This window comes from Pongo pygmaeus, chromosome 20 (assembly GCF_028885625.2).
Source record: "Pongo pygmaeus isolate AG05252 chromosome 20, NHGRI_mPonPyg2-v2.0_pri, whole genome shotgun sequence".
In the NCBI taxonomy this organism is placed as follows: Eukaryota; Metazoa; Chordata; class Mammalia; order Primates; family Hominidae; genus Pongo; species Pongo pygmaeus.
In genome coordinates this window covers 11,989,230-12,133,408 of record NC_072393.2, presented here as the reverse complement: position 1 = coordinate 12,133,408, position 144,179 = coordinate 11,989,230, and the positions used below count along the sequence as shown (strand labels likewise).

At 42.6% G+C, this 144,179-nt stretch overlaps 4 protein-coding genes and 1 pseudogene across 8 annotated transcripts; all 5 read right to left on the bottom strand.

Moving 5' to 3' along the window:
* Positions 1-13,388: 13,388 nt before the first annotated feature.
* Positions 13,389-33,664, bottom strand: LOC129020130 (zinc finger protein 439-like). Its single transcript, XM_054464050.2, is given in 8 exon segments — positions 13,389-14,174; positions 14,176-14,224; positions 14,227-14,321; positions 14,323-15,412; positions 15,415-15,545; positions 16,243-16,303; positions 16,509-16,635; positions 33,474-33,664. Coding segments are annotated over 8 exon segments (1,923 nt in total). The 5' UTR covers positions 33,537-33,664; the 3' UTR covers positions 13,389-13,867.
* Positions 33,665-48,371: 14,707 nt separating this feature from the next.
* LOC134738825 (zinc finger protein 625-like) lies at positions 48,372-48,944 on the bottom strand (annotated as a pseudogene).
* Positions 48,372-68,048, bottom strand: ZNF440 (zinc finger protein 440). Of its 4 annotated transcripts, none has more exons than XM_054464048.2 (4): positions 67,840-68,048; positions 51,890-52,016; positions 51,622-51,682; positions 48,372-50,930 (listed from the first exon to the last, which is right to left on the bottom strand). In XM_054464048.2, the coding sequence occupies exons 1-4, from the start codon at positions 67,840-67,842 to the stop codon at positions 49,463-49,465; spliced, it is 1,659 nt and encodes a 552-aa protein (XP_054320023.1). In that variant the 5' UTR covers positions 67,843-68,048; the 3' UTR covers positions 48,372-49,462. The 4 variants fall into 4 exon arrangements, with proteins under 4 accessions (XP_054320023.1, XP_063513951.1, XP_063513952.1 ...); XM_063657881.1 differs by having other exon boundaries at positions 51,890-52,025; positions 67,840-68,027; XM_063657882.1 differs by having other exon boundaries at positions 51,890-51,974; positions 67,840-68,027.
* A 5,614-nt stretch (positions 68,049-73,662) lies between these two features.
* LOC129020128 (zinc finger protein 491-like) lies at positions 73,663-84,478 on the bottom strand. Of its 2 annotated transcripts, XM_063657887.1 has the most exons (4): positions 83,900-84,478; positions 77,927-78,053; positions 77,660-77,720; positions 73,663-76,207 (listed from the first exon to the last, which is right to left on the bottom strand). In XM_063657887.1, exons 1-4 carry the CDS (start codon positions 83,900-83,902, stop codon positions 75,145-75,147), a joined length of 1,254 nt encoding a protein of 417 aa, XP_063513957.1. In that variant the 5' UTR covers positions 83,903-84,478; the 3' UTR covers positions 73,663-75,144. The 2 variants fall into 2 exon arrangements, with proteins under 2 accessions (XP_063513957.1, XP_054320020.2); XM_054464045.2 differs by lacking the exon at positions 83,900-84,478 and having other exon boundaries at positions 77,927-79,317.
* Positions 84,479-104,178: 19,700 nt separating this feature from the next.
* On the bottom strand, positions 104,179-120,227 carry ZNF441 (zinc finger protein 441). Its single transcript, XM_054464043.2, has 4 exons — positions 120,025-120,227; positions 110,513-110,639; positions 109,853-109,916; positions 104,179-108,233 (listed from the first exon to the last, which is right to left on the bottom strand). The coding sequence occupies exons 1-4, from the start codon at positions 120,025-120,027 to the stop codon at positions 106,346-106,348; spliced, it is 2,082 nt and encodes a 693-aa protein (XP_054320018.2). The 5' UTR covers positions 120,028-120,227; the 3' UTR covers positions 104,179-106,345.
* Positions 120,228-144,179: the final 23,952 nt, after the last annotated feature.

The window sequence follows — 144,179 nt, the reverse complement described above, 5'->3', positions numbered from 1 at the left end:
TCCCAAGTAGCTGGGACTAACAGGCGCCCGCCACCGCGCCCGGCTAATTTTTTGTATTTTTAGTAGAGATGGGATTTCACCGTGTTAGCCAGGATGGTCTCGATCTCCTGACCTCGTGATCCATCCGCCTTAGCCTCCCAAAGTGCTGGGATTACAGGCGTGAGCCACCGCGCCCGGCCTAAACTATCATTTTTAACAGAATAGCCTCATATTTATATACATGTAATTCTTTTTTGGTGGCACATTTTAATATAGGTGACTTTAAAGAATCAGAGTTCTTTTCTGGTGGATATTTTCACTTTTAACACTGGCCTGACTATAATAAATGCTAATGGATATATCCGCTGAAAGATTATCTACTTCTTGCTCAGAAAACTTAGCTGCGGGGATGCCAGGCTGCTTGGAGCCATCGCTGAAGCCCCGTATTACTTGGCCTCGGCAAAGTAAGGCAGATATCCTATAATGTAGTTTGCACGGGGCATAGGCTGGGGCCTGGCTTGCATGTCATGCAGAGCCGCCGTCAATACAGTGCCGGGACCTTGGACCAGCCAGTGGGCAGGAGCATGGGCTTTGCCTGCTGCGGGGGTGCACTATGGGCCAGACAACGCTGACAACATGTTGCGGTGGATCCTTCATGTTGCTAGCCTGGCAAAAGCCATCTGGTGAATTAGGAGCTTGAAGTTCTTTAGGGGAGGGGGACTTAGGCTGGGGAAGAACAGACTTACTGAGCGATGCCTGAGGGGAAGGGTTGGGTATATTAGGTGGGGAATGGTCTAGGGGATCTTGCATGCTGTTCTTTTTGCTAGGATCCCCCGAGCCCCTTCCTTCACTGTCTTTTTCATTCAAGATGGTTCTATCTTAATAAGGCACGTGTGCAACTCATTTTCCTCCAAAGATTAGTTTTTGACTTGCTCCTTTCAATCCTTGGAGGAGGGGAAAGGACAACTCCTTGCCACTAACATAGAGCATAAGTTATTTCTTCTTGGGAGGCAGATCTTCTACTAGCAACATTTTCTATTAGAAGTTCACAAATCCGTCCCTCATTCGACTTAAATTCTGGCCAGAAAACTAAGGGTTCAAGGATTGGTCCTTGAGTCTAAATGGAGCAGCAATATTTTATCACTAATTGCTTTTTCTTATGTTTAGTCTTTTCATTATCTTTCTAATGTTTTCACATGAGACCTAGGGGACTATTAGGGGGGATATCTTTGTTGCTAACTTTGTCTTTTTTGCTTGTAATATTTCCTATTCTGGGTCCTGGCTAGGCTCAATCCCTCGTAATAGGAATTTCTTGCCTAGGGGGGCTTGCTGTGGCTCAACCCCTCATATTAAGGATCTCTTGCCTATTTGGGGGGTTCCTTGTGGCTCAACCCCTCATATTAAGGATCTCTTGCCTATTTGGGGGGTTCCTTATGGCTCAACCCCTCATATTACGGGGTCTTTTGCCTATCCCTCACTGAAAGCGTTGCTAAGGTTCCATTCGACTATCCTTTAGCTCCACCTGCTGGAGGTTCCTTGAACCCTTCTTTCGCTTCATCCACTCTGGCCGCTTCCCTCGCAGGTTTGTTTCAGGTTCCTCTTAGCATTTATGGCAGGTCAGTATAAACCTGTGACAGGACCCCCGAAGGGCTGCCCTAAGCCGTGTGAGGTGACCACAGAACCGCAGATTGGACTCACTCGCTCCGCACAGCAGTAGTGCTTGTTACCATTCATGAGCTTTCAACCCCCAGAATGCCCTGACACACCCCTCCGACTACCAAAGAATTACTTAGTTGCCCCTGCGACGTTTCCCACCTTGGTCTGTGTACAGAGTTTACCTGTTGGCCACGGTATTGCAAGCCTGTCTTCCCCGCGTTGCTGAGAGTCCGAGTTTATTCGTCAAAATGGGTGGGTCTCGATATCCTGTCCCTGAGGCCACAGCAATGGGGCAGTGGGACGCATCTCCCCAGGGTAGGGTGACTGAAGAACCCTTCCAAAAGGAGCATGGGGATCTCGGACGATCCCCCAGAATTATTGGATATAAAATGCTCCCGGAATAAAAGCTCGGTGCCGTGAAGTAAAACCAGCACTCAGGCAAAAGTTTAATCCTCTCAGCAAGGCAATTTACTACTGCAGAAGGGTGCCACTTGGCGTCAATCAAGATCACAAGAGCACAGAGAACAAAGGAGACCAGGAGGTTTTTATCCTTAACGCAGTCCCTATCTCTGTGTCACTCCTTCATGGGCTGGGGTCGGACCACACAATCTGAGCTGACCCGATTGGCTGCTTGTACATATTTTTCTAAATATCTGAAGTACAGAGGTGGAGCGTGAGACGCGCAGTTTCAGGGGAACAATGGGTACAGGTAACCAAGGGAACAGATGTGAGTTATTGATTAGAGCTGACGGGAAGGGGGTAGGCTGTTTTACAGTAACTAGGGGCAAGGAGGAACAGGAAAGTTGAGTTTGAGAACAAAAGACAAGGAAGTTAGCAGGCTAAATCTTTAAAGAAAAACTGAAAGAAATTCACTGTATCTTACAAATCTGATCCCAGTGGCCCCATGCATGTCAAACTCCAAACCCTGCCCAGAAGACAGCCCCAGGCTCCAGGGGTACAACACTAGAAAGGACAGAACCCCCACACGTACGTGTGCATGTGGGTCTTCTGCTTTCCAGGGCTCTTCAGCTTCTCGGAATCCACACTCCTTCTGGAGCTGCTCTGAGCAGCTGGAGGCCACCTGTAGGGGAGGGCGGGCTGCCAGGAAGCCCCCAGGAAAGGTTCCCTTTCCCTTCCTTTGCAGGCTCCAGACTGGCCTCCCCGTGGAGTCACTGGCCTCGGGCTCTGCTGCCCCCTGCAGGTTATTCAGCTACTTCTCACCCATTGATCAGTTACACAAACACCCTCAATCCCACTGTGTGAATAAGACACCAGTAGCGTCCCTGCTGTCCTCCTATGTTTACGTATAAAGTGGGGAAGGAAAATTCTAAGATAACTTAAGTGCATTCAAAAGATTTCCAGATCGTGGTGGAGGTGGCAGCTGAGGGACCCACGTTCAGTGACACTGCAGCATCTCCAGGCCTGGCTGGTGGGAGAGAGGGTGGAGAGCTGGAGACGGATGTGGATACGTGGAGGAGCAGCCCTGGGAACCGGGCTCTGCAGCAGCGTGGCTCTAGGGCCTGGAACCTGGGGGAGCAGAGATGATGGGGACTCCCGGGACAGGACACTTGGGGAGGAGAGAGTCGGGTGGCTTCCATGGGACGGGGGTGCTGTGGAAACTGGTGTGGGCCAGTAGCTATCATAACTAAGCCCGATTGGGACATGAAAACTTGGATTTCATGGGAATTTATGAAGAGGAAGGCTCTGATGACGTAGTCATCAATGAAGGGGGGATGAGGGTCACTGGCAAGCTCACCCCCTTATGGAAAGAAAAGTGAACACTCAACTACTGCTGCAAAATGGGATCAAAGGATGAGACTCTCAATGTCACGGAATAAACTGCTGCAGAACTCTTAGAGATTGCAAAGACCTTCAAACAACAGCCGGGGAGGCCGGGTGCCATGACTCATGCCTGTAATCCCAACATTTTGGGAGGCCAAAGTGGGAGGATCACTTGAAGCCCAAGGTTGGAGACCACCCTGAGCCATGAAGTGAGACCCTCCCATCTCCATAAAAAAATTTTAATTACCAAGGAGAAGTGTGTGTACCTCCAGTCTCAGCTACTCAGGAGGCTGAGACAGGAGAGTCACTTGAACCTCAAAGTTTGAGGCTGCTGTGAGCTATAATTGGGTACTGCGCTTCAGCAAGACACTGTCTCAAAACAAACAAAAAAAATTAAAATCCCACCAAACTCCCTGGGGAAACCCTGTACCCCTTTAATGGTCAAAGTGTAAAATACACCAGGTGGTGACATTTCCTTATGGACCGGATCATTCTAGCCACGTAAAAGGCTTGGACTACTGAGGATTTACCAGGAGGGATGACCTCCTTGCCGTCAATGGAAAAGGCCCCTGGTGAAACCATCCCTTTAAACTTTATCAAATTCATCAGGGAGGAAGGGAGGAGGAAAACTTAAACCAAGCTGGCAGCACCTTCAGCATTAATCATCAAGTCAGCTTGTTCTCTGAACTTCCTCATATTTGTTTCATACCTAATGACCTAGAATCCCATAGACCCTATATGATATTTCCCGTTAACTGCTCTATACACAACAATTTGAACATTAGATGTTTTCCCTTAGAAATATTCCTTTTTGAGGTCTGGGTGCATTGGTTCATAACTGTAATCTCAGCAGTTTGGGAGGCTGAGGTGGGAGGATCACTTGAGCCTTGGAGTTCAAGAACAGCCTGGGCAATAGAGTGAGACTCCATCTGCAAAAAAATTTAAAAACAGCCGCGCATGGTGGCATGTGCCTTTATTCCACGCTACTTGTGAGGCTGAGGCAGGAGGATCCCTTGAGCCCAGGAGTTTCTACAGTGAGCTATGATCCCACCACTGCACTCCAGCCTGGGAAACAGAGCCATACTATTTCCCTTAAGAAAAAAAAAAAAGAAATTCAGACATTTGTTGGTCTTTGGATTATTGGACAGTATTTATCTGACACTTAGCCCAATGTTTTAGAAAGGGGCACTTTGGGACTGGGACACAGCTCTGAAGGAAGCTTTGGACAGGTTAATGTGTTAGTATGGCAGGCACAGGCCTCAGGCACACCTTTAGAGGGTAGAGCTGTGACTTGGGATGATACAGTTGCTGCTGAGGGCACAATTTGGGCCTTATGGCAACCACAGTGTGGTAAATCAGTCCCTTTAGGATTGTGGTTGTAATTATGACATGGACATGAAACCAGACACTCTTGAATCAGTGCAGGCAGTATATAATGCTTTCTAGCAGGTGGAATCCTTAAGAAAGAGCTTTTGCATGACTGTGAGAATGGGAGTACCATGCCCAGCTAATTTTTTTGTGTTTTTAGTAGAGATGTGGTTTCACCATGTTGTCCAGGCTGGTCTTGAACTCCTGAGCTGAGGTGATCCACCCGCCTCAGCCCCACAAAGTGCTAGGATTACAGGTGTGAGCCACCATGCCTGGCCTCCCACTAAGTTTCTTTCATTTGCCCTGGCACAGTTTCTCATGCCTTAATCCCAGCATTTTGGGTGGCTGAGGCGAGTAAATTACTTGAGCCCAAAAGTTTGGGCTATGACCACACGGGGCAACATAGACCTAGTCTCTATTTTTTTAAAAAACAGAAAATATATATATATATCTATATGAATGAGAGGCCAAGTGTGGTTGTTTACGCATGTAATCCTAGTGCTTTGGGAGGCCAAGGCAGGTGGATCACCTGAGATTAAGAGTTCGAGAGCCACCTGGCCAACGTGTTGAAACCCCATCTCTAACTAACAGTTCAAAAATTATCCGGATGTGGTGGCACGCACCTGTAAACCCAGCTACTTGGGAGGCTGAGGCAGGAGAATCATTTGAACCTGGGAGTCAGAACTGGCAGTGAGCCGAGATTGCATCATTGCACTCCAGCCTGGGTAACAGAGCAAAAACTCCATCTCAAAAAAAAAAGCAAGAAAAAAAAAAAAAGAAAAACTTTCTTTTTAGTCCCTAGTTGGTAGGCTATCACTAATATCACCAGCAGTTGTCTATGAGGCAAACCTATTCTCACAATGGGTCCAAGAGGAAAAGTAGATCTGGAGACATTCCAGGTAGATCCAAATGCAGCACTTGTACGACAGTATATGGTTAATGTGAGGACTCGGGGTGACTTAGCTCAGGCTGATATAACGAAATACCGTGGACTCAGTTTCTTAAACAGCAGAAATTTGTTTCTCACAGTTCTGAAGCTTGGGAAGTCCGAAATCTTGCTGCCAGCAATTTTGTTCCTAGTGAAGGCTATCTTCCTGGTTTGCAGCTAGATGCCTTCTTGCTTTGTCCTCACATGCTGGACAGACAGAGTTCTCTCTCTCTCTTACTAATCCCATTATGAGGGCCCTCCTTTATAAATGTATGTGATCTCCTAATGGGTTCGTGTCCAAATATGACCCTGTTGGGGTTTAGGACTTGTAAGTATAAATGTTTTTGAGACAGGGTCTCCCTATGTGACCCAGGACGGTTTTAAACTCTTGGGCTCAAGGATCCTCCTGCCTCGGCATCCAAAAGTACTGAGATTACAGGCGTGAGCCACCGCACCTGGCCTCTAAGTATATATTTTGAGGAGAGTAAATGCAGGGCACGCCAAGGGGTAAATAGAAGTCCATAAAAGAGGCTTTGGAGATGATGTAATCAGACAGGACTTTATCACAATAGCAGATGGGGAGCAAGAGTCACAAAGGAGTGAGGTCCAATTTCAGAATAGCAGAGAGAAGGGACATCGAGGTAGCTGTATAATTGCATGAAGGATGAAAATGCATGCCAGGGCCCCTACATGGAAAAGTATTGTAATTATCTAGGAAAAAATGAGAATAAAAAAGAAAAACAAGTAATCATAATGAAAATGTAAAACAGAAAATGAAAAACAGAACAGAATAACCTTTGTTAGTATGCAGTTCTTAAAGATTTTAATAAAATATTGGTCAGAAACGTAGTTTAAAAAAAAGAAAAAACCCTATTGCTGAGAATGGTGGCTCATGTCTGCAATCCCAGCACTTTGTGAGGCCAAGGCAGAGGGCTGATTGAGCCCAGGAGTTCAAGAGCAGCCTGGGCAAAACAGTGAGACCTCTGTCTCTAAAAAAAAAATTTTTAATTAGCTGGGCAGAAAGCTGAGGTGGGAGGATTGCTCAAGCCCAGGAGCTTGATGCTGCAGGGAGCAGTGAGTGACCACTGCACTCCAGCTGGGCTACAGAGCAAGGCTGTGTCAAATTAACAAAAAAGAAAGAAAGAAAGAAAAATAACTACCAATTAGTCAAATGTAAGAGGATGACCGGAAACAGCTACACAGGAGATGAAAGGTCATATAGGAAAAATGCTCAACCAATGGCAACCAGTAAAAAGCAATACATAATCACACAGAGATTGTGTTTCAGAGTAAATGGGCAACAAAAAGTACGTTAGATAATTCAAAGTGTTGGAAAATCACAAGAATAAAGACACATCCATGAAAGGTGAGATGGTTAATCCATAAGTTACATTCATACTCTGTCGACATTTCCTGGTAATTTTGAATTTACTCATAATCTACAACCCAGGAATTTTTTCCCAACGTGTAAGAATTTGTGTTGTATTTCCAATTTGGACCAAAAACAAGAAGAGCATTGTCAATAAGATCAAAGATAGACTTGAACCAACTCAAGTCCCATTAAGCAGGGAAATAGGCAAGTCAATTACATGACCCACAACTTCACAGAGCAGCATGTTTGCAACAGGCTCAGGGAAAAACCCAGAAATACACCCTCTCAGCATAATACTAATGGTGTACTAATGGTAATATTCTGTTACTAAAAATTCGAAAGTGGCAAAATTCTGCTTTGTGACACAGAGATGACAAAGTTACAAAAAATAACAAAAAGAATCAAAACTTTGATCACCTTTGTGTATCAAAAATAAGCGAGACCAAGGAGACACACCAGAACTGCCCAAGGCCTATCCATTTTGGGGTGATGTGTCTCTGAGTATTCATATTGTTAATATTTTGACTTGGCACAAAACGGCTTATTTCAAGAACTCGATTTCCTTCTTCAAAGATTATCAAACTATTCACTAAGTTTCCAACCAGCTAGTTAAAATTCTAGCACGCAAATCATAGAATAAAATTCTTAGATGTGGCCAGGTGCAGTGGCTCATGCCTTTATTCCCAGAACTTTGGAAGGTTGAGGTGGGTGGATAACTTGAGGTCAGTACTTTGAGACTAGCCTGGTCAACATGGTGAAAACTTGCTATAACTAAAAATACCAAAAAAAAAAAAAGAGCAGCGTGTGGTGGCATGTGCCTGTAGTCCAACTATTTGGGAAGCTGAGCCAGGAGAATTGCTTGAACCTGGAGGGCAAAGGTTGCAGTGAGCCGAGATTGCGCCACTGCACTCCAGCTTTAGCGACAGAGTGAGATTTTGTCTGAAAAATAAATAAATAAATAAAGTAAGTAAATAAGTAAATAAAATAAAATAAATTCTCAGATGCGTGGGGAAAGAGCAATTCCATGGCAGCAAGATTCTGTAAAAGAAACAAAAGGGAGGCAGCTCAGGTAGGCAGCCTGCCTCACCCACAGCTCACAAGGAAACCCACACCCCAATCGTTATACATTCCCAAGCTTAGGAACCACTGGGACTGTGCAGACACAGGCCAGGCTGGCCCACTCCTAGGTAGTGTGTGAGGGAAACGTGAGCAGCCAGAAAATTACTTCTGGGACTTCCACACACACCCTGCTGGCCCATCCCCACAGTGTGGACACAGTCCTTCCACCAGGGTCTCAATGCCCAGCAAAGACCACTCGCTCACTGTGAGTCAGTGGAAGGTTCTGACCTAGGCTGTCTTTTTTTCTGACATCAAATGTGTGGTGCTTGCTGAACACCAACCAATTCTCCAGCACTAAGCAATTATGCAGCCATTCAATTCAGAAGCCACCCAGAGTTAGCAGAGACTCCATGAGTTCCTGGCTCATCCAACACAGCCCCACTCGGCAGATGCCACTCAAAGCCCTAGGGGACACCTGTACTTCTCAGCAACTCCATCTAGACCTGGGTCCTGTACAACACCCTCCTCAAGTTCCATAATTTGATAGAACTACCCACAGTTCACTTACATTTACCGACTTATTATGAAGGATACAACTCAGGAGCAGCCAAATCAAAGACATGGATAAAGAGAGAGTAAGGGTGTGGAAAGGAGATGGGGGTGGGGGGGTGGGTCATCCTGAAAATAGCTGCGATTCAAGAAATCCCCCATCCTTTGTGTTGTGCAAGAGCACCTTACTACAACAAAACACCCTTCCCCTTATGACTTCGATGATGCCATGTTTGTTACCTATGACAAACCAGACACAGACTAGAAATTCCAATATTCACCTCACAAACCATTAGGTGAATAGCTTTGTCTTTAGTGATCAGTCAAAATGAAAGATCTATTAATCAAAGCATGCTTCAGTTTCTCTCCTTCCTCCAGGTCCCTGAACTTTTTAAAAATTTTTTTATTTTTTTATTTTTGAGACAGAGTCTTGTTCTGTAGCCCAGGCTGGAGTGCAGTAGCATGATCTTGGCTCACTGCAACCTCTGCCTCCCTGGTTCAAGTGATTCTCATGCCTCATTCTCTGGAGTAGCTGGGGTTACAGGTGTGTGCCATCACGCCCAGCTAATTTTTGTATTTTTTTTTATAGAGATGGTGTTTCACTATGCTGGGTGTTTCACCCATGTTTCAAGGGTGGTCTTGAACTCCTGACCTCAAGTGATCTGCCCAAAGTGCTGGAATTACAGGTATGAGCCACCACACCCAGCGGCCCCTGAATTTTTGACTGACTCCTTCTAAGCCTATATACAACCCCATTTTAGGTATTTAATCTTTTTATTTTTACTTACAAGTCCAGTACCTAGACTTTTTTTTTAATGACCTCTTTTAATGACAAGCTGACTTCAAGGTCTAGAATTGAAAGTTATTTCTTACCTAAACCCACATTTGTTTCACTAGAAGTGTCTAGAAAAAGCCCCATGACAAAAATTATCACTTGCAGACAGCATCACTGATTACTACATCTGCCTGTGGATCCCTAGCTTTCCAGGATTCTGAGATTCTTGTATTAAAAAGGGCTCCTCCCATGGTCAACGTGAGTAGCTGGTACACCTGCAGTGGGGGCACCATGGGAAGAACCAAGTGAGCTTTTTTTTTCTTCTTTTTTTTGGAGACAGAGTCTTGCTCTGTCACCCAGGCTGAAGTGCAATGGCGCGATCTCGGCGCACTGTAACCTCTGCCTCCTGAATGGCTGGGGACTGCAGGCATGAGCCACTACACCTGGCTAATTTTGGTGTTTTTAGTAGAGATGGGTTTTGCCGTGTTGGCCAGGTTGGTCTCGAACTCCCGACCTCAGATGATCTGCCTGTCTCAGCCTCCCAAAGTGCTGGGATTACAGGTGTGAGTCACTGCCTGACGTGAGCTTTCAATTACCTCTCTTTGTAGGCTTCTCATTGTCCTTAGCTTGCAGTCACTGGACTCTGGACTCTGTTTCAACGAGAAAATACCCAGCATTTGAAGAATCCAGCAAAATCTCTCAAACTCGGTTTATGTTTATAGGCTAGAAGGAAATTATAAGGTACTTACCTTTCATCCCTAATGAGGGAAAGTAGAAGTATCTAACCCTTTCAGCCAATAAACATATTGAGAACTGTTTACACTACCATGTAATTGCTCCTTTCCTGCGAATATCAAAAAGATTAATTCTTTTTGTTGTTCTTGGGCTGTAAATGATTAGAAAAGACTGAGAAGTGACAGAGGTAGGATCCTTTTGAGACCACTACCCCTCCTTACAAAAAGTTAAGGCAATCATCATTGAAATTTGGTAGCTTCAACCAACCAAATCACTGAAATGTGTGCACTGGCCTTGTATGGAAAATGTCACCCTGTTAAGCATCTTCATTTTGCCTTATAGAAGTGAAGACTCAACTTCCCTGTGTTAGAGCACTGACCCCCCTCTTCAGGATATCTGTTTCCCCAGTGGCTATCCTCAAACTTTGTGCTCAGATATACTCAATATTTAATCATCTTCTCTGAATCTTATCTTATTAAGGTGGACAATATTATTTCATTATGATTTCCATGATAACAAAGCACAAACTACACATTAATCATATGTGAACACAAACATATGACAACAGTTGCCAGCCAGGTCTTACCCCACAGATAAGAGGAAGAGAAGAGTTATCCACTGTTACAAGTTCTCCAACCTGCAAAGGAGGACTGATATTTTGCTAAATCTTTGTAATTTACCGATTCATCTACTATACTTTGTTGTGGAAGTTTATTCATTTTTCTCAAGCTGTAAGAAAAGATTTTCCCTATTTCTTCTCCCAAAGCTAAACCCACCAACATCACTGACTTCCAAAATTAGTGGCCTTCCTGGTATACGAAGATCCTTTGGGCCTGTGCTCCAGTGTCCTCTTTGGGGCGCTCCTTGGGCTCTTTGTGAGGGATCAAGACACCCCAGTATCTAGCCTGTCAGGCTCTCCAGTGTGTCCTGTTCATCACCCTCACCCTGCACTTTCATTGTCACTGTCATTGGCCATTCCAACACTGTGCTTGCATCCTGTGGAAAGTCCCATTTGGGGTCAAGTGGATGGTGTTATTTCAACTCTTTGGTGAAAAGTATCAGGGTGCATTTGGCCTTCAATTCAGAAGGATGAGGCAGGGGTTGGATTCAGGTGCACCCAACTTTTTTTTTTTTTTTTTTTTTTTTTTTGTGTGTGTGTTAGAGTCTCACTCTGTTGACTAGCCTGGAGAGTGCAATGGTGTGATCTCAGTTTACTGTAACCTCCACCTCCCAAGCTCAAGCGATTCTCCTGCCTCAGCCTCCTGAGTAGCTGGGATTACAGGCACACACCATGATGCCCAGCTATTTTTTGTATTTTTAGAAGAGACAGGGTTTCACCATGTTGGCCAGGCTGGTCTTGAACTGCTGACCTCAAGTGATCCACCTGCCTCAGCCTCCCAAAGTGCTGGGATTACAGGTGTGAGCCACCATGCCTGGCCAGGTTTCACTACCCTGTCTTCCCTGCTCTGAGTCACTTTGTGTGATCTGACAATCAATGACTCCACCCTTCACTGATGTGGATACATTATCTGGGACTGGGTATGTCATCTCCACACACAGACAGGGCTTGGTCAGTGATTGATTCTGCATCCTGTGGTGCCTGGATTTTGACTATAAGGATTTTAAATAACTTTCTGAAGAGCAGCTTCACTGGTACCTTACAGGAAGTGACTGAATTGTTCTAGCCATTGCATTACATATAAAAGTGACTTTTCCATGTTACCGTTAACTTTACACTGCTGAGATAAGCAGGCTGTTGACAAGTTAGCATCAACTTTACCAGCACATTACCAGAGAAAGAAAGGCTTTTATTTAGACAATTTACACAAATTTATTAGCCTCCTATGACTCAGTAAAGCAATTTGAAAAAAATATAGCTTTATAAAGCATACATGAATTTATATATTTTAACTAAGGTACCTTCTAGTAAACAGTGCCCATACATTTTAGAAAATATTTTAGCCTTTAGAGAATAAGTAAGGCAAAAACAGGTCCAAGAGTCTAGAGCTGACCTCCCCTCACCACCAGGCCAAGTTGTTTTTGTTTTTGCTTTTTTCAGAAAAAGTTTCGCTCTTGTTGACTAAGCTAGAGTGCAATGGTGGGATCTCAGCTCACTGCAACCTCTGCTTCCCAGATTCAAGTGATTCCCCTTTCTCAGCCTCCTGACTAGCTAGGATTACAGGAGCATGCCACCATGCCCGACTAAGTTTTGTATTTTTAGTTGAGACAGGGTTTCATCATATTGGTCAGGGTGTTCTTGAACTCCTGACCTCAGGTGATCTGCCTGCCTCAGCCTCCCAATGTGCTGGGATTACAGGCATGAGCCACTGCACCCAGCCAAGGCCAAGTCTTTTACTGTTGGAGAGACACATGTTACATACAAGCACATGAGATTGTGCTCCTCAGTGATCACAATGGACCAGGACAAAAACAAGGGCATTTTGTAACTGTACTTCTAAAACTGATAGAAGAAAATATATTTCAAATCATGAACATGACCAAAATTTTTATCTTCTTACCAATGTGACTTGTAATTCTCATACATCCCACAGTCATTTATGTCTTTGGGTCATATTTATCACTATGGTATATTACATCCTTGCTGACAGCAGGTATGGCACTGCTGGTTTTGGGGAAGAAGGTACTCAGAGGTACATGAGATAACTTTTGGTATTATGAGTGAAAGAAAAATTAGGGTTGCGGCTGGGCACAGTGGCTCATGTCTGTAAATCCAGCACTTTGAGAGGCCGAGGCAGGAGGATCACAAGGTCCAGAGTTCGAGACCAGCCTAGCCAATAGGGTGAAATCCTGTCTCTACTAAATAATACACAAAATTAGCCGGGTGAGGTGGTGCATGCCTGTAGTCCCAGCTACTCAAAAGGCTGAAGCAGGAGAATTGTTTGAACCTGGGAGGCAGAGGTTGCAGCAAGTCAAGATCGCACCACTGCACTCCAGCCTGGACAACAGAGTGAGCCTCTTTCTAAAAAAAAAAAAAAGAAAAAAGAAAAAGGAAAAAAAAAGAAAAATTAGGGTTGAAATAAAAATTTAAGTACTTAAGCATGAAAAGTAAAATTTACATAAGGAAAAATATGCCTGGCATTTTATCCACATGGTAATGCTGATTCACAATGTCCAAATAATAATCATGTAACATTATAAGCTTGATTTAATACATGACACCAATGGGATATTTTACTATAGCTTCTTAATTATTTAAAAAGAATAACATTTGTTAGTATACAGTTATTATAAACAGTTAATTGTTTACATTCATTATTTGTATTCAAAGAATCCTGGCCAATCTGAAGGCTTTCCCATACTGCTTACATTCATAGAGTTTCTGCCAAGTATGAGTGCTTCCATGCATTTGAAGTCATGAGGCTGATCTGAAGGCTTTCCCACATTGCTTACATCGATACGGTTTCTCCCCAGTGTGAGCCCTTTCATGATATTGAAAAGAACTGGAAGAAGTGAAAGGTTTTGCCACATTGCTTGCATTCATAGGGTTTCCTTCCAGTGTGTTTTTACATGTCTATGAAAGCAACTAAGCAAGCTGAATGCTTTCCCACAATCCTTACATTCATATGGATTCTCTCTCATATGAGTCCTTTCATGTATATGCAAGGAAGAAAAATAATTGAATGCTTGTCCACATTCCTTACATTCATAGGGTTTCTCTCCAGTGTGTGTTTTGCATGTATTCAAAGGATCTTGGCAGATATGAATGCTTTCCTACAATGCTTACATTCTTAGGGCATCTCTCCTCTGTGCACCTTTCATGTATTTGAAAAGAAGAGAAATTACAGAATGCTTTTCCACGTTTCTTACATTCATAGGGTTTCTCTCCAGTGTGTGTCCTTTCATGAATTGAAAGGTTCTTGACAGATCTGAAGGCTTTCCCACATTGCTTACACTCATAGAGTTTTTCTCCACTGTGAGTCCTTTTAGATATCGAAAGGAACTGGAACAATTAAGGCTTTACCACATTGCTTGCATTTATAGGGTTTCTCTCCAGTGTGAATTTTTCATGTGTTTGAAATAACTTGGCAGAATAAAAGTGTTTCCCATATATCTTGTATTTATAAGGTCTTTCTCCAGAGTGCATTCTTATGTGTTTGTGTCCTTTCATGAAATTGAAAGTTCTGGACATATCTGAAGGCTTTCCCACATTCCTTACATTCATACGGTTTCTCTCCAGTGTGAATTCTACAATGCATTCGAAGTTGTGAGGCAGATCTGAAGGCTTTCCCACATTCCTTACATTCATACGGTTTCTCTCCAGTGTGAGTCCTACCATGCAATTGAAGGTTTGGGGCAGATCTGAAGGCTTTCCCACATTGCTTACACTCATAGGGTTTCTCTCCAGTGTGAGTCCTTTCATGATATCGAAAGGAACTGGAACGAGTGAAAGCTTTACCACATTGCTTGCATTTATAGGGTTTCTCTCCACTGTGAGTTTTTTCATCTCTTTGAAATGACTTGGCAGAATAAAAGCCTTTCCCGCATGTCTTACATTCATAAAGTCTTTCTCCAGAGTGCATTCTTATGTGTGTTTGAAAACTTGTAAGAGAGGATAATGCTTTCCCACACTGCTTACATTCATAAAGTTTTTTCCTAGAGTGGGTCCTTTCATGTCTACGAACATAACGGGGACACATGGATGCTTTTCCACATTCCTTACATTGATAAGCCTTCTCTGTCGTGTGACTCCTTTCATGTCTGTGACAGGATCTGGGACTATGGAATGCTTTCCCACACTCCTGACATTCATAAGGCTTTTCTCCAATGTGAGTTCTTTCATGTATTCGATGGGTAGCAGAATAACTAAAAGATTTACCACATTGTTTACATTCATATGGTTTCTCTCCAGTGTGAGTTCTTTCATGGATAAGATATAAACTGAGACAATGGAACACTTTCCCACAAAACTTACATTTATAAGGTCCATCCCCACTGTGCATTACCATGTGTCTTTGAGTGCTTGAATGGTAAATAACGTTTTTTCCACATTCCTTACAAGCATAGGGTTTCTTTCCAGTGTGATCCCTTTCTTGTGTTCTCAAGGAGGGGTTATATCTGAAGGTTTTTTTAGGTTGTTGACTCTTACATGGCTTCAGTCCATATTCCTGATATTCATATGCCTTGTGTCCAGTGTCACCTCTGATGTTCATATTAAAAGATGAGTTACCTAGGCCAACTTCACACACAAGCTTTCACATTATTTTACTTCAGGAGAAGCTTTCTTCTCCTGGAAGTTCAGCCTGTCATCTGGAACCGCGGTAAAAGTTTCTCCACAATGACTGTCTTCTTTAATTTCATTGACTCTTTCTTCTATGACACTCCTGTCAAAAATGAGAAACAAATTATGAAGGGTTTGTTTATAAGTAATTTTATATTAATCAACAAGTATTGTACTTGCATTTTTAACACTGTCCATCAAAGTGTAGGTTTTCTGCCCTGTCTGAATTGTTTGAAGGTGACTGGACAACATATTCTACAAGGTGACCCAGCCATACCTATTATTTAAAAAAATGTTTATATGGGGCTTAATACTCTTCCCATGTAAACTATTTTACAAATACTAAATACTCTGTGTCATTTTTCTTTTCTTTCAGGGTCTTGTCCTGTTGCCCACGCTGGAGTGCAGTGATATCATCATAGCTTACTGCAGCCTTTAACTCCTGGGGGCTCAAGTGATCCTCGTGTCTCAGTCTCCTGAGTAGCTGGGACTACGGATGCATACCACAATGCCCAGCTAATTTTTTGCTGTTGTTGATGTGTGGTCTCGTTATGTTGCGCACGCTGTTGTTGAACTGCTGGCCTCAAGCTATCCTCCTATCTCCATGTCTCAAAGGACTGGGATTACAGGACTGAGCTCTCAGCCTTGATCACATTTAAATATATATTTTTTGATAAAATATTGTATGAATAAATGAATTTGGTCCTGGACTTAGTTCTTTGTTTTACTTATTTTTAACATAGTCTCATATTCTAAGATCATGTAGAGAGACACTGCTTTCTCTTATAAGTGCAAATTACCTGAAGTTTCTCCTGGGGTTTTGGTATTCATATTCAATGTTCTGGTCTTTCCACTTTTTTCCTAAAATACAAACACAGAAAAATAATCCTGAGGCAGTATAAAATTGTGAAAAAATTATTAGACCTATGCCCATGATTTACAGCAGCCATGCCTCATTTATTCATCAAAGTATTTCCTGTCTGTGTTCCAAATCACTCAACAGCATTGGTGAGCTAGAAACATTGGTAAACTAATGGACTGAGGGAAGGAATATTGTCATCCTTACCTGTAGAGGTCAGGTTCCTGAAAGTTTCCAGCATCACTTCCCTGTAGAGATTCTTCTGGGAAATATCCAGCAAAGCCCACTCCTCCTGGGTGAAGTTCACAGCTACATCCTTAAAGGCCACTGGGTCCTGAAACATCCCGCATGTGTAAAGAAGGATGGGTGAGAGTGACAGCACTGGGTGCCTAGACTCTATTCCCAAGATGTTCTCAGGATGCCGTGGACTCCAAACATTTATTCCCTGCTTTGGTCATCAGATCCCTTTCTCTCTGTCTATACTTACTTTCTTCCATAATGCATTTTTTTTTATTTTTTTGAGACAGAATTTCACTCTTGTTGCCCAGGCTGGAGTACAATGGTGCAATCTCGGCTCACCACCGGGGTTCAAGTGCTTCTTCTGCCTCAGCCTCCCAAGTAGCTGGGATTATAGGCATGCGCCAGCATACCCGGCTAATTTTGTATTTTTAGTAGAGACAGGGTTTCTCCATGTTGGTCAGGCTGGTCTCAAACTCCCAACCTCAGGTGATCCACCTGCCTCAGACTCCCAAAGTGCTGGGATTACAGGCATGAGCCACCATACCCAGATAGCAATTGTTTTGTTTTGTTTTGTTTTGTTTTTGAGATAGTGTATCGCTCTGTCAGCTGCCTGGGCTGTCCCTAATGTCTCTTTGGACTGTGGGTCTGTAGCACCTGTCATAATAGGATCCTATGAATTCATATGCAGAAAAAAGTTAACATTAGCAGTCCTGAGGCTGTGTATCCTTGAAAACGCCTGTTCCCAAAGTGTAATCTTTGATGACATTGTTAGAGAAGGCAGATAGCTAGCCAAGAGCAGGAAGGGGAGCCCCTGGGAAATCCCACACCCCCAGGGACCACCCAAAACAGGCATGCTAGATATAAGCAGAGAGGAGAGGAGACACCTAAGTAGAAAGAAACATCCATTATGATGCCCAGGAATCATTCAGTTTGCAGTTATCCTGTCAGAATGTAGCTAGATAGATGCTGACAAGAAGGGCAAACAGGACATTACTAAAAAAAAACGAGACCGTAATTACACAAGAGGGCAAACAAGAAACTACTAAGAGATACCCAGTGTAATGAGCACAGATTTAACCACTATACGACCTCCCTGGGGTGGCAGTAATGAGCAATGCAGCCACCCACTTATCCATTGATGGCTGAATGGATAAACAGAAAGTGGTAAGCATATACATACAATGGAATATTATTTAGTCTTAGAAAATAGCATCTTGGCCTGGCGCGGTGGCTCATGCCTGTAATCCCAACACTTTGGGAGGTGGAGGCAGGCAGATCACCTGAGGCTGGGAGTTCAAGACCAGTGTGATCAACATAGAGAAACCTCGTCTCTACTAAAAATACAAAATTAGCCGGGCGTGGTGGCTCATGCCTGTAATCCCAGCACTTTAGGAGGCCAAGGCAGGCGGTTCACTTGAGGTCAGCAGTGTGAGACCAGCCTAGCTAACATGGTGGAACTCCATCTCTACTAAAAACACAAAAACTAGCCAGGCATGCAGCGCGTGCCTGTATTCTCCGTTATTTGGAAGGCTGAGGTGGGAGAATCCTTTGAACCCAGGAGGCAGAGGTTGCAGTGAGCCAAAATCCCACCATTGCACTCCAGATTGGGTGACAGAGTGAGACTCTGTCTCAAATCAAACAAAAAATGAAAAGAATGTCCTAATAGAGGCAGAAAAGGCAAGTGACAAGCCTTAACCCATTTGAGCCCAGTGTTCCATTTCTGGAACGCTAAGCATGTGGGAGTTATTTGTATCCTACTGTTCAAGGTCATTACCAAAGTCTGATTTTTCACACGTCTGCAATTCAAAAAATTGCATCCTCCAGCATAAATGGGTTGATATCTCCTCATGATTAAAAACACTTAATAAACTAAATATACAAGAGAAGATTCCATATGATCACAAGAGAGGCACTAGGAACATAGAAAAATCTACTATAAAGACATGTATTAAACATGCAAAACCAGAGGCCAAGGTGGACAGATCATTTAGCCCAGCAGTTCGAGACCAGCCTGGGCAACATAGGGAGACCCCGTCTCCATAATAAAATAAATAATTAGACATGGTGGCACAAAACAAATGGTACTGAAACACCTGGATTAGCAAATGCAAAGAAATGAATTAGACACAGAACTTCACCTTTTACAAAACTACCTCCTGATGAATCATTTACTTAAATAGAAAATGTAAATCTCACAACTTCTAGAACTTAACACTTGTGAAAACCAAGACAACCTTGGATTTGGCGATAAGGTTTCACACACAACACAAAAAACATGATCTGTGAATGAGAAAATCGATAAATTGGATTTCATTCAAAATAAAACTCTGGGAAAAGAGTCTGTTAAGAGAATAAAAAGACAGGTGGCAGACAGGGACAAAATATTTGCAGGACACCTATCTGATCAAGGACTGGTACCCAAAAGGTATGAAGAACTCCTAGAATTCTATAAGAAAAAAACCAACTAATCAAAAAATAAAAAGGCTGGGCATGGTGGCTCACATTTGTAATCCCAGTACTTTGGGAGGCTGAGGAGGGTAGATCACTGGGGTCAGGAGGTCGAGACCAGCCTGGCTAACATGGTGAAACTCCACCTCTACTAAAAATACAAAAATTAGCTGGGCGTGGTGGCATGAGCCTGTAATCCCAGCTACTCGGGAGGCTGAGGCAGGAGAATCGCTTGATCCCGGGAGGCAGAGGTTGCAGTGAGCTGAGCCAAGACTGTGCCACGGCACTCCAGCCTGGGCCAGAGAGCCAGAGTACATCTCAAAAAAAAAAAAAAAAAAAAAAAAAGCAAAATCTTTCCAAGCATACCTCTCTCTAAAGAACATAATTATGGCAAACAAACATATGACAGAATGCTCTACATTACATGTTATTAAAGAGCAAATGAAAACAGGCCGGGCACAGTGGCTCATGCCTATAATCCAACACTTTGGGAGGCCGAGGCGGGTGGATCACCTGAGGTCAGGAGTTTGAGACTAGCATGACCAACAAGGTAAAACCTCGTCCCTACTAATAATACAAAAATTGGCTGGGCATGGCAGTACATGCCTGTAATCCCAGCTACTTAGGAGGCTGAGGCAGAAGAATCACTTGAACCGGGAGGCAGAGGCTGCAGTGAGCCGAGATCACGCCATTGCACTCCAGCCTGGGCAACAAGAGCGAAACTCCGTCTCCGAAAAAAGAAAAAAAAAAAAAAAAAAGAAAATAACAATGAGGCAATGTTGCAGTAGATGAAATCCAAAACACTAATACTTCCAAATGCTGGAGACAGTGAACTCTCATTCACTATGGATATGAATGGAAAATTCTACAGCCAATTTGAAAAACTGATGTCCACATAAAAATCCTCCCACAAACATTTTTAACGGCCTTACTCATAACTACCAAAATTAGAATCAAACAAGGTGAGTCTTAAAAAAAAAAAAATAGAGGAGTTCTCACACTGTATCTACCAGGCTGGTCTCTAACTGCTGGCCTCAAGCAATCTTCTCACCTCAGTCTCCCATGTAGCTGGGAATTCAGGGATGAGGCATCACACCAGGCTCAAGATGAGCCTTTCAATAGGTGAATAAAGAAACAAATTATGGTAACATCCGTACAATGGAATGTTACTCAGTGATGCAAAAAAATGAGTGGCCAGACATGGTGGCTCACAAGTGGAATCCAGGCACTTTGGGAAGCTGAGGCGGGAGGATCACCTGAGCTGGGGAGTTTGAGACCCTGTCTCTCACAAAACAAAATTTTTTTTTAGATAAATAAATAAAAATAAAAACTAAATAAGTTGTCAAGCAGCAAAGGTATCAAGAGACCTTCAATGCATATTTTTACATGAAAGAAGCAAGTCACCCCGATTCTGCGCACTAAAGACACAATACTCCTTTATGTTTCCAAAGGGGAGCCTCAACCAAAACACAATCTGATCTCTGTTTCCAGGATAGGTGAAAGGAGGAGCAGCACACATACTTTTACAGGAGAGTGTCTGGTGGTGATTCCCTGAACATTTCACATGAGAGGAAAGGAGAAGCACTCAATGACGATTTCCCACCAATACGGCATTGTGTCCCCTGTGTACCCCCATGTATATTTTGCTTTTGCAGGCTATTGCTCCACCCTGTTGAGGTGGCCTTTCCTTTTCTTTTGGGATATTTCTCTCTTCACAGTTGAGACAATCCAGAAGACAGGAATCATTTCTGTTTTCCCTCAATAGCAACATGGGATTGGCTGACCGGCCATGTGTCTCCAATTAATGGAAACTGGAGTTGGGAGGGAGAAGCTGAGCACTCCAAGAACTGGTTATCTAGATGAAGAGTATACCAGGCATCTCTGCCACCATAAGGCATTCAGCTGCTCCCTTGGGAGGCCCCACTCCCCTAAGGCACTGATACCCACTAGACCCTCCAGGAGACATGGCAGTTGTGGCGATCTTGCGTCAGCCCAAGGCAGTTCTAAAATCCAAAACCAGGAAAAGATAGGAGGGTGTAGGGCCGGGCACAGTGGCCAGATTACACCTGTAATCCCAGCACTTTGGGAGGCCGAGGCGGGCGGATCACGAGGTCAGGAGATCCTCCAGGAGACATGGCAGTTGTGGGGATCTTGAGTCAGTCCCAGGCAGTTCTAAAACCCAAAACCAGGAAAAGATAGGAGGGTGTACTGAAGACACATCACCCTGTGCAGTTTCCAGAAAGGAACCTCATCCCAAAGATATCCTGATAAGGCCTCTGTGTCTCGGAAAGATAAGCGGAGGAGAGGCAGAAAGTTTTTTTCAGGAAAATGTCTAGTGGTTATTCTCTGCTTTCCTGTCATGTGAAATGTTCAGAAACAGATTTTACTGCAAGCTCTTGAAGAGTTAGGCTGCGGTATGAGGTTGGAGGATTTGCGGCCCTGCATCTCATATATTTGGAGAATGCAGGGGCAAACTAGTCGCCCTGGAGAGTATGAAGAAATTTAAATAAGAAGCAAGGAGACCCAACTGTGTGTAGTGTTCTAAGGTCCTACCTAAGGGTTGGGAGCCGAAGGCCTGAGGGTCGTGACCAACTCAGCATTCCACTGGAGGTTATATGATCATACAGTAAACTGTTTATCATCAATGCAGAATGTGGGCAAACTCGCATCTGCACCTGCCGCCAGAAGGTACACTGAGGACAATCACTCCCTGGTGCCGTGCTGCTTGAGGTTATCTACTGGGACATCTGGAGCCTATTGTTCAAAGAATGCAGTCATGCAGGCCTGCTCTAAATCAAGCAGCTGACCTACAACTATCCCCTTCTAACTCCTTTAATCAGTAAATACGAAGGGCATTAGAAGCTCAGGGCCCTTGTTCACTAGAAGCAAGGTGCTCCTGACCCCTTGTTCCAAACATATTATTTTGTCTTTGTCTTTATTCCCGCATTCGTCCTCCTTTGTTCAGTACAGTAGGGTCCATGGCAAAGTGGTGCCCGTGAACAGGGACTTGAGGACGTGAACAAAGAAAGCCTGCTGGAGCAGAGGAAGTGAAATTCACCAGACGAATGGGGACCCTGGGATGAGTCTGCCGGCAGCCGATATAAGGTCTGTGCTCTAAAGAGATACTGATCAGTGCCCTAAAGAGGTACTGGGAGCAATTATAAGGTAGGTGTTCTAAAAAAGTACTGGGAACAGGAAGTTTCTGAATCAGGGTAACATGGGGCAGTATTTGTCTATTGAGGAGCAATAGACAATTTTTTTTGTTTTTTTTTATATTTTTAGTAAAGACGGGGTTTCACCATGTTAGGCAGGATAGTCTTGATCTCCTGACCTCATGATCCACCCGCCTTGGCCTCCCAAAGTGCTGGGATTGAGGAGCAACATTATGTGCAGTTGTTTAAAGTTTTACTTAAACAATCTGGTGCTCAGGTTAGTTCTCAGACACTAACTAAGATGCTGCAGGAGGTTATTATGCATAACCCATGGTTTCCACAGACAGGCACTTTTGATGTGGAAAACTGGGACACAGAAGGTGAAGGATTAAAATGGGCTCATCATTTTAATTTTAAAGTTGATCCTTCTGTTTTCTCCACTTGGAGTTTAGTCCATACTGTCCTTCTGCCATTATCTCCTTCTTATTCTGCTGGACAGCTGGAATCATGCTCTGAGTCTAAAAATCTGAAAGAATCTTTTGTCCCACCCATGGTACCAACTGAAAATAATAAACAGGAGAAGGCGGATAAAAATTGGCCTATACTGCCCCCTCCAATAGGAGAAAGATCTGTACCGCCTCCTTCGGTAGCAGAAATAGAGACCCCAAAACAAACAATTTTACACTCTGCTGCCATAGCTGGAGAGCCCTTAGGACCTTGCGTTTTTCCTATTTCCATAAGGCCTGATTCAAATAATCCACAACAGTTTATTCATGAACACACCCCCACTAGAGTTTAAGTTGTTGGAGGAATTAAAAGCTAGTGTAGTTAATAATGGAGTACAGAGCCCACTTACTTTAGGATTACCAGAATCTGTATTTGGTGCTATGTGCCTTATACCCTTTGATGTAAAGCATTTGGCTCGGACTTGTTTGTCTGCTAGTGCAAACCTAACATGGAATTTAAATTGGCAAGAAATGTGTGCAGACCAGGCTAGACAGAATCGTGCTACTTGACATGGAGACATTACAAAGGATATGCTGTTGGGTAATGGCCCTTATTCAGACCTGGAACATCAAATGGCACTCCCAGACGCTGCTTATAAGCAGTGTGCACTGGCCGCTAAACGCGCCTGGGCCACAATTCCAGAGAAGGGGTTCCAGTACAATCCTTTTTACATATCACGCAAGGGTTGCAGGAGTCCTGTGCACATTTTCTTGGAAGATTACAAGAGGCAGTGAAGCAACAGATTCCTCAAACCCTGGCTGCAGAGATGCAAACCTTAACTTTAGCTTTTGAGAATGCAAATGTGGATTGTAAATGTGCATTAGCATCTGTGAAGTACACAAAAGAGTTGGGAAATTTTCTCAGAGCTTCTCAGGATATAGGAACTGAGCTTTATCGTTCTACAATGTTAGGTCAAGCAATGGCTAATTTAGTAGTTGACAAATCTAAAAAGAGCCAAGGGTCAAACCCTAAAATGGGATATCAGAGCAGGAAAGGCTTAGGAATGTCCCTACAGGGAAACCCTGATCCTATATCAATAAGTGGGCAAACAGATAGAAAAGAGCTAGGAGTCAGGATTTCTGATGGGGGTCATTGATACTTCTCCTTCACCTATGGCCTTACCGTTAGAATGGCTCAGTGACAAACCTGTGTGGGTGGATCAATGGCCCCTATCACAGGAGAAACTAACTCAACTTCAGCACTAGAAAAAGAGCAATTGGATGCAGGACATAAAGAGGAGTCAGTGAGCTACCAGAATTCACCAGTGTTTGTAATTCCAAAGAAGTCAGGACGATGGCGACTGCTGCATGATTTGAGAGGTATTAATGCACAAATTAAACTGATGGGTGCATTACAACAAGGCTTGCCATCTGCAGCAGTCATTCCTAAGACTGGCCTCTTGTAGTAATAGACCTTTCTTTTTTTTTTTTTTTTTTTTCAAGACGGAGTCTCGCTCTGTCACCCAGGCTGGAGTGCAGTGGTGCGATCTCGGCTCACTGCAAGCTCCGCCTCCCGGGTTCATGCCATTCTCCTGCGTCAGCCTCCCAAGCAGCTGGGACTACAGGTGGCTGCCACCACGCCCGGCTAATTTTTTTTTTTTTTTTGGTATTTTAGGTAAAGACGGGGTTTCACCATGTTAGGCAGGATGGTCTTGATCTCCTGACCTCATGATCCGCCCGCCTCGGCCTCCCAAAGTGGTGGGATTACAGGCATGAGCCGTCATGCCCGGCATAGACCTTTCTTTACTATACCCTTACACGAGAAGGATAAGCCTGGATCTGCCTTCTCTGCGCCTTCTATTCATCCAAGAGAACCTGTTTCTCGTTATCAGTGGAAAGTTTTACCCCAAGACATGCTTAACAGTCCTACGCTATGTCAGCATTTTGTAGGACAAACATTGAAGGAGCCTCTGAATATGTTTCCTACGGCTCACATCATTCATTTCATGGATGACATTCTTTTGGCCACTCCTACAGATCAAATCTTACATCAGTTATTCAGAGAAAGAAAGCAGGCTTTGACTAAATGGAATCTCAAAATTGGTCCAGAGAAAGTACAAACAACTTCCCCATACCATTACTTAGGCACTATTGTTACTGAAAGAAGTGTACGGCCTCAGAAAGTAGTTCTCCCTAAAGACAGGTTACAGACTTTAAATGATTTTCAACAGTTGTTAGGGGATATTAATTGGCTGCACCCAATGCTAGGTATTGCAAATTATCGACTCAAACATCTTTATCAAACCCTGCAAGGAGATTCTTCATTAGATTTCCCCGCAGCAATTGACCAAAGAGGCAGAAGCTGAGTTGCAACTTGTAGAACAGATGCTTCAGCAGAGACACGCCTCGTGGCTGTAGCCGCAAAAGCCTTTGCTTATTCTTCGTATCCCTCATTCTCCAGCAGGACTCCTGGGCCAGTGCTTAGACACGTCTGTATCAGTAATAGAATGGCTCTTTCTACCTAATCAAACAGTAAAAACCTTGCAAGTCTATCTTCCTTTAATTACACAACTTGTGCCTATAGGTAGGCATAAATTAAAAGTGCTTATGGGATATGATCCAGACACAATTATTGTTCCCTTGGATTCCCAACAACAGGCCACAGCGTGGGAAATATCCACTGTGTGGCAAATTGCTCTTGCAGATATTGTGGAAATAATAGACAACTACTCTCCATCAGACAAAGTTTTACAATTTTATAATGTCCATTCTTTTGTCTTCCCTGTGATTACTCATCACGAGCCTATTCCAGGTGGTCAGACCTATTTTACCGATGGCTCTTCCAAAGGGCGTGCAGCTATGTTGGGACCTAAACATACTCAAACAATAAGGATCCCTGGACTTTCAGCTCAACGCTCAGAGTTAATTACAGTCATTCTAGTTTTAGAGCTCACAGCTTCAACTCCTATTAACATTGTCTGTGATTCAGCCTATGTTGTAAATGTAGCCAGTAGCATAGAAACTGCTACAATTAAAAGCACACTAGAGCCAGAACTGCTTACCTTATTCCTAAGATTTCAACAAGCTGTTCGCTCTCATGCTGCTCCTTTACATATTTCTCATATTCGCTCTCACACACAATTCCCTGGACCACTATCTCTAGGTAATGATAGAGCAGATAAACTGATTGGTTCTGTATTTCAACAAGCTCAAACTTCTCATGCAATACTGCATCAAAACACCTCGGCCCTTACTCGTATGTTTCACCTACCTCACAGCCAGGCTTGAACTATAGCGCAAGCCTGTCCCACTTGTCAGCAAGTCCCTGGTGTTATACCTGTGGAACGATGCAATCCACAAGGCTTGGCTCCAAATGAAATTTGGCAGATGGATGTTACACATATAGCAGCCTTTGGCAAGCTTAGCTATGTTCATGTAACTATAGATACTTAATCTCATACGCTGCATTCTACACACCAAACAGGTGAGACAGCTGGTCATGTGCGGTGACATTGTCTGTCGTCATTTGCTCATATGGGGATCCCTAAATAATTAAAAACTGACAATGGACCTGCTTATACTTAGTCATGTTTTTCAAAACTTTTTACAGTTATGGGCAATCACCCACAAAACAGGAATACCTTACAATCCCCGAGGACAAGGCATTATAGAGCGGGCACATTAAACATTACAATGCATGTTGAAAAAACAGAAAGGGGGTATAGGAGACCAGCTACCACCTCAAATAAAATTACATTTACCCTTATTTACTTTAAATTTTTTGACTCCTGGTCCAGATGGTAAGACTCCAGCAGAAAGACATTGGCAAGTGTTAGAGGAAAAGAGGAAAGTTTATCTGAAAGTGTTAAGGAAATCCCCAGAAGAAGGACAGTGGAAGGGTCCGGTGGATTCATTGACATGGGGATGAAGTTATGCTTGTGTTTCTACAGGAGATGGGCACACCATGTGGGTGCCCTCAAGGTGCGTATGACCATGGAATGGGAGACTGGAGGGACCCATGGTGGCCAACAATGGGCTTGGTCCCTCCGGTACAACCCATGAGCCAGCTGAGCCTGAGTGTGAGAGAAGGCTGACCAGAGTCACAACAACATCAACCCCCATAACCTGGGGACAACTCAAGAAAACCATGCAGGACGCTGAGAAACTACTGGAGCGTCAAGGACAGGCAAAAACCCCTGATTCCATGTTCTTGGCCTGTCAGCCATAATGTCCTGTGTGGTATGTTTTCCCTGTACAGAAGTAAAAACATATTGGGCATATGTTCCCAATCCCCCAGCAGCACAGCCTATACTTCAGAGTGATACTCTTTCTGAAATCTATCGTGATCAGGGAGCGTGGGCTCCAGGACCCCTAACTCCCCATGACATAGAACAGTTAGACTCTTAGAACAATGTCATCAGTTATACCACCCCACTAGAAGGACTCCCTTTGTGTACCACCACAGAGATGTCACTCAACAGTAGCTGTCTTATAATTCAAGCTCAAGCATGGTGGAATCACTATGGAAAAGTTATGTACTTATTATGTCTTGGTTCCATCGTGTAACTGGTGTGCTAACCAACCATTCCCGGCCCAATCGCCCCAACTGTGCTGACTATATGGAATGGATTCCCTTCCATAGTTCCTACCCACCTCCATGGACCCAGTGTCTTGGCCCATAGAAAACAATCTATGTTAACTGCAGACATTGTGGATTGAGGACCTAAAGGTCAACTAGATGGAAAAGATGAAAATCAGAAATCATGGCACAAACTTGGCTGGCATTGGTGGTAAGCTTTTAATGCTTCTTCTTTATACCACACCGGGATCCAATCCCAGTCTGCTGCCCAGATTGCTTGGCATGAAGCAGGCTTTAGCTCGCCTCTTCCTCAGTGGCATTATCTAGGGAGGCAAGGACCAATCCAAAAGACGTTATGGAAGGCAGCACCTTCATTTATGAATGGCAGCATCGGGGTTGGGATACTATCCAATAATAGCAATAGTAAGCAACACAGTTTTAATGCTACACTTGTAAAGAATATCACCACTCAATTTACGGTTTGTGTTTTTAATCCTTATGTCTTTTTGGCAGCTAAGAAGGACTAGCTCCTGGTAAACAATACCCAGTTGATCTGTAAATCTTGTCAGTTATATCACTACATTAATCATAGCACATTGCAGACACATAATATCTCTCTCTCTTTTTTTTTTTTTTTTTTTTTTTGAGACAGAGCCTTGCTCTGTTGCCAGGTTTGAGTTCAGTGGCGCAATCCCGGCTCACTGCAACCTCGCCTCCGGGTTCAAGCAATTCTCCTGCCTCAGCCTCCTGAGTAGCCGGAATTACAGGCGCCCGCCACCACGCCCAGCTAATTTTTGTATTCTTAGTAGAGACGGGGTTTCACCATGTTGGCCAGGCTGGTCTCAAACTCCTGACCTCATAATCCGCCCGCCTCGGCCTCCCAAAGTGCTGAGATTAGAGGTGTGAGCCACCGTGCCCGGCCACGAACACATAATATCTCTACTTTGATGATTTTGGGTTGCATCCCTGGGCTATGGATTCCCGTTAATCTGTCCGAGGCTTGGGCTGCCACCCCCGCTTTGCACTTAGTGAAACTTCTTCTAACTCAGCTTACTCATCGTGCCCGTACAGCCTTAGGCATGATAATTTTGGCTATTGTTTCCTTGGTCACACTAATAACTTCTGTTGTGATGTCCTCCCTCACTTTGCATAGTTCTATTCAAACAGCTCAGTACGTGCAGAACTGGATGCGTACAGCCAACCAAGTGTGGCTACTTCAGAATAGAATTAACACTGAGTTACAAACTGAAGTGGCAATGTTGAAATCCATAGTTCTATGGTCAGGGAACAAGTACAAAGCTTACAATCGCAACAGCAATTGTACTGTCATCTTAATCCCACTCATATTTGTGTAACCAACTTAGAATATAACCAAAGTGAGCATCCACAGGATCTTCGACATTGGTGAACTGCAAAACAAAATTCTTGACTTAAATAAGCAAACTCAAGAGTTTCAGCCTTCCTTAGAAGTCTGGACTGAATTCCTGCAAGGCCTAGAGAGCCTCAATAGTTGGACCTATCTAAAACACTACATTAACATCTCATATGTAGTTATTGGAATGATGTTTAGACTGTTTTTTGTTCATAGTCTGTAAAATCAGATGGACTGCCAATCAGAGAATGAGAGCCGCCCAACCTGGCTTTACGTTCATTCAATTAATGCATAAACAGAAAGGGAGAGATGTTGGGAGCCCAAGGCCTGAAGGTCGTGACCAACTCAGCATTCCACTGGAGGCTATATGATAAACAGTGAACTGTTTATCATGAATGCAGAATGTGGGCAAACTCACATCTGCGCCTGCCGCCAGAAGGTATACTGAGGACAATCACTCCCTGGTGCTGTGCTGCTTGAGGTTATCTACTGGGACATCTGGAGCCTATTGTTTGAAAAATGCAGTCATGCAGGCCTGCTCTAAATCAAGCAGCCGACCTACAACCACCTGCTTCTCTCTATCCCCTTTACTCAATAAATATGAAGGGCGCTAGAAGCTCGGGGCCCATGTTCACTACAAGCAAGGAGCCCCCTGACCCCTTGTTCCAAACATATTATTTTGTCTTTGTCTTTATTCCCGCATTCGTCCTCCTTTGTTCAGTCCAGTAGGGTCTGTGGTACCTAAAGACCATGAAATCAAATTGAAATACAACTCTTGAAAATTACTAATTTAGGCCGGGGGTGGCTCACACCTGTAATCCCAGCACTTTGAGAGGCCAAGGCGGGTGGATCACAAGGTCAAGAGTTCGAGACTAGCCTGGCCAACATGGTGAAACCAAGTCTCTACTAAAAATACAAAAATTAGCCAGGCGTGGTGGCAGGCACCTGCAATCCCAGCTTCTCAGGAGGCTGAGGCAGGAGAATCGCTTGAAACAAGAAAGCAGAGGTTGCAGTGAGCTGAGATTGCACCACTGCACACCAGCCTAGGCAACAAGAGTGAAACTTCACCTCAAAATAAATAAATAAATAAAATTACTAATTTATAGGAAAATGAAATTTATGCTTAATCAGGCACAACCCACCAATTAACCACTGATTACATAATTAGAAATTTTCTACCTATATAGGCTGTGGGAAGAAGTAAGTCAGGCCAGGCGTGGTGGCTCACACCTGTAATCCCACCACTTTGGGAGGCCAAGGTGGGTGGACCACTCGAGGACAGGAGTTCGAGACCAGCCTGGCCAACGTGGTAAAACCCCGTCTTTACTAAAAATACAAAAATTAGCCGAGTGTGGTGGCATGCACCTATAATCCCAGCTACTTGGGAGGCTGAGGCAGGAGAATTACTTGAACCCAGGAGGTGGAGGCTGCAGTGAGCTGAGATCATGCCGCTGCACTCCAGCCTGGGTGACAGAGTGAGACCCTGTCTCAAAACAAACAAAAACAACCAAGTAATTCAAATATTTAAGCTGGTAGATCTCTAAACTATCTTGAAGCAATGTGATCATGGGGTTGAGTCATCTGACACACAGCTTTCAAACAGCCAGCTGGAACACATCTTTCCCTGACTATAGATTCACCTTCTTTCTTACCTATAGTGTTTTTTTTGTTTTTTTTTTTTGTTTGTTTTTTTGTATTTTTAGTAGAGACAAAGTTTCACCGTGTTAGCCAGGATGGTCTTGATCTCCTGACCTTGTGATCTGCCCGCCTCGGCCTCCCAAAGTGCTGGGATTATAGGCGTGAGCCACCATGCCCAGCCACCTATAGTGTGTTGTAAAATGTTGTAAATGACTGAAGGAAAACAGGAAAGACCCTTTCCCTCTTCGCTATTTTTTATTTATTTAACATGATTTTTCACAATTGAGATGGGGTCTCACTATGTTGCCCAGGCTGGTCTTGAACTCCTGAGATCAAGCCATCCACCTGCCTCAGCCTCCCAAAGTGCTGGGGTTACAGGTGTGAGCCATCCCGTCAGGCCCCTCTTCACTACTGATCTCTGTAGTAGACTAACTTCCCTCTTAACTTTCTCACACAAAGACTTCATGGCTATCACGTTGTCTTCAGCTGGAATGTTAAATTCACTCTTTTACGTTGAAAAGGAAATAAAAACCAGCTAGAAAGAAAAGAAAACAAGCTCTGGGGGAAAAAAAAGCAAACCATAACGAATTGTTAGCCGGGTGCACTGGCTAACGCCTGTAATCCCAAGACTTGTGGAGGCCAAAGAAGGAGGACTGTTTGAGGCCAGGAGCTAGAGACAAGCCTGGGCAACATATCCAGACCCCACCTCCATAAAAAATAAAAAATTAGCCAGGTGTGGTAGTGGGCGACTATAGTCTCAGCTACTTGGGAGGCGGAGGTGCTCGAGACAGGGAAGTAAAGGCTGCAGTAAGACGTGATGGCACCACTGCTCCAGCCTGGGCCACAAAGCAAGACATTGTCTCAAAAAAAAAAAAAAAAAAAAAATTAAATTGTTGTGCTTCATACATCTGCCTTCTATGGAAAACGTAATCCTGTTACATTTATTTGCCTTTTGCCTATATAAGTGTTAGGGAAGCAGGTGCCTAGGGGAGCCAGAATAACACCAATTTCAGTTCAGCTCCATCTTGAGACTAACAAGAAACACTCCTTGCCAGTCACAACCCATGACCATAAAATGTTTCCCATGAAGAAAACAGCCTGAAGATGCCTGCAGGTATCCTTACACTCCCACAACAACAGAACATCCAGATTTCCCAGTACCCATGACAATATGTGCTTGTTTGTTTGATTTTTGGTTTTTGAGATGGGGTCTCACTCTGTTACCCAGGTTGGAGTGCAGTGGCGCATCCTCAGCTGGGCTGCAACCTCTGCCTCCCAGGTTCAGATGATTCTCCCATCTCAGCCTCCTGAGTAACTGAGACTATAGGCGCAGGCCACCACACCTGGCTAATTTTTGTTATTTTTGGAAGAGACGGGGTTTCGCTAAGTTGCCCAGGCTGGTCTCGAACTCCTGACCTCAAGTGATCCTTCCACCTGGGCCTTGCAAAGTGCTTGGATTACAGGCCTAAGCCATCATGCTGGCCCAGAGTAGCTTTCAATAAACTCTCTTCGCACTGTACTTTGTGACTCGTCTTGAATTCCTTCCTGTGTGAGATCCAAGAACTCTCTTGGGATCTAATCAGGACCTCTTTTTTCAGTAATATAAGCAAGAACATAACTTCCAATTTTGGAGTACTGAGTCCACTTTTCTGGAGTCTGTATTTTGGTCATTGCTATCTTTTTGCTTGAATAAACTCTTCCAACTGAAATCTAAAGATTTCGATTATTTCAGGTTGGCAAGTCCAAATAAGGCGACTGCATCTCTGCAACCAATCAAGCATTTATCTGGTTTCTCTCTCATGTGCCTTATAAAAGCCTAGCCTTAAACATGTAAACCAAAAATAAAAACATACCTTCTGGCATGGTGAGGTGGCTCACATCTGTAATCCCAGCACTTTGGGAGGCCAAGAGGGGTGGATCAATTGAGGTCAGGAGTTTGAGAACAGCCTGGCCAACTTGGTGAAACCCCATCTCTACTAAAATTACAAAAATTAGCTGGGGGTGGTGGTGTGTGCCTGTAATCTCAGCTACTCAGGAGGCTTAGGCAGGAGAATCGCTTGAACCCAGAAGGCGGAGGTTGCAGTGAGCGGAGATTGAGCCATTGCACTCCAGCCTGGGCAACATAAGGAGACTCCGTCTCAAACAAAAACAAAAACAAATAAAGTACCTTCCCAGTTAAGTGAAGTGACTGGCACTTGGCCAAGGGAACCCCCAAAAAACCCTGAAAATTGAGTGCCTCTGTATGACAGGATGGGAGGTGAGACAGGTCTCCTTATACCCTCTCCCTTTAGGAGTTTAGATGCAGCAACTGACGCACATTCATGTAAAAATAGATATCATCAGACTGGAAAAACAGACTCCTTGTGGCAAGAAGATACCAAATTACAAACAAGACCTAAGGCCACGCAAGGCAAGGGTAAGTCACGCCTTAGAATTCATAAAATCTAGAGAAACAGGACTGTTTTTTGGCTGGGATAGAATCAAGTGGCAGATAACAGACCCCCTTCCTTCAGCATTCCTTCCTACCTCCTCCAAACTTTAGACAAAGCTTCACACTCTCAACCAGCTGCCACCTACAGAATCCCTCAACCACCTGTGCCTTCTAACCCCCCTTCCACAGGTCCCGCCCTTTCTGCCAATGGAACTTACACCTTCCAGCCTTGATCTATCATTTTCCCTGCAATTCTTGTCTCTCTAAAATTAATAAAACCAAACTGTCTTGAGCCGCCTCGGGACCACTTACTCCAGGCAGCTTGGGGTTGTGTTTCCCTCGGCCAAGGTCTCTCCTACTCGGCTCTGAATACACTTCTGTATTTTACATAGTTTGGTTTTTTTCCGTTGACAAACCACAAGCCAGGACTGGGTGTTTCTCATTCGTGAATGGCTGTTTCCTCAAATGAACTCTTTGTACCTCAGTATAATTTTTAACAGGAGAAATTGGAGGCTGTGGGCCCCACAGACCGCTGTTCCTCCCACGGACGAAATCCACACCCGATTCGAAATCCGCCCATGACCCTCCCGTGGCCCCCGCACAATCTGGGGAGACGTTGGGCTGCGGGCGCGGAGCTGCACAAAAGGGCTTCGGGGCCAAGGCCGCAGTCGACGGGCAGGGACGGGACAGGACTCCCGGAGTCCCGGCTGCCGGCCCACCCACATCCAGCGGCCGCGGGGACCCAGGGCCGAGCAGCTCCAGGAGGAGTCGGTCCCAGACACCGGAGTCGCCCACAGGGAGGCCCGGGTCCCGCCAGTTCCAGGCAGCCCCTCCCCCATCTCACCACTCCCGGCCCGCACACGCACCATTTCCCGGCTTTCAGTTGTCCCGGGGTCCTCTCTACAGCTCCTGTGAGTACAGCAGGGCATAGCGCAGGTGACAGAGCGACAGAAACCTGGGTAGAGGCACTAGGTCCCTCTCGGGGCTGGAAAGGCCAGATCCCACTTGCCGCCCGCGCAGCGACAAAGGTGAGGGCGGGAATGCGACATCCTCTGTGCCTGGATGCACAGTGGGCAGGGCCCCGCCGCAGCGCCTCTGATTGGATGGAATGTTCGGCCCCCCCCCCCCCACGTCTGAGTGACCGCCGAAGCCCTGGGTATCAGGCCCTGCGGAGCCAGACTGACAGATTCTAGCAACAGCTTCTCTAAGCTTACACGAGCTGCTTCCTGCACTCGGGTTATTCGATAGTTGCATTTCAGCCAAACTTGCTATTGTTAGAAGAGAACACTAGGGTCTTCCTTACTCAAGGGACTGTCTCTGCTCCTTCGTTCTGCACGGGGTCACAGTAGTGTGCCGGGAATTTCAGACTCAGTGTCCACAGGAGCAATCTCCTGCCTCACAGCAGCAGGGGAACCGAGACCAGGCCGGGCACGACTGCACCAGGAGAGGCACATGTCCTTGAGCGGGCCGGAATTGGGGATGAGGCATGGCCAAGCCTTGCTCACACACCCCCATCCCCTCCTCACAGCGTGAAAATGCTCCGTCCTTCCAGATCTTCATTTTCACCAGCAGGAAACTCTCACCTGGGGTTAAGCTTCTGACCTAAATAAACTGTCAACTTCATAAACCCTTTATCCAAGTGACGCCACCAAACCATTGTATCTCTAGCCTGATTTTCACACATTTTCTTTATATATACAAATAACTCTGACCCCAGCGACCCCATGTATGTCAAACCCCAAACCCTGCCCAGAAGACAGCCCCAGGCTCCAGAGGTACAATACCAGAAAGGACAGAACCCCACAAATGCGTCTGCACGTAGGTCTTCTGCTTTCCAGGGCTCTACAGCTTCTTGGAATCCACACTCCTTCTAGAGCTGCTCTGAGCAGCTGGAGGCCACCTGTAGGGGAGGGCGGGCTGCCCAGGAAGCCCCCAGGAAAGGCTCCCTTTCCCTTCCTTTGCAGGCTCCAGACTGGCCTCAGCGTGGAGTCACTGGCCTCGGGTTCTGCTGCCCCTGCAGGTTATTTAGCTACTTCTCACCCCATCGATCAGTTCCATGACACAAACACCCTCAATCCCATTGTGTGAATAAGACACCAGCAGAGTCCCTGCTCTTCTCCTATGTTTATGTATAAAGTGGGGAAGGAAAAAGTAAGATAAGTACATTTAAAAGACTTCCAGATCGCGGTGGAGGTGGCAGCAGAGGTACCCACGGTCAATGACACTGCAGCACCTCCAGGCCTGGCTGGTCGGAGAGAGGGTGGAAAACTGGAGATGGATGTGGATACGTGGAGGGAGCAGCCCTGGGAACTGGGCTCTGCAGCAGCGCGGCTCTAGGGCCTGGAGCCCAGGAGAGCACAGATTGGGGCTCCTGGGACAGGACGCTCAAAGAAGAGTCAGGTGGCTTCCATGAAATGGGGTGCTATGGCAGCTGGTGAGGGCCTGTGGCTATCATAATTTGGGACGTGAAAACTTGGATTTCATGGGAATTTATGAAGAGGAAGGCTCTGATGACAAAGAAGTCATCGATGAGGAGGGGGATGAGGGTCACTGGCAAGCTCGCCCCCTTATGGAAAGAAAAGTGAACACTCAACTACTGCTGCAAAATGGGGTCAAAGGATGAGACTCTCGCTGTCAGGGAATAAACTGCTGCAGAACTCTTAGAGATTGCAAAAACCTTTCAACAACAGCCTGGGAAAGTGAGGCCATGCCTCACACCTCTAATCCCAACATTTTAGAAGGCCAAAGTGGCAGGATCACTTGAAGCCCGAAGTTGAAGACCACCCTGAGCAGTGAAGTGAGACACTCACATCGCCATAATTTTTTTTTCTTAGCCTGGAGATATGGTGTGTACCTATAGTCTCAGCTACTCAGGAGCCTGAGGCAGGAGGATTACTCAAGCCCCAAAGTTTGAGGCTGCTGTGAGCTTTGATCAGGCTACTGCGCTTCGGCAAGACACAGTCTCAAAAAAAATAAAATAAAAAAATCCCACCAAACTTCCTGGGGAAACCCTGACCCTCTTGGATGGTCTAATTGTAAAACACAGAGGGTGGTGACATTTCCTTATGGACTGGATCATTCTAGCCATGTAAGAGGCTTGGACTACTGAGGATTTACCAGGAGGGATGACCTCCTTGAAGTCAATGGAAAAGGCCCCTGGTGAAACCATCCCTTTAAACTTTATCAAATTCATCAGGGAGGAAGGGAGGAGGAAAACTTAAACCAAGCTGGCAGCACCTTCAGCATTAATCATTAAGTCAGCTTGTTCCCTGACCTTCCTCATATCTGCTTCATACCTAGTGTCCTAGAATCCCACAGACCCTAAATGATAGTTCCCGTTAACTGCTCTGTAGACATCAATTTGAACATTAGATGTTCTCCCTTTGAATTTCCATTTGAAATATTTCCTTTTCAGGGCTGGGTGCATTGGTTCATGACTGTAATCTCAGCACTTTGGGAGGCTGAGGTTGGGGGATCACTTGAGTCTGGGCATTCAAGAACAGCCTGGAAAATACAGTGAGACTCCATCTGTACAAAAAAATTTATAAACAATCGGGCATGGTGGCATGTGCCTTTATTCCCTGCTACTTGGGAGGCTGAGGCAGGAGGATCCCTTGAGCCCAGGAGTTTCTGCAGCCAGCTATGATCCCACCACTGTACTCCAGCCTAGGAAACAGAACCATACTATGTCTCTTAAAAAACAAAAAAGAAAAAAGAAATCCAGACATTTGTTGGTCTTTGGATTATTGGAGAGCATTTATCTGACACTTAGCCCAAAGTTTGACACCAGTATAAAGAATTATTAGAAAGGGGCACTTTGGGACTGGGACACAGCTCTGCAGGAAGCTTTCGACAGGTTAATGTGTTAGTATGCTGCCATACTAACTTCAGCAAGACCTGGTCTCAAAAAAAAAAAAATCCCACAAAACTCTCTGGGGAAACCCTGACACCCTTGGATGGTCCAATTATAAAACACAGCAGGTGGTGATATTTCCCTATGGACTCGATCACAAGCCTCAGGCACACCTTCAGAGTGTAGAGCTGTGACTTGGGATGGATGATACAGCTGCTGCTGCAGGTACAAATTGGGCCTTATGGCAAACACAGTGTGGTAAACCAGTTCCTTTAGGATTTTGGTTGTAATTATGACATGGAGATGAAACCAGACACTCTTGAATTGAACAAGTGCTGGCAGTATATAATGCTCTCAAGTAGGTAGAATCCTTAAAAAATAACCTTTCTATGACTGTGAGAATGGGACTACCATGCCCAGCTAATTTTTTGTATTTTTAGGAAAGACAGGGTTTCAACATGCTGTCCAGACTGGTCTTGAACTCCTGAGCTCAAGTGATCCACCCACCTCAGCCTCCCAAAGTGCTGGGATTACAGGTGTGAGCCACTGTGCCAGGCCTCCCACTAAGTTTCCTTCATTTGGCCTGGCACAGTTTCTCACGCCTTAATCCCAGCACTTTGGGTGAGCAAGGCGGGTAGATCGCTTGAGCCCAAAATCTTGGGCATGACCACCCTGGGCAACATAGTAAGACCTAGTTTCTATTTATTTTTATTATAAAGAAAAAATATATATACACACACATACAAAGAGGTCAAGCGCAGTGGTTCACACCTATAATCCTAGAGCTTTGGGAGGCCAAGGTAGGTGGATCACCTGAGGTCAAGAGTTTGAGACCAGGCTGGCCAACATGGGGAAACCTCGTCTGTAACTAACAAAATGAAAATTATCCAGGCGTGGTGGTGCGCACTTGTAATCCAAGCTACTCGGGAGGCTGACGCAGGAGAATCGCTTGAACCCAGGAGGCAGAAGTTGCAGTGACCCGATATCGCACCATTGCACTCCAGCCTGGGCCACAGAGCAAAAACTCCATTTCAAAAACAGAGACAGAGAGAGAGAAAGGAAGTTTCTTTAACTCCCTAGTTGTTATGGGCTGTCACTACTATCACCAGTAGTTTCCCATGAAGCAAAACCTATTCTCACAATGGGTCCAAGAGGAAAAGTAGAAGACTTGGAGACATTCCAGGTAGATCCAAACGCAGCACTTGTACAACAGTATATGGTTAATGTGAGGACTCTTGGGGTGACTTAGCTCAGGCTGGTATAACAAAATACCATGGACTCAGTTTCTTAAACGGCAAACATTTGTTTGTCACAGTTCTGGAGTGTGGGAATCCAAAATCTTGCTGCCAGCAATTTTGTTCCCAGTGAAGGCTATCTTCCTGGCTTGCAGCTAGATGCCTTCTTGCTTTGTCCTCACATGCTGGACAGACAGAGTTCTCTCTCTCTCTTACTAATCCCATTATGAGGGCCGTCCTTTATAAATGTATGTGATCTCCTAAAAGGTCCATGTCCAAATATGACCCTGTTGGGGTTTAGGGCTTGTAAGTACACATTTTATTTTAGAGACAGGGTCTCCCAATGTGGCCCAGGCTGGTTTTAAACTCCTAGGCTCAAGGGATCCTCCTGCCTTGGCCTCCCGAAGTACTGGGATTACAGGCATGAACCACCGCACCCAGCCTGTAAGTATACATTTTGAGGAGAATAAATGCAGGACACGCCAAGGGGTAAATAGAAGTCCATAAAAGAGGCTTTGGAATCAATGTAATCAGAGAGTGTTGGAGGCTGAAAGGATGGGGGTCCTGATCAACTCAGTGTACCACTGGAGGCTATATGAGCAAACAGCAAACTCTTCTCATGAATGCAGGTTGTTGGCAAACTGACAGACTACGTCTGCCACGCCCCAAGCGCAGTGTTTCTTGTGATTATCTACAGGCACATCTGAAGCCTGTTGTACAAAGAAAGTAATCATGTGAACCTGTGATAAATGAAGCAGCTGACCAACTGTTACCTCCTCCTCCCTGCTCTTTCTACCCAATAAAAACAAAGGGCTATAGAAGCTCAGGGCTCTTGCTCACTAGAAGCAAGGAGCCCCCTGATCCCTTCTTTAACATAGATCTTTTGTCTTTATTTCTGCATCTGTCCTTCTTCGTTCAGTCCCATAGTAACCATCACAAGACAGGACTTTATCAATAGCAGATGGGGAGCTAGAGTCAAAAAGGAGTGAGGTCCAATTTCAGAATGGCAGAGAGAACGGACATCGAGGTAGCTGTATGATTGCATGAAGGATCAAAATGCATGCCAGGGCCACTACATGGAAAATTATTGTAATGATCTAGGAAAAAAATGAGAATAAGAAGGAAAAACAAGTAGTCATAATGAAAATGGAAAACAGAAAATGAAGAACAGAATAACCTTTGTTAATATGCAGTTCTTAAAGATTTTAAATAAAATATTGGTCAGAAACATGTACAGATATCTCTTTTTAAAAAAAAAAAAAAAAAAAAAAAACCCTCATTGCTGAGTATGGTGGCTCCTGTTTGCAATCCCAGCACTTTGGGAGGCCGAGGCAGGAGAATTGATTGAGCCCAGGAGTTCAAGAGCAGCCTGGGCAAAACAGTGAGATCCCTGTCACCACAAAAAAATTTTTAAAAATTAGCTGGGCAGAAAGCTGAGGTGGGAGGATTGCTCAAGCTCACGAGCCTGATGCTGCAGTGAGCAGTGAGTGACCACTGCACTTCATCTGGGCTACAGAGCAAGACTGTCTCAAATTAAAAAAAAAAAAGAAAAAAGGAAAAAAAACCCTACAAATTAGTCAAATGTAAGAGGATGACTGGAATCTGCTACACAGAAGATGAAAGATCATATAAGAAAAATGCTCAACCAACAGCAACCAGTAAAAAGCAAAAAGAAACAGAGATTCTGTCTAAGAGTAGACAGGCAACAAAAAGTGAGTTAGATAATTCAAACTGTTGGCAAATCACAAGAATAAAGACACATGCATGAAAGGTGAGATGGTTAACTCATAAGTTACATTCATACTCTATCCACATTTCCTAGTAAATTTGAATTTATCCATAATCTACAACCCAGCAATTGTTTCCCAATGTGTAAAAATTTGTGTTGTATTTCCAATTAGGAATAAAAACAAGAAGAGCATTGTCAATAAGATCAAAAGATAAACTTGAACCAACTCAAGTCCCATTAAGCAGTGGAATGGGCAAGTCGCTTACGTGACCCACAGCTTCACAGAGCAGCATGTTTGCAACAGGCTCAGGCAAGAAAACCAGAAAGACACCCTCTCAGCATAATACTAATGGTGTATTCATGGTAATATTCTGTTACTAAAAATTCAAAAGTGGCAAAATTCTGCTTTGTGACAAAGAGATGACAAAGCTACAAAGAATAACAAAAAGAATCAAAACTTTGATCACCTTTGTGTATCAAAAATAAGTGAGACACACCAGAAATGCCCAAGGCCTATTTATTTTTTGGGGTGGTATGTGTCTGAGTATTCATATTTTTATTATTTTGACTTGGCATAAAACAGCTTATTTCAAGAACTCAATTTCCTTCTTCAAACATTATCAAACTATTCACTAAGGTTCCAACCAGCTAATTAAAATCCTAACACCCAAATCATAAAATAAAATTCTTAAATGTGGCCAGATGCAATGGCTAATGCCTGTAATCCCAGAACTTTGGGAGGCCGAGGCAGGTGGATCACTTGAGGTCAGGACTTTGAGACCAGCCTTATCAACACGGTGAAACTCCGTCACTACTAAAAACACACACAAAAATGAGCAGGGTGAGGTGGCATGTGCCTGTAGTCCCAGCTACTCAGGAGGCTGAGCAAGGAGAATCGCTTGAACCTGGGAGGCAGAGGTTGCAGTGAGCCGAGATTGTGCCACTCTACTCCACTCTGGGCAACAGAGCGAGACTCTGTCTCAAAAAAAAGAAAAAAGAAAAAAAAAAAAAGAAATCCCCCATCCTTTGTGTTGTGCAAGAGCACCTTACTGCAATGAAACACCCTTCGCATTATGACTTAGATGGTGCCACGTTTGTTACCTATGACAAACCAGATACAGACTAGACATTCCAGTATTTACCTCACAAACCATTAGGTGAATAGCTTTGTCTTTAGTGATCAGTCAAAATGAAATATCTATTAACCAAAGCATGCTTCAGTTTCTCTCCTTCGTCCAGGTCCCTGAACTTTTTTCTTTTTTTGAGACAGTCTGTTCTGTAGCCCAGGCTGGAGTGCAGTAGCATGATCTTGGCTCACTGCAACCTCCGCCTCCCTGGTTCAAGTGATTCTCATGCCTCAGTCGCCAGAGTAGCTGGGTTTACAGGTGTGTGCCATCATGCCCAGTTATTTTTTATATTTTTCATAGAGATGGGGTTTCATCATGCTGGCCACGCTTGTCTTCTGACCTCAAGTGATCTGCCCACCTCAGCCTCCCCAAGTGCTGAGATTAAGGGCATGAGCCACCACGACCAGTGGCCCCTGAATTTTTGACTGACCCATTCTAAGCCTATATACAATCCCATTTATTGATTGATTTTATTATTTTTTTTTTCGGGGGTACGAAGTCTAGCTCTTCTCCCCAGGCTGGATTACAATGGCGTGATCTTGGCTCATTGCAACCTCCACCTCTCGAGTTCAAGAGATTCTTCTGCCTCAGCCTTCCGAGTAGCTGGGACTACAGGTGCCCGCCACCACACCCAGCGAATTTTTGTATTTTTAGTAGAGACAGGGTTTCTCCATGTTGGCCAGGATGGTCTTGAACTCCTGACTTGGGGTGATCTGCCCGCCTCAGCCTCCTGAAGTGCTGGGATTACAGGTGTGAGCCACTGGGCCTGGCCTTATTTAATATTTTTATTTTTACTTACAAGTTCAGTACCCAGACTCCTTTTATGACCTCTCCTAATGGCAAGCTGACGTCTTTTTTTCTTTTCTTTGATACAGAGTCTCGCTCTGTCTCCAGGCTGAAGTGCAGTGGCATGATCTCGGCTGACTGCAACCTCTGCCTCCCATGGTCAAGCGATTCTCCTGCCTTAGCCTCCCGAGTAGCTGGGACTACATGCATGTGCCACTACACCCAGCTAAATTTTGTATTTTTAGTAGAGACAGGGTTTCACCATGTTGGCCGGGATGGTTTCAATCTCTTGACCTCGTCATCAACCTGCCTGGGCCTCCCAAAGTGCTGGGATTACAGGCATGAGCCACCGTGCTCAGCCCCCAGGACAAGCTGGCTTCAAGGTCTAGAATTAAAAGTTATTTCTTACCTAAACTCACATTTGTTTCACTACAAATGTCTAGGAAAAGCCCCATGACAAAAATTATCACTTGTGGAGGGCATCACTGACTACTGTATCTGCCTGTGGATCCCTAGCTTTCCAGGGATCTCAGATTCTCTCAGTATAAAGGGCTCCTCCCATGGTCAATGTGAGTAGCTGGGGCACCTACAGGGGAAGAACCATGGGAAGAATCAAGTGAGCTTTCTTTTTCTTTTTTTCCTTTGAGACTGAGTCTAGCTCTGTCGCCCAGGCTAGAATGCAAAGACGTGATCTCAGCTCACTGTAACCTCCGCCTCCCGAGTTCAAGCGATTCTCATGCCGCAGCCTCCTAAGGGATGGGATTACAGGCGTGAGCCAATACACCCGGCTAATTTTTGTATTTTTAGTAGAGATGGGGTTTCGTCATGTTGACCAGATTGGTCTCGAACTCCCGACCTCAGATGATTTGCCCACCTTGGCCTCCCAAAGTGCTGGGATTATAAGTGTGAGCCAATGCGCCTGGTGTGAGCGTTCAATGACCTCTCTTTGTAGGCTTGTCATTGGCCTTAGCTTGCAGTCCCTGGACTCAGGCCTCTGTTTCAATGAGAAAATACCCACTGTTTGAAGAATCCAGCAAAATCTCTCAAACTCAGTTTATGTTTACAGGCAGGCAGGAATTTATAAGGCACTTACCTTTCATCCTCATCAGGGAAAGTAAAAGTATCTAACCCTTCCAGTCAATAAACATATTGAGAAATGTATTTACACTACTATGTAATTGCTCCTTCCCTGTGCATGTCAAAAAGATTCTCTTCCTTGTTCTTAGGCTGTAAATGATTAGAAAAGACAGAGAAGTGCCAGAGGTAGGATCCTTTTGAGACCACTACCCCTCCTTACAAAAAGTTAAAGCAGGCCGGCTGCAGTGGCTCACGCCTGTAATCCCAGCACTTTGGGAGGCTGAGGCAGGCGGATCATGAGGTCAGGAGTTTGAGACCAGCCTGACCAACATGGTGAACTCCGTCTCTACTAAAAATACTAAAATTAGCCAGGTGTGGTGGCACGTGCCTATAATCCCAGCTACTCAGGAGTCTGAGGCAGGAGAATTGCTTGAACTCGGGAGGTGGAGGTTGCAGTGAGCTGAGATTGCGCCATTGCACTACAGCCTGGGTGGACCAAACAAGACTCCGTCCAAAAAAAAAGTTAAAGCAATCATCCTTGAAATTTGGTAGCTGCAACCTATCAAATCACTGAAATGTGTGCACTGGCCTTGTATGGAAAATGTCACCCTGTTAAGCTTCTTCATTTTGCCCTATAGAAGAGAAGACTCAAATTCCCCGTGTTGGAGCACTGACCCCACTCTTCAGGATATCTGTTTCCCCAGTGGCTATCCTCAAACTATGTGCTCAGATAAACTCAGCATTTCCTCATATTCTCTGAATCTTATTATCTTATTAAGGTGCACAATATTATTTCATTATTATTTCCATGATAACAAAGCACATACTACACATTAATCATATGTGAACACAAACAAAACAGTTGCCAACCAGGTCTTACCCCACAGGTAACAGGAAGAAGAAGAGTTATCCACCATTACAAGTTCTCCAGCCTGCAAAGGAGGACTGGTATTTTGCTGAATCTTTGTAATTCACCAATTTATCTACTATACTTTGTTGTGGAAGATTATTCATTTTCTCAAGCTGTAATAAAAGATTTTCCCTATTTCTTTTCCCAATCAGCATTCTCAACGCTATGCCCTGAAACTCTGTTACAAGTCATCCACAAATGGCCATGCACTGTGGCTCAAACTTGTAATACCAGCACTTTGGGTGTGGTGGCATGCGCCTGTGGTCTCAGCTACTACAGAGGCTGAGGTGGGAGGATGGCTTGTGCCTGGAAGATGGAGATTGCAGTGAGCTGAGATTGTGCTACTGCATCCCAGCCTGGGCAACAAAGCCAGACCCTATCTTAAAAAAAAAAAAAAAAAAGGAAAGAAAGAAAGAAAAAGAAATAATCGTCCACAAAAAAGGACAGACTTAAGAAATGTACTACACCACATCTGAAGAAGAAAATAATTAAGAATTTTGAGTGAGGTGCGGTGGCTCACACCTGTAATCCCAGCACTTTGGGAGGCCAAGGCTTGTGGATAACAAGGCCAGGAGTTCGAGACCAGCTTGGCCAATATCGTGAAACCCCGTCTCTACTAAAAATATAAAAATTAGCCAGGTGTGGTGGCACGTGCCTGTGATCCCAGCTACTCAGGAGGCTGAGGCAGGAGAATCACTTGAACCCAGGAGGCAGAGGTTGCAATGCCCCGAGATCACACCACTGCATTCCAGCCTGGGTGAGAGAGCAAGATTTTGTCTCAAAAAAAAAAAAAAAAATTTTTTTTTTTTTGAAACAAATGCTATATAAGACTAATGATTTATTTCTGACATCTATTTTTATCTTGGCTCTGTGCAAAATTTTCTTATTTTTCCAGCTGTAGTGAAAATGCAATTTACAATTAATTTTAAAAATCTGAAGCTGCAATAAGTGAACAAATATATATATATATATGTATATATTTTTTAGAAGGGCTCTCACTCTGTGACCCAGGCTGGAGTGCAGTGGTGCAATCACAGTTCACTGCAGCATCAATCTCCCAGGCTCAGGTTATCCTTCTGCCTCAGCCTCTCGGATAGCTGGGATTACAGGTACATGCCACCATATCCAGCTAATTTTTTGTATTTTTTGTAGAGAAGGGGTTTCGTCATGTTGCCATGGCAGGTCTTGAGCTCCTGGCCTCAAGTGGTCCTCCTTCCTTGGCCCCCCGAAGTGCTGGGATTATAGTCATGAGCCATTGTGTCCAGCAATGAATAATTCTTTACAAGGGAACAAACTCTGTCTGGGCATGGTGGCTCATGCTTGTAATCCTAGCACTTTTGGAGACTGAGCTGGGAGGATTGCTTGAGAAAAAGAATTAGAGAACAGCCTGGGCAACATAGCATAATCCTGTCCCTATTACTTAAAATTCTAAATAAAAGTCTGAAAAGCAGCATTTCCCACCTATTCTCTATGAGGGAGCCTTCATCCACATAACAAGGTCTCCTTAGCTACACAGGAGGCAAGCTTCTTCCTTTCCTCTTCCCTAAGCTGTCTTGCCATTAAACCTGACTTACCCACCAAACCTGGGATTTTTTGGCCAGCCAAGTCTGCATTCCTTCCTGGCCTCAGAATGGTATATAAGCTTTTTTGTCTTATTGTTGGGTGGGTCTTCATTCTGAAGGCTCCCATATATAAACGTTAGATAAATTTGTATGACTTTTCTCCTATTAATCCAAGTTCCATGATCTAAAAAAATTTTTCCTGTCTTTTCACCTTATTCCTTATTTTATTAAAAAAGTGCAAGACCCTGTATATCTAAAAATGAGCATTTTCATATCTCAGAAATCAAGATATTTTCCATCTGTAACCAGAAAATAGTATTCATATTTAAAAATGAGGGATATTAAAACATCATTAATAGTGTAAAGTGGAATTCTGGAAGCTTAGCTTTGAATACATTTAATTTTGTCTGTTAAACATTGAAGAGAATATGTGGTGTTAGGATATGTATTTGGTTTTCATCTAGGGTAATAATGTTGGGTACGTTAGGCCTCCGGGAAAGTCCTTGACCTTCTCCTGCCCTCCTTCCACTCTAATTTAGTTTCCCCACCTTTTGGATTGTGGGTCTTAAAACCCTCCCATGAGAGGGTCCCACTGACTTCATGAAGTTTTTTCCTACAGAGTGTAGCCTTGGAAATACTCATTATATTCCCTATCTGTAGCTGTGTGTCTGAAGGTAGTTCCAGAATAAACCATAAGTGTGAGGATTGCTTAAATAACTTATTTCTAAATGCTGTAACAAAAATTTCAGATTTCCTTGTCTAACCAGATGCAGAAAAGCATATGTTATAGATAAAGCATCAGAACTCAAACAGGCACCAGTGTCCCTGACTTCCAAAATTAGTGGCCTTCCTGGCATATGAACACCCTTTGGGCCTGTGCTCCAGTGTCCTCTTTGGGGTGCTCCTTGGGCTCTTTGTGAAGCATCAAGACACCCCCATAGTCTAGGCCGATGTCAGGCTCTCCAGTGTGTCCTGTTCATCACCCTCAGCCTGCACTTTCATTGTCACTGTCATTGGCCATTCCAACACTGTGCTTGCATCCTGTGGAAAGTCACATTTGGGGTCAAGTGGATGGTGTTGTTTCTACTCTTTGGTGAAAAGTATAAGGGTGTATTTGGCCTTCAAGGGAGAGGGATGAGGCAGGGGTTGGATTCAGGTGCACTCAACTCTTTTTTTTTTTTTTTCTTGAGACAGAGTCTCGCTGTGTCGACTAGGCTGGAGAGTACAATGATGTGATCTCAGTTCACTGTAACCTCTGTCTCCAGGCTCAAGCCATTCTCCTGCCTCAGCATCCTGATTAGCTGGGATTACAGGCACACACCACGATGCCCAGCTAATTTTTCTATTTTTAGTAGAGACAGGGTTTCACCATGTTGGCCAGGCTTGTCTTGAACTCCTGACCTCAAGTGATCCACCCACTTTGGACTAGCAAAGTGGTGGGATTACAGGTGTGAGCCACCATGCCTGGCCAGGTTTCACTGCCCTGTCTTCCCTGCTCTGAGTCACTTTGTGTGATCTGACAATCGATGACTCCACCCTTCACTGATGTGGATACATTATCTGGAACTGGGTATGTCACCTCCACACACAGACAAGGTTTGGTCAGTGGCTGATGCTGCATCTTGTGGTGCCTGGATTTTGACCTTAGGGAGTTTTAAATAAGCGTTTCTGAAGAGCAGCTTCATTGGTACCTTAAAGGAAATGACTGAATTGTTCTATGCCGTTGCATAATATGTAAAAGAAACTTTTCCATGTTGCTGTTAACTTTGCACTGCTGAGATAAGCAGGCTGTTGACAAGTTAGCATCAACAGCACGTTATCAGAGAAAGACAGGCTTGTATTTAGACAATTTACACAAATTTATTAGCCTCTTATGACTCAGTAAAGCAATTTGAAGAAATATAGCTTTATAAGGCATAAATGAATTTGTATGTTTTAACTAAGGTACTTTCTGGTAAACGGTGCCCATACATTTTAGGAAATATTTCAGTCTTTAGAGAATAAGTAAGGCAAAAACAGGTCCAGGAGTCTACAGATGACCTCCCCTCACCACAAGGCCAAGCCTTTTTTGTTTTTTTGAGATGGAGTTTCGCTCTTGTTGCCCAGGCTGGAGTGAATGGTGTGACCTCGGCTCACTGCAACCTCTGCCTCCCATATTCACGCGATTCTCCTGTGTTAGCCTCCTGAATAGCTACGATTACAGGAGCATGCCACCACACCCTGCTAATTTTTGTATTTTTAGTAGGGACGGGGTTTGATCATATTGCTCAGAATGGTCTCTAACTCCTGACCTTGGCCTCCCAAAGTGCGTGAGCCACCATGCCCAGCCAAGGCCAAGTCTTTTACTGCTGGAGAGACACGTGTCACATATCAGGCATATGAAACGCTCCTCAGTGACCATGATGAATCAGGACAAAACCAAGGGCATTTTGTAACTATATTTCTAAATGTGATAGAGGAAAACATATTTCAAATCATAAACATGGCCAAAATTTTTCTCTTCTTACTAATGTGACTTGTAATTCTCATACATCTCACAGTCATTTGTGGCTTTTGGTCATATTTATCACTATGGTATATTACACCCTTGCTGACAGCAGGTATGGCACTGCTGGTTTTGGGGAAGAAGGCACTCAGAGGTACATGAGATAACTATTGGTATTATAACTGAATGAAAAATTAGGGTTGCGGCTGGGCATGATGGCTCATGTCTGTAATCCCAGCATTTTGGGAGGCCAAGGCAGGCGAATCATGACGTCCGGAGTTCAAGACCAGCCTGGCCAATATGGTGAAACCCTGTCTCTACTAAAAAATACAAAAAATTAGCCTGGCATGGTGGTGCATGCCTGTAGTCCCAGCTACTCAGGAGGCTGAAGCAGGGGAATTGCTTGAACCCTGGAGGCTGAGGTTGCAGCGACCCGAGATCATGCCACTGCACTCCAGCCTGGGTGACAGAGTGAGATATTTTTCTGGAAAAAAAAAAAAAAAGATAAGAAAATTAGGGTTGAAATAAAATTTTAAGTACATAAGCATGAAAAGTAAAATTTCCAAAAAAAAAGATGCCTGGCATTTTATCCACATGGTTATACTGACTTACAATGTCCAAATAATAACAATTTAACAGTATAAGGTTGATCTAATACATGACACCAATGGGATATTTTATTATAGCTTTTTTTTTGAAATGGAGTCTCGCTCTGTCGCCTAGACTGGAGTGCAGTGGCACAATCTTGGCTCACTGCAAGCTCCACCTCCTGGGTTCACGCCATTCTCCTGCCTCAGCCTCCCGAGTAGCTGGGACTACAGGCGCCCACCACTATGCCTGGCTAATTTTTTGTATTTTTAGTGGAGACGGGGTTTCACCATGTTAGCCAGGATGGTCTCGATCTCCTGACCTCGTGATCTGCCCACCTTGGCCTCCCAAAGTGGTGGGATTACAAGCGTGAGCCACGGCACCCAGCCTTACTATTATAGCTTCTTCATTATTTAAAAATAAGATTTGTTAGTATACAGTTATTATAAACAGTTAATTGTTTACATTCATTATCTGTATTCAAAGAATCTTGTCAGGTCTGAATGCTTTCTCATACTGCTTACATTCATATGGTTTCTCTCCAGTGTGAGTCCTTCCATGCATTTGAAGGTGCGAGGCTGATCTGAAGGCTTTCCCACATTGCTTATACTCTTAGGGCTTCTCTCCAGTGTGAGTCCTTTCATGATATCGAAGGGAACTAGAAGAAATGAAGGTTTTCCCACATGGCATACACTCATAGGGTTTCTCTCCCATGTGAGTCCTTTCATGATATTGAAAAGAAGTGGAAGAAATAAAGGCTTTTGCACACTGCTTACATTGATAGGGTTTCTCCCTAGTGTGAGTTCTTTCATGATATTGAAAAGAACTGGAAGAAGTGAAAGCTTTGCTACATTGCTTGCATTCATAGTGTTTCCTTCCAGTGTGAGTCTTTTCATGTCTATGAAAGGAAGTAGGCAAGCTGAATGCTTTTCTGCATTCTTTACATTCATAGGGTTTCTCTCCATTGTGTGTTCTTGCATGTATTCAAAGGACCTTGGCAGATATGAATGCTTTCCCACAATGCTTACATTCACAGGGCTTCTCTCCTCTGTGCATCCTTTCACGTATTTGCAAAGAAAAATTATGGAACGCTTTTCCACATTTCTTACATTCATAGGGTTTCTCTCCAGTGTGTGTCCTTTTATGAATTCGAAGATTTTTGACAGATCTGAAGGCTTTCCCACATTGCTTACACTCATAGGGGTTCTCTCCAGTGTGAGTCCTTTCATGATATCGAAAGGAAGTGAAAGAAACAAATGCTTTACCACACTGCTTATACTCATAGGGTTTCTCTCCAGTGTAAGATTTTTCATGTATTTGAAATGACTTGGCAGAATAAAAGCCTCTCCCACATATCTTACATTTATAAGGTCTTTCTACAAAGTGCATTCTTATGTGTGTTTGTGTCCTTTCATGAATTCGAAGGTTCTGGGCAGATCCGAAGGGTTTCCCACATTCCTTACATTCATAGGGTTTCTCTCCACTGTGTGTCCTACCATGCATTCAAAGGTGTGGGGCAGATCTGTTTCCCACATTGCTTACACTCATAGGGTTTCTCTTCAGGGTGAGTCCTGCCATGCATTTGAAGTTTTGAGGCAGCTCTGAAGGCTTTCCCACATTGCTCGCATTTATACGGTTTCTCTCCAGTGTGAGTCCTTTCATGACATCAAAAGGAACTGGAACTACTGAATGTTGCTTGCATTCATAGGGTTTCTCTCCAGTGTGAGTTTTTTCATGTCTTTGAAATGATTTGGGACAATAAAAGCCTTTCCCACATATCTTACATTTATAACGTCTTTCTCCAGAGTGTATTCTTATGTGTGTTTGTGTCCTTTCATGACTTTGAAGGTTATTCACATATCTGAAGGCTTTCCCACATTCCTTACATTCATACGGTTTCTCTCCAGTGTGAGTCCTACCATGCACTCGAAGGTGTGAGGCAGATCTGAAGGCTTTCCCACATTGCTTACACTCATAGGGTTTCTCTCCAGTGTGAGTCCTTTCATGATACCGAAGGGAACTGGAATGAGGGAAAGCTTTACCACACTGCTTACATTTATAGGGTTTCTCTCCACTGTGAATTTTTTCATGTCTTTGAAATGAATTCATAGAACAAAAGTCTTTTCCACATATCTTACATTCATAAGGTCTTTCTCCAGAGTGCAATCTTATGTGTGTTTGAAAACTTGTAAGAGAGGATAATGCTTTCCCACACTGCTTACATTCATAAAGTTTTCTCCTAGAGTGGGTCCTTTCATGTATACGAACATAACGGGGACACGTGAATGCTTTTCCACATTCCTTACACTGATAAGCCTTCTCTCTCGTGTGACTCCTTTCATGTCTATGATAGGATCTGGGACTATGAAACGCTTTCTCACATTCCTGATGTTCATGAGGCTTTTCTCCAGTGTGAGTTCTTTTATGTATTCGAAGGGTAGCAGAATAACTAAAGGATTTACCACATTGTTTACATTCACATGGTTTCTCTCCAGTGTGAATTCTTTCATGGATAAGATATAAACTGAGACAATGGAAGGCTTTCCCACAAAATTTACATTTATAAGGTCCATCCCCACTGTGCATTACCATGTGTCTTCGAACGCTTGAATGGGAAATAAAGGTTTTTCCAAATTCTTTACAAGCATTGGGTTTCTCTCCAGTGTGATCCCTTTCTTGTGTTCTAAAGGAGGGGCGGTATCTGAAGGCTTTTTTAGGTTGTTGACACTTACATGGCTTCAGTCCATATTCCTGATACTCATATGCCTTGTGTCCAGTTTCACCTCTGATGTTCATATTAAAAGATGAGTTACCTAGGCCAACTTCTCCACACACAAAGCTTTCACATGATTTTACTTCAGGAGAAGCTTTCTTCTCCTGGAAGTTCAGCCTGTCATCTGGAACCAGGGTAAAAGTTTCTCCACAATGACTGTCTTCTTTAATTTCATTGACTTTTTCTTCTATGACACTCCTGTCAAAAATGAGAAGCACATTATGAAGGGTTTGTTTATAAGTAATTTTATATTCATCAACAAGTATTGCACTTGCATTTTTAACACTGTCCATCAAAGTGTAGGCTTTCTGCCCTGTCTGCATTGTTTGAAGGTAACTGGACAACATATTCTACAAGGTGACCCAGCCATAACTATTATTTAAAAAAATGTTTATATGGGGCTTCTTAATACTCTTCCCATGTAAACTATTTTACAAATACTAAATACTCTGTGTCATTTTTCTTCTATTTCAGGGTCTTGTCCTATTGCCCACACTGGAGTGCAGTGATATCATAATAGCTTACTGCAGCCTTTACTGGCTCAAGTGATCCTCCTGCCTCACTCAGCCTCCTGAGTAGCTGGGACTACAGACCACAATGCCCAGCTAATTTTTTGCTGTTGTTGATATGTGGTCTCGTTATGTTGCCTAGGCTGTTCTTGAACTGCTGGCCTCAAGCTATCCTCCTATCTCCACTTCTCAAAGGATTGGGATTACAGGAGTGAGCCCACAGCCTAGGTCACATTTACATATATGTTTTTTGATCAAATATTCTAAAAATAAATGAATTTGATCCTGGACTTAGTCCTTTGTTTTACTTATTTTTAATATATTGTCATATTCTAAGATTGTCTAGAGAGACACTGCTTTGTCTTGTAAGTACAAATTACCTGAAGTTTCTCCTGGGGTTTTGGTACTCATATTCAATGTTCTGGTCTTTCCACCTTTTTCCTAAAATATAGACACAGAAAAAATAGTCCTGAGGCAGTATAAAATTGTGAAAATACTATTAGATTCTATGCCCATGATTTACTGCAGCCATACCTCATTTATTCATCAAAATATTTCCTGTCTATGTTCTAAATCACTCAACAGCATTAATGAGCCAGAAACACTGGCTCACTAATGGACTGAGGGAAGGAATATTGTCATCCTTACCTATAGAGGTCAGGTTCCTGAAAGTTTCCAGCATCACTTCCCTGTAGAGCTTCCTCTGGGAAATATCCAGCAAAGCCCACTCCTCCTGGGTGAAGTTCACAGCAACATCATCAAAGGCCACTGGGTCCTGAAACATCTCACATGTGTAGAGGAGGATAGGTGAGAGTGACAGCACTGGGGGCCTAGACTCTATTCCCAAGAAGTTCTCAGGATGCCGTGGACTCCAAACATTTATTCCCTGCTTTGGTCATCAGATCCCTTTCTCCCTGTGTATACTTACTTTCTTCCATAAAGCAACCTTTTTTTTTTTCACTCTTGTTGCCCAGGCTGCAGTGCAATGGCGTGATCTCGCCTCACTGCCGGGGTTCTAGCACTTCTTCTTCCTCAGCCTCCTGAGTAGCTAAGATTACAGGCATGTGCCACCATACTTGGCTAATGTTGTATTTTTAGTAGAGACAGAGTTTCTCCATGTTGGTCAGGCTGCCAACCTCAGGTGATCCACCTGCCTCAGCCTCCCAAAGTTCTGGAATTACAGGCATGAGCCACCATGCCCGGCTAGCAGTTGTTTTTTTTTCAAGACAGCGTCTCCTTCTGTTACCCAGGCTGGAGTGTAGTGGCACCATCTTGGCTCACTACAACCTCTTACTCCTGGGTTCATGCAATTCTCATGCCTCAGCCTCCTGAGTAGTTGAGACCACAGGCATGTGCCACCACACCTGGCTAGTTCATAAAGCAATTGTGATGCTAGAACTGAACAAGGGGTAAAGCCACAGCAGGATAGGAAATGTATTTACTCATCCCAGGGAGAAAAGTGAGTTGCCTGGGCTGTCCCTAATGTCTCTTTGGACTGTGGGTCTGTAGCACCTGTCACGATAGAGTCCTATGAATTCATATGCAGAACAAAGTTAACATTAGCAGTCCTGAGGCTGTGTATCCTTGAAAATGCCTGTTCCCAAAGTGTAATCTTTGATGATATTGTCAGAGGAAGCACATAGGTAGCTAAGAGCAGGAGGGGGAGCACCTGGGAAATCCCACACCCCCAGGGACCACCCAAATAAGGCATGCTAGATATAAGCAGAGAGGAGGGGAATCACCTAGATAGAAAGAAACTTCCATTATGATGCCCAGGAATCATTCAGTTTGCAGTTATCCTGTCAGAATGTAGCTAGATAGATGCTGATAGGGCAAAGGGGACATTCCTAAGCAAAACCTGGCACCGTATGTACACAAGAGGGCAAACAAGAAACTCCTAAGAGATACCCAGGTGTCATAAGCACAGATTTAACCACTATACGAACTTCCTGAGGTGGCAGTAATGAGCAATGCAGCCACCCACATATCCATTGATGGCTGAATGGAAAAACAAAATGTGGTAAGTATATATATAAAATGGGATATTATTTACTCTTAGAAAATGACATCTTAGCCAGGCGTGGTGGCTCACGCCTGTAATCCCAGCACGTTGGAAGGCAGAGGTGGGCGGATCACCTCAGGGTTGGAGTTCAAGATCAGCCTGACCAGCATGGAGAAACCCCATTTCTACTAAAAATACAAAATTATCCGGGTGTAGTGGCGCTTTCCTGTAAACCCAGCTACTCAGGAGGCTGAGGCAGGAGAATTGCTTGAACCTGGGAGGTGGAGGTTGTGGTGAGTCAAGATTGCACTATTGCACTCCAGCCTGGGCAACAGGAGTGAAACTCCTATTCAAAAACAAAAAAAAAAAAAAAAAAGAAAAAGAAAAAGAAAAAATAACATCTTGGCCTAAACTACAACATGTATGAAACCTCAGGATAATTGAAAAAAGCAAAACACAATAGAATTCATCTTAGAGAACTTATGTAGATTTGTCAAACTATCTCAACTGTACCTGTAAAATTTTTCTTAAGCTGATAAGTTTTACATTTTGTTTTAAGATAAGTAATGATAATAAATCATGGTAGCAGCCAGGCATGGTGGCTCACGCCTGTAATCCCAGCACTTTGGGAGGTTGAGGCAGGCGGATCACTTGAGGTCAGCAGTTTGAGACCAGCCTGGCCAACGTGGTGGAACTCCATCTCTAAAAAATACAAAAATTAGCCAGGCGTGGTGGCATGTGTAGTCCCAGTTACTTGAGAGGCTGACGCGGGAGAATCATTTGAATCTGGGAGGCGGAGGTTACAGTGAACCGAGATTGCGCTACTGCACTCCAGCCGGGGCGACAGAGTGAGACTCTATCTTTAAACAAACAAACAAAACACCACAAGAATGTCCTTAATAGAGGCAGAAAAGGCATCTGACAAGCCTTAACCAATTTATGCCTAGTGTTCCATTTTTGGAACGCTAAGCATGTGTGAGTTATTTATATCCTACTGCTCAAGGTCATGGCCAAAGTCTGATTTTTCACACGTCGGCAATTCAAAAAAGTGCAACCTCCAGCATAAATAAGTTAATATCTCCTGATGATTAGAAACACTCAATAAACTAAATATACAAGAGAAGATTCCATAAGATGACAAGAGAGGCACTAGGAACATAGAAAAATCTACTATAAAGACATGTATTAAAAATGGAAGCCGGCGGCCAAGGCGGACAGATCATTTGAGCCCCGCAGTTCGAGACCAGCCTGGGCAACATAAGGAGACCCCGTCTCCATAATAAAATAAAAAATTAGGCATGGTAGCACAAAACAAATGGTATTGAAACACCTGAATTAGCAAATGCAAAGAAATGAATTAGACACAGAACTGCACCTTTTACAAAACTGCTTCCTAATGAATCATTTACTTAAATGGAAAATGCAAAACTCACAATTTCACACTTGTCAAAACCAAGACGACCTTGGATTTGGCAATAAGATTTCACACACAACACAAAAAGCATGATCTGTGAATGAGAAAATCGATAAATTGGACTTCATTCAAAACAAAAATGTTTTGGAAAAGACTGTTAACAGAATAAAAAGACAGGCGGCAGACTGGGACAAAATATTTGCAGAACACCTATCTGATCAAGAACTGGTATCCAAAAGGTATGAAGAACTCCTAAAATTCTATAAGAAAAAAACCACCAACCAATCAAAAAATAAGCAAAAGGCCGGGTGCGGTGGCTCATGCCTTAATCCCAGCACTTTGGGAGGCAGAGACGGGTGGATCACTGAGGTCAGGAGTTTAAGACCAGCCTGACTAACATGGTGAAACCCCGTCTCTAGTAAAAATACAAAAATTAGCTGGGCCTGGTGGCGTGAGCCTGTAATCCCAGTTACTCAGGAGGCTGAGGCAGGAGAATCGCTGGAACCCGGGAGACAGAGGTTGCAGTGAGCCAAGATCACGCCACTGCCCTCCAGCCTCAGTGACAGAGCCAGATTCAGTCTCAAAAAAAAAAAAGCCCAATCTTTCCAAGTATACCTCCCCCTAAAGAATGTAATTATGGCAAACAAACATATGACAGGATGCTCCACATTACATGTTATGAAAGACCAAATGAAAACAGCCTGGGCGCAGTGGCTCACGCCTGTAATCCAGCCCTTTGGGAAGCTGAGGCAGGTTGATCACCTGAGGTCAAAAGTTTGAGACCAGCCTGGCCAACATGGTGAAACTCTGTCTCTACTAATGATACAAACAGTGGCCATGTGTGGTAGCGTACACCTGTAATCCCAGCTACTCGGGAGTCTGAGTCAGGAGAATCGCTTAAACCCGGGAGGCAGAGGCTTCGGTGAGCTGAGATCGCGCCATTGTACTCCAGTCTGGGCAACAAGAATATGAAACTCTGTCTCCAAAAAAAAAAAAAAAAAAAAAGGAAAAAAAATTAAAAAAGGAAAACAACAATGAAGCACCAGCAAACACGTGGTGGAGTAGCTAAAATCCAAAACACTGACACTTCCAAATGCTGGAGACAGTGAACTCTCCTTCACTGGGGATGTGAATGGAAAATTCTACAGCCAATTTGGAAGACAGTCTGAGGAGCTCTGAAGAAAATAAGCATGGTCTTACTGATTCAGTAGTCTCATTCCTACATACTGCCTCAAATGAACCGAAAACTGATGTCCACAGAAAAGTCCTCCCACAAACGTTTTTAGCAGCCTTACTCATAACTGCCAAAAACTTGAATCAAACAAGGTGAGTCTTTAAAAAAAAAAAAAAATAGACAAGATCTCACACTGTATCTACCAGGCTGTTCTCTAACTTCTGGCCTTAAGCAATCTCATATCAGTCTCCCATGTGCTGGGAACTCAGGGATGAGGCGTGACACCAGGCTCAAGATGAAACTCTCAATAGGTGAATAAAGAAACAAACTATGGTAACATCCGTACAATAGAATGTTACTCAGTGATGAAAGAAAATGAGTGGCCCTGGCCGGGCGCGGTGGCTCACACCTGTAATCCCAGCACTTTGGGAGGCCGAGGCAGGTGGATCACCTGAGGTCAGGAGTTCGAGACCAGCCTCAACATGGAGAAACCCCGTCTCTACTAAAAATCCAAAATTAGCTGGGCGTGGTGGTGCATGCCTGTAATCCCAGCTACTCGGGAGGCTGAGGCAGGAGAACTGCTTGAACCTGGGAGGTGGAGGTTGCGGTGAGCCGAGATCGCACTAGTGAACTCCAGCCTGGGCAACAAGAGTGAAACTCCGTCTCAAAAAAAAAAAAAGAAAAGAAAAGAAAAAAAAAGAAAATGAATGAATGGCCGGACATGGTGGCTCACAAGTGGAATTCAGGCACTTTGGGAAGCTGAGGTGGGAGGATCACCTGAGCTGGGGAGTTTGAGACCCTGTCTCTCACAAAACAAAAATCTTTAGATAAAGAAAGAAAAATAAAAAATAAATGAGTTGTCAAGCAACAAAGGTATTTAGAGACCTTCAAAGCATATTTTTACATGAAAGAAGCAAGTCTGAAATGGCCACTTACAGTATCATTCCAAATATGTGATAGTCTGGAAAATGCAAAACTCTAGATAGAGGCAGGAACATCATCATTTGTTGCCAGGGATAAACAGGGGTGGCAAAAGAGGGAGGGGAGAGGTATGATGAGAAGGAGCACAGGGGATTTTGAGGGCAGTGAAACGCTTCTGTATAAGACTGTGATGGTGGACACATGACACATGTAGTTGTCTTAAACCACAGAACACAAAGAGTGAAGCCTAATGTAAAAGATGGACTTTAGGTAAACATTGGCTTCTTCAATTTCCATCATGTTCACATGTAATATATTCTTGCATCAGTTGCAGGATACACTACACAAAGTCAATATGGTTTCTTTGGTTTCAAACAGTTTTTATTTTTTATTATTTTTTATTTTTTTTATTTTTGGAAACAGGGTCTTGCTATGTTGCCTAGGCTGGCCTCCAACTCCCGAGTCCAAGCTAGCCTCCTGCTTTGGCCTACCTAAGTGGTAAGATTACAGGTATGAGGCTCAGCACCTGGCCAGTCAAGATGTTTAAAATAGGGGGAACTATGCTGGGTACAGTGGCTCATGCCTGTAATCCCAGCACTTTGGGAGGCTGAGGTGGGCGAATCACAAGGTCAGGAGTTCGAGACCAGCCTGGTCAATATGATGAAACCCTCTCTCTACTAAAAAATACAGAAATTAGTCGGGTGTGGTGGTGTGCGCCTATATTCCCAGCTACTCGGGAGGCTGAGGCAGAAGAATTGCTAGAACCTAGGAGGTGGAGGTTGCAGTGAGCCGAGATTGTGCCACTGCACTCCAGCCTGGGCAACAGAGCGAGAATCTGTCTCAAAAAAAAGAAAAAAAAAAAAAAGCTGGGGGGAACTATGAGCCTGGAAGAAAAACGCTGGAACTCTGTGGATTATCTGCTCAATGTTTTGGGGAAACAATCACTGTTCTAAATAATAAAATCCATTAAATAAGAAAGTGAATTAACTATCATTCCATATAAGGTTCATAACTGAGTTAAAATAAAATCCGATATAAAATATCACATATCGGTTATCGTTTGCATAAAAAACATGCAAAAATAAAACATATCGATGAGGATGCACACCCAGGTTGAGAAAGTATAAGGAAAAGTAAGGCAGTTATCTTATTCCCAATACTGGCTCCATCATTATTTGGATTAATTGTGCAATTCTTTTATGTATTTTGTGCATATGTAATATTTTTAGTAAGTTTCTAGAATGCACACTCTATACAGAAATAAATCTCAGCGAATTTTAATTATCAGCAACAATCTGCTGAATGTAATTTTTAAAAGACAGCATACCCTATTGAAACTAATTTTTTTCTTTTTTCTTTTCTTTCCTTTTTTTTTTTTTTTTTGAAACAGGGTCTCATTCTGTTGCCCAGGCTGGAGTGTAGTGGTGCAATCATAGCTCACTGCAGCCTCGAACTCTTAGGTTCAACAGATCCTTCTACCTCAGCCTCCTGAGTAGCTGGGACTACAGGCACACATCACAGTGACTAGGTAATTTTTTGTATAGGCAAAGTTTGCCATGTTGCCGATGCTGGAATAATCTCTTTATTTTTATTTTTATTTTTTTGAGATGGAGTTTCACTCTTGTTGCCCAGGCTGGAGTGCAATGGCGCGATCTTGGCTCACCGCAACCTTGGCCTCCCGGGTTCAAGTGATTCTCCTGCCTCAGCCTCCCAAATAGCTGGGATTACAGGCATGTGCCACCAGGCCTGGCTAATTTTGTATTTTTAGTAGAGACAGGGTTTCTCCATGTTCATCAGGCTGGTCTCGAACTCCTGACCTCAGGTGATCCACCCACCTTGGCCTCCCAAATATTGGGATTACAGGCATGAGCCACCATGCCCAGCCACTAATTTCTATTAAAACTAATTTTCTTGAAGTCCAAAAAAGTCTCAGGAAGGATATAAAATGATTATTATGCAAAAAGTCTACACTGAAAAATATCAATATAAAATGAAATAAATGGAAAAATGTCATGTGTCCCTAAAAGGAGATTAAATAGCACTATGATGTAACCTCTCTGAAATATGACTACAGTTATATTTTAGTCCGTGAAATTTACAAGGCAGTTTGTTTTTTTCACTAATATTAAGAAAAAACTACTTCTAAAAACTGAAATACAACACAATGACTAAGAATAGCCAAGATGCTCTATAGAATATGGTTGGGGGGTATTATGGTATGAATATTTGCATCACTCCAAAAAAATCACACATTAATAACCTACCCCCCAATATAGTATTAGAAGTTGACATCTCTGAAAAGTAACTAGGATTAGATGACAGCATAAGAGTCGATCCTTTCTGAATGAGATTGGTGCTCTTATAAGAAGACACAGGAGAGCCAGCTTCCTCTCTTCTGTCATGTGAAGAAACCACAAGAAGACGATCATCTGCAAACCAGGAAGTGGGCCCTTGCTGGACACTAGATCTGCCAGCTCCCTGAACATGGACTTCACAACCTCAAGAACTGCCAGAAAGAAATGTTTATTCTTTAAGTCATCCAGTCTATGGTAATTTGATATAGCAGCCCAAGATGACTAAGATAGACAGGCAATATACCCACTAAACACTGCAGCTTTGAACTCTATACTAATTAAGAGAAAATGGTATTATCAGAGAGATGGAAAGATAGACCAATGGAAAACGGCAAATTGTGAAACCAGGGCATCTTTTTTTTTTTTTTTTTTTTTTTTTTAACGGAGTTTCACTTGTTGCCCAGGCTGGAGAGCAATGGTGTGATCTTGGCTCACTGAACCTCCACCTCCCAGGTTCTCATGATTCTCCTGTTTCAGCCTCCCAAGTAGCTGGGATTACAGCCATGTACCACCATGCTTGGCTAATTTTGTACTTTCAGTAGAGACAGGGTTTCACCATATTGGTCAGGCTGATCTTGAACTCCTGACCTCGGGTGTTCCGCCCGCTTCTGCCTCCCAAAGCGCTGGGATTAAAGGCGTGAGCCACCGTGCCCAGTCTGGGCATCTGTTTAAGGTAATGTGAAACTATGACAAACCAGGTATTGCCAGCCAATGATACAAGTGGTGAACACTTAACAGAAAAAGCAGGGACAAATGGTTATCTACAGGAGAATAATCAATCTACTACCTATCATCTCCATATACAATAATTTAATTAATTCTGGAGTTGCCTGTTATACTGAGTTCTTATATGTTACCTTAGCATGCATTTTCTTTATGGATTTAACTTTCTCATAACGGAAGAAAACTTTATTCAAACTCAACAGAGTTTCTAGTTCTCCACTTTCTCCCAGTTCCTCCATGTAGTCAACTCACATATATTTCTTACATGACTGCATTCTGGTGACCACCTCCCTGTGGGACAGCTAGATATAACCAATTTGACTTGTCCCACTGACCCTTACACCCCACATGGATGGCACAGACCACCTCTTAATCACAGTGCGACTTCACAGAACTAGTGCCTGCTTGCTCTAAATCCACCAGAAACAACTCCCCAAGAGACACCTCCTTGTTCAATTCCCTGGACCCTCAGAAAAGCTTTGGCCCACAGGTCCCTGTCTGTCTTGCTCCCCACCTGCTGGTTGAATGTGCATCCTGGATGTTCCCCCCACTCTGTGTTGCTCTGCAGCTGTGCTGCCCTCATCTCCTGGGATTGTGAGCCATGCACTGTATGTCATGGGCTTTGTTGAGTTGCCTCTTCTGTGTCTCACTGACCTACCCAATCATTCTTGGATTTGGCTCTAGTGACAAATGCAATGTAAAGTTAATTTGAAACACTCAAGCTGCAATCTGTGAACAATTCTTTACAAGGGACAAGCCCACAGAGGGGCAGTGCTGGCTGGAACACAGTGATGTCTGACTTACATGTCAGCACAGTTCACCCTATCACATGATAGGTGACCACCCCCATCCTGCTCACCGAAGCGCTCAATGACTACTTTCCACCAACACCGCACTATACCCCCCTGTGTACCCCCTTTCATATTCTGATTTGCAGGCTACTGGTCCACCCTGCTGGGGCGGGCTTTGTTTTTTGGGGTTTTGTCTCCCTTCACAGTTGACACAATCCAGAGGACAGGAATCATTTCTCTTTTCTCTCAATAGCACCATCCAACTGGCTGACCAGCTATGTGTCTCCAAGTTCAGGAAACTGGGGTTTGGAAAAAGCTGAGCATCTCGAGGGGTTGGCTATCTAGATGCAGAGTATACTAGAGTCTTCTTCCATCATAAGGCATTCAGCTGCTCTCTTGGGGGTCCCCATTCTCCTACCTCAGTCTGTCCCCTGGGAGGAGTGACTCAGGGGCTAATACTCACTAGACCCTCCAAGAGACATGGCAGCTGTGGGCATATTAGGTCACCCCAATTCTGCCACCCAGGACCAAGAAAACATAGGAGAGTGTGCTGAAGACACAATACCCTTTGAAGTTTCCAAAGGGGAGCCTCAACCAAAAGACAATCTGATAAAATCTGTTTCCAGAACAGATGAAAGGAGGAGAAGCATGCATATTTTGACAGGAGAGTGTCTGGTGGTGATTCCCTGAACATTTCACATAAGAGGAAAGGAGAAGTGCTCAATGACTATTTCCCACCAACACTGCATTGTGTCCCCTGTGTACCCCCATGTATATTTTGCTTTGCAGGCTATTGCTCCACCCCATTGAAGTGGCCTTTCCTTATCTTTTGGGATAGTTCTCTCTTCACAGATGAGACAGTCCAGAAGATAGGAATCATTTCTCCTTTTCCTCAATAGCAACATCCAATTGGCTGACGGCCAAGTGTCTCCAATGAATGGAAACTGGAGTTGGGAGAAAGAAGCTGAGCACCCCAAGAATTGGTTATTTAGATGAAGAGTATACCAGGCATCTCCTCTACCATTAGTCATTCAGCTGCTCCCTCAGGAGGCCCCACTCCCCTAGGTGCTGATAGCCACTAGAACCTCCAGGACACAGGGCAGTCGTGGGTATTTTGAGTCATCCTCAGGCAGTTCTAAAACCCAAAACCTGGAAAAGACAGGAGGGTGTAGGGCCGGGCACGGTGGCTGGATTACGTCTGTAATCCCAGCACTTTGGGAGGCCGAGGTGGGTGGATCACAAGGTCATGAGATCGAGAACATCCTGGCTAACACAGTAAAACCCCGTCTCTACAAAAAATACAAAAAAAATTAGCCGGGCATGGTGGTGGGCACCTGTAGTCCCAGCTACTCGGGAGGCTGAGGCAGGAGAATGGCACGAACCCGGGAAGCGGAGTTTGCAGTGAGCTGAGATCATGCCACTGCACTCCAGCCTGGGTGACAGAGTGAGACTCCGTCTCAAAAACAAACAAACAAACAAACAAAAAGGATACTGTGTACTGAAGACACAACACCCTGTAAAGTTTCCACAAAGGAACCTCATCCCAAAGACATCCTGATAAGGTGTCTGTGTCTAGGAAAGATAAAAGGAGGAGAGGCAGAAAGGTTTTTTCGGGAAAATGTCTGGTGGTTATTCTCTGCTTTCCTCTCATGTGAAATGTTCAGACACAGATTTTACTACAAGCCCTTGAAGAGTTAGGCTGTGGTATGAGGGTGATGGATTTGAGGCCCTGCATCCCATATATTTGGAAATTGTAGTGGGAAACCACTCACCCTGGAAAGTGTGAAAAAATTTAAATAAGAAGCAATGAGATCAAACCGTGTGTAGTATCCTAAGGTCCTACCTAAGGATACTAAAAATCAAATTTAAATAAAACTCTTGAAAATTACTAATTTATAGGGAAATGAAATTTATGCTTAATTAGGCACAATGCACCAATTAACCTGTGATTACATGACTAGAAATCTTCTACCTATATAGGCTGTGTGAACAAGTAAGTCAGGCCAGGCGTGGTGGCTCACTCCCGTAATCCCAACACTTTGGAAGGCCAAGGCGGATGGATCACTTGAGGCCAGGAGTTTGAGGCCAGCCTGGCCAACATGGTGAAACCCCCACCTTTACTAATAATATAAAAATTAGCCAAGTGTGGTGGTACACACCTGTAATCCCAGATACTTGGGAGGCTGAGGCAGGAGAATTACTTTAACCCAGGAGGCGGAGGCTGCAGTGGGCCGAGATGGTGCCACCGCACTCCAGCCTGGGTGACAGAGTGAGATCCTGTCTCAAAAAAAATAAAAAAACAAACAAACAAAAAAAACACAAGTAATTAAAAAATTTAATCTGGTGGATCTCTAAATTATCTTCAAGCAATGTGATAATGGAGTTGAGTCACCTGACACACAGCTTTTACACAGCCAGCTGGAACCCTCCTTTCCCTGATTACAGACTCGCCTTCTTTCTTACCTATACTGTTTTGTAAAATGTTGTAAATGACTGAAGGAAAACAGGAAAGACCCTTTCCCTCGTCACTATGTTTTTAAAATTTAATATGATTTTTCATAATTGAGATGGGCGGGGGGGGCGCTCTCACTATGTTGCCCAGGCTGGTCTTGAACTCCTGAGATCAAGCCATCCACCTGCCTTGGCCTCCCAAAGTGCTGGGGTTACAGGTGTGAGCCATCCCACTGCGCCCCTCTTCACTACTGATCTCTGTAGTAGACTAACTTCCCTCTTAACCTTCTCACACAAAGACTTCACGGCTATCACACTGTCTTCAGCTGGAATGTTAAATTCACTCTTAAATTGAAAAGGAAATAAAAACCAGCTAGAAAGAAAACAACCTCTAGGGGAAAAAAAACCATAATGAATTAGGCTGTTAGCCAGGTGCAGTGGCTCACGCCTGTAATCCCAACTATTTTGGAAGCCAAAGAAGGAAGACTGTTTGAGGCCAGGAGCTAGAGACCAGCCTGAGCAACGTATTGGGACCCCACCTCTGTAAAAAATAAAAAATTAGCCAGGTGTGCTGGTGGGCGACTATAGTCTCAGCTACTTGGGAGGCGGAGGTGCTTGAGCCGGGGAGGTCAAGGCTGCAGTAAGCCATGATCGCACCACTGCTCCAGCCTGGGCCACAGAGCAAGACATTGTCTCAATAATAATAATAATAATAATAATAATAATAATAAAATTGTTGTACCTCATACATCAGCCTTCTATGGAAAATGTAATCCTGTTATATTTATTTGCCTTTTGCCTATATAAGTGTTAGGGAAGCAGGTGCCTAGGGGAACCAGAGTAACACCAATTTAATTTCAGCTCCATCTTGAGACTAACAAGAAACACTCCTTGCCAGTCACAACCCATGATCATAAAATGTTTCCCATGAAGGAGACAGCCTGAAGATGCCTGCAAGTATCCTTACACTCCCACAACGACAGAATGTCCCAATGTTCCAATACCCATAATAATATGCACTTTCGAGATAATTATAGTTTTTTGTTTGTTTCATTTTGTTCTTTTTTGGGACAGAGTTTCACTCTTGTTGCCCAGGCTGGAGTGCAATGGCGCAATCGTGGCTCACTGCAACCTCCGCCTCCCGAGTTCAAGCGATTCTCTTGTCTCAGCCTCCCAAGTAGCTGGGATTACAGGCACATGCCACCATGCCCAGTTAATTTTTTTTGTATTTTTAGTAGAGACAGGGTTTCATCAGGCTGGTATCGAACCCTTGACCTCAGGTGATCTGCCCACCTCGGTCTCCCAAAGTGCTGGGATTACAGGCGTGAGCCACCACACCTGGCCTGATAATTATAGTTATGTTTTAATGCACTTGGGTGCTAAAATGTAAAGGATTGTTTTCTTTAAATCAACAGAGTAATAAATTTTGTGACACTGTCAGCCCACATGCACGTAGGCACAGCTTAGTTTAGTCTTTACATAGACAAGATCCCTACATAAGAACAACTTAGACAGTACATTCCTCCACTTGCTTTATGAGGATGCCCTACTCTGTAACAGAGAGGCTTTCTTTCTTTCCTTTTTTTTTTTTTTTTTTTTTTTAAATAGAGACAGGGTCTGTCTGTGTTGGCCAGGTTGGTCTTGAACTCTTTCTTGTTTGTCTGTTTTGTTTTTGGTTTTTGAGATGGGGTCTCACTCTGTTACCCAGGCTGGAGTGCAGTGGCGTGTCCTCGGCTGGGCTGCAACCTCTGCCTCCCGGGTTCAAGTGATTCTCTCACCTCAGCCTCCTGAGTACCTGGGACTACAGGTGCAGGCCACCACACCCGGCTAATTTTTGTTATTTTTGGAAGAGATGGGGTTTTACTATATTGCCCAGGCTGGTCTCAAACTCCTGACCTCAAGTGATCCTCCCACCTCGGCCTCCCAAAGTGCTTGGATTACAGGCCTAAGCCATCATGCTGGCCCACAGTAGCTTTCAATAAACTCTCTTCGCACTGCACTTTGCGACTCATCTTGAATTCCTTCCTGTATGAGATCCAAGAACTCTCTTGGGATCTGATCAGGACCTCTTTTCCCGGTAATATAAGCAAGAACTTAACTTCCAATTTTGGAGTACTGAGTCCATTTCTCTGGAGTCTGTTATTCCCAAATGGGCCATTGCTATCTTTTTGCTTGAATAAACTCTTCCAGTTGAAATCTGAAACTTTTGATTATTTCGGGTTGACAAGTCCAAATAAAGTGACTGCATCTCTGCAACCAATCAAGCATTTATCTGGTTTGTCTCCTCATGTACCTTATAAAAGCCTAGGCTTCAACCTGTAAACTAAAAATAAAAACATACCTTCTGGCCTGGTGAGGTGGCTCACACATGTAATCCCAGCATTTTGGGAGGCCGAGGCCGGTGGATCACTTGAGGTCAGGAGTTCAATAACAGCCTGGCCAACATGGTGAAACCCCATCTCTACTAAAAATACAAAAATTAGGCGGGTGTGGTGGCACATGCCTGTAATGCCAGCTACTCGGGAAGTTGAGGCAGGAGAATCGCTTGAACCCGTAAAGTGGAGGTTGCAGTGAGCCAAGATAGAGCCACTGCACACCAGCCTGGGCGACAGAAGGAGACTCTGTCTCAAACAAAAACAAAAACAAAGTACCTTCCCAGCTAAGTGAAGTGACTGGCTCTTGGCCAAGGGGACCCCCAAAAAACACTGAAAATTGAGTGCCTCTCTATGACAGGATGGGAGGTGAGACAGGTCTCCTTATACCCTCTCCCACACATTCATGTAAAAATAGATATCATCAGAATGGAAAAACAGACTCCTTGTGGCGAGAAGATACTAACTTACAAACAAGACCTAAGGCCACGCAAAGCAAAGGTAAAGTTACGCCTTAGAATTCATAAAATCTCGAGAAACAGGTCTGTTTTTTGGCTGGGATGGAATCAAGTGGCAGATAACAGACCCCCTTCCTTCAGCATTCCTTCTTACCTCCTCCAAACTTTAGACAAAGATTCAACACTCTCAACCAACCGCCACCTACAGAATCCCTCAACCACCTGTGCCTTCTAACGCACCTTCCACAGGTCCCGCCCTTTCTGCCAATGGAACTTACACCTTTCAGGCACTGATTCATGATTTTCTCTGCAATTCCTGTCTCTCTGAGATGAATAAAACCAAACTGTCTGGAGCCGCCTCGGGACCACTTACTCCAGGCTGCTTGGGGTTGTGTTTCCCTCGGCCAACGGCTCTCCCATTCGGCTCCTAATAAACTTCTTTATTTTACATAGCTTGGCTTTTTCCGTTGACAAACCACACTGGGTGTTTCTCATTCGTGAATCGTTGTTGTTGTTGTTTTGAGAAGGAGTCTCGCTCTGTTGCCAGGCTGGAGTGACGCGGTCTTGGCTCACTGCAACCGCCGCCTCCTGGGTTCAAGCGATTCTCCTGCCTCAGCCTCCCAAGTAGCTGGGATTACAGGCACGTGTCACCATGCCCAGCTAATTTTTGTATTTTTAGTAGAGATGGGGTTTCACCATGTTGGCCAGGCTGCTCTTGAACTCCTGACTTCCTGATCCGCCCGCCTCGGCCTCCCAAAGTGCTGGGATTACAGGCGTGAGTCACCGCGCCCGGCCCTAAACTCTTTGTTAACGTACCTCAGTTTAATTTTTAACAGAAAAAAGTGGGCACTGGGGACCCCAAAGACCGCTGCTCCTCCCACACGAACCTGTCAGAGATGATAAATTCCTTCTCTAAAAGCTTTAGTTCGCTGTTCTTTGTTTCTTGAGACCGACTTCCTTGTCTCCTAGCTACCTGTTCTGTAACAACCTTCCCGTTTTTGCCGCGCCCAGACAAGTCCAGATACGCCTTCCCGGCTAGTAACGGACGGTCCCTGTTCCTTCCCGTCTCATAGACCCTATTTAATTTGTGTGTGTGTATGTGTGACGGAGTTGCCCAGTTGTCTCGCTGTGTCGCCCAGGCTGGAGTGCAGCGGCGCGATCTCGGCTCACTGCAAGCTCCGCCTCCAGGAGCCTCCGCCATTCTCCTGCCTCAGCCTCCCGAGTAGCTGGGACTACAGGCGCCCGCCACCACACCCAGCTAATTTTTTTGTATTTTTAGTAGAGACGGGGTTTCACCGTGTTAGCCAGGGATGGTCTCGATCTCCTGACCTCGTGATCCGCCTGCCTCGGCCTCCCAAAGTGCTGGGGTTACAGGCGTGACCCCCCGCACCGGCCAGACCCTATTTAATTTTAAACCTTAGCCAATCGAGTTAGCTTAGATTGTGAGGTCCAACCCTAGCCAATGAGGAGAGGACACAGAAGTGCTAGGAACTGCGTTAAGGAGAAAAACCCCTGCCCTACCCCGCTCGGTGTGCTCTTGTGACTGGCGCAAGCTGCACCCTTGTGTAGAAATAAATTTGCCTTGCTGAGGAATTTTCTGCCTAGATGCTGGTTTTCTTTGCGGCACCGGGCACTTGTTTCTAACAAACCCCACACCCAAGGCGGGATCCCCCCATATCCCTCCCGTGGCCCCCGCATAATGTGGGGAGACGCGGAGCTGCCCAGATTGGGCTCCGGGGCCGGGGCGGCTGTCGCCGTGAAGGGACGGGACAGGAGGCCCGGGGTCCCGGCTGCCGGCCCAGCCCCACCCTGCTACCGAGGGGACTCGCGTCCCAGACCTCGGAGTCGCCGCGTGGAGGCCCAGGTCCCGCCTCAGCCGGTTCCGGCCGATTCCAGCCCCTCTCCCAGTCGCCCGGACGCCAGCCCCCTCACACACACCATTTCTCCGCTTCCAGGGTGTTCCGGCGTCCTCTGCGTGGCTCCCGCGACTGGTGTAGGCCACAGTGCAGGTTACAGAGCGACAGAAGCTCTGGTGGAGGCACCTAGTCCCTCTCGGAGAAAGAAAGCCGAGACCCTGACCGCAGTCGGCGCAGCACTAAAGGAATGGACGGAGGGCGACTGTCCCTTCCCCCTTCCCCGGATGCAGTTGACAGGGCCCCGCCCCAGCACCCCTGATTGGATGGGGAGCCAGGCCCCGCCTCCTCCGTCCTGAGTGACCGCAGAAGCCCTAGGTAACCGGGTCCTGCAGATCATGTGTGACTCGTTCTGGCCACAGCCTCTCTAAGCGAGCAGCCTCTCTAAGCGAGCGCCTTCCTTGCGCCCTGGTCATCAGATATTTGCATTTCAAGGCGACTTGCTCCTTACTGTTAGAAGAGGCACTGTTAGCTTCCTCATTCAAGGGGCTGTCCCTGCTCCTTCCTTCTGCACGGGATCACAAGTGTGTGCAGGGCATTTCAGACTCAGTGTTCAATGGAGAGATACGCTTGCCTCAGAGCAGGAGAGAAGCCCAGACCAGGCAAGGCACGACTGCACCAGGACAGAGAGGCAGATGTCTTCCAGGGTGCGGGAAATTGGATGAGACATGGCCAAGGCTTCTTCACACTGCTATGGACTGCAGAAAGGTTTTCCTTGTAAGCGAGCTAACCAAGCCAGAACTTATTAAAGATTTAGAGGCTCTCACTACTATGTATATCTATCCCTGGTGCATTGACAGTGACTGAAGACCCATTTTTCAGGACATGCTGTGCAGGACTGAGTCAGGGAACACGATATATAGCATGGCACTTTTATCTCACATATAACCCCCAAGGAGCAGGGTTAACTGAAATGAAAGATGGTCTCAGGGGAAGCTGTAAATGAGAAATTCTGTCATAGAAATTATGACTTAGGCAGGCCGGGCGCGGTGGCTCATGCCTGTAATCCCAGCACTTTGAGAGGCTGAGGCAGGCAGATCACGAGATCAGGAGTTCAAGACCAGCCTGGCCAACATGGTGAAACGCTGTCTCTACTAAAAATACAAAAATTAGCCAGGAATGGTGGCGCATGCCTGTAATCCCAGCTACATGAAAGGCTGAGGTAAGAGAATTGCTTGAACTGGGAGGCAGAGGTTGCAGTAAGCCAAGATCGTGCCACTGCATTCCAGCCTGAGACAGAGTGAGACTCCGTCTCAAAAAAAAAAAAAAAAAAATGTTTTAGCCATCTTTTTTTGAGACGGGGTCTCACTCTGTCGCCCAAGCTGGAGTGCAGTGGTGCGATGACTGCTCACTGCAGCCTCAACCTCCCAGGCTCAAGCAATCCTCCCACCTCAGCCTCCTAAGTAGGTGGGACTGCAAGTGCATGCCACCATGCCTGGCTAGTTTTTTATTTTTGGTAGAGATGGGGTCTCATTCGGTTGTTCAGGTTGATCTCAAACTCCTGAGCTTAAGTGATCCTCCAGCTTCAGCCTCCAAAAGTGTTGGGATTACAGGTGTGAGCCTGGCCTCTTGGGCATCTTCATTGCTCCACACCTTACAATGATAAATTCAATATTCCGTGAACATTGCCTGGAGGAATTAGCACAGCCATAACTTGTGATAAGGCAAATCAGGTGTTGAAATTTGAACATTCCTGGAAACTTCATTTAATAAACTTAATTTTGCTTATGTGTGAAAGTACTCATACATATTCATTGTTCAGACACAGATAACCATGGCAAGAAGATGAGGGGCTATGAAAAACTATGTTGGGACAACAGGTACTATCAAGGATTATCGTTGGCAAACCAGGACACATGGTCAGATGATTTCTGAGGCAGTTTTGTACCTTATATAAAGGTAGAAAGTGTTGGAACTAGAAGACATCGAGCTGGAGTCAGTTGCAGAATTGATGCTTTGCTTGGTATGTGGGGGACACTTCTCAAATATTTGTATTTGGTCACAGAAGTATTCCATGTTGTGTGAGAGCAGAGGAAAAAGAGTAACTTTTTTTCCACTCTTAAGTCTCAGCACAACTCAGAAGAAATCCAGTGCCCCAGACAGGATGTGTGGATGTTAAAGTCACCCTCACCACAAGAGGGAGCTTCATTGACTTCCCCTATCTGGAAAATGGCTCAAAGCTGTTTTCTAAAGGACTTTTTAATATAAGGCATATCAGTTAGAAATAAAGGCAGGACAGGTGTGGTGGCTCACACCAGTAATCCCAGCACTTTGGAAGGCCAAGGTAGGAGGATCACTTGAGGCCAGGAATTTGAGACCAGCCTGGGCAACATAGTGTGACCCTGTCTCTACCAAAAAAAGAAAAAAGAAAAAAAGTTAAGGTAACATCACTGAATTTGGTTTCATTTACATGATTTTTCTTTTCTTTTTTCTTTTTTTTTTGACAAGGTCTCGCTCTGTCACCCAGGCTGGAGTACAGTGGCGCAAACAGAGCTCACTGCAACCTTGATCTTCCAGACTCAAGCAATTCTCCCACCTCAGCCTCCCAAGTAGCTGGGACCACAGGTGTGTGCCACCACGCCCAGGGAATTTTTGTATTTTTTGTACAGATGGGATTTCACTGTGTTGCCCAGACTGCTCTCCAACTCCTGGCCTCAAGTGATCCTCCCACCTTAGCTTCCTAAAGTGCTGGGATTATAGGTTCTGAGGCACCATGCCTGGCCAATTTAACTTTTCATAGATTGATTTTTAAAAAGTAATGAACCTGGCTGGGCATAGTGGTCATGCCTGTAATCCCAGCACTTTGGGAGGCTGAGGTGGGTGGATCACCTGAGGTTGGGAGTTCGAGACCAGCCTAGCCAACATGGTGAAACCCCATCTCTACTAAAAATACAAAAATTAGCTGAGTGTGGTGGTGCATGCCTGTAATCCCAGCTACTCAGGGGTCTGAAGCAGGAGAATTGCTTGAACCCAGAAGGTGGAGGTTGCAGTGAGCCAAGATTGCACCATTGCACTCCAGCCTGGGCAGTGACAAAGCAAGACTCTGTCTCAAAAAAAGAAAAAGCAATAAACCCTGTGAACTTTGATTGGATTTCCCAGATCCTAAAAAGTGCAGTGTAACAAAAAACTGAATGGAAAGAAGTAGGACTAACTGAGGTGAGAGGAAGAACCCTCTGTGGAGGTGACATTTGAGGTGACCTGATATAATGTATTAGTAAAAAGGAAATGTTAAAATGAAAATTATGGGAGGCCATTGTTTTGGACTGAGCTTCTGCACTAGGCACTTAGAAACCAGACCAGACCAAAATGGAGTCACTCATGCTAAATGCCACATAACGAAACTGAAACTTAAAGGAAGCGAATAGATCCCTATACAGATGAGTTTTTCCATTGAAAACCAGTTCAATTTCCTGTTGGCCAGACTGGTCTCAATTTGAGAAACATCAAGACACCTCCATAGTCAAGGCTAATAACGTCCAGGCTGTGTCCTGTTCATCACCTAAACCTGCACCTCTAGTGTTCCCTTACCTTCACTGGCCGTCCCAACACAGTGCCTGCCTCCTGTAGAAAATCACATCTGGAGTGAAGTGGGTGGCGTTGTTTGTACTCTAACCAAACTCTCAGAGTGCACTTGGCCTTTGAGGCAGAAGGATGAGGCCGTGTTTGGTTTCAGATACACCTAACTCTGTATTACCATCTCTTTCTTGATCTAAGCGACACTCTATAAAAACTGACAGGCAATGGGCTGGGTGCAGTAGCTCATGCCTGTAATCCCAGCACTTTGGGAGGCCGAGGCAGGCAGATCACAAGATCAGGAGTTCAAGACTAGCCTGGCCAACATGGTGAAACTCCGTCTCTACTAAAAATACAAAAATTAGCCGGGTGTGGTGGCAGGCACCTGTAATCCCAGCTACTTGGGAGGCTGAGGCAGGACAATAGCTTGAACCCAGGAGGTAGAGGTTGCAGTGAGCCAAGATCGTGCCACTGCACTCCAGCCTGGGTGACAAAGTGAGACTCAGTCTCAAAAAAAAAAAAAGTGACAGGCAATGACAGTACCTTTCACTTATGTTGATACATAATCTGGGGATGGATGTGTCATCTGCACATAGAGTCAGGGGTTGGTCACTCATTGCTGCTCTGTCCTGTGGTACCAGGTTTTGACTCTAGGGAGTTTCAAACAGGCTTCTCTGAAGAACAGTTTGGCTGGCACTTCAAAAAAGTGATTGGATTGGTCCATGCCACTGTATAATATATAAAACTAACTTTTCCATGTTGCCTATTACTCTACAGTGGTAGCATAAAAGGGTTGCTGAAATCCTGTTCGAGATCAGCCTGGGCAACATGGTAAAACCTTGTCTCTAAAAAAAAATACAAAAATTAGCTGGGCATGGTCCCAGCTACTTGGGAGGCTAAGGTGGGAGGATCGCTTGAGCCCGGGAGGTGGAGATTGCAGTGAGCCGAGATCACGCCACTGCACTCCACATAGCCTGGGTGATAGAATGAGACCCTGTGTCAAAAAGAAAAAGAGGGTTGCATCAAGAGCATATTATCTGAGCAAGAAAGGCTTGGCTGGAATAGTGATGCTATTCCATCACTTTCATCTTTCCTAGGAAAGATGAAAGACTTTCATCTTTCCTAGGCGTGCATTCAGACAGTTACATAAATATATTGACCGCATTTGACTCAGTAAGGACATTTCTTTAAAAGTATTATATAGCTTCCTAAGGAGTAAGTGACTTTATACATTTTTAACTGGAGCATTTTGTGGAACAGTGTTCATACACTGTAAGAAATATCTTAGGTTTTGGAGAATAAGTAAAACAAAAACAGGTCCACAAGTCTGGGAGCTGCCTCCCCTCACCACAAGTCCAAATCTTAAGCCATGTCAGACACCTGCAATGTGAAACAGTGCTCCTCAGTGACCATGATGAAGCAGGACAAAAACGAGGGCATTCTGTAACCACGTCCCTAGATGGGATAGAAGAAAACATTTCAAATCATAAAAATAACCCAAAATTCCAATTCCCCTCTTCTCATAATGTGACTGACCAGCAATTGTCTTCAATTAGGTTTACCTCCAATCCATTCTTTCTCCTTCTAGGTGAGAACTACTATGATTAGCAGTGGTACAATTAAGTTCACATCCTGACAGCATCCAATATACAAAAATGACTCACCTCCTTGAATAGAGAACAATGCACCTAAAACAGAAATCCTGTAAGAAATTCTACGGAGAACCCTCTTATTGATATGTCCTGCAGTCATTTATGGCTTGTGGTCATATTTATTACTACAATTTATTACATCCTCTTTGACAACAGTTTTTTCAGTACTGGTGGTTTTGGGCAAGAGAGCACTCATAACAGCAAGATTTAACTTCAGGGATTATAAAAGAACGACAAATTATGGTCAAGATAAAAATTGTGCCTGGGAACAGTGGCTCACACCTATAATCTCAGTACTTTGGAAGACCGAGACAGGAGGATTGCTTTGGCCCAGGAGTTGGAGACTAGCCTGGGGAGCATAACAAGACCTCCTCTGTACTAAAAATTAAAAAAAAAATTAGCCAGGCATGATGGTGCACACCTGTAGTCCCAGCGACTCAGAAGGCTGAAGCAGGAGGATTGCTTAAGCCCAGGAGCTCAGAGCTGCAATGAGCTATGATTGCACCACTGCACTCCAGCCTGGGTTATAGAGCAAGACCCTGTCTCAAAAGAAAAAAAGGTAAAAATTATAAGTAGATATGCATGAAATGTACAATTTACATCAGGAAATAAATGAGGTTTATACACATGGTGATATTGACTCACAATACCAAACAAATAATTTGGTAACAGTACACATTTGATCTGATCCATGTTGACAAGGGATATTTTAATAGAGCTTCTCAGTATACAAAAAAAAGAGAACAACATTTGTAAGTATACAACTGAAAAACAGTGAGTAAACTTTTTTTTTTTTTTTCTGAGACAGAGTCTTGCTCTGTCGCCCAGGCAGGAGTACAGTGGCGTGATCTTGGCTCACTGCAACCTCTGCCTCCCAGGTTCAGGAGATTCTCCTGCCTCCCGAGTAGCTAGGATTACAGGCACCCACTACCACACCCGGCTAATTTTGGTACTTTTAGTAGAGATGAGGTTTCACCATGTTGGCTAGGCTGGCCTCAAACTCCTGACCTCGTGATCTGCCCGCCTCAGCCTCCCAAAGTGCTGGGGTTACAGGCGTGAGCCACTGCGCCCGGCTGAATAAACTATTTTTAAGAAATATGTACGGAAATCTTTGCTCCCTCAAAAATACAAGTTGTCAATCACATATAAACAAAGATAATTGAAAACGAACTGAGGCATTACATTCTCTTGTGGATAACAGGAAACACTGGACATTTCCTGACCAGAGCAAGGTGTTCCTTCTCACATGAGTGTCCTGGATGAGACCAGTCACTGCACATGGCAGCAGAGCTCTCATCAAGTTGGTTCTGATGGCAGCATAGTAGCTGTCAGGCTGAATCAAGAACAAGGTCACTACCAGCAGGAACAAAGGTGCATGTAAACAAATCACACCTCCTACCAACTTAATCTGCAGACTGGGGGAGTTGAGCATCAGAGAACATTCCCCACCCATGACAGTCTGCATTATCTCTCTGGTAGGGACATTACAATACTTAAAGAAAAACCAAACTGTAGATAGAACTTGAATGTGGAGCTTCTGGGGACATCTTTGGAAACCTACACCTCTGAGAAAAGGAAAGTCAAGAGATTTGGAGGATACTCTTGATTGACAAGCCAGAGAATCAGGAAAATGGGCTAGAATCAGGGGGCCACACAGCCCATGTGAATTTGGCTGGCTCTAAAATGTGACTAAGGCCTTCCTCATGTCTGCCTTCGAAATCATATGTAAGATAGGCCACTGGGAATCCCAGCGTGGCATCACCTAACTCCATCTCTACATTTATTGCTTTCCTTTATTGAGACCTCAAGCTGGGAGGGATGCTTGAGGCCAGGAGTTCAAGACCAACCTGGACAAGATAGTGAGACCCTGTCTCTACAAAAATAAAAATTAAAAAATAGCATTTCTCTCATATATTAATAGTGTGCGTTCTTTCATGTTTTCGACAGTAACTGGAACGAATGAAGGCTTTCCCACATTCCTTACATTGGTAAGGTTTCTCTCCAGTGTGAATTCTTTCATGTATTCTAATATACATGGAACAAGTGAAGGCTTTCCCACAATGCTTACATTCATAAGGTTTTTCTCCAGTGTGAGTCCTTCCATGTCTACGGAAGGAGCTGACACAATGAAATGCTTTCCCACATTGCTTACATTCATAGGGTTTCTAACCAGTGTGAGTCCTTCCATGTATCTGAATGTACTTGGCAGATCTGAAGGCTTTCCCACATTGCTTACACCCATAGGGTTTCTCTCCAGTGTGAGTCCTTTCATGATATTGAAACGAAGTGGAACAAGTGAAGGCTTTCTCACATTGCTTGCATTTGTAGGGTTTCTCTCCAGTGTGACTTCTTTCATGTCTTTGAAATGAACTGGGAGAGTAAAAGGCTTTCCCACATATCTTACATTTATGAGGCCTCACTCCAGTGTGCATTCTCATGTGTCTTCGAAAGCTTATAAGGCGAGATAATGCTTTCCCACATAGTTTACATTCATAGGGTTTTTCTCCTGTGTGAGTCCTTTCATGCCTGTGAAAAGAACTGGGACAATTGAAGGCTTTCCCACATTCCTTACATTTATACGGCTTCTCTCCTGTGTGTGTCCTTTCATGTCTGCGAAAGGAACTGGAAAAATTGAATGATTTCCCACACTCCTTACATTCATATGGCTTCTCCCCATTGTGAGTTCTTTCGTGGATTCGAACAGAACTGTGCCAACTGAAGGCTTTACCACATTGTTTACATTCATATGGTTTCTCTCCAGTGTGAGTTCGTTTGTGGATAAGATACAAACTGAGAAACATCAAGGCTTTCCCACAAAATTTACATTTATAAGGTCCATCTCCACTGTGCATTACCATATGTCTTCCAATGCTTGCAGGAGAAATGAAAGATTTTCCACATTCCTCACAATCAAAAGGTTTCTCTCTAGTGTGAGGCCTTTCATGTGTTCGAAAGCAGTGGCTATGGCTCAAGGCTTTCCCACGTTGTTTATGTTTATATGGCTTCTCTAAAAATTTCTGACACTTATATGGTTGGTGTCCAGCGTCAGTTCTGATGTTCCTATTAAGGGATGAATGTCCCATGAAGATTTCCCCACATGTACCGCTTTCACACGATTTTACTCCAGGAAGAGTTTTCTTGTTCAGCATGTCTTCTGGAACCTGGGTGAAAGTTTCTCCACACTGACTACATTCTGTACTCTCAAAGAGTCTCTCTCCCATAAAAGTTCTGTGAAAAATGCCAAGCACATAATTAAGGGTCTGTTTATAAGTGATTTAATATTCATTAATAAGTATTACACTTGCATTTTTAATGTTTTTGTTTCTTTGGTACGAAGTCTAACTCTGTTACCCAGGCTGGAGTGCAGCGGCATGATCATAACACAGCAGCCTTCACCTCCTGGGCTCAAGTGATCCTCCTACCTCAGGCTCCCCAGAAAGTTGGACTACAGGTGTGTGCCACCATACCCAGCTAATTTTTTATTTTTGGTAGAGATAAGAGTCTTGCTGTGTTTCCCAGGCTGATCTTGGGCTGTTGACCTTAAGTGGTCCTCTTGTCTTGGTCTCCCAAAGTGCTGAGATTACAGGCATGAGCCACCATGTCCAGCTGCATTTTTAACATTATCCCACAAAGTGTAGGATTTCTGCCCTGTCTGAATTGTTTAAACATGAATGGATCACACATTCTACAAGATGGCCTGTCTATATCTATCATCAAAAAAAGAATATTTACATGAGGTTTCTTTTTTTTGAGATGGAGTTTTGCTCTTGTTGCCCAGGCTAGAGTGCCATGGTGCCATCTCCGCTCACTGCAACCTCCGCCTTCCGGATTCAAGCGATTCTCCTGCCTCAACCTCCCGAGTAGCTGGGATTACAGGCATGTGCCACCATGCCTGGCTAATTTTGTATTTTTACTAGCAACAGGGTTTGTCCATGTTGGTCAGACTGGTCTTGAACTCCCGACCTCAGGTGATCCACTCACCTTGGCCTCCCAAAGTGCTGGGATTACAGGCATGAGCCAACATGTCCAGCTGCATTTTTAACATTATCCCACGAAGTGTAGGCTTTCTGCCCTGTCTGAATTGTTTAAACATGAATGGATCACACATTCTACAAGATGGCCTGTCTATATCTATCATCAAAAAAAGAATACTTACATGAGGTTTCTTTTTCTTTTTTTTTTTTTTTTTTGAGATAAGAGTTTTGCCCTTGTTGCCCAGGCTAGAGTGCCATGGTGCGATCTCAGCTCACTGCAACCTCCGCCTTCTGGATTCAAGCGATTCTCCTGCCTCAACCTCCCGAGTAGCTGGGATTACAGGCATATGCCACCACGCCTGGCTAATTTTGTATTTTTACTAGTGACAGGGTTTGTCCATGTTGGTCAGACTGGTCTTGAACTCCCGACCTCAGGTGATCCACTCACCTTGGCCTCCCAAAGTGCCGGGATTACAGGCGTGAGCCACCATGGCCAGCCAAGGTTTCTTAATAGTATTTCCAAGTAAACTATTTTATGAACATTAAACCTCTATATCACATTGAAATATATGTTTTTCGAGAAAACTTTCTAACAATAAATACATTTTATGCTGAGCTTATTTCTTTCGTTGGCTTCTTTTTAACAATTTCTGACAATCTGAGATTTTCTTCAGAGACATTTCTTTGTCTTGTGAGTGTAAATTACCTTAGATTTCTCCTGGGATGTCTGTACTGATCTTCAACGTTCCGGTCTTTCCATTTATTCCCTAAAATATAGACCCAGAAAAATAGTCCTGAATTAGTATAAGATTATTTAAAAATCATTAGATTCCATGTTTATGGGACACTGCAGCCATGCCAGATTTGTTCATCGAGGGATTGTCTATCCATATTCCGAATCCCTGAATAGCACTGATGAGCTAGAAACACGTGTTCTTCAATTCACTGAGGGAGGTAATATTGTCACCCCTACCTATAGAGATGAGGTTCCTGAAGGTTTCCTGAATCACATCTCTGTAGAGATTCTTCTGGAAAGGATTCAACAAAGCCCACTCCTCCTGGGTGAAGTTCACAGCCACATCCTCAAAGGCCACTGGGTCCTGAAACATCTCACATTGTAGAGGAGGATGGGTGAGAGTGACAGCACTGGGGGTCTAGACTCTATTCCTAAGAAATTCTCACGATGCTGTGGACTCCAAACATTTATTCCCTGCCTCTGTCATCAGACCTCTTACTCCCCTGTCTACACTCACTTCCTCTCAAACAGCAATTTTGATGCCAGAGTGTAACTATGGGTAAAGCAACAGCAGAATAGGAAAATGTAGCCTTCTGGCACATGAGGACACAGCAAGAGGATGGAATTCATGGGGAACGGACCCTCTGGACATGGTACCTGCCAGTGCCTTGATCTTTTTTTTTTTTTTCTGAGATGGGGTCTCACCCTGTCACCCAGGCTGGAGTGCAGTGGCACGATCTTGGCTCACTGCAACCTCTGCCTCCCGGGTTCAAGCAGTTCTCCTGCCTCAGCCTCCTGAGTAGCTGGGATTACAGGCACATGCCACCATGCCCAGCTAATTTTTGATTTTTAGTAGAGACGGGGTTTCACCATGTTGGTCAGGCTGGTCTCAAACTCCTGATCTCGTGATCTGCCCGCCTTGGCCTCCCAAAGTGTTGGGATTACAGGCGTGAGCCACCACACCCGGTCTGCCTTGATCTTAGACTTCCCAGCCTTCAGAACTATGGAGCCGAATTGGCCCTCCTCCCTTGGACCTGTGTTGGACTTAGTGACTCACTTCCAAAGAACAGAGTATGGAAAGGGGAAAAAATAGTAACTTTAAAGTGGAGAAACCTGACAAACACTGCTTCAATCAAGTGATCAAGGTTACTGTCACCAGGTGTATCAAGTGATGAGCCTGGACACTTCACCTTTGTGGCATTCTCCTGCAAAACACCTAACTCCAGTCTAATCATGAGAAAAATTCCAAATTGAGGAACATTCTATGGAATACCTGACCAGCACCCTTAAAACTGTCAAAGTGATTTAAAAAAAAAAAAGGAAAGACTGAGAAATTGTCACAAAGCAGATCAAGGAGACATAAGAACTAAATACAGTGGGGTATACCGGATTGGGTACTGGAATAGAAAAAGGATATTAGTGGAAAAACTGTTGAAAATCTGGAATTTCATTAATAGTAATATACAAATGATAACTTCTTAGTTTTGATGGACCATGGTTATGTAAGATGCTCACATTAGAAGAAAATGGGTGACGGGTATATGGGAACTTTGTAGATTATCTTTGCAAGTTTTCTATAAATCTAAAATTATTCCAAAATAACAAATTTATGGCCAGGCATGGTGGCTCATGCCTGCAATCCCAGCACTTTGGGAGGCCAAGGCGGGCAGATCACCTGAGGTTAGGAGTTCACAACCAGGCTGGCCAATGTGGCAAAACCCCGTCTCTACTAAAAATACAAAAATTAGCCAGGTGTGGTGGCAGGCACCTGTAATCCCAGCTACTCAGGGAGGCTGAGGCATGAGAATCGCTTGAACCCAGGAGGCAGAGGTTGCAGTGAGCCAAGATAGAGCCACTGCACTCCAGCCTGGACAACAGAGTGAGACTCTATCTTGAAAAAAAAAAAAAAGAATAGGAAAATGTCTCTTTTTGGTGAATCCGGAGAGAAAGATGTGTTTCCTGGGTACCCCAATGTCTCTCTGTACATTGGGTGTGTAGCATCTTTCATAACAGAGTCCTACTAATTCATGTGCAGAAAAAAAGCTCACAACAGCAGTCCTGAGACTACATATACTTGAAAATGTTTGTTCACAAAGTTTAACCTTTGATGGTGTCTGGAAAGTGGATTTGATTCTGATTCAAACAGCACAGGCAAATCCAAAAACAAACAAAAACCGAATTTTGCATGGGATCTCACCAACCCAACTGATTAAGAGAGTCATAACTAACTGAAACAGAAACCCATGACCAAAACCATTGTGGGAAATAATACTGGGGTAAGACAACATAAATTGTAATTGATGAAGTGCTGAAGGCTGAATGGGGACAAGGTTTAGAGGTAAAAACTCCGTGGGGGGCAGTCTTAACAAAAAGGTAATGTGATTTATGAAAATTAAGAACTTTTGTGCAGGGGAACACACTATCAACAAGGGAAAAGAAAACTCATCAATTTGGAGAAAATGTTGGTAAATCATATATCTGGTATGGTCTTAATATTCAGCAAATATAAAGAACTTCCATGATTCAACTATAAAAAACACATCAAACACGCCAAATGGAAAGCTTTGATGAGCATGCTGACAAACTGGAACCTATGTACACTGTCCAAGGGATTGTAAAATGGCTTAGCTATGAAAAACAGTATGGCGGTGCCTCAAAAATTAAAAACAAAATTACCAAATGTTCCAGCAACCCACTTTTGGGTCGAATTATATTCAATTCAAAAGAATTGAAAGGAGGATCTCAAAGAAATATTTGAAAACCATCAATGGCTGGGGTACAGTGGCTGATGCCTGTAACCCCAACACTTTTAGGAGGCTGAGGCAGGAAGATCAATTGAGCCCAGGAGTTTGAGACCAGCCTAGGCAACAGAGTGAGATCCAATCTCTATAAAAAATAAAATAAAATAAATTGAAATCCATTGTTCACAACATCCAACAGGTAGCTCAACCTAAATGCCAATCAATGGATGAATGGATAATGAAAATGTATATATATACACAACAGGATATTATTTATTCTTATAAAATGACATCCTGTCCCATACTACAAGAGGCATGAAACTTCATGATACTATGCTAACTGCAAAAGACCAGTCAGAAAAAGAAAAATGCGGTATGACTCATCTTAGAGAAGTTATATAAAATTGTCAAACTAACTCAACGGTACACTTAAAATGCTTGAGCTAGTAAAATTTTTAAGGTTTTTCTTATTGTAATTAACTAGAAAAATTATTGTACCAAACAAGAAAACTAATTGACTAAAATATGGGCAATGGCGCGATCTTGGCTCACTGCAACCTCTGCCTCCCAGGTTCAAGCAATTCTCCTGCCTCAGCCTCCCGAGTAGCTGGGACTATAGGCACGCACCACCATGCCCAGCTAATTTTTGTATTTTTAGTAAAGACAGGGTTTCACTATGTTGGCCAGGCTGGTCTTGAACTCCTGACCTCGTGATCCACCCGCCTCGGCCTCCCAAAGTGCTGAGATTACAGGCGTGAGCCACCACATCCAGCCAAGCAATGGATTTTAATGACATTTCTCCCAGACATACACAAACGGCCAACAAGCACATGAAAAGATGATCAATGTCAAGAATCAGGCATGCAGTTTTACCCAATGTTGTTTTGGGTAGTTACTGAATAGTTTCCTCCCATAAAAAATATTCATAAACAAAATATAATTTTTTTCTTTTTAAAATTTTATTTATTTATTTAATAGAGACAGAGTCTCTCTATGTTGCTGAGCTGGTCTTAAACTTCTGGACTCAAGTGATCCTCCCACCTTGGCCTGCCAAAGTGCTGGGATTACAGGTGTAAGCCAGCATGCCAAGCCCTAAAGTTTTTGTTTTTTTGAGGAAAATTTTCACCCTGTCTCCCAGACTGGAGTGCAGTGGTGCCCTCAAGGCTCACTGCAGCCTTGGATCTTCAGGGCTCAAGCAATCCTCCCGCCTTAGTCTCCCAAGTATAGTAGCTGAGACTACAGAAATATGCCACCATGCCCAGCTATTTTGTTTGTTTGTTTTCAGTAGAGATCTTGCTATGTTGCCCAGCCCACTCTGGTCTTGAACTCCTAGGCTCAAGCAATCCTCCCACCTGGGCCTCTGAAAGTGCTGGGATTACAGGAGTGAGTCACTGTGCCTGGACTAAAATTTTTAAAAAACGTTTTCTTTCCTGTGTCTCTACTAAAAATACAAAAATCAGCCAGGCATGTTGGTATATGCTTGTAATCCCAGCTACTTGGGAGGCTGAGGCAGGGGAATCGCTTAAACCCAGGAGGCGGAGGTTGCAGTGAGCCAAGATAGCACCATTGCACTCCAGCCTGGGCGACGACAGAGTGAGACTGTCTCAAAAAAAAAAAAAAAAGTTTTCCTTCTTTTCAGAGGTGTTGATAACATTTTTAAATAGTGCCATTTATTTGTCTGTGGAAAAATGATAAAATATGGCAGCTGTTTCAAATGTAGCATGGGAAACATAATTGATAAGGATGTCAATTGGCAAGGGGAAGTTGGTGTTTCTGAATGTGAGGAGAAAACCAGAAATTTAGGGATTTACTGTCATAACTGGGAAAAACTAGGCTGGGGAAGGGGTCCCAAAAACTCCCTCCTTGATCAAACTAGAGTCAGGCTCCTCAGAGCCCCCCTCTTCTTGACTAGACTTTGGCCTTTTCCTGCAGAGCCCTGTGGTAGCAAAAACTCTTTTAAGGGAGTTTAGAGAAAATTCCCCCAAACCTGATATCCAATCAAGTCCCTTTTCCCTACGTTTGACAATCTCTTCCCTAATTACTGACACTAAACCAACTTCCATCCTCTCCCTCACCTTGCCCATTAACTGTAAATTCAATACTGTCATTGATGCAGCCTTCACCTCCTGGGCTCGAGCAATTCTCCTGCCTCAGCCTCCAGACTAGCTGGGACTACAGGAGCGGCCATCATACCTGACTAATTTTTTTTTTTTTTTTTTTAAACAGAGTCTTGCTCTGTCGCCAGGCTGGAGTGCAGTGGCACCATCTCGGCTCACTGCAACCTCCGCCTCCTGCGTTCAAGCGATTGTCTTGCTTCAGCCTCCCCAGTAGCCGGATTACAGGCACGTGCCACCACGCCCAGCTAATTTTTGTATTTTTGGTAGAGTCGGGGTTTCACCATGTTGGCCAGGATGGTCTCAAATTCCTGACCTCGTCATCCGCCCGCCTCGGCCTCCCAAAGTGCTGGAATTATAGACGTGAGCCACTGCGCCCGGCTATACCCGACTAATTTTTTAAATATTTTGTACAGACGGGGTTTCGCCATGTTGTCCAAGCTGGCATCACCTTGCCTTACGCTGGAATGTTAAATATACTCTTTTAAATTGGAAAGGAAATGAAACCCAACTGTAAAGAGAGAGAGAGAAAAAAAAAAAAAAAAACAAGTTCTATGGGGGCGGGGGGGGCGGGGGGGGCGGGGGGGGGTGCGGCGGGCCAAACTCTAACTAATTAAATTGTGCCTCACAAACTAGCCTTGTATAAAAAACGTTGTAATCCTATTAAATTTCTTGGCCTTTTGCCTATATAAGCAAGAACTTAAACTTTTAAATTTGAAGCACTGAGCCCATTTCCGTGGATCCTGTGTTTTCCCAAATGGGCCATTCCCAGCTTCTTGCTTGAGTAAACTTTTAAAAACTGGAATCTGATTCTTTTATTTCAGGTTGACAAGTCCACATACGGCGACTGCATCACTGTAACTAATCGAGTATTTAATCCTGTTTGCCTCCTCATGCAACTTATAAAATCCTTTTCTTCAATCACAAGCCATGACCGGGTGTTTCTCACTCAGGAATCGCTGTTTACTCCAACAAACTCTTTAACTGTTAACAGACCTTCAGTTTAATTTTTAACAGAAGAAAGGTGGGACACACCCGACCCTCCATGACCCTCCCGTGGCCCCCCGCACAATCTGGGAAGACGCCGGGCTGCGAGCGCGGAGCTGCCCAGAGAGGGCTCCTGGGCCGGGGCCGCAGTCGCCGCGTAGGGACGGGACAGGACGCCCGGGGTCCCAGCTGCGGGGCCAGCCCCACCTGGCGGCCGAGGGCACCGAGGGCCAAGCCGCGCCATGGGGGACGCGGGTCCCAATCGCCGGGGTCGCCCGAGCGGAGGCCTGGGTCCCGCCACAGCAGGATCCTGTTGGTTCCACCCAGCCCCTCTTCCACGTATCTGGACGCTAGGCCGGGCACTTTACCATTTCCCTGCTTCTGGGTGTCCCGGCGTCCTCTTTATGACTCCGGAGCAGGTCACAGCGCAGGTGACAGCGTCACAGGAGCCGTGGCGGAGGCACCTGGGGCCTCTCGGAGCAGCAAGGACTGGATGCGGAGCGTAACGGACCCCAGCAACAAAGGAGTGCAGAGACTCTGAGTGCGGCCTTCTGCTTCCCCGGATTGACAGCTGGGCAGGGCCCCGACCCAGGGAACCTGATTGGATGGGGTTCCAGGCTCCGCCCCTCAGCCCTGAGTGACAGGGGAAGCCCTGAGTAACGGAGCCCTGCAGAGCCCGGCTGATCAGTCCTAGCTACGGCCTTTCTAAGGCTAAGCTCACTCCCTGAGCCCTGGTCATTGGATATCTGCATTTCAGCCAAACTTGCTACTTATTGTTAGAAGGGGCACTGTTAGCTTCCTCGATCTTTCAGAAATGTGTGCTGGGAATTCCAGACTCGGTGTTCAATGGAGTCATTCCTTTGCCTCATAGAAGGAAGGAAATCTAGGCCAAGCCAGGCAAGACTGCACCAGGAGGGAGAGGCAGGTGTCCTCTACAGGGCGGGAATGGGGATAAGACTTCCTCACACTCCCCCCGTCCCACCCCTGAATATGGAACTGCTTCCTCCCCCTAGACTTCATTTTCACCAGCAGAAGTTCTCACCTGGGGTCAGTTTAACCTTCTAACCTAAGTAAACTATTACCTTCATAAACCCTTTCTCCAGGTGACATGTCAGACAAGTCTTACTGAGCCTGACCTTCATAGATTGTCTTTGTATGTACAAATTACAGTCTGTCGCCAGGACCCTTTGCATGTAAAAACCAAACACTGCCCCTGCAAAACGTCCCTAGGCTCTAGGTACAACCCCAGTTAAGGACAGAACTTCCCCCCAACCCCCCTACACAAAGTGCACCTGCACGTGAGTCTCCTGATTTCCAGGGCTCTGTAGCTTCTCAGGATCCACATTCCTTCTGCAGCTGTTCTGAGCAGCTGGATGCCACCCGCAGTAGAGAGCAGGCTGCCCAGGAAACACCCCGGGGAGCTCCCTTTCCCTCCCTTTGCAGGCTCCAGACTGGCCCTCAGCGGGGAGTCACTGGCCTTAGGCTCTGCTGCCTCCTGCAGGTTATTCACCTCATTGATCGGTTACCTGAGACAAACACCCTCAATTCCACTGTATGTATGTATAAAGTGGGGAAGGAAAATTCTAAGATAACTGAAGTGAATTAAAAGACTTCCAGGCAGGGTGCGGGGGCTCACGCCTATAATCCCAACCCTTTTGGAGGCTGAAACGGGAGGACTGCTTGAACCCAGGAGTTCATCATCCTGGAAAACGTAGCCACACCTCGTCTGTACTAAAAATTTAAAAATTGGCAGTGCATGGCGTCCTGAACCTGCAGTCCCAGCTACTCAGGAGGCTGAGGTGGGAAGACGTTGAGCCCGGGAGTTCGAAGCTTCAATGACCTATGATCTCGCCACTGTGCTTCAGCCTGGGCAACAGAGCAAGACCCCATTTCTAAAAACAAAAATACAAAATTCCTGTGAGTGCTTTTCTTTTCTTCCCAGCCAATTGTAGCACATTACTAATTTTCAGGTAATCTAAAGTTTATTTTGGGAAGTGCTCCACCAGAATGTCAGATTTTTGAAAGGCTTCTATTAAAAACAGTAGTTTTTGCAGATAGTGAGATAGTAGTGAGAAAGTGTCAAGTGGAGTATAGGGAAATGGATTGGAACTTGGCCATAGTAGGCATTGTGAAATTTTTGGAAACCAAACCACAGAATGAAATTCAGATCCTGCAGTTAGACATACGTGCTGGTGCTGCACTGCATTCTGATGCCTATAGTTTCTTAGACTGTAGTTCAGTATTTGTAGAGGAAGGCAGCAGTGTCTCTTCTATCCTACTGTTGGATATAAAATGCTCCAGGAATAAATGCTCGGTGCCGTAAAGTAAAACCAACACTCAGGCAAAAGTTTAATCCTCTCAGCAAGGCAATTTATTTTTTGCAGAAGGGTGTCACTCGCGTCAATTAAGATTGCAAGTGTACAGAGAATAAAGGAGACCAGGGGGTTTTTATCCTTAACACAGTCCCTGCCTCTGTGTTACTCCCCCATGGGCTGGGGTCAGACCACACAATCTGAGCTGACCCGATTGGCTACTTGTACATATTTTCCTAAATACAGAAGGGGAGAGGGATGTGAGGTACAGAGGTGGAGTGTATGAGACGTGCAGTTTCAGGGGAACAATGGGTACAGGTAACCAAGGGAACAGATGTGAGTTATTGATTAGAGCTGATGGGAAGGGGGTAGGCTGTTTACGTTAACTAGGGGCAAGGAAGAACAAGAAAGTTGAGTTTGAGAACAAAGGATAAGGAAGTTAACAGGCTAAACCCTTTGAAGAGAAACTTAGATTTATTGTATCTTACACTACTTACAAAAAAGTACAGCCAGTGGGCTTCTGGTATGTTACCAGCAATAGTCCTAGCAACATTCCTAGGCACTTTGAGTCTGGCTGGGATGAACTTTCATTCATGTGAGCCCAAGTGGATATTCAAGAATATACCTTATAAACTTCACTTACAGATGCTGAAATTTTCAGTGAATCCTAGCATTTAGATTTTTTTTTCTGGAACTGATGCTTCTAGAGCAAAATCCTAAAGAAGGCTATCAGAAATGGAAGTATAAGGACAAGAATGGAATTGTAAAGATTATGGGTATATGAACCTGAAAAGTATACAGGGAAGGGAAGTTTTTTATTTTCCTTCTTTCTTTTAGAGATAGGGTCTCACTTTGTTGTCCAAGCTAGAGTGTGGTGGTATGATCACAGCTCACTGTAACCTTGAACTCCTGGCCTCAAGTGATCCTCCCATCTCAGCCTCCCAAAGTGCTGGAATTACAGGCATGAGCCACTATGCCTGGTCTGGGAATTTTTTTATATTTGACATCTGCTTTTTTTTTTTTTTTTTTTTTTTTTTTAACAGTCTTGCTCTGTCGCCAGGCTGGAGTGCAGTGGTGTAATCTTGGCTCACTGCAACCTCTGCCTCCCTGATTCAAGCAATTCTCCTGCCTCAGCCTCCTGAGTAGCTGGGATTACAGGCGCCCGCCACCACACCCAGCTAATTTTTTGTATTTTTAGTAGAGATGGGGTTTCACCATGTTGGCCAGGCTGGTCTCAAACTCCTGACTTCATGATCCACCTGCCTTAGCCTCCCAAAGTGCTGGGATTACAGGCATGAGCCACCTCACGCCTGTTCTTTAGTTGCTGCGGGCTCAAAACTCTGGACTCATATTTTATTCTTCTTTCTTCCTCACCACCTCATGTAATCGTTCACTAAATTGTATATCCTGCCATTTAAGCACCGTTTTCTTTGTCGTTCATTTGTTTGTTTGTTTGTTTGTTTTTTTGAGAAGGAGTCTCACTCTGTAGCCCAAGCTGGAGTGCAGTGGTACAATCTTGGCTCAGTGCCCACCTCCAGGGCTCAAGCGATTCTCATGCCTCAGCCTTCCCAGTAGCTGGGACTGGCTAATTAGCCAGTGCCTGGCTAATTTTTTTGCATTTTAGTAGAGACCAGGTTTCATCATGTTGCCTACAGTGGTCTCGAACTCCTGAGCTCAGGCAGTCTGCCTACCTCGGCCTCTCAAAGTGCTGGGATTACAGGCGTGAGCCACTGCGCCTGGCCTAAGCCTCGTTTTTTATGATGTAGTTCAGGTCGTCATCTTCCATATACTGCAATAACCTCATGGTTAATGCCACTTTCTATATTCTATACTATAATATATACTGCTGCTATATTATTATAATTTTTATTTATTCTTAGCTAATATTTATTGAACACTTATGTATCAGGCCAGTCATGGTTGCTGTTCTGTTGGGATTTGTAGTCTAGTGGGGAAGGCAACCAATGAATGTATGATTATAAACTGAATGCTCTGAAAGAAAAGAATTTGGTTCTGTAAGAGGATGTAACAAAGAAACCCAATGAATACTTTTTTTTTTAAGACAGGCTGAGTGCATTGGCATAATCACGGCTCACTGCAGTTTTGACCTCCTGGCCTTAAGTAATCCTCCCACCTCAGCCTCCTGAGTAGCTGGGACTACAGCCACGTGCCACCATGACTGGCTAATTATTGATTTTTTGTAGAGGCCAGGTCTCACTATGTTGCCCAGGTTGGTCTTAAACTCCTAGACTCAAGCAATCCTCCCACCTTGGCCTCCTCAAAGGGCTGGGATTACAGATGTGAGGCACTATGCCTGGCCCAGAAACTTTTAAAGTTACAATTCTAATTATTTTACTTCTCGCTGAAAAATGTTTAATGGCTCTCATTACCTACATAGGCCAACATCCAAGATCCTGTATGACTTGACCAAACCTGGGTTTCTTCATTTCTTCAGCCTTATTCCTTACCTCTCACTCTATTCATATCTCCTACAGCCTTTCCTCCAACTTAGCCCTGCATTTTTCAGTCTCTACATTTTCATTTTGTTCCTATTCTCTTCAGTGGAATGCCCTTCCTTGCTGCTCAAGCATTCAACTCTCAAATTCTACCCCTTCTTTCAATCTAATAAAAAATTTCTTCTCCTTCTTGAAGCCTTTCTTACCTCACTTTTTCCTACCAACTATCTCCAGAATTAACTTCATCTTTGTATCTCTGTGACTTTTTGCTAGGGGCACTGTTATAGCCCTTTACTCACATATTGTCTTTATTATTATTATTTTGAGACACAGTCTCGTTCTGTCACCCAGGCTGGAGTGCAATGGTGCAATCTCAGCTCACTGCAACCTCTGCCTCCCGGGCTCAAGTGATTCTTCTGCCTCAGCCTCCAGAGTAGCTGGGATTAATGGTGCATGCCACCATGCCCAGCTAATTTTTGTATTTTAGTAGAAAGGGGTTTTACCATGTTGGCCAGCTGGTCTCAAACTTCTGACCTCAAGTGATCTGCCCGCCTCAGCCTCCCAAAGTGCTGGGATTACAGGCATGAGCCACCATGGCCAGTGGCATGTTGTCTTTAATTATAATTATTTGTAAATGTATATTCTTCCTCTCTCATTCTAAACTCCCTAAGAGACCTGTATCTCCTCCATGCCCCTGAAATTCCAGCCCAATGTTTTAAATGTAACTTTATGCTTAGTTAATGCTTTCCAAATTGAATTAAAATTTGATTTTGTTTGTTTGTTTGTTTTATTTTGTTTTGTTTTTTGAGGCCGAGTCTCACTTATCACCCAGGCTAGGGTGCAGTGGCAAGATCTTGGTGCACTGCAACCTCCGCCTCCCAGGTTCAAGGGATTCTCGTGCCTCAGCCTCCCAAGTAGCTGGGAATACAGGCGCCCACCACCATGCCCAGCTAATTTTTGTATTTTTGGTAGAGATGGGGTTTCATCATGTTGGCTAGGCTGTTCTCAAACTCCTGACCTCAAGAGATCCACCCATCTTGGCCTCCCAAAGTGTTGGGATTACAGGCATGAGCCACGACGCTCAGTCTGGTGTGTGTATATATATATATATATATATATATATTTTTTTTTTTTTTTAAAGACAGGGTCTCACTTTGTCTGCAATACAGTGGTATGATCATAGCTCACTGTAGCCTGGAACTCCTGGGCTCAAGTGATCCTCCCATTTCAGCCTCCCAAGTAGCTGGGACTACAGGTGCACACCACCATGCCTAGCTTGCTTTTTTTTTTTTTTTTGGCAGAAATAATCTTTTTTATTTTATTTATTTATTTATTGGTAGAATCGCTATGTTGCCCAGGCTGAGAACTTGATTCTTGAAAAAAGAAACTCCTTGTGATTTTTTAAAAGACCTTCTTTTACGATAAGATAACTTCCATTCAAGATGTTCTATCCCAAACTGAATAAACTAGGAAGAAGGCAGATTGTGAAAGCCTGGCAGAAATAATAATAATACTAATAAATCCAAGTTTAGCAAGAGATTTAGACATCCACATATGGGAGAACCAATGATCCCTTGGAAGATACACTGCAGAAACAACTTCACCAAGGCATACTGTCATCAGACTGTCTAAAGTAAATGTGAAAAAGAGAATTTTTAAAATCAGCAAGAGAAAAGCATCTAGTCAAAAGGAAACCTCACCAAACTAACAGCGGACTTCTTTGCAGAAACCTTACAAACCAGAAGAGAATGTAGTAGGATTTTCAAAGTGGTAAAAGAAAAAAACTGCCACCCAAAAAATTTATATCCAACTTAATGAAGCTTCATAAATGAAGGAGAAATTAAGTATCTCCGAGACAAGCAAATGCTGACAGAATTTATCACCACTAGAAAAAACCGACAATGCTGGGCGCGGTGGCTCATGCCTGTAATCCCAGCACTTTGGGAGGCCGAGGCGGGCAGATCACCTGAGGTCAGGAGTTTGAGACCAGCCTGACCAACATGGAGAAACCCTGTCTCTACTAAAAATACAAAATTAGCTGGGCGTGGTGACACATGCCTGTAATCCCAGCTACTCGGGAGGCTGAGGCAGGAGAATTGCTTGAACCTGGGAGGTGGAGGTTGTGGTGAGCTGAGATCGTGCCATTGCACTTCAGCCTGGGCAACAATGGCAAAACTCTGTCTCAAAAAGAAAAAAAGAAAATAAAAAAAGAAAAAAACCTACAATGAATGCTCAAAGGAGCCCTGAACATGTAAATAAAAGGTTGATATTCACCATAAATTGAAACACTCAAAAGAATAAAACCCGCAGGTCTTATTAGACAATCACATAGATGAGGAAAAGAAAAAAATCAAATGGGAGCACAAAAGAATTCCACCAAACCAGAAAATCAAACATCAGAGAAAAAGAAAGAAACACAGAATTTATAAAAACAACTAGATGGCCAGGCGCAGTGGCTCACGCCTGTAATCCTAGCAATTTGGGAGGCCGAGGTGGGCGGATCACGAGGTCAAGAGATTGAGATCATCCTGGCCAACATGGTGAAACCCCGTCTCTACTAAAAATACAAAAATTAGCTGGGTGTGGTGGTGGGCGCCTGTAGTCCCAGCTACTTGAGAGGCTGAGGCCGGATAATCACTTGAACCTGGGAGGCAGAGGTTGCAGTAAGCTGACGTCACGCCACTACACTCCAACCTGGTGACAGAGTGAGACTCCATCTAAAAACAAACAAACAAACAAAAACCCAACTAGATAACAATTAACAACATGACAGGAACAAAACCTCACATATCAATATTAACCTTGAATGTAAATGGATTAAATGGTTCCATTAAAAGATATAGACTGGTGGAATGAATTTTTAAAATATGATCCAACTATATGCTCCCTACAAGAAACTTACCTTACCTATAAAGACACATATAAACTGAAAGTAAAGAGGTGTAAAAACATATTCCATGCAATGGGAAACCAAAAGTGAGCAAGAGTTGTGATAGTTGTATCAGATAAAAGAGACTTTAAATAAAAAACAGTACAAAAAGACAAAGAAGATCATGAGATACTGATAACAGAATCAATTCAGCAAGATAATATAATAATACTAAATATATATGCATCCAACATTGGAGAGGCCCAATTAATAAAGCAAATATTCGTAGACCTAAAGAAAGATACAGATACCAATACAATAATAGTAGGGGACTTCAGCACCTCACACACAGTAGTAGATACATCATCAAGACAGACAATCAAAAAAATTGGACTTAAGATGGACTTTGGACCAAATGAAGCTAACAGACATTTACAGAACCAACAATTTCAGAATATACATTCTTCTCATCAGTACGTGAAACATTCTCCAAGATAGACCACGTTAGGCCACAAAACTAGTCTTGACAAATTTTAAAGTCAAAATCATTTCAAGCATCTTCTCAGACCGCTGAATAAAACTAAAAATCAATACCAAGAGGAACTTTGAAAACTATATAAATACATGGAAATTAAACAATGTGCTCCTGAATGATCTCTGAGTCAAAGAAGAAATAAAAACAGAAAATAAAAATTTTGTTTGAAATGAACAAAAATGGCCACACAACATATCAAAACCTCTGGGATATAGGAAAAGTCATGCTAAGAGGGAAGTTTATAGAATTATATGCCTCTGTCAAAAAAGTAGAAAGATAAAAAATTAACAACCTAACATGGTACCCCATGGAACTAGGAAAACAAGAACAAAATAAATCCAAAGTTAGCAGAAAAGAAGAAATAACAAAGATCAGAGCAGAATTAAACAAAATCAGACTAAAAAACAACACAAATGATCAACGAAACAAAAAGTTGGTTCTTTGAAAATATCAACAAAAGTAATAAACTGCTGGCTAGACAAACCAAGAAAAAAAGAAGATTCAAATGAACAAAACCAGAATTGAAAAAGAAGACATTGCACCAATACCACAGAAATACCATCAGACACTACTATGAACAACTATATGCTCACAACCTAGAAAACCTATAGGTTTTTTTGAAACGTATAACCTCCCAAGATTGAACCAAGAAGAAACAGATATCCTGAATAGACCAATAATAAGTAGCAACATTGAATCAGCAATAAAAAATTTCCCAAAAATGAAAGCTCTGGGCCACATGGATTTATACCTAAATTGTACCAAATAGGCCAGATGTGGTGGCTCATGCCTCTAATCATAGCACTGTAGAGCCTGAGACAGGAGGATTGCTTGAGGCCAGGAGTTTGAGACCACCCTGGCCAACATAACAAGATCCCATCTCTAAGTAAAAAAAATAAAAATTTAAAAATTAACATTAAAAAAAATTATACCAAACATACAAAAAGAACTATACTTATACTCCTGAAACTGTTCCTAAAAATCACAGAGGAGGGAAATCTCCCTAACTCATTCTATGAGGCCAGTAACATCCTAATACCAAAAACAGACAAGGACACAACAACAAAACTACAGACCAATATCCCCGATGAACACAGATGTGAAAATCCCCAACAAAACACTAGCAAACTGAACCCAACAGCACATTAAAAAGATAATACAGCATGATAAAGTAGGTTTTATACCAGGAATGCAAAAATGGTCCAACATACACAAGTTAATATATGTAACACATCACAAAAACAGAATGAAGAATAAAAACCATATGATCATCTCAATAGATTTAGAAAACACACTTGATAAAATTCAGCATCCTTCATGATAAAAGCTCAAAAAACTAGGTATAGAATGAACATATCTCAAAATAATAAAAGCCACACATGATAAACACACAGCCAACACCATACTGAATGGGTAAATAGTTGAATGATAAAAACTAGAACAAGATTAAGGATGCCTACTTTCTCCACTCTTATTCAACCCTAGTATAGGAAGTCCTGGCCAGAGCAATCAGGCAAGAGAAAGAAATAAAAGACATGCAAATTGGAAAAGAGGAAGTCAAATTATTCCTGTTCAGTGATATATAATCTTACATCTAGAAAACCCTTAAGACTCCACCAAAAATCTCTTAGATTAGATAAATTAATTCAGGAGTTTCAGGATACAAAGTCAATGTACAAAAGTCAGCAGCGTTTCTATACACCAATAACAATCTAGCTGAGAACCAAATAGAGAAAGCAATACCACTTACGAGAGCTACCAAATAACACCCCACCCTACATGGGAATATATTGCACCAAGGAGGTGAAAGGCCTCTACAAAAAGAAAAAATCTATAAAACACTGATTAAAGAATTATAGATGACACAAACAAATGGAAAAAACATTTCAGGCTTATGGAAAGAACTAATATCAGAAGAATTAATTTCATTAATTATTCAGAAAGAATTAATATCATTAAAATGACTATACTTCCCAAAGCAATCTACAGAGTCAATGCAATCCTTATCAAAATACCAATGTTAGTTTTCACACAATTAGGAAAAACAATCCTAAAATTCATATAGAACCAAAAAAGAGCCCGAATAACCAAAGCAATCCTAAACAAAAAGAACAAAGTTGGAGGCAATGTTACAGGACAGGGGTCCCAATCCAGACCCCAAGAGAGGGTTTTCGAATTTCCTGCAAGAAGGAGTTCAAGGCGAGTCTGCAGCGCAAAGTAAAAGCAAGTTCATTAAGAAAGTAAAGTGGTGAAAGAACAGCTACTCCATAGAAAGAGTTGGATGTTTCTGTAAGTAAGAGGAGGAACGCATCCACCCTAGGTACAATGCTTGTATATATGGGGAGATGTGCTCTGCTACAAGGGTTCATGATAAAGGATTAATTTTCTTAATTACTATATTTTGCAAGAATCGATATTATTATCTTTAAAGCAAAATTAGAAATGCCTTTGTTCTCCAGATTTTGGGATATCTGAACACTACCAAGTCCGGATCTGCTTAATAAACATTATTAATTTGTTCCTTTAACTGTAAACATCTAGAGGCTAGTTATGCCTAACTTTCCAGGAATGAAGCCCAGCAATTCTCAGCCTCACTTTCCTAGCCCTCAGAATGGAGTCGCTCTGGTTCGAATGCCTCTGACAGCAACACATTACCTAACTTCAAGTTATACTACCAGGCTATTGCAATCAAATCAGCATGTTACTGGTATAAAAATATACACATAAATAAATGAAACAGAATAGAGAACCTAGAACTAAATCCACATATTTACATCCAACTGGTTTTTTACAAAGTCAGCAAGAACATACATTGGGGTAAGGACACCCTTTTCAATAAATGGTGCTGGGAACATTGGATTGCCATACGGAGAAGACTGAAGCTGGACCCTGATCTCTCTCCATATACAAAAATCAATTCAAAATGTACTTAAATGTAAATCCCAAAACTATAAAAATACTAGAAGGAAATCTAAGGAATTCTCTTCTGGACATTGGTCTAGGCAAAAAATGCCTGATTAAGACCTCAAAAGCACAGGCAACAATAACAAAATAGACAAATGTGACTTAAGTAAATGGAAAAGCTTCTGCACAGCAAAATAAATAATCAATAAAGTGAACAAACAACCTGAAGAATGGGAGAAATTAATTGCAAACTATACATTAACAAAACACTAATATCCAGAATATACAAGGAACTCAAACAACTCAACAACAAAAACAACCCCATTAAGAAGTGGTAAAGGCTGGGTGTGGTGGCTCACATTTGTAATCCCAGCACTTCGAGAGGCCGAGGTAGGCGGATCACCTGAGGTCAGGAGTTCGGGACCAGTCTGGCCAACATAGTGAAACCCTATCTCTACTAAAAATACAAAAATCAGCCGGGTGTGGTGGCAGGTGCCTGTAATCCCAGCTACTCAAGAGGCTGAGGCAGGAGAATCACTTGAACCTGGGAGGCAGAGGTTGCAGTGAGCTGAGATCACGCCACTGCACTCCAGCCTGGGTGAGAGACTCTGTCTCAAAAAAAAAAAAAAAAAAAAAAAAGGTAAAAAGTGGTCTAAGGACATAAATAGACATTTTTCCTTCCTTCCTTCCTTTCTTTTCTCCCTCCCTCCCCCTTTCTTCCTTCCTTCTTCCTTCCTTTCCTTTCTTTTCCTTTCCCTTCCTTTCTTTTCTTTCTTTCTTTCTCTCTCTCTTTCTCTTTTCCTTCCTTCCTTCCTCTCTCTCTTTTCTTTCTTTCTTTTTTTCTCTCTCTCTTCTTTCTTTCTTTCTTTCTCTCTTTCTTTCTTCTTTCTCTTTCCTTTCTTTTCTTTTTTCAGAGACAGTGTCTCCCTCTGTCGCCCAAGCTAGAATTCACTGGTACAATATTAGCTCACTCAAATTCCTGGGCTCAAGAGATCCACCTGCCTCAGTCTTCTGAGTAGCTGGGATTACAGGCACCTGCCATGACACCCAGTTAATTTTTTTTTTTTAAGAGACAGGGTTGGGCCAGGTGTGGTGGCTCACGCCTGTAATCCCAGCACTTTGGGAGGCTGAAGCGGGCAGATCATGAGGTCAGGAGTTCGAGTAAAGCCTGACCAACATGGTGAAACCCTGTCTCTACTAAAAATACAAAAATTAGCCAGGCATGGTGGCACGTGCCTGTAATCGCAGCTACTCAGGAGGCTGAGGCAGGAGAATCGCTTGAACCCAGGAGCCGGAGGTTGCAGCGAGCTGGGATTGCGCCACTGCACTCCAGCCTGGGCAACAGAGTGAGACTGTGTCTCAAAAAAAAAAAAAAAAAAAGAAGAGACAGGTCTCACTATGTTGCCCAGGCTAGTCTCAAACTCCTGGCCTCAAGCAATTCTCCTGCCTTGGCCTCCCAAAGTGTGGGAATTACAGGCGTGAGCCACCATGCCCAGCTGACATTTTTCAAAAGAAGACATACAAATAGTTAACAAGCATATGAAAAAATGCTCAGCATCCCTAACATCAGAGAAATGCAAATTAAAGCCAAAATGAGATATCATCTTACACCAGTCAGAATGGTTATTATTAAAAAGAGGGAAAAAAATAACAGATGTTGGTGAGGATGCAGAGAAAACGGAATGTTTACATGCTGTTGATGGGGATGTAAATTAGTACAATCTTTATGGAAAACAGTACAGAGATTTCTCAAAGAACTAAAAATAGAACTACCCTTTGATCCAGCAATCCCACTATTGGGTATCTACCCAAAAAACAAGAAATCAAGATACCTATACTTGTATGTTTATCACAGCAGTATTCACAATAGCAAACATGTGGAATCAACCTAAGTGTCCATCAGTAGATGACTGGATAAAGAAAATGTGTTATATATACACAATAGAATACTATTCAGCCATAAAAAGAATAAAATTATATCTTTTGCAGCAACATGAATAGAAGTGGAGGCCCAATCTTAAGTGAAACAACTCAGACATAGAAAGACAAACACCGCATGTTCTCACATATAAGTGGGAGCTAAATAATGTGTACACATAAACATAGAGTGTGAAATAATAGATAGTGGAGACTTAGAAGGGTGGGGAATGGGAAGGGAGGGGACAATGAGAAATTACTTAATGAATACAATGTACTTTTTTCCAGTGATGGATACACTCAAAGCCCTGTCTTCACCACTATGCAATTATATCCATGTTACAAAATTACACTAGTACTACATAAATTTTTTTTTTTTTTTTTTTTTTTTTTTTTTTGAGATGGAGTCTCACTCTGTCACCCAGGCTGGAGTGCAGTGGTGGGATCTCGGCTCACTGCAACCTCTGCTGCCCGGGTTCAAGTGATTCTCCTGCCTCAGCCTCCCAAGTAGCTGGGACTACAGGCACCACAACTGGCTAATTTTTTTTATTTTAGTAGAGACGGGGTTTCACCATGTTGCCCAGGCTGATCTCCAACTCCTGAGCTCAGGCAATCCGCCCACCTCGGCCTCCCCAACTGCTAGGATTACAGGGGTGAGCCATCGCACCTGGCCTTACATAAATTTATATGAATAAAATTTAAAATGTTTTCTTTTCCTTTCTTTTTTTATTTTTAATTTTCTGGGTACATAGTAAGTGTATATATTTATGGGTTACATGGGATATTTTGAAAGAGGCATGCGGTGCATAATAATCACATCAGGGTAAATGGGGTCATCACCTCAAGTATTTACCCTTTGTGTTACAAACAATCCAATTATACTCTTTTAGTTATTTAAAAATGTACAACTAAATTATTTTTTACTGTAGTCACCCTGTTGTGCTAACAAACACTAGGTCTTATTCATTCTTTCTCTTTTTTTTTGTACCCATTAACCATTCCCATTCCCCACCCCCTCTACCCTTCTCAGCCTTTGATAATCATCTTTCTACTCTCTATCTCAATGAGTTCAATTGTTGCAATTTGTAGCTCCCACAAATAAGTGAGAACATGTGAAGTTTGTCTTTCTGCACTTGGCTTATTTCACTTAACATAATGACCTTCAGTTACATCCATGTTCTTGCAAATGACATAATTTCATTATTTTTATGGCTGAATAGTATTCTATTGTGTATATATAACACATTTTCTTTATCCAATCATCATTGATGGACACTTAAGTTGATTTCATATGTTTGCTATTGTAATAAATAAATATGGGAGTGCAGATATCTCTTTGATATACTGATTTCCTTTCCTTCTCTTTGATATATTGATTTCCAATCCCACCCAGCTGTGGGATTGCTGGATTGTTTGGTAGCTCTATTTTCAGTTTTATGAGAATCTTCCAAACTGTTGTCCATAGTGGTTGTACTAATTTACACTCCCACTAACAGTGTACAAGGGTTCCTTTTTCTCTACATCCTCACCAGCATTTGTTCTTGCCTGTCTTTTGGGTAAAAGCTATTTTAATTGAGGTAAGGTGATATCTCATTGTAGTTTTGATTTGCATTTCTCTGATGGTCAGTGATGTTGAGCACTTTTTTATATGTCTGTTTGCCATTTGTATGTCTTATTTTAAGAAATGTCTATTCAGATCTTCTGCCCATTTTAAAATCAGATTATTAGATTTTTTTGTATAGAGTTGTTTGAACTCCTTATATATCCTGGATATTAATCTATTGTCAGATGGATAGTTTGCAAATGTTTTCTCCTATTCTATGGTTTGTCTCTTTCCTTTACTGTGTTGTTTCTTTTTTAACTTGATGTGATCCCATTTGTCCATTTTTGCTTTCATTGCCTATGCTTGTGGGGTATTACCTAAGAAATCTTTGCCTACTCCAATGTCCTAGAGACGTTCCTCAATGTTTTATTTCAGTAGTTTCATAGCTTGAGGTCTTGGGTTTAAATCTTTAATCATTTTGATTTGATTTTTGTATATGGTAAGAGATAGGGGTCTAGGTTCTTTTTCCTGCATATGAACATTCCGTTTTCCCAGCACCATTTACTAAAGAGATTGTCCTTTCCCCAATGTACATTCTTGGCACTTTTGTCAAAAATGGGTTCACTGTAAATGTATAGATTTATTTCTAGGTTCTCTATTCTGTTCCAGTGGTCTATGTATCTGTTTTTATGCCAGGACCATGCTGTTCTGGTTACTATAGCTCTGTAGTATAATCTGAGGTCAAGTAATGTGATTCCCCCAGTTTTGTTCTTTTTGATCAGGATAGCTTTGGCTATTCCAGGTCTTTTGTGGTTCCATATAAATTTCAGGATTATTTTTTCTATTTCTGTGAAGAATGTCCTTGGTATTTTGATAGGAATTGTATTTAATCTGTAGGTTGCTTTGGGCAGTAGGCACATTTTAACATATTTATTCTTCCAATCTATGAACATGGAATATCTTTCCATTTTTTGTCCTTTTCAATTTCTTGCATCAATGGTTTATGGTTTTCATTGTAGAGATCTTTCACTTATTTCTTAGGTTAAATTAATTCCTAGGTATTTTATTTTATTTGTAGCTATTGTAAAGAGGACTTTCTTGATTTCTTTTTCAGATTGTTTACTGTTAGCATATAGAAATGCTATTCATTTTTGGCTTTTCAATTTTTATTTTTTTTTCTCCCAGTGATCCTTGTTCTGAAGAAATGCTACTGATTTTTATATGTTGATTTTGTATCCTGCAACTTTACTGAATTTATTGGTTCTAGTAGTTTTTTTGTGAAGTCTTTAGGTTTTTCCCAAATATAAGATCATGTGATCTGCAAAGAAGGATAATTTGACTTCTTCCTTTCCAGTTTGGATGCCCTTTATTTCTTTCTCTTAACTGATTGCTCTAACTAGGACTTCAAATACTAAGTTGAATAACAGTGGTGACAGTGGGCATCTTTGTCCTGTTCCAGATTTTAGAGGAAAGGCTGTTTTTCTCCATTCAGTATACTAGTTGTGGGTCTGTCACATATGACTTTTTATTATGTTGAGGTATGTTCTTTGTATACTTGGTTTTTTTTGAAGGTTTTTTTTTATCATAAAGGGATGTCAAATTTTATCAAATGCATTTTCAGCATTATTAAAATGATCATATAGTTTTTGTCCTTCATTCTGTTGATATGATGTATCACATACTATCCTTGCATCCCTGGGATAAATCTCACTTGGTCATGATAAATTATCTGTTTGATGTGTTGTTGAATTCGGTTGCTAGGATTTTGTTGAGGATGTTTGCATGAATATTCATCAGGGATACTGACCTATAGTTTTCTTAAAGTGTCTTTGCCTGGTTTTGTTATCTGGGTAATACTGGACTCATAGAATGAGTTTGAAAGTATTCCTTCCTCCTCTATTTTTTTTTTTTTTTTTTCTTGAGGCGGAGTCTTGCTCTTTCTCCCAGGCTGGAGTGCAGTGGTGCGATCTCAGCTCATTGCAACCTCTGCGTCTCAGGTTCAAGCGATTCTCCTAACTCAGCCTCATGAGTAGCTGGGATTACAGGCACGTGCCACCACGCCTGGCTAATTTTTGTATTTTTAGTAGAGACGGGGTTTCACCATGTTGGTCAGGCTGGTCTCGAGCTCGTGTCCTCGTGATCTGCCCGCCTCAGCCTCCCAAAGTGCTGGGATTACAGGCGTGAGCCAGTGCACCTGGCCTCCTCCTCTATTTTTCAGAATAATTTGAGTAGGATTGGTATTAGTTCTTTAAATGTTTGGCTCATGCCTGTAATCCTAGCACTTTGAGAGGCTGAGGTAGGTGGATTGCTTGAGCCCAGCAGTCTGAGACCAGCCTGGGCAACACTGTAAAGCCTTGTCTCTATAAAAATTAGTTGGACATGGTGGCATGCACCTGTGGTCTCAGCTACTCAGGAGGCTGAGGCAGGAGGATCACCTGAGCCTAGGAGGTCAAGGCTTCAATGAACCATGATTGCACAACTGCACTCCAGCCTGGGCGACACAGCGAGACCGTCTCAAAAAAAAAAAAAAAAAAAAAAAAGAGTGGACATGGTTTAGTTTAAAAAGTCCTTTGGTAAGTTCAAGCCAAAGGCTGAGGGCTATTTAAAAACATTAGTCATGGAGTGGCAGAAAATTGTTTTGTTGTGAATTAGCAAACTGAATGTTGATCATATAAACTGGGTCATTCTTGCCAAACTCAACTATAAGAGTCAACAGGCCAAGGGGGAAAAGCACTCAGAGCACATACCAATGCTCCAAGCATGTCATTCTCTGCCAAGCTGCTGAAACAGCCAGCTGTATCCTGAAACCGGTTTTATCTAATAGTTACTGAAACAACTTGCTGTGACTCTAAGAATAGTTTTACTCATTGCCATCATTTCCCGATCAGAACTTTCCAACTCCCAAAAACCTTACTAGTGCCAATGAACTTTCTTGAAGAACCATATGTAACACTTCTCCTTTTCATGAAACCTCCAATGTTCTCTGTTTTTCAGACATACCAAAGACCACGTGGTCTGTGTGTATGCCCTGAATTACAAGTATTTCTTCCCAAATAAAATGTTTTAATTTCAGAAATTCATCTTCGACAAATCTGGCTTTCTGACATCAGACACTTCCATGAGTCTACAGTCCCTTTTCTTCAGTTCTACAAACGAAAAAGCTCTGAAAACTCTTTTTTGTAAGGTAGGGATGAACCTGACATCAAGAAATAAGAGGCTATTTATTGGCTTTTTTGTTCTGTTTCAAGTATTTACTCACTTTGTTATAGGAATATTAATGAGTTTGATCTCAGAGTGCTGTTTGTTTCTACTGGGAACACTACATTATCTACGATATATTAATTATCTCAGCTTCTTACAGATGAAATAACAGGCTCAAAGAGGTGCAGTGACTTGCCCAAGGTTGTTTCACATCTAGGGAGAGTAAAGAGTAGAATTGAGGTCTTCTGCCCCCTTCATTTGTTTTTTGTTGTTTTTTCCTCATTGCACTGTACTGCGTCCTCATGATATTACCTCTGAAGACCATCTTGATCAATTCTTCTGTGTGGAAGAGTTTAAGCAATCACATTCATCTTATTTGACATTTTCTTCTATTTGAGACAGGGTCTCACTGTGTCACCCAGGCTGGAGTGCAGTGACGCCATCACGGATCATTGCAGCCTCAACCTCCTAGGCTCAAGCAATCCTCCCACCTCATTCTCTGGAGTAGCTAGGACTACAGGTACATGTCACTATGCCTGGATCATTAGAAAGAAAAATTTTTTGGTAGAAATTAGGTCTTGGTATGTTGCTCAGGCTGGTCATTCACAGGTGTTTAAAGTGTGATAAATGGATGATTTAAGTCTGATAGAACTTTTACACATATTATACATTTAAGTATATACACATGGAAGCTCCTAGGAGTTGGTTATGTTTACGTGGTGGAAAAAAAAACCCTTCGAAATAATTATTAGTTTGAGAAAAAGACGTCAATAAATAATTTCTACGTCAACACATTGTTTTTGGTTGTTGTTGTTGTCGAGACGGAGTCTCGCACTGTTGCCCATGCTGGAGTGCAGTGGTGCCATCTCGGCTCACTGCAAGCTCCACCTCCTGGGTTCATGCCATTCTCCTGCCTCAGCCTCCCGAGTAGCTGGGACTACAGGCGCCTGCCAACACGCCCAGCTAATTTTTTGTATTTTTAGTAGAGACAAGGTCTCGCCGTGTTAGCCAGGATGGTCTCGATCTCCTGACCTCGTGATCCACCCGCCTAAACTTCCCAAAGTGCTGGGATTACAGGCGTGAGCCACCGCTCCCAGCCTTGTCAACACATTGTTATATGTAAAAAAGCTAATTAAATGTGAGCTTCCAACAATTCCCTCTGCTTCATTCTTCTGACTCTCAACAGATCACGGTTAACACCAAGGGCTCTGTGTCTGAGGTTTCACATGTTTACATCACCTATTTTAAACGGTCTCAACCTCACTCCACCACCACTGACCCATCAAATCATTTCCGCAGCTAAATTCGAAGTGTTCTGTAAACAGCTTTCCCTTTCAAGGAGTCTAACTGGACTCAGGTTGAACTCCCTTGTGGCTTTCTCATGTTCCTTGATTTATTCATTTGAAATTGTCTTCCAGGAGAGATTGTGATATCCTAAATGAGGACCTCATCCATTTTATTTGCTTCTCTTCTCCCTAACCTGCTACACCACCTGTTCATTGAAGGCACAGAATATTTTAAACTGACCATCACTTGCTGTAAATTCTGGAGATCTCAGCACAATTCAGAAATCCACACCCTAAAGGAGTTATGTGTGGATGTTAATGCCATCCTCACCACAAGAGGGAGCTCATTGTCTCTTTTTCTGCAAATCGGTGCAAAGCAGTTTTCTTTTCTTTTTTTTTTCTTTTGAGACGAAGTTTCGCTCTTGTTGCCCAGGCTGGAGCGCAATGGCGCGATCTCGGCTCACTGCAACCTCCGCCTCCCGGGTTCAAGCAATTCTCCTGCCTCAGCCTCCCGAGTAGCTGGGATTACAGGCACCCGCCACCACGCCCGGCTAATTTTTGTATATTTAGTAGAGATGGGATTTAACCATGTTGACCAGGCTGGTCTTGAACTTCTGACCTCAGGTGATCCACCCTCCTTGTCCTCCCAAAGTGCTGGGATTACAGGCGTGAGCCACCGCGCCCGGCTTTTTTTTTTTTTTTTTTTTTTTTATCTACGGGATAACACTTCATAAAAGTAACAGTGACACTATTCAGTTTGGTTCATTTATATGATTTGACTTTTCATAGGTTGTTAAGAAAGCAGTAAAGTCTGTGAACCTAATTGGATTTCCCTGACTCTGAAAAGTGTATTGAAGAAAAAAATGTATATATGGAAAGGAGTAACTGAGGTGACAGAAAGACTTGCTGAGGAGGTGACATGTGGGATGGGACCTGAAGTAATGTATTAGTATAAAAAGTCAGGTCAGAGGATTCAAGGAAGATGGCAGAATAAAAAGCATGAAGAATCTGTATCCCCCACCTGGATTTGCATTGGCAGAATCCAACTGATGTAGCTATTTTGAAACTGTGGATACTATTAAAAGCTTGCAGCTTCCAGGGAAATAATTAGCTAATAAAATTTGGTTAATTTCGGTCAATTTCAACTCTTAGTTGAGTCAGCAGCCCTGACTCATTCCTCCTCCTCAGCTCCATGACAGGTAGCTATGCATAAGTTCTAACAGCAGTTTGCATGCAGTTTTGGGGGGCCAGGGTGGACACAAAGGACCTGTCTTCCAAATATTGGGGATCTGCGCACTGCTTGATAATTGTTACTTCTGATCACAGAGTTACAAAGAAGTGGTGGTGACTGTTGCTGCTGCATCTCTCTCCATTTTTCGAAGGCCTTTCCCCTCCATCTGAAGTGAATTCCAGGCTGGTGCCTTTTATTTTTCCCTTAATGTTTTTATTCCTCTCCTTTTGAGAGCCACTGAAGATTAGGTTGTGCAAAAATAACCATACATACAGAGAAAATTAGACAGTTACCACACATGCCCAGGGACAGGTGCAACTAAGAAAAGACCTGAGAAGAACTTAAGTTTACACCTTAGGCTGTTCCTCAGCCCACAGACACCTGACAATAGTGTTATTTTAAAACTATGTTACATATTTTCTTTTATTGATACATATTTTACATATATATAAGGTACACATGAGTATTTGTTGCATGCATAGAATGTGTAATGGTCAAGTCAGTGTATTTGGGGTATCCATGATCTTGAGTATTTACCATTTCTATGTGTTGGTAACATTTCAAGTCCTCTCTTCCAACTACTTTGAAATATGAAATATATTGTTGCTAACTATAGTTCACTCTAGTCTGCTTTCTAACATCAGAACTTATTCCTTTGATCTAAATGGAAATTTGTACGTATTCACCAATTTCTCTTCATTTCCCCTTCTCAGCCTCTGATAACTGTTATTCTATTCCCTATCTCCATGAGATCAAGTTTTTCACCTCCCACATGTAAGTGAGAACATGTGGTATTTGTCTTTCTGTGCCTGGCTTATTTCACTTACCATAATGACCTCAAGTTCCATCCATGTTGTTAGCAATAACATTTTACTCTTTTTTTATGGCCAAATAGTATTCCACTGTGTACATAAACATTTTCTTTATCCATGTGTCCACTGATGGATGCCTAGGTTAATTCCATATCTTTGTTATCATGAATAGTGCTGTGATAAATATGCAAGTGCAAGTATCTCTTTGATATACTGATTTCTTTTCCTGTGGATATACTTGGTTTGCTGGATCATATGGTGGTTCTATTTTTAGGTTTCTGAGAAATCTACATACTGTTTTCCATAGTAGTTGTTCTAATTTATACTTTCACCAACAGTGAAAGTTCTTTTCTCCACATCCTCATCAGCATTTGTTGTTTTTTATCTTTTTTAGTAAGAATAATTCTAAGTAGAGTATCTCATTGTGGTTTCAATTTGCATTTTCCTAATCATTAGTGATGTTGAACATATTTCCATATACTTTTTGGCCATTTGCATGTCTTCTTTTGAGAACTGTCTGTTCACATCCTTTTCCCACTTTAATGGGATTATTTATATTTTTTGCTGTTGAGATGTTTGAGTTCCTTGTATATTTGGATATCAGTCCCTTGTCATATAGTTTGCAAATATTTTCTCATATTCAATAGGTTTTCTCTGCACTCTTGTTGTTCCCTTTACTTTGCACAGCTACTTTTTAGTGTAATATAGTCTCATTTGTCTATTTTTGTCTTTGTTGCCTGTGCTTTGAGGTATTAGCCATAAAATCTTTGCCTAAACCAATGTCCTGAAGTATTTTCAATATGTTTTCTTCTAGTAGTTTTACAGATTCAGTAGGCACAATTGTTAAAGAATGTGATCTTCAGGTACAATCCTGTCATGCAACAAAGGCTCCAGGTCACTTGAAGGATAACAAAATGCCTATAACCACTGGAAGGTTTGGTGATGTAAAGAAAAAGAAGGAACAGCTTCCTATAATATTTGTAGCTAAAGCAGCTGCAATTATGGAGATGAAACCTTCAACACTTAAAGATCTTATACTCACAAACTCCACAGATCCTGACATTGTTGCTGACATGTACATGTACTTAGGACAATAACAGTTGTATTTGTACTGAATATGTAGACTTTTTTCTTGTCATGATTCCCTAAACAATACAAAAGCAACTTATACAGAATTTACAATGCATTGTGTATTATAAGTAATCTAGAAATGATTTAAAATATACAGAAAATGTGCCTAGGTTATATGCAAATATGCTGTTTAATATCAGGGACTTAAATATCTCTGAATATAGGTATTCCTGAGGGTGCTGGAATCAATTCACCTCAGAAACTAGGGAGGACTGTATTCAAAAGAAACTGAAGCTACTAAATGCTTTACCACATTGTTTACATTCATAGTGGTTCTCTGCAGTTTGAAATCTTTCATGTAACTGAAATGAATTAGGACTAGTAAATGCATTTCTACATTCCTTACAGTAGTAAGGTCCATTGCTAGTATGTCATAATATCCACCTTCGAAAGTTTGCTAGAGAAAGCAAGCTTTTTCATATTCCTCACATTCATTATATATATTTTTTGAAGTATGAGTTTGGTCATGTTTTCAAAAGGTACTGAAAAAAATGGAAGGTTTTAGTACATTTTTATATTCATACAACTTTTTTCAGTGTGAGTCTCTTTTATGTATTTGTAAGAAGCTGAAAGTACTTAAGGCTTTCCCACATGTTCAACACTCATAGGGGTTTTCTCTAGTGAGTCATTTCATGTTTATGAAAGGAACTGATACAATGAAATGCTTCCCCACATTCTTTACACTTATAGGGTTTCTCCATACTGTGGGTCCTTTCATGTTTATGAAAGGCACTGGGACAATGGAATGGTTTCCCACATTCCTTACATTTATACGGCTTCTCTCCAGTATGAACTCTTTCGTGTATTCGTAAGTAACTTGAATGACTGAAGGCTTTACCACATTCCTTGCATTCATAGGGTTTCTCTCCAGTGTGAGTTCTTTCATGTCTTTGCACTGAACTGGGATAATCAAAGCCTTTCCCACATATCTTACATTTATGAGGTCCATTTCCAGTATGTGTTATCATGTGTCTTCGAAAGCTTGAGAGATCAGATAATGCTTTCCCACATTGCTGACAACCATAGGGTTTCTCTCCAGTGTGAGTCCTTTCATGTAGTTGAATGTAACTGGAAGACCTGAAGCCTTTCCCACATAGTTTACACTTATAGGGTCTCTCCCCAGTGTGAATTCTTTCATGTCTTCGAAATGAACTGGGAGAATCAAAGCTTTTCCCACATATCTTACATTTATGAGGTCCATCTCCAGTGTGCATTATCATGTGTCTCTGAAAGCTTTTCAGATGAGAAAGTGCTTTTCCACACTGCTTACATTCATAGGGCTTTTCTCCAGTGTGAGTCTTTTCATGTACTCGAATGTAATTGGAAGACCTGAAGGCTTTTCCACATTGTTTACATTTATAGGGCCTCTCACCAGTGTGAATTCTTTCATGTATTTGAAGGTAAGTACAACAAATGAAGGCTTTTCCACATTGTTTACATTTATATGGCTTCTCTCCAGTGTGAGTAGTTTCATGATTTCGAAAGTAATAGAAATCACTAAAGGCTTTCCCACATTCACATTTATAGGGTTTCTCCCCAGTATGAGTTGTTTCATGCCTTCGACATAAACTGGGAGAATCAAAGGCTTTCCCACATACCTTGCATTTATGAGGTCCATCTCCAGTGTGCGTTATCATGTGTCTTCGAAAACCTGTGCAATCAGAGAATGCTTTCCCACAATACTTACATTCATATGGTTTCTCTCCAGTGTGAGTTCTTTTATGTCTTCGAACTGAACTGGGAGAAAGAAAGCCTTTTCCACATATCTTACATTTATGAGGTCCATCTCCAGTGTGCACTATCATGTGTCTTTGAAAGCTTCCAAGATGATAAAATGCTTTCCCACATTGCTTACATTCATAGGATTGTTCTCCAGTGTGAGCCCTTTCATATAGTTGAGTGTAACAGGAACAACTGAAGGCTTTCCCACATTGTTTACATTGATAGGGTTTCTCTCCACTGTGTGTTCTTTCATGTCTTAGAGTGGAACTATAAGCAGGAAACGCTGTAGAACACTGCTCATATTCATATGGTTTCTCTTCAGTGTGAGTTCTTCTAAGCATATGAAATAAATTAGGCCAAATAAAGGCGTTTCCACACAACTTACATATACAAGGTCCATCTCCATGGTGTGCTGCCATGTGTCTCTGAAGGTTTTCAAGAGAACTGAAGGTTGCACATTCCTTACAATCATAGAGTTTCTTTCCATGCTGAGGCCTTTCATGTATTTGAAAGCAGGGCTGATAACTGAAAGCTGTCCCACATTGTGTATGTGTATACGGCTTCTCTCCATATTCTTGATACTCACATGGTTTGTGTTCACTGTCAACTCTAATGTAGCAATTAAGAGATGAACGATCCATGAGGATGTCTGTACACTCACTGCTTTCCCATGGATCTACTCCAGGTATTTTCTTGTTCACAATACTGTCTTGAATCCGGGTAAAGGGTCCTCCACATTGACTATTATCTTTAATTTCACAAGATCTCTCTACCATATGACATCTGTAAAAAATAAGAAGTACATTAGTAAAGGTTTGTTTATAAATGATTTTGTATTAATAAGTATTGGATTTACATTTCTTTTCTTTTTTCTTTTTTTTCTGAGACAGGTTCTTGCTCTGTTGCCCAGGCTGGAGTGCAGTGGTGTGATCTCAGCTCACTGCAACCTCCACCTCCTGGACTCAAACCATCCTCCCACCTCAGCCTCTCAAATAGCTGGGACTACAGGCATATGCCACCATGCCTGGCTGATTTTTTTTTTTTTTTTTTTTTTTTGAGATGGAGTCTCGCTCTGTTGCCCAGCCTGGAGTGCAGTGGCGCAATCTCGGCTCACTGCAAGCTCTACCTCCTCTGGGTTCACACCATTCTCCTGCCTCAGCTTCCCAAGTAGCTGGGACCACAGGCGCCTACCACCACGCCTGGCTAATTTTTTGTATTTTTAGTAGAGACGGGGTTTCACCATGTTAGCCAGGATGGTCTCGATCTCCTGACCTCGTGATCTGCCCATCTCGGCCTCCCAAAGTGCTGAGATTAGATTTTTGTATTTTTTATAGAGACAAGGTTTCACCATGTTGCCCAGGCTAGTCTTGAACTCCTGAGCTCAAGCAATCTGCCCACCTTGACCTCTTGTAGTGCTGGGATTACAAGGGTGAGCCACCATATCCAGGTTTTCTTTTTCTTTTTCTTTTCTTTTTTTTTTTTTGAAACTGGTTTTTTCTCTGTTGCCCAGGCTGGAGTATAGTGATGTGAACAGGGCTTACTGTGGCCTTGACCTCCTGGGCTCAAGCAACCTTCCTGTCTCAGCCTCCCAAGTAACTGAAACCACAAGCACAGGCCACCATGCCTAGCTAATTTTTGTATTTTTTGTAGAAAGGGTGTCTTGCCACATTGCCCAGACCGATTGAACACCTGGGCGCAAGCAGTCTTCCTGCCTCAGCTTCCCAAATAGTTGGGATTACAGGTGTGAGCTATTGCAACTGGCCTGGATTTACATTTCTAACATTATCATGCAAAGTGTAGGTTTCATGCCCTCTTTGAGCATGAATGGACAGAATGATGTACAAGATAACTCGACCCCAGCTGTTTTGAAGATAGTGACATTTATATGGGAATTCTTAATACTGCTACCAAGGGAACTATTTTGCAGGCACTGAATAGCCATGTCACATTTAAGTATACATTTTTGAAGAAAATTTTCTAAGAATAAATAAATTTAAGATGGGCTTGTTAATTTTCCTTGCTTCTTTTTAAAATTTTGGGCTGGTCACAGTGGCTCATGGCTGCAATACCTGCCTTTTGAGAGGCCAAGGCAGGAGGAACGCTTAAGGACAGGAGCTTGAGATGAGTCTGGTCAAACATAGCAAGACCCTATTTCTACAAAAACTAAATATGTAGCCACATGTGATGGTGCATGCCTGTAACCCTAGCTACTCAGGAGGCTGAAATGGGAGGACCATTGAGCACAGGAGTCTGAGGCTACAGTGAGCTATGATCATACCACTGTACTCCAGCCTGAGCAACAAAGTGAGACACTGTCTCTAAAACAAACAAAATAAAATAAAATTTCTGGCATACTATGAATCACTCCAAGGACACAACTTTCTCTTGTGAGTGCCAATTACCTTAGATTTCTTCTGAGATCTTTGTACTGATCTTCTTCTATATCATGATTTTGCCATATCATTCCTAAAAGTTAGAACCAGAAAAATGACTATAAATTATTATAAAATTATAGAAAGACTGTAAGATTTTATGTACACTGCAATCATGCATGATTCACACACCAAACTACAGTTGAGTCTTCAACACAGGTTTGAAATGCACAGGTCTACTTACATATGAATTTCTTCAGTCTCTGCTACTCTTGAGACAGCAAGACCAACCCCTCCTCTTATTCAGTCTACTCAATGTAAAGACAATCAGAATGAAAACTTTGTAATGATGCACTTTCTATGAATACTAAATAATGTTCCACTTCCCTATGGTTTCCTAATGAATATTTTCTTTTTCTAGCTTACTTTACTGTGAGAATATATAGCATGTAATAAATATGACATATAATACATGTATTAATCAACTGTTTATGTTACCAGTAATGCTGCCAGTAAACGGTAGGCTACTAGTGGTTAAGTTGTGGGGGAGAAGAAGATGTATGACTGCTTGGGTGGCTGGTTCAAGGGCCAATTATATACCCTTTCCATATTTCAAATAATTGAACAGCATTGATGACCCAGAAACAAATGTCTCTATTTGACTAAGTGAAGGCACGATGACATCCTTACCTATACAGTCCAGGTTTCTGATGGTTTCCTGCATCACATCTCTGTAGAGACTCTTCTGTGATGGACCCAGCAAAGCCCACTCCTCACAGGTGAAGTTTATAGCCACATCCTCAAATGCCACTGAGTCCTGAAACATTCCACATGTGCAGAGGAGGAAGATTAAAACTGAAGGCACTGGGAATGTATATTCACTTCATAACCTTCACATGATGCTGTGGTTTCCAAGCATTTATTCAAGAACATGGTAAACCCACTCTTATTCTCTCTTTACATTCATTTTATCCCACACAACAATTCTGATGCTAGAATTGAACATGTTTTGTAAAGTAACAGTTGAATAGGAACACACCTCTTGTTGGTGAGTTAAGAAAGTGAGTCTTATTGCCTGAATCACTCCTCATTTCTATTTCTACAGTGGGTCTGCAGTTCTTGTCATGACAAAGACCTGCTACCTATTGTGCAAAAGAGAGTTACCAGCAAGAAGGCTCTCACCAGATGCCCAACCTTGATGCTGGGCTTCCCACCCTCCAGAAGTGTAAAAAATAAATATCATTTCTTATAAATTACTCAGGTTAAAGTATTCTGTTATAAGCAACAAAAAACAGACTAAGACAGCCATGAAAAAAACACTCTGAGGCCAGGCGCAGTGGCGCACACCTGTAATCCCAGCACTTTGGGAGGCCGAGGCAGGCAGATCACCTGAGGTCAGGAGTTCGAGACCAGCCTGATCAACATGGAGAAATCCTGTCTCTACTAAAAATACAAAAAATTAGCCAGGCATGGTGGCGCATGCTTGTAATCCCAGCTACTCGGGAGGCTGCGGCAGGAGAATTGCTTGAACCCAGGAGGCGAAGGTTGCGGTGAGCCGAGATCGCGCCATTGCACTCCAGCCTGGGCAACAAGAGAGAAACTCCGTCTCAAACAAAAAAAAAAAAAAAAGGAAAAAACACTCTGGTCACTGTGTCTGTAATGAGTGACCCTTGTGCCTTGGGGGATTTAGCCTGTGCTATGTGACTATACTAAGAGAGAACATTTGGAAGCTAGCAACTGGTTTACTGTAGAACAAATGTAGTTAAGTATGACAAAAGACTAATAAGGATATTTTACCATCCTAATGGAAAAATTAAACTTTATTAAGTAATGTCAAAGAAGAAGAAAAGAAGGGCAAAGATTGCATATGTTCTTAGAAAAAAACTCAATGTCACCTCTCATGAATATCTATATTTCCCTAAATCCCTAAACAGACCTTTTTGTCATCATTAAAAATTACATGACCAAATCTAATAGAAGTCACAAACATCTAAAAATGCTAAAATCCTTCTAACCAAGAAAGCAATAGCTTTCCAAAAACAGATAAAGTGTTGTGAATATATTATATTCAGCACCCTGTACTATTAACACAGAGATAAACAAATAGAATAAGGAAGGTGACAAATAGTAGGAAAGCTTTGTGGAGTTTTTATTCGTCCTTGTCCCAATCCCTCCTCACATCAGAGCCAGTCTTGAAGACAGCAGACCAAATTTCCAATGTGGATCCCTAGAGAGAGCAGATCAGATCTTATTTGTAAGTTATTGCACCTTCGTATTTTTCAATCCATCTGTGGACTATCCAAAGGTCTGAAAGAAAGCTCTCTTTTTTATTTAATCAATGATGGAGCCTAATTAGGTCAAGCTTGGCAGGAACTGCTTCAAATTGTTGCAAAATACATAAAAAACCTTCAAACAACTGGGACAACAAATTACGATTAAGACATATGGTAGAACATCTAAGTCCTGGGAATAAAAAAGGAGAGAACAATTTCCCTCAGAAATTAGGGCATTCAGGCTGAGTGCGGTAGCTCACGTTTGTAATCCCAGCACTTTGGGAGGCCGAGGCAGGTGGATCACCTGAGGTCAGGAGTTCGAGACCAGCCTGGCCAACATGTCGAAACCCCGTCTCTACTAAGAATACAAAAATTAGTCAGGTGTGGTGGTGGGCACCTGTAGTTCCAGCTACTTGAGAGGCTTAGGGACGAGAATCACTTGAACCTGGGAATCGGAGGTTTCAGTGAGCCAAGATGGAGCCACTGCACTCCAGCCTGGGCGATAAAGCGAGATTCCGTCACCAAAAAAAAAAAAAAAAAGGCTGGGTGCGGTGGCTCACGCCTGTAATCCCAGCACTTTGGGAGGCTGAGGTGGGCAGATCACGAGGTCAGGAGATCGAGACCATCCTGGCTAACATTAGCCAGGCGTGGTGGTGGGCACCTGTAGTCCCAGGTACTCAGGAGGCTGAGGCAGGAGAATGGCGTTAACCCGGGAGGCGGAGCTTGCAGTGAGCCGAGATTGCGCCACTACACCCCAGCCTGGGCGACAGCACGAGACTCCATCTCAAAAAAAAGGGGGCATTCAAAAGCACTCAAGTGTTTTGGGGAATTGAGAATGCATGCACTGGAAATGCATGCACTGGAAAAAACACATTTTCACAAAAGACCTGGGGAGGCCCTCATTTTCAGCTCTGCATCATCTCTCAGTTTAGTAAAACAGAAAGGGAAGGCTAAAGCAGAGTTTTAAGCAGTCTGGCTAAGGGTTCACCAAATACTACATCACAGACCCATCCACAAAGACTGGAAGAGGTCAGCTTTTTGTTTGGCATGTCTTTTTTACTTTTAGCTGCTAGCATTCAGGAAATCTATCAGAATACTGGATGAACACAAGCTAAGGGAACAGAGACTTCAGTGACTACACTGGATACAGAATACAGTCTCTGCAGACATGCTCTGAAAATGTTACTAAACAAATGAATAATTAAAACCTTCCACAAACCAGAAGGGCAAACAGTGAAGGGGAATCTGATTTCCAGATTATAACATTCAAATGTCTGCTTTACAACACAAAAAATCCAGAGACTATAAAGAAGAATAAAAATATAGCTCATCAATGGAAAAAAATTTAATTTAGATAAACCATCTCTGAGAACCTCAGACATTAGACTTATTGAATAAAAACTTTAAAGCAACTGTCTTAAATATGTTCAGTGAGGTAAAGGCAATTATGAACAAAGAACTAAAAGAAAACCAGAAAAGGGATGTATGGATAAAATCATATCAATACAAAATTAGAAATTGGACCATATTTAATTTATGCAACTGCAAAGGACAACATCTAAAATGAAAATTTCTCTATAGATGTTCAACAGATGTGAGCAACCAAAGTAAAAAATCAGCTAAAATGAAGATAGAACAATTGAAGTTATTTAGACTAAGGAGAAAAAAAGAAAAAGGAATGAAATTGATAGAATGTATGACTGATACAACTGCCTTGCCAGTAATGTTAAAAGAAGTTCATCGGAGAGAAGAAAAATTATATAGATTAGAAATTTGGATCAACACACACACGAAGAGTCTTAGAATTAAATGAAGACATTTGAAATTCTTTAGTTTTCTTATACCTATCTGATCTAATATAATAGATACAGGTTTGTTCAACATAATAATATCAGCAATGTATTGGGCAATACAATAGAGGAATTCAGAATAGTTTGTTATACCAGCACTACCCCTGAAGCCGGTATAGTGTTATTTGAAACTGTAGGCTCATTAGTTGTGAATGGTATTCTACAAACTCTAGTGAATTCACTAATAAAATTTAAGAAACAAATAGATTTACTATACTCATAGAAGCAAGCAAATGGAATCATATACATGCTCAGTCAAAATGAAAGAAGGCAGAAAGGAGAAAGTTGAAAAAAACAGATAATGTACAATAAACAGAAAACAATAACATATATGTGATATTAATCCAATTATATGAGTTATGACATAGAATGTGTATTACCCATATTCAACAGTAAAAAAGGCAGGGACTGGCAGAGTATAATGAAAAAGAAGGCCCATTGATGTGCACAAGAAAACCATTTTAAACAGAAAGGTTTGGATAAATATATGCAATTCTAGCCCTAATCAAAAGAAATATGGAACACCGATACTAAATTCAGACAAATAAGATTTTAGGTCAAAAAAATTACACACGATGGAGATATTTCATAATGATAAAGAGGTCAATCCTACAAGACATAATAATCCTTAACATTTATGCCCATAAACACAGATCATGAAAATACATAAGGCAAAAACTTATAAAACCACAAGACAAAATACACAAATCTACAACTATAGTTGGAGAAAAACAACTCACCTCTTTCAATAATTGACAGATCAGTTTGGCAGAAAATTACTAATGATACAAGTGAACTCAAGAATACTATTAATCAACTAGATTTAATTGATGTGTATTTACAGATTCTTTCATTTTACACCAGCAGGCTACACATTATTTTCAAGCCCACATGAAGTACACACCAAGATAGACCATATTCTGAATCATAAAACACACTTGAACACATTTTTAAAAATAGAAATTCTATAAAATATGCAATCAAACTGTATTATAATTAAGGTAGCAATAAATAACAGAAACATACTTGAAAAGCCTAAAAAATCTGGAGATTTAAGTCACAAGCCTCTCAACTATAAAAGTGTCAAACAGAATTCTCAAGCAAATGTAAATATTGCAATGTTGATAAAAAAGAGTATATCATAGCAAAATTTTTAGAATGTGCTTAGAAGGAAACGTAAAGAATTGAATGCAGGCCGGGCATGGTGGCTCACGCCTGTAATCCCAGCACTTTGGGAGGCCGAGACGGGCGGATCACAAGGTCAGGAGATCGAGACTATCCTGGTTAACAAGGTGAAACCCTGTCTCTACTAAAAATACAAAAAATTAGTCGGGCGTGGTGGCGGGCGCCTGTAGTCCCAGCTACTCGGGAGCTGAGGTAGGAGAATGGCGTGAATCCAGGAGGAGTTTTGCTTTGTTGTCCAGGCTGAAGTGCAGTGTCATGATCTCACTGCAACTTCTGCCTCCTGGGATCAAGTGATCCTTTCACCTCAGCCTCCTGAGTGGCTGGAACTCCCACTACAGCCTCCTGAGTGGCTGGATGTGCCACCCCATCCTGCTAATTTTTTGTGTTTTCTGTAGAGATGGGGTTTCACCATGTTGCCCAGGCTGGTCTTGAACTCCTGGGTTCAAGCAGTGTGCTGATCTTGGCCTCCCAAAGTGCTGGGATTGTGGAAGGTTTTAATTATTCATTTGTTTAGTAACATTTTCAGAGTATGTTTGCAGAGACTGTATTCTCTGTCCAGTGTAGTCACTGAAGTCTCTGTTCCCTTAGCTTGTGTTCATCCAGTATTCTGATAGATTTCCTGAATGCTAGCAGCTAAAAGTGCTGGGATTACACGTGTGAGCCACCACACCTAGCCTACCAGTTCACCCAGCCTGGCCTGGGACTTTTATTATTTATTGATTAAATTTCTTCAACAGTTATAAGCCTTTTCATATTAATTAGTTATCCTTTTGTGAGTTTTGGTAGCTTGTGTCATTCAAGGAATTGGTCCATTCCATGTAATTTATCAACTATGTGGGCATGCAGTTGTTCCTAATACTCCTTTGAGGCCCTTTAATGTACACAAGATGAGTAATCATAACCCCCCTTTCTTCTGAGTTAGCTTGCCTATGGGCTTATTCATTTTATTGATCTTTTGAAGGAACCAGCTTTTGGTTTGTTGATGTTTTCTACTGATTTCTTGCTTACTATTTCATTAATGCCTTCTCTCATTGTTATTTTCCTCTGCTCAATTTACATATATCCTGCTATTCTTTCTTCAGTTTCCTAAAGTGGAAGGTTTTTAAGCATTGGTTTTGTATCTTTGCTTTCTAGAGATTGCATTCATTTTTTTTTTTTTTTTTTTTTTTGAGATGGAGTCTTGCTCTGTCGCCCAGGCTATAGTGCAGTGGTAGGCTAGGCGTGGTGGCTCACACGTGTAATCCCAGAACTATGGGAGGCCAAGATCGTCAGACTGCTCGAGCCCAGGAGTTCAAGACCAGCCTGGGCAACATGGTGAAACCCCATCTCTACAGAAAACACAAAAAATTAGCAGGATGGGGTGGCACATCCAGCCACTCAGGAGGCTGTAGTGGGAGTTCCAGCCACTCAGGAGGCTGAGGTGGGAGGATCACTTGATCCCAGGAGGCAGAAGTTGCAGTGAGATCATGACACTGCACTTCAGCCTGGACAACAAAGCAAAACTCCATTTCAAGCAAACAAACAAAAAGTCCCAAGAAAAAGGAACAGGCCAGCATGGTTTCACTGTTGAATTCCGGAAAACACTTATGGAAGAAATGACACCAATTCTCTATAATCTCTTTCAGAAAATAGAAGCAGAGGGAACACTTTCTAATTCATGTTGTAAGGCCAACACTGATAATATGGTTTGGCTCTTTGTTGCCACCCAAATCTAATCTTGAACTGTAATCCCCATAATCCCCATGTATCAAGGGAGGGACCTGTGGGAGGTGACTGGATCATGGGGGCAGTTTCCCCCATGCTGTTCTTGTGATAATGGGTTCTCATGAAATCTGACGGTTTTATAAGTGACAGTTCCTCCTTCACATGCTGTCTTGCCTGTCACCGTATAAGAAGTGCCTGCTTCCCCTTCCGCCATGACTGTAAGTTTCCTGAGGCCTCCCCAGCCATGAGGAACTGTGAGTCAATTAAACCTCTTTTCTGGTAGTTCTTTATAGCAGTGTGAAAATGGACTAATGCAACTGCCTTAATACCAAAACTAGACAGACATTACAGACATATCTCCACCATGTGAGGGCATAACAGGAAGAATGCCATCTGCAAATCAAGAAAGAGGCCCAGGCTGGGCACAGTGGCTCACACCTGTAATCCCAGCACTTTGGGAGGCCGAGGTGGGCAGATCATGAGGTCAGGAGATCGAGACCATTCTGGCTAACACAGTGAAACACCGTCGCTACTAAAAATATAAAAAATTAGCTGGGTGTGGTGGCATGTGCCTGTAGTCCCAGCTACTTGGGAAGCTGAGGCAGGAGAATCACTTGAACCCAGGAGGTGGAGGTTGCAGTGAGCTGAGATCATGCCACTGTACTCCAGCCTGGGCAACAGAACAAGACTCCATCTCAAAAAAAAAAAAAAAAGAAAGAAAGAGGCCCTTACTAGACAACTGACCTGCTCCTTGAAACTGAATTCTCAGCCTCTACAGCTTTGAGAAATGAATATCTGTTGTTTAAGGCATGCAGTCTGTGGTAATTTGTTATAGCAACCCAAAGGACTAAGTTAGGAAGGGTCTTTACCACACATCAAGGCTTTGAAGACTATAGTAATCAGGAGAGTATGATATTAGCAGACTGATGGATACATAAACCAATGAAAAATAGCAAATTCTGGAACAAGAGCATCTACTTAAGGTACAAGAACCTATGACACAGCAGGTATTGCCAGGCAGTGATACAAATGAGGGACACTTCAACAGAAATGATGGAGACAAATGGTTACCTACAGGAGAACAATCCATCTTCTGCCCAGCATCTCCATATACAATGATCAACTAACTATAGACTTTACAGTTTTCATTAATTTTTACTCAGTTTGTTACCTCAGCTTCCATTTTGAATGTGGTTTTGTTTTTTCATACCAAACAAGGGGTTTTATGGCCCTTGACACAGTTTCTAGTTCTCTATCTTCTCCCAGTTCTTCAATTTGGTTGATCCATATGCATCCCTTATACCATCATCTCCTTTCACCACCTCCCTATGGGTGCAGAGTGTGTCAAGTCAGGTCCTCCTATCACCTGGAACATCCCCCATCCCCACGCTGCTGACCGAAGTGCTCAGTAACCACGATCCCAGGAAACACTACACTGTTAGATTTTCAGGTTCTTGCACCACCTCAGTGGGGTTGGTTTTCCTGTCCTTAGGGATAGTTTTCTCCCTTCATTAGTCTGAGAACATCAGAAGGGAAGAATCATTTCAGTCCTGTCCCCTTAATACCACCATCCAATTGGCTGACCAGCCATATATCCCCAAGGAAGGGATCGGGGAAGAAAAGCTGAGTGTTCTAAGGAAGTAGCTTCTTGAGGAAGGGTATACCAGAAGACTCCTCCCACTACAGGGCATCATGCTGCTTCCCTACAAGGTCCCACCATCTCCACCTCAGGGTGTCCTCTGGGAGGAGTGACAAAGGGACTGATATTCACTTGACAATACAAGAGACTTGGCAGCTGTGGGCATCTTGGGGTAGCCCCAGGCAGCTCTGAAACCCAGGACCAGGAAACCATAGAGGATGGGCTGGGGACTCATCACTCTGTAACGTTTCCAAAGAGGAACCTTAATCCAAAGACATTCTCAAAAGGTGTCTCTGTCTAGGGATGATGAAGGGAGAACAGTAACAAAGATTTTATTTATTAATATTCATTTTTTTTACAGCGAAATGTCTGGTGGTTTTTCTCTGCTTCCTCACATGTGAAATGTTCACAAACACAAAACCTTTTACAAACAGCCATATATTGCTATGTATAAACAAAATGACAATTAAAATACTAGCCTCTGTTTGAAATATAAACTGGGGGACAAGGAGTTCATAAAGTTGCTGTGAATTGAGGAGAGAAAGCCTGAGGAAGGCTCTGGAAGCCAAGGGATTTTCTGTCGGCCCTAGGAGGAGTTAGGATGAGAGAAAACAGTGGTGGATTTGAGACCCTGCTGCCCACATCTTTGGAAGACTCGAAGGGGAACGGGTCGCCCTTGGGAAGAAAGAAGGGACAGGGGACCACACAGACCACAGCTCTTCCCACACACAAACCCCACACACGAGTCTGCCTGGTGACCCGTCGTCACCGTGCAGCCTCCTCACCGGGGTCACAGGAACTGCGAGCCATTCTGGAGGCGAGATTGCAGTTAGATATTAACCAGGTGCCCTCAGCCCCGCTGCCTCGCGGGGCCGCCTCCCCAAGAGTCAGGCCACAGCAGACGCTGACCGCCGGCTTCCCCCTTGTGCTTGGGGATGAGATCTCTGAGAGTTGCTCAAGAGTCGCCTGAGTTCTTTCTCAGATCCTGAATTCCAGCGGAAAGGCTGGCGCCAAGCAGGCTGAAGACCCCACGAGGGAACCCACTCAGCGGAAGAATGCGGTTTCTTCACCTCCAGTCCCAGGAGTCACCCCTCACTTCCCCACCATCCAGCGATCGCACGCCCCAGCCGCCCCCGTCCACACCCCTAAACACCCCATCCCCAAACCTCTCAGGAAGGCGGATCTGGGGTGTCCTCCCCTCTCCCCCTATTAAACTGTTTCTGCTGCAGCCCTCGGCGTCTCGGTGCACTGACTCGGGCCGCGAACCTGTGCCGGTTACAGCCGCACAATCTGGGGAGACGCGGGACTGCGAGCGCGGAGCTGCCCAGACAGGCCGCCAGGGCCAGGGCCGCAGTGGCCGCGCAGGGACGGGACAGGACGCCCGAGGTCCCGGCTGCCGCCCCAGCCCCATCCTGCGGCCGAGGGGACCGAGGGCCAAGCTGCGCCAGGGTGTCGCCGGCAGGGAAGCCCTGGTGCCACCACAGCCGGTTCCGGCCGGTTCCAACCAGTCTCTCCTCTCACGCGTCGGGACACCAGACCTCACACACTCACCATTTCCCGGCTTCCGGTGTCCAGGTTCCTCCCTCTGTCTCCCGCTGTCAGTGCGGGTCCCAGCGAGACCAAGCTGTCACAGACGTTCCAGGGCGTCTCTCAGTGACAGAACCCGGAGCCCAGTGCAGGGGCGTGGAGAAGACTCGGCGGGCTCTTTGAACCTTGCACCCTCCTCCGGTCAGCGCGCCTGATTGACAGCTCTCACGACCCCGCCCCGCGGCCCTGATTGGATAGTGCGCCAGGTCCCTCCCCCGGGGACTGAGTAACGGAAGAAGCGATCTCGGGCAGCGGAGTGGAGCCTGATAAACAGATTCCAGACAGGCCTTGAGAGGACTAGCTTCCTCTCTGCGCTGTGACCTGACCCTCTCCCAGGGGACGTTTGCATTTAGGCAGTATGTCCTGACCTTCCTCCTTTTTCCTCCTGGACAGGGACCCACAAGTCTGTGCAGGAAATTCCAGACTTACTGTCCAGTGGAGCTATCCCCTGATTTGAGAGCAGGAAGGGAGCCCAGGCCACACTGCAGCAGAAGGGAGGGGCTGATGTCCTCCAGGAATCAGGAGTTTTGGATGAGGCTGTTGGCTGCACAGGCCAAGCCTTTCTCCCACCTTGTGTCTCAATCTACTAATTTTCAGTGCAGAAGATAAAAACACCCCAACAATGCCGGGTGCGGTGGCTCACACCTGTAATCCCAGCACTTTGGGAGGCCGAGGCAGGTGGATCACCTGAGGTCAGAAATTCGAGACCAGTCTGGCCAACATGGTGAAATCCCGTCTCTAAAATACAAAAATTAGCCGGATGTGGTGGCACACGCCTGTAGTCCCAGCTACTCAGGAGACTGAGACAGAGGAATCGCTTGAACCCGGAAGGCAGAGGCTGCAGTGACAGAGTGGGCGAGACAGAGGGAGACTCCGTCTCAAAAAGAAAAAAGAAAAAAAGAAAATTGTTAAATGTGTGGAAAAACTGGAATTATATGGCGGCAATATTTTATAAAGCAAAAACTTGAACTAGCTCAGATAAGCAGCCTGCTGCATCCACAGTTCACAAGACAACCCCTTTCAGGAGGCCAAAAATATTCCAAAGCTAGGAGGCCAGACGATAATTCCTGAAATGGAGCCCTAGGGTGGATCAGAACCTGGGGATGATCCAGGGGCACTAATGGATTTAACTCTGGGAGTTCAATTTTCCCTCCTGTCTCCTAAACACAGTGTGGAAATAATGCTCCCTCCATCAAGCCTTTATATGTTATTGAATTAAATGCTTCAATCAAAGGCTGAGACATTAGACTTTGAATTTGAAAACATTCATCTTCATATTTTTATGAAGAATACCAGATATAAAAGCATTATGAGGCCAGGCATCATGGCTCATGCCTGCAATCCCACCACTTTGGGAGGCTGAGGTGGGTGGATTGCTTGAGCTCAGGAGCTCAAGACCAGCCTGGGCAATGTGGTGAAACCTCCATCTCTATTTAAAAGCAAACAAAAAAAAGCATTATGAACTGGGAGCTGGCACCCATGGCGATACAAAGAAAAGGAGGTTTAATTGACTCACAGTTCAGCATGGTTGGGGAGGCCTCACAATCATGGTGGAAGGCAAAGGAGAAGCAAAAGCAAATGTTACGTGGCAGCAGGCAAGAGACCATGTGCAGGGGAACTGCCCTTTATAAAGCCATCAGATCTCATGAGACTTATTCACCCAAATCTCATTTTGAATTGTAGCTCCCATAATCCCCACATGTCGTGGGAATGATCCAGCGGGAGGTAATTGAATCATGGGGGCGGTTTTCCCACGCTGTTCTCGTGATAGTGAATAAGTTTCATGAAATCTGATGGCTTTATAAAGCGCAGTTTCCCTGTACATGCTCTCTTGCCTGCCGCCATGTAACATTTGCCTTTGCTCCTCCTTCCACCAACACCTGACCAAATCGATCTAATAGACATCTACAGAACTTTCCACCCAAAACCAACAGATTATACATTCTTCTCCTCACCACGTGGCACTTACTCTAAAATCAGGCACATAATCAGACATAAAATAACCCTCAGCAAATTAAAAAAACAAGCAAACAAAATCATATCAACTGCACTCTCAGACCACAGTGCAATAAAAATAGAAATCAAGACTAAGAAGATCTCCCCAAACCATACAATTATGTCAAAATTAAATGACCTGGTTCAGAATGACTTCTGAGTAAATAATGAAATTAACACCAAAATCAAGAAATTCTTCGAAACTGAGAAGAAAGATACAACATACCAGAATCTCTGGGACACAGCTAAAGAAGTGTTAAGATGGAAATTTATAGCACTAACTGCCCAAATCAAAAAGAAAGATCTGAAATTAATAACCCAACATCACAACTAGAAGAACTAGAGAAGCAAGAGCAAACGAATCCCAAAGCTAGCAGAAGACAAGAAATGACCAAAATCAGAGCTAAAATGACCAAAATCAGAGCTAAACTGAAGGAAATTGAGATACAAAAAAACATGCAAAAGATCAGCAAATGCAAGAGTTGGTTCTTGGAAAAAAATAACTTAAAAAATCCCAAATAGTCAAGGCAATCCTAAGCAAAAAGAACAAAGCTGGAGGCATCATGCTACCAGACTTCAAACTATATACTACAGGGCTACAGTAACCAAAACAGCATGGTATTTTTACAAAAACTGACACATTACCAATGGAACAGAATAGAGAGCCCAGAAATAATGCTGCACACCTTCAACCATCTGATCTTTCACAAAACTGACAAAAACAAGCAGTGGGGAAGGACTCATCAATGGTGCTGGGATAACTGGCTAGCCATATGCAAAAGATTGAAACTGAACCCCTTTCTTAAACCATATATAAAAATCAACTCAAGATGGATTAAAGACACTTTTCAAAAGAAGACATGCATGTAATCAACAAGCAAATGAAAAAAAAATGCCCAATGTCACTAATCATTAGAGAAATGCACATCAAAACCACAATGAGATACCATTTCACACCAGTTAGAATGGTCATTAATAAAAAGTCAAAAAATAACAGATGCTGGCAAGGTTGTGGAGAAAAGGGAATGCTTATACTCTGCTGGTGGGAGTTTAAGTTAGTTCAACCATTATGGAAAGCAGTGTGGTGATTCCTCAAAGCACTAAAAACTGAATTACCATTTGACCCAGCAATCCAATACCCCAGTAAATGGGTATTGGATCCACATACACAAAGGAATACGAATCATTCTACCATAAAGACACATGCACACCTATGTTCATTGCAGCACTGTTCACAATAGCAAATATATGAAATCAACCTAAATGCCTATTAACAATAGACTGAATAAAGAACATTTGGCACATATACACCAAGAAATACTATGCAGCCATAAAAAAGAACAAGATTACGCCTTTGCAGAAACTTGGCTGGAGCTGGAGGCTATTGTCCTTAACAAACTAACACAGGAACAGAAAACCAAATATCACATGTTCTCACTTAATAAGTGGGAGTTACATAATGGGAACATGTGAACACAAAGAAGGGAACATGTGAACACAAAGAAGGGAACAACAGACACTGGGGCCTACTTGAGGGTGGGAGGAGGAAAAGGATAAGAAAAAATAACTTTCAGGTATCATGCTTAGTACCTGGGTGATGAAATAATCTGTACACCAAACTCCCATGACAAGTTCATCTATATAAAAAAACTGCATCTGTACCCTGGAACCTAAAATGAAGGTTAAAACTAGACATTTGAATATTATAAGAAGAGTAACTCTGTAAATCAAATTCTCCCCCTTCTTTTTTATGCTATTTATGTTCACTGAAGGCTGTAATTGCTTATTTGTTTGGTAATCTTGTTTATTTCAGAAGTGTATTTATAGAGACTGTATTCCCTGTCCAGTGTAGTCACTGAAGTCTCTGTTCCCTTAGCTTATATTCACCCAGTGTTTTGACAATGCCAGAAACTAAAAGAAAAGGAGAAAATGCAATAAGCAAAAAATTGACCTCTGTCAGTCTCTGTGAATGGATCTGAGCTGGAGAATTCCTCGAATCCTTAGCCCAGCTGCTTAAAGCTCTGCTTCACCCTTCTCTTTCTGTTTAACCAAGCCTCAAGATCTGCCACATCTGAAAACGATGGTCTTGGGTCTTTTGTGAAAACGTGTTTTTTTTTCCTTTGACTGCATGGGGCTTTCTTAATTCCTCAGTATACCCTGGTGCTTTTTTTTTTTTTTTTTTTTCCAGGTCTCAGGAAACTACCTCCTATAACTGGGTGCTTTATTTTATTTTAAATAAGTAATTAATTATACTTATTTATTTATTTATTTTTATGGGGTCTTGCTCTGTTACCCAGGCTGGAGTGCAGTGGCACAATTATAGCTCACTACAGCCTCGAACTCCTGGGCTCAAGTGATCCTTCTGCATCTGCTTCCCAAATAGCTGAGCCTGTAGGGACATGCCACCATGCCTGGCTAATTTGGGAACTTTTAAATATCCCAATTTCTGAGGGAAATTTTCTCTCCAGCTTTTCTTCCTGGCCATTAGATGGTCAGTGTATGTCTTAATCATAATCTGTAGTCCAATGCAGTTGCAGGCTTTTTATGTATTTCGTAAAATTTTTAAGATGTTCCTGCTAATGTTGATTCTAATTGGCTTCCAACATAGATGAAACAGAGAAGATAGCCTTGTTTGAGACCTTTGGATAGGTCCAAAACAGATTGTAACATACAAAGGCAATCATTTGCACATTAAATCTGATCTGCTCTCTTTAGAATCGGTTACCAGGATCTCACACTGGGAACCTAGGCTGTTGTCCTCAAGACTGACACTGAAGTGGAGGAAAGATTAGAATAAGAAGAAATTTTAAAAACTCTGCTAGGCTTTCCTACCATTATTCACATTCCTATTTCTATTTGTTTATCTCTTGATTAATAGTATAGTGTCTTGCATATTTCACCCTTGAATCCTATATGTATTTCAGGCAAGATTTCGTGTTTCTGTTCCAACATTTTTCTCACTTTTAGACATTTGTGATTCCTACTAGATTTGCTAATGTAATTTTTGTTCACTATTAAAACAACTGTTTTAGGGATTTAGGGACTAGCATAGATATTTATGAGAGGTGATATTGAGTTTTTTCCTTTTTTCTTTTTTTTGAGATGGAGTTTCGCTCTTGTTGCCCAGGCTGGCGTGCAATGGCGTGATCTCAGCTCACCGCAACCTCCACCTCCCAGGTTCTTCAAGCGAATCTCCTATCTCAACCTCCCGAGTAACTGGGATTACAGGCATGCGCCACCATGCCCGGCTAATTTTTTGTATTTTTAGTAGATATGGGGTTTCTCCATGTTGGTCAGGCTGCTCTTGAACTCCCAACCTCAGGTGATTCACTCGCCTCAGCCTCCCAAAGTGCTGGGATTACAGGCGTGAACATGTGCAGTCTTTTTCCTTCTTTATTCTCCTTTGTAATTACCCAATAAAAAGCTTAAGTTTCCCATTGGGATAGTGAGACATCTTTCATTAGTCTTTTGTCATACTTAACTGAATTTGGTCTAGAGGAAAGCAGATGCCACCTTCCAAATATTTTCCTATAATGTATTCAGATTGGATGGGCTTTATCCCTTAAGTAACAAGTTGTGACAAAATGTGGGAAATGTTATCTACCAAAAAAAGTTCGTAAGAGACCCAGTGCTGAGTGGTTTTTTCATGCTTATCCTAGTATGTTTTCTGTTGCTTATAACAGAATACTAGAAGCTGAGTAATTTGTTTAAAAAACAATATTTCTTCCAGCCTGGCCAACATAGTGAAACCTTGTCTCTATTAAAAATACAAAAATTATCCAAGTGTGGTAGCATGTACCTGTAGTCCCAGTTACTTAGGAAGCTGAGACAGGAGAATTGCTTGAACCCAGGAGGCAGAGGTTGCAGTGAGCCGAGATCGTGCCACTGCACTCCCACCTGGGCAGCAAAGCGAGAGTCCATCTTAAAAAAAGCCAAAAAACAAAAAAATATATTTATTTATTATAGTTCTGGAACCTAGCAAGTAAGAGGGCTTCATCTGGTGAAAGCCTTCTTGGTCATGGGGACTGTGCAGAGTTTCTAGGTGGTTGAAGGTATCACATGGAGAATGGGCTGAATGTGGTAGCTCGGTTCCCTTCTTTTTTAATACGGCCATCAGTCCCACTCCTGAGATAACTCATTAATTCAGTAAGCCATGAATTCATGAATGGATTAATTTATTTATGAGGTCTGAACTCTTAAGATCTACTCACCTCTTAAAGGCCTCACCTTTCATTAGTGCCACATTGGGAATTATGTTTCAACAAGCATTTTGGAGGGAACAAACATTCAAACCTAGCAGTGAATGGCCGGGTGTGGTGGCTCACTCCTGTAATCCCAGCACTTTGGGAGGCTGAGGTGGGCGGATCACAAGGTCAAGAGATCGAGACCATCCTGGCCAACATGGTGAAACCCCGTCTCTACTAAAAATACAAAAATTAGCTGGGCATGGTGGTGTGCGCCTGTAATCCCAGCTACTCAGGAGGCTGAGGCAGGAGAATCGCTTGAACCCGGGAGGCGGAGGTTGCAGTGAGCAGAGATTGCGCCACTGCACTCCAGCCTGGAGACAGAGCGAGACTCTGTGTAAAAAAAAAAAAAAAAAAAAAAAACAAATAAACAAAAAACCTAGTAGTGAATGATCAGGTATGCTCCCTCTGCCAAGCATATCACAAAATTCTGAACTCTCAGTGGGAACATAGGAGTTCAGCAGCTACCATATTTTTTGCATAGTTTAGGGACATTCTTCCTCCATTATTGGTTATGTTGGTGAAGCCCCCTAACTAAATTCAGTTCCTAGGTATAGTGAAAGGTTCAACTTTGTGAGCAAACATTTGTAACAATATGCAGTCTCAGGACTGCTGATATTAACTCTTCTGCCCAATAGGTAGGAGGACTTTGTCACATCAGGAATTACAAACATCCTGTACACATAGGTATTAGGGGTGATCTAGGCAATAAATGACACTCCTTTAACTCACCAAGGAGTGGCATTTTATAATTCGACTGTTATTTTACCAAACACATTTAATTCTAGCATTAGAATTGCATTCTGGGAGAAAATGAGTTTAGAAAGAGGGTAAGAGTTGGATTACCATGTCGTTGCATAAGTGTTTGGACACCACAGCATCATGTGACATTTATGTAGTGAGTACAGATTCCCAGTGCTGTCAGTTTCAGCTTTCCTCCTCTGCACATGTAGGGTGTTTCAGGACTCAGTGGCCTTTGAGGATGTGGCTGTGAACTTTTACCTGGCAGGAGTGGGCTTTGCTGGGTCCATCATAGAAGAGTCTCTACAGAGATGTGCTACGGGAAACCATCAGGAACCTAGACTGTATAGGTAAGGGTGACATCATGTCTTTACTTAGTCAATTACGGATATTTGTTTCTTGGTCACCAATGCTGTTCAAAGATTTGGAATATAAAGGAAATATGTTTGACCCTTGAACAATGCAGGGATTAGGGGCACCAGCCCTCAATGCAGTCACAAATCTTCAAATAACTTTTTCTCCTCCACAACTTGACTACTAATAGCCTACTGTTGACCAGAAGCCTTACTGGGAAGATAAACATTCAGTTAACACATATTTTATATGTCATATGCATTACTTATTGTTTTCTCACAATAAACTAAGGCAGAGAAAAATGTTAATTAGAAAATCACAAGGAGAAAAAACTATATTTACTATTTCATTAAGTAGAAGTGGAGCATCATAAATGTTGTCATCCTTATTGTCTTCACATTGAGTAGGCCGAATAAGAGGAGGGGTTGGTCTTGCTGTCTCAGTAGTAGCAGATACTGAAGAAAATTTGTATGTAAGGAGATCTATGTAGTTCAAACCTGTGTTGTTGAAGAGTCAACTGTGGTTTGGTGAATAAATCATCCCTAACTGCAGTCTACATAAAATCTTACATTTTTAATATAATTTTATTTTTATTTTTTATTTTTTATTTTTTTGAGATGGAGTCTTGCTCTGTCACCCAGGCTGGAGTGTAGTGACACAATCTCGGCTCACTGCAGCTTCCGCCTCCTGGGTTCAAGTGATTCTCCTGCCTCAGCCTCCCAAGTATCTGGGACTACAGGCGCATGCCGCCATGCCCGGCTAATATTTTTTTGTATTTTTTAGTAGAGACAGGGTTTCACTGTGTTGCCCAGGCTTGTCTCGAACTCCTGAGCTCAGACAATCCACCTGCCTCGGCCTCCCAAAGTGCTAGGATTACAGGCGTGAACCACCGTGCCTGGCCTTAATATAATTTTATAATAATATATAGTTATTCTTCTGGGTCTACATTTTAGGAATGAAATGGGAAGACCAAAACAATAAAGATTAGTACAAAATTCGCAGAAGAAATCTAAGGTAATTTGCCCTAGGAAGAGAAAGATATGTCTTTGGAATAATTCTTAAAGTGACAGGAAATTTTTCATGCCTGTAATTCCAGCACTTTGAAAGGGTGGGAGGGTGGGGCGCAGTTCACGAGGTCAGGAATTCGAGACCAGTCTGGCCAACATAGTGAAACCCCATCTCTACTAAAGATACAAAAAATTAGCCAGGTGTGGTGGTGTACACCTGTAATCCCAGGTACTTGGGAGGCTGAGGCAGGAGAATTGCATGTACCTGGGAGGCGGAGGTTGCAGTCAGCCGAGATAGTGCCATTGCACTCCAGCCCAGGCAAGAGTGCAAGACTCCGTCCAAAAAAAAAGACAGGAAATTTTTAAAACAAGCAAAAAAAAAAAATTTTAAAAAAAAGAATAATCCTGGCTTAAATTTATTCACTCTTAGAAAATTTTCTTCAAAAACATACTTAAATGGGACATAGCTATTAAGTGTGTCTGCAAAATAATTTCCTTGGAAAACAGTACTAAGAATTCCTATGTGAATATTACTGTTCCGATGATAGCCGCAGTTGAGTTATCTTGCACAGCATTCAGTCCGTTCATGTTCAAACAGGGCATGACACCTAAGCTTTGCATGATAATGTTAACAATGTAAATTTAAGACCTATTAATATATATAAAAAACACTTATAAACAAACCTGTAGTAATTGTACTTCTCTGTTTTTACAGATGTCATATGGTAGACTGATTCTGTGAAAGTAAAGGAGGTAGATAATTTGGAGAAACTTTCAGCCAGATTCCAGGTGGTATTGTGAACAACAAAAATCTCCCTTGAGGCCGGGCTTGGTGGTTCACGCCTGTAATCCCAACATTTTGGGAGGCCGAGGCAGGCAGATTACCTGAGATCGGGAGTTCGAGACCAGCCTGACCAACATGGAGAAACCCTGTCTCTACTAAAAATACAAAATTAGCTGGGTGTGGTGGCACATGCCTGTAATCCCAGCTACTCGGGAGGCTGAGGCAGGAGAATCCCTTGAACCCGGGAAGCAGAGGTTGCAGTGAGCCAAGATCGGCCATTGCACTCCAGCCTGGGCAACAAGAATGAAACTCCGTCTCAATAAAAAAAAAAAAGTCTCCCTTGAGCAAAACCAGGTGAAAGCAGTGTGTGTGAAGAAGTCAGCATGGGTCGTTTGTCTTAATTGCTACCATAGAGCTCATGCTCAACACAAGCCACGTGAGTATCAGGAATATGGAGAGAAGCCACATAAACATAAACAACGTGAGAAAGCCTCCAGTTATTGCCACTTCCTTTGAATACATTAAAGGCCTTACCCTGGAAAGAAACTTAGTGACTGTAAGGAATGTGAGAAAGCACTTAATCATCTCAGAAGTTTTCAAACACACATGAGAATGCACAGTGGAGATAGGCCTCATAAATGTAAGATATGTGGGAAAGGCTTCAATTCTCACAGACCATTTCAAAGACATGAAAGAACTTACACTGGAGAGAAACCTTATAAATGCAAACAATGTGAGAAAGCCTTCAGTTGTTTCTGTTACACTCAAATACTTGAAAAGGCTCATACTGGAAAACAACCCTATGAATGTAAGCAATGTGTAAAAGCATTTTATCATCTCAAAGGCTTTCAAAGACACACAAGAACATACACTGGAAGTAGAAATCATAAATGTAAGATATGTGGGAAAAGCTTTCATTATCTCAGTTTAGTTCAAAGACATGAAAGAACTCACACTGAAGAGAAACCCTATAAATGTAAGCAATGTGGGAAAGGCTTCTTTCACACACAAGCTTTCAAAGACACATGAAAACGCACACTGGAGATGGATCTCAGACATGCAAGGTATGTGAGAAAACCCTTGATTCTTCTAGTTTTCTACAAAGACATAAAAGGACACACACTGGGGAGAAACACTGTAAATGTAAATGTGGGAAAGCCTTTAGCGACGTCTGTTCTTTTTGAAACCATTAAAGGACTCACACTGGAAAGAAACTCCATGAACGTAAGGAGTGTAAGAAAGCATTTTGTTTTTGTCCTTTTCCCTCCTAAGGCAAGAAAGAACTCACTGGAAACAAAACCATGAATGTACACAATTTGGTAAAGCCTTCAGTGTTTTCAGTTCCCTTTGTATACATGAAAAAATTCACACTGGAGAGAAGCTGTATGAATGTAAGGGATGTGAAAAAGCATTCAGTTCTCCCACTTACTTTAATGGATATAAAAGGACTCACTAAAGAGAAACCCTCTAAATGTATGGAATGTGGGAGAAGCATTTGCTAGTCTTATTTTATTTAAGATATGAGGAAGAATTCACATTGGAGATAAGCCCTATGAATATAAAGATGTTATAAAGACAAGTAGTTTCCATTTATTTTGAATATAGTTATCTCTTGATATATTCAAGAGATTGGTTCTATCACCTCCCAAGGATACCTGAATCCACAGATGCTAAAGTCCCTTTTTGAAAATGACATAGTTGCATGTAACCTATGCACATCCTCCTGTACACTGTAAATCATTTTTAGATTATTTATAATACTTCATGCATGTAAATACTATGTAAATAGTTATTATATTGCTTAGGGAATTATTGAGAAAAAGTCCATACTTATTCAGTACAGGGCAACCATCACAGGCCTCCCTAAATAGTACATGTCAGCCGGAAAGTTACAATTTCCTTCAATACACACAGATTCCTTTTGAGAATTGACCTGAAAGGGTATGTTAATATTCAGCAAAATCCTAGTTTGTCTCTCTTGATTACCGAGGTATAGTGATAGTGATGATGATCACTGTATGGTGCCTAACATTGTGATTTGTTGAGGTGGCTAGACATGTGGTATTGTAGATAAGTAGTGAGAGACCACGTTAAATGGAATCTTCTGACAGAACATCAGAACAATCATCTATGTTACAAGAACAAGGTTCTGATTGCAGATGTTGACTCTTTGGAGGAGGCTAAATAATACAGTCAGGATCTGTTTGGCTTGAGGGCTGAAGATCTATAAGTACTGAGGCTTCAGTTTTCATATATGCAAATGCTTAGTTAGAAACATTGTTATACGAATCTTATTCCTTTATTTCTTTGAATCATCAGATGTGTTTGTAGGCATGTTGTAATTACTCAGGTGAGGTGGAGACTTTGCTCCACTGAGGGATCTTACTTGAGGATAATAATCTTTAACACCTCTGCCTGTTGAAAAACTGCTGCAACGTGTTCAGGTCCCAATCAATGGCTCTGCATCTTCTAAATCTTCTACATCATCATAATGTCATTATTGTTGTCGTTGTAGAGGATTTCAGAAGATCTTTTGAGTTCCTTGTTAGTAAAGATTTGTCTTTGCTTTTGTGTAAGTTTTTCAGTCATCCTTGATCATGTCAGACAGCCTTTCCCATCAATCTCTTTTCCAGAATATCGAGTCAAAGAGGATTATTCCTTTTTTTTTTTTTTTTTTTTGAGACAGAGTCTTGCTGTCTCCCAGGCTGGAGTGCAGTGGTGCGATCTCGGCTCACTGCAAGCTCCATCTCCCGGGTTCACGCCATTCTCCTGCCTCAGCATCCCCAGTAGCTGGGACTACAGGCACCCACCGCCACGCCCGTCTAATTTTTTGTATTTTTAGTGGAGATGGGGTTTCACCACATTAGCCAGCATGGTCTCGATCTCCTGACCTCGTGATCCGCCCGCCTCAGCCTCCCAAAGTGCTGGGATTACAGGCGTGAGCCACTGTGCCCGGCCCAAAGAGGATTATTCTTACACGAAGGTTACCTTCTGGGTTTTTGGCTTGCTTGGGAACTCTGACCACTTCCTCCTTTCATATTTCTCTTCTTTGAAATAGAAGTGCTTTTCCTAAGCCTGTCTCAACACTAGGGCACACAACCGGTTTGTTTTCTAAGGCTCACATTTGGAAAAGAATGTTGCCTCAGGATGAATGTTACCTCAACTCTCACTCATATCTGATTCAGATGATATTTAATTGAGTTTGAGTTTAGGCTTTACAGCTAATTGTGGACTGACTCAAGACTTTCGATGCTGTTGAAATGAAATAAATGTATTTTGCATGCAGGGATATAAATTTGGGGAGGCAGGGTAGAAAATTATTGTCTCCTGAAATTCAAGTGTTGAAGCCTTACTTCCTAATGTATGGAATGAAAATATGGGATCTCAGGGAGGTAGTTAGAATTAGATGAGATCATGAGGGTAGTCCCTTATGAATGGGCTTATAAGGTTCCCTAGGTAGCTTTCTTTTGCTCTTCACCATATGAGAACTCAATGACATGACAGCCTTGTTTGTACCATGAAGCAGACAGACCCTTACCAGGCACTGAATCTGTCATTATGTTGACCTTGGACTTACTTAATAATTTCTTGTACAGTAAGAATTAAAAGTTGGTGGGTTAATACCCTCAGTACTTGGTATTTTGTTTCAGCAGCCCATGCTGGGTAAAATACAATTACGTTGAAAAATATGTTAGGGAATTGAATAGACATTCCTCTAATGAAGTATACAAATGCATGATAATCACATAAAGATGTTCAACATCTATCATGGTTAGGGAAATGCAGATCAAAACCGCAATGACATCCACACACCCTCACCTTCATTATTTTGCTACTACCTAAGAAAAACAAAATAACAAATACTGGCAACTATCTGAATTAATCAAAACTCTTGTATGAGGCCGGGCACGGTGGCTCTCGTCTATAATCCCAGCACTTTGGGAGGCTGAGGCAGGTGGATCACGAGGTCAGGAGATCGAGACCATCCTGGCTAACACGGTGAAACCCTGTCTCTACTGAAAATACAAAAAATTAGCCGGGCATGTGGGCGGGTGCCTGTGATCCCAGCTACTCAGGAGGCTGAGACAGGAGAATGGCATGAACCTGGGAGGTGGAGCTTGCAGTGAGCCGAGATGGCACCACTGCACTCCAGCCTGAGTGACACAGTGAGACTCTGTCTTGAAAAAAAAAAAAAAAAAAAGAATCAAGCAGGAATCTTGAGCTGAAAAATGCAATTGACATATTGAAGAATGTATCATAGCCTCTTAACAGCAGAATTAATCAAGCAGAAGGAAGAATTAGTGAGCTTGAAGATAGGCTACTTGAAAATACTGTCAGAGGAGACAAAAGAAAGAATAAAAAAGAATGAAGCACACCTATAAGATCTAGGAAACAGCCTCAAAAAAGCAAATCTAGGAGTTATTAGCCTTAAAGAGGAGGGTGAGAAAGAGATAGGGGTAGAAAGTTTATTCAAAGATTTAATAACAGAGAACTTCCCAAACCTAGAGAAAGATATCAATATCCAAGTACAAGAAGGTTGTAGAACACCAAGCAGATTTAACCCAAGGAAGAATACCTCAAGGCATCTAATAATCAAACTCCCAAAGATCACGTGTAAAGAAAGGATCCTAAAAGCATCAAGAGAAAAGAAACAAATAAAACACAATGGAATTCCAATGTCTGGCAGAAGACTTTTTAAGGGAAACCTTGCAGGCCAGGAGACAGTGTCATGGCCATATTTTAAATGTGCTGAAGGAAAAAACTTCTACCCTAAAGTAGTATATCTGGTGAAAATGGCCTTCAAACATGAAGGAGAAACAAAGGCTTTCCAAGACAAACAAAAGCTAAGGGATTTCATGAACACCAGACTATCCCACCAGAAATACTAAAGGGAGTTTTTCTATTAGAAAGAAAAGGATGTTAATGAGCAATAAGAAATACTCTGACGGTAAAAATGTCTCTGGTAGTAGTAAGTACATAGAAAAACACAAAATATTAATATTATAATACTGTAATTGTGGTGTGTGTCCTAATCTTAAGTAGAAAAACTAAAAGATGAATCACTCAAAAAATAATAACTATAATTTTTAAGACATGGGCAGTACAGTAGATATAAATAGAAACAACAAAAAGTTTTAAAGTGGGGGACAGTGTAGAGTTTTCATGAGTTTTCTTTTCTCTTGTTTGTTTATACAATCACTGTTAAGTTGTCATCAGTTTAAAATAATGGGTTCTAAGATAGTGTTTGCAAGCCTCGTGCTAACCTTAAATTTTAAAAAATGTACAACAGATACATAAAAAACAAAAAGCAAGAAATTAAATTCTACCATTAGAAAAAAATTACCTTCACAAAAAGGAAGACAGAAAAAGAGGAAAGAAGGAAGAGAAGACCAGAAAACAAATGAAAAAATGGCAGGATTAAGTCCGTCTTTACCAAAAATAACATTGAATGTAAATAGACTAAACTCTCCAATAAAAAGACATAGACTGGCTAAATGAATAAAAAAGCAAAATCCAATGATCTGTTGCCTACAAGAAACATGCCTCACCTGTAAAGACACACATAGACTGAAAATCAAGTAATGGAAAAAGATAGACATGACATGCCAATGGAAACAAAAAAAAGACCAGGAGTAGATATACTTATATCAGATAAAATAGATTTCGAGACAAAAACTATAATGAGACAAAGAAGGTCACTATATAATGATAAAGGGATCAATTTATCAAGAGGATTTAACAATTTTAAATACATATGCACCCGGCACTGGAGCACCCAGATATATAAGGGAAATATTATTAGAGCTAAAGAGAGAGATAGACACCAATACAATAATAGTGGAGACTTCAACTCCCCACTTTCAATATTGGACAGATCTTCTAGATAGAAAATCCACAAAGAAACATCAGAATTAGTCTGCACTGTAGACCAAATGGACCTAATAGATGTTTACAGAACATTTCATCAAATGGCTGCAGAATACACATTATTTCCCTCAGCATATAGATTATTCTAAAAAAATAGACCATATGTTAGGCCAAAAAACAAGTCTTAAAACATTCAAAAAATTAAAATAGTATCAAGCATCTTCTCTGGCCACAATGGAATAAAACTAAAAATCAATAATGAGGCATTTTGGAGACTAGACAAATAAATGGAAATTAAGAGTATGCTCCTGAATGACCAGTGAGTCAAAAAAGACTTTAAGAAGAAAATTTGAAAACTTTCTAGAAAAAAAATCCTAATGGAAACATACAAAACCTATAATATATGGCAAAAGCAGTACTGACAGAGAAGTTTATAGCTATAAGTTTATAAACTATAAGTCAAAAAAGAGAAACTGCAAATAAACAAAATGCATCTTAACAAACTAGAAAAGCAAGAGCAAACCAAATCCAATATCAGTAGAACAAAATAAATAATAAATCAGAGCAGAAATAAATGAAATTGAAATGAAAACAGCACAAAAGATCAATAAAACAAAATGTTAGTTTTTTGAAACATTAAACAAAATTGACAAACTTTTAGACACACTAAGAAAAAAAGAGAGAAGATCCAAATAAATAAAATAAGATATGGAAAAGGAGACATTACAACTGATACCACAGAAATTCAAAGGATCATTAGTGGCTACTATAGCAATTATATGCCAATAAATTGGACAAATTCCTAGACACATACAACCTACCAAGATTGAACCATGAAGAAACCCAAAACCTGAACAAACCAATAACAAGTAAGGAGATTGAAGCTGTAATAAAAATTCTCCCAGGAAAAAAAAAGCCCAGAACCCAGTGGCTTCACTGGTGAATTCTACCAAACATTTAAAGAAGAGCTAATACCAATCCTACTCAAACTATTTCAAAAAAAAAAGAGAAGGAAATTCTTCCAAACCCATTCTACAAGGCCAGTATTACTCTGACACCAAAACTAGAAAAAACATCAGAAAAAGAAACTACAGGTCAATATCTCTGATCAGATTGATGCAAAAATCCTCCATAAAATACTAGCAAACTGAATTCTACAATACATGAAAAAGATTATTCATCATGACCAAGTGGGATTTATCCTTGGGATGCAAGGTTGGTTTGATATACTTAAATCAATCAACAGAATACATCGTATCAGTAGAATGAAGGACAAAAAACAAATAATCATTTCAATTAATACTCAAAAAGCATTTGATAAAATTAAACATCCCTCAATGACAAAAGCCCTCAAAAAATTGAGTTTAGAAGGAACATACATCAACATAATAACTAGACCCACAGCTAGTACCATACTGAATGGGGGAAAAATTGAGTCTTCTCTAAGATCTAGAACATGACAAAGATGCCACTTTCATTGCTGTTATTCAACAAAGTACTGAAAGTCCTAGCTGGAGCAGATAATAAGAAAGACAGAAAGAAAGAAATTAAGGGCATCCACATTGCAAAGGAAGAAATCCAATTATCTTTGTTTGCAGATGATATGTTCTTTTATTTGGAAAAACCCAAAGACTATAAAAAACTATTAGAGCTGTGAACAAATTTAGTAAAGTTGTGGGATAAAAAAATCAACATACAAAAGTCAGTAGCATTTCTGTATGCCAACAGAGAACAATCTGAAAAAGAAATCCAAAGAGTAATCCCATTTATAATAGCCACAGATAAAATTAAATACCTAGGAATGAACTTAACCAAAGAAGTGATAGATCTCTATAATGAAAACTATAAAAACATTGATGAAAGAAATTGAAGAGGACACCAAAAAAATGCAAAGATATTCCATGTTCATGGATTGGAAGTATCAATATTTTTAAGATGCTCATACTACCCAAAGCAATCTATAGACTCAATGAAATCCCTAACAAAATACCAAGGACAATTTTCACAGAAACAGAAAAAAAATTCTAAAATTTATATGGAACCATAAAAGACCCAGAATAGCCAATGCCATCCTAAGTGAAATGAATAAAACTGGAGGAATTACATCACGTGACTTCAAATTATACTACAGAGCTATAGTAATCCAAACAGCATGGTACTGGCATAAAAATAGACACATAGATCATTGGAACAGAATAGAGAATCCAGAAACAAATCTACACACTCACAGTGAACTCATTTTTGACAAAGGTGCCAAAAACATACACTGTGGAAAAGACAGTCTTTTCAATAAATGGTGCTGTGGAAACTGGATGTTTATATACAGAAGAATGAAACTAGACCCCTACCTTTCACCACACACAAAAATAAAATCAAAATGGATTAAAGACTTATATCTAAGATCTCAAACTAGGAAACTACTGCAAGAAAACAATGAGGAAACTCTCCAAGACATTGGTCTGGGAAAAGATTTCTTGAGTAATACCTGATGAGCACAGGCAACCAAAGCAAAAATGAACAAATGGGATTACATCAAGTTAAAAATCTTCTGCACAGTAAAGGAAACAATCCACAAAGTGAAGAAACAATACACAGATTGGGAGAAAATATTTGCAAACTACTCATCTGATAAGAGATTAATAACCACATCATATACGAAATTCAAACAGCTCTAAAGGAAAAAATCTAATAATCCAATTAAAAATGGTACAAACATTTGAATAGCCTTTTTTTTTTTTTTTTTTGGGATGGAGTCTTGCTATGTCACCCAGGCTGGAGTGCAGTGGTGCAGTCTCAGCTCACTGCAACCTCTGCCTTTCCGGTTCAAGCAATTCTCCTGCCTCAGTCTCCTAAGTAGCTGGGATTACAGGAGCAAGCCACCATGCCTGGCTAATTTTTGTATTTTTAGTAGAGACGAGATTTCACTATATTGGTCAGGCTGGTCTTGAACTCCTGACCTCAGGTGATCCACCCGCTTAGGCCTCCCAAAGTGCTAGGATTACAGGTGTGAGCCACCATGCCCAGCCTGACATTTTCTTTTCTTTTCTTTTCTTTTTTTTTTTGAGACGGAGTCTCGCTCTGTCGCCCAGACTGGAGTGCAGTGGCGCCATCTCGGCTCACTGCAAGCTCCGCCTCCCGGGTTCACGCCATTCTCCTGCCTCAGCCTCCCAAGTAGCTGGGACTACAGGCGCCTGCCACTGCGCCCAGCTAATTTTTTTTTTTTTTTTTTTTTTTTTGTATTTTTAGTAGAGACGGGGTTTCACCGCGGTCTCAATCTCCTGACCTCGTGATCCGCCCGCCTCGGCCTCCCAGAGTGCTGGGATTACAGGCGTGAGCCACTGCGCCTGGCCCAGCCTGACATTTTCAAAAGAAGACGTACAAATGGTAAACAGGCGTATGAAAAGGTGCTCAACAATATTGATCTTCAGAGAAATCCAAATCAAAACTACAGTGTGATATCATCTCACTCCAGTTAAAATGGCTTATACTCAAAAGACAAGCAATAACAAATGACGGAGAGGAGGCAGAAAAAGGGAACCATCGTGGACTGCTGGTGGGAATGTAAATTAGTACAACCACTATGAAGAACATTTTTGAGGTTCCTCAAAAAATGAAAAATAGAGCTACTATATGATCCAGCAATCCCACTGCTGGGTATATACCCAAAAGAAAGGAAATCAGTATATTCAAGAGACATCTGCACTTTCGTGTTTGTTGCAGCACTGTTCACAATAGCTAATATTTGGAACCTAAGTGTCCATAAACAGATAAATGGATAAAGAAAATATGATATACATACACAATGGAGTATTATTCAGCCATAAAAAAGAATGAGGCTGCTCTACCTATGGAGTAGCCATTGTTTTATTCCTTCACTTTCTTAATAAATTTATTTTCCCTTAAAAAAACAGAATGAGATCCTGTCATTTGCAACAAATGGATGTGACTGGAGATCATTATGTTAAATGAAATAAGCCAGGCACAAAAATACAAACATTGCATATTCTCACTCATTTGTGGATCTAAAATTCAAAACAATTGAACTCATGGAGATAGAAAGTAGGATGGTTACTAGAGGCTGGGAAGAGTAGTGGGGTGGTGATGGAGAGGTGGGGGTGGTTAATGGGCACAAAAATAGAAAGATTAAATAATACCTACTGTTTGATAACATAACAGGATGATTATAGTTAACAGTAATCTACTTATGCACTTTAAAATAATTAACAGCATAAAATTGGATTGTTTGTAACCCAAAGGATAAATGCTTCCCCCATTTTTTCCCATGCTTTCCCCCAACTTTTTTTTCTTTTACAAATTCAATGATCTTTTATTCTAAAAATAGACAATAGTAAAAAACTCCTTTGTATTTACTCAAGTAGTTAGTATTTCTGATGCTTTTCATTCTTCACAGATTTACATCTGGTAACATTTTTCTTCTGCCCCAGGAAGGATAAATCATTCCCCATGATGTGATTATGGGACATTGTATGCTTGTTTCAAAACATCTCGTGCGACCCATATATATATACACCACTATGTACTCAGAAAAATTAAAAATAAAAAAATTTTAAACAACCAAATAATAATTTTAGAAAAACAAAATAGAATAAAACCAAAAACAAATGAAAACAAATCAGAATTAAACAGGCAGAGATAGGTTTTATAGGATTTCTGTGTAGTGAAGGAGTAGGAGAGTCAAGGATAAATTTGATTTTCCAGAGTCCCCGAATGCTGCCTCTTACTCAGAGGAGGAAGGCTCAAGGAAGATTATTGGAGGTGAAGTCAAATGTTATATTTGCGTCTGGCCATGATAAGCTTGAGCCAAACAAGGGAGGTGTTGAACAGGCCATTGGACCTAGGAGTCTGGAGCTTGGGAGAAAGTTCTGGATGCAACTTTGAAAGTCCTTAGCATATGGAGACCATTTCTTTCTTTATTTATTTAGAGATGGAGTTTCACTCTTGTTGCCCAAGCTGGAGTGCAATAGCGCAATCTCGACTCACTGCAACCTCCACCTCCCAGGTTCAAGCAATTCTCCTACCTCAGCCTCCCAAGTAGCTGGGATTACAGGTGCGCACCACCAAGCTGGATAAGTTTTTGTATTTGTAGTAGAAATGGGGTTTCACCATGTTAGCCAGGCTGGTCTCAAACTCCTGACCTCAGATGACCCGCCTGCCTTGGCCTCCCAAAGTGCTGGGATTACAGGCGTGAGCCACTGCACCCTGCCATGGAGACTAGTTAAAGCCCTGGTTCCAGAAGAGGTCACCTGGTTTCAGGGTAACGGACAAAATATAGCAGAAGAAAAGGGTTCAGAAGGAAACCAGAGGCTGTCCACCTCTGAGTGTAGCAAGAGGAAGAGCCTGCAAAAGACTGGGCAGGCCAGTGAGGTGGGAGGGAGAATAGGTGGGTGTCCTATCCTGGAAGCTTGCAGGAGAAGGCATTTCAAGATGGGGACAGTGGTCAACTGTGTCACAAGTCACTGAGAGTTTGAATAAGATAAGGAATGCAGGTTAACTATAGAGTTTGACAAGTGCTTGGCCACTGGGGGCCTTGGAGAACTGTTTCATTAGAGTATTCATGAGAATAGCTTATACTGAAATGTATTCCAAATAAATGGTAAGATGTTGCCTGGGGGCAGTGTTACCCTTGGAACTGCTAGGTGTAATCACTGAAACTGTCCTTCTGTGAGACCGCTTCATTTTTTTTTTCTTTCTTTTCTTTTTTTTTTTTTTTTTTTTTGAGACAGGGTTTTGCTCTTCTTGCCCAGGCTGGAGTGCAGTGGCACCATCTCAGCTCACTGCAACCTCCACCTCCCAGGTTCAAGCAATTCTCCTGCCTCAACCTCCCAAGTAGCTGGGATTACAGGCATGCACCACCACACCCAGCTAATTTTCTTGTATTTTTAGTAGAGATGGGATTTCTCCACGTTGGTCAGGCTGGTCTTGAACTCCCGGCCTCAGGTGATACACCCACCTCGGCCTCCCAAAGTGCTGGAATTACAGGCATGAGCCACTGCGCCCAGCCAGACCACTTCTTAGTGCTGGTTCACTAGAATTCACATAGGATGGGATCATTGTATACATGTTACTACACACCTTGCTATTTTCATTTAACATTTCATACACATACCTCTTATTTTTAAATAGATTCATAATTCATAGTGTAACTCTACAATATTATATTGAATCTTTATCCTAAACCACTGGATCATATGTGTGAGCATATTTCTGGTATGATTCTATTCCATCAACGTATTCATCTGTCTTTGTGCCAAAGCCACATTATCTTGATTCAGCATTGTTAAGTCCTCCAATTTTTTTGTTGTTCATTTGTTCTGCTTAGAATTGTTTGGCTATTTGTTTGACTATTGCAGATCCTTTCCATATTAATTGTGTAATGCCATAATAAATTGCTATTTGTCTTTCCTTTTCTTATCCCCCAACTTTTTTTTTTTTTTTTTTTTTTTACAGATTCAATGATCTTTTATTTTTAAAATAGACAATAGCAAAAACTCCTTTGTATTTACTCAAGTAGTTAGCATTTCTGGTGCTTTTCATTCTTCACAGATTTCCATCTGGTAACATTTTTCTTCTGCTCTGGGAATTCAATTGACAATCATCAGCAAGTATGCTGATTACAAACACTTTTAGCATGACTGAGTAAAGTATTTATTTTCCCTTTATTTGGAAAGATATTTGCTGAATATAGAACTCTTAGTTGGCATATTTATTTTTTTAGTTTCTTAAAAATTTTTCTCTGGTCTTCTGGTTTGGATTGTTTCTGATAATAAGTATGTAATCAGTCTTTGTGTCTCTATAGTTAAGGTGTCTTTTTTCTCCAGTTTTAAATTTTTTTCATTATCTCTGACTTTCAGCAGTTTGATGATGATGTGTCTTAGTGTAGTTTTTTTAATACATTTTGTGCTTGTGGTTTGTTGAGCTTCTTGCATTTCACGGTTTATAGTTTTCATCCAATTTGGAAAATATGTGGCTGATTTTTTTTTTTTTTTTTGAGACAGCATCTCATTCTGTCACCCAGGCTGGAGTGCAGTGGCACAATCTCAGCTCACTGGCAAACTCCACATCCCAGGTTTAAGAGATAATCGTGCCTCAGCCTCTGGAGTAGCTGGAATTACAGGCATGCACCACCACACCTGGCTAATTTTTGTATTTTTTAGTAGAGATGGGGTTTCGCCATGTTGGCCAGGCTGGTCTCGAACTCCTGGCCTTAAGTGATCTGTTTGCCTTGGCCTCCCAAAGTGCTTGGATTAGAAGCATGAGCCACTGCACCTGGCCATGGCTGATATATTTTTAACAAAAATTTTTATTCCATGTTTCCTCCTGCCTTTTTAGGAGTCCTTGTAGTTGTCCCATCACACAACTCATTGACAGTCTGATTTATTTATTTATTTTATTTTGAGATGGAGTTTCATCTTGTTGCCCAGGCTGGAGTGCAATGGCATGATCTCAGCTCACTGCAACCTCAAGTGATTTTTCTGCCTCAGCCTCCCAAATAGCTGGGATTACAGGCATGGGCCACCACACCCAACTAATTTTGTGTTTTTAGTAGAGACAGGGTTTCACCATGTTGGTCAGGCTGGTCTTGAACTCCTGACCTCAGGTGACCCAACTGCCTTGGCCTCCCAAAGTTCTGGGATTACAGGCATGAGCCACCGAACCCGGCCTCTGGTCATTTTTTAAAAGTTACTTGTTGGTTGGGCGCCGGTGGTTCACGCTGTAATCCCAGCACTTTGGGAGGCCGAGGCAGGTGGATCATAAGGCCAAGAATTCAAGACCAGCCTGGCCAGGATGGTGAAACCCTGTCTCTACCAAAAATACAAAAATTAGCCAGGTGTGGTGGTGGGCACCTGTAATTTCAGCTACTCAGGAGGCTGAGGCAGAAAATTGCTTGAACCTGGAAGGCGGAGGGTGCAGTGAGCCAAGATCATGCCACTGCACTCCAGCCTGGCAACAGAGCAAGACTGTCTCAAAAATAAAAAAAGTTACTTGTAGCTGTGTAGTCACCACCACACAGCTCATTGATGTTCTGTTGATATTTTTTTGGTCATTTTTTTTTGGTGGGTGTTTCATTTTAAACACCTTCTACTGCTATTCTCTCTATCTTTTTTTTTTTTCTTTTTTTTTTAGTCATGGTCTTGCTCTCTCACCCAGGCTGGTATGCAGTGGTATGATCATGGCTCACTGAAGCATCAAATTCCTGGGCTCAGGTGATTCTCCCACTTCAGCCTTCAAGTTGCTGGGACAACAGGCATGCACCACCACACTGTACTCAGTTTTAAAATTTATTTAGATACAAGGTCTCACGATGTGGCCCAGGCAGGTCTTGAACTCCTGGCCTGAAGGGATCCTCCCACACCATCCTCCCAAGTAGCTGGAATTACAGAAATGAGCCACCATGTGTGGCTTCAGCCAGTGTATTATTGTTATTTTATTATTATTCTCTTTAGAGGTGAGGTCTGGCTATGTTGCCACAGTTGGATTTTAATTCCTAAGTTCAAGTGATCTTGCCACCTCAGACTCCAGAGTAGCTACAGGTAGATACCAATATGCACAGTCCTATCCAGTGTATGATTTTATCCCAGATATAGTTACGTTCATCTCTAATAACTGGAATTGTGTCTTGTCTTTCATTTATAAATTGTGTTGAAGTAACACATACTAACATAAAATTTGCCATTGAAATTTTTTTTTTTTTTGAGGGGAAGTCTCACTCTGGCGCCAGGCTGGAGTGCAGTGGCGCGATCTCAACTTACTGCAACCTCTGCCTCCCAGGTTCAAGTGATTCTCCTGCCTCAGCCTCTGGAGTAGCTGGGACTACAGGCGCCCGCTACCACGCCCAGCTAATTTTTTGTATTTTTAGTAGAGACGGGATTTCACCATGTTGGCCAGGATGGTCTCAATCTCCTGACCTCATGATCTGCCCGCCTCGGCCTCCCAAAGTGCTGGGATTGCAGGCGTGAGCGACCGCGTGTGCAATTCAGTAGCATTCAATACATTTATGACTCAGTGTGACCACTGCAGCTATCTCCAGAACTTTTCATCACTCCACATAGAAACTCATTACCCAGTAAATAAAAGAACTCCTCATTCCACCTTATCGTCAGGCCC

Excerpts from the sequence above, each read along its gene's own strand:
- LOC129020128 (XM_054464045.2), bottom strand. The coding sequence starts at position 78,062 with ATGTTTCAGGACCCAGTGGCCTTTGAGGATGTGGCTGTGAACTTCACC. Across the intron at positions 77,721-77,926 it reads CAGGAACCTCATCTCTATAG|GGAATAAATGGAAAGACCGG; the intron begins GTAGGGGTGACA and ends TCTATATTTTAG. Across the intron at positions 76,208-77,659 it reads CATCCCAGGAGAAATCTAAG|AACTTTTATGGGAGAGAGAC; the intron begins GTAATTTACACT and ends CATTTTTCACAG.
- ZNF441 (XM_054464043.2), bottom strand. Across the intron at positions 109,917-110,512 it reads CAGAAACCTGGACTGTATAG|GAATGATATGGCAAAATCAT; the intron begins GTAAGGATGTCA and ends TCTAACTTTTAG. Across the intron at positions 108,234-109,852 it reads GATCTCAGAAGAAATCTAAG|ATGTCATATGGTAGAGAGAT; the intron begins GTAATTGGCACT and ends TATTTTTTACAG.
- ZNF440 (XM_063657880.1), bottom strand. The coding sequence starts at position 60,412 with ATGAGGGCAGCACAGCTGCAGAGCAACACAGAGTGGGGGGAACATCCA. Across the intron at positions 51,683-51,889 it reads CAGGAACCTGACCTCTATAG|GAAAAAGGTGGAAAGACCAG; the intron begins GTAAGGATGACA and ends TCTATATTTTAG. Across the intron at positions 50,931-51,621 it reads AACCCCAGGAGAAACTTCAG|GAGTGTCATAGAAGAAAAAG; the intron begins GTAATTTGTACT and ends CATTTTTGACAG.